The sequence below is a fragment of the Fundulus heteroclitus genome, chromosome 22 (assembly GCF_011125445.2).
Source record: "Fundulus heteroclitus isolate FHET01 chromosome 22, MU-UCD_Fhet_4.1, whole genome shotgun sequence".
NCBI classification, from domain to species: Eukaryota; Metazoa; Chordata; class Actinopteri; order Cyprinodontiformes; family Fundulidae; genus Fundulus; species Fundulus heteroclitus.
Genome location: NC_046382.1, coordinates 25480758 through 25622982, shown reverse-complemented (window position 1 = coordinate 25622982; position 142225 = coordinate 25480758). Strand labels below are relative to the sequence as shown.

General features: G+C 39.4%; 10 protein-coding genes and 1 long non-coding RNA gene across 11 annotated transcripts; 6 read left to right on the top strand and 5 right to left on the bottom strand.

The window, feature by feature from the left end:
- Positions 1 to 21465: 21465 nt before the first annotated feature.
- Positions 21466 to 22593, bottom strand: LOC118557140 (otoraplin-like). The gene is made up of 4 exons (XM_036126444.1): positions 22373 to 22593; positions 22117 to 22256; positions 21816 to 21926; positions 21466 to 21731 (listed from the first exon to the last, which is right to left on the bottom strand). The coding sequence occupies exons 1-4, from the start codon at positions 22485 to 22487 to the stop codon at positions 21708 to 21710; spliced, it is 390 nt and encodes a 129-aa protein (XP_035982337.1). The 5' UTR covers positions 22488 to 22593; the 3' UTR covers positions 21466 to 21707.
- A 6404-nt stretch (positions 22594 to 28997) lies between these two features.
- Positions 28998 to 40659, top strand: gtpbp2a (GTP binding protein 2a). Its single transcript, XM_012854304.3, has 12 exons — positions 28998 to 29421; positions 30379 to 30405; positions 31328 to 31512; positions 32077 to 32185; positions 32266 to 32463; positions 32585 to 32759; positions 34679 to 34898; positions 35031 to 35166; positions 35253 to 35311; positions 35398 to 35569; positions 35803 to 35967; positions 38346 to 40659. Exons 1-12 carry the CDS (start codon positions 29221 to 29223, stop codon positions 38529 to 38531), a joined length of 1833 nt encoding a protein of 610 aa, XP_012709758.2. The 5' UTR covers positions 28998 to 29220; the 3' UTR covers positions 38532 to 40659.
- A 2072-nt stretch (positions 40660 to 42731) lies between these two features.
- polh (polymerase (DNA directed), eta) lies at positions 42732 to 48203 on the bottom strand. Its single transcript, XM_012854302.2, has 10 exons — positions 47879 to 48203; positions 47054 to 47188; positions 46710 to 46957; positions 46393 to 46571; positions 46207 to 46310; positions 45981 to 46100; positions 44387 to 44510; positions 44119 to 44184; positions 43836 to 44008; positions 42732 to 43755 (listed from the first exon to the last, which is right to left on the bottom strand). The coding sequence occupies exons 1-10, from the start codon at positions 48013 to 48015 to the stop codon at positions 42873 to 42875; spliced, it is 2169 nt and encodes a 722-aa protein (XP_012709756.2). The 5' UTR covers positions 48016 to 48203; the 3' UTR covers positions 42732 to 42872.
- On the top strand, positions 48014 to 55510 carry LOC118557064. Its single transcript, XM_036126057.1, has 3 exons — positions 48014 to 48103; positions 54686 to 54965; positions 55132 to 55510. Exons 1-3 carry the CDS (start codon positions 48014 to 48016, stop codon positions 55434 to 55436), a joined length of 675 nt encoding a protein of 224 aa, XP_035981950.1. The 3' UTR covers positions 55437 to 55510.
- Positions 55511 to 58822: 3312 nt separating this feature from the next.
- LOC118557229 (CMRF35-like molecule 1) lies at positions 58823 to 64196 on the top strand. The gene is made up of 9 exons (XM_036126830.1): positions 58823 to 59228; positions 59495 to 59809; positions 59976 to 60272; positions 60910 to 60994; positions 61099 to 61193; positions 61298 to 61335; positions 61556 to 61612; positions 61721 to 61795; positions 62049 to 64196. The coding sequence occupies exons 1-9, from the start codon at positions 59183 to 59185 to the stop codon at positions 62100 to 62102; spliced, it is 1062 nt and encodes a 353-aa protein (XP_035982723.1). The 5' UTR covers positions 58823 to 59182; the 3' UTR covers positions 62103 to 64196.
- A 6155-nt stretch (positions 64197 to 70351) lies between these two features.
- Positions 70352 to 78226, top strand: LOC105916930. Its single transcript, XM_036126056.1, has 12 exons — positions 70352 to 70403; positions 70700 to 71011; positions 71192 to 71488; positions 72837 to 72951; positions 73033 to 73127; positions 73231 to 73268; positions 73499 to 73555; positions 73657 to 73694; positions 73966 to 73973; positions 76939 to 77022; positions 77197 to 77493; positions 78138 to 78226. Exons 1-12 carry the CDS (start codon positions 70358 to 70360, stop codon positions 78224 to 78226), a joined length of 1476 nt encoding a protein of 491 aa, XP_035981949.1. The 5' UTR covers positions 70352 to 70357.
- A 104-nt stretch (positions 78227 to 78330) lies between these two features.
- Positions 78331 to 78835, top strand: LOC118557230. Its single transcript, XR_004927725.1, has 3 exons — positions 78331 to 78419; positions 78524 to 78561; positions 78783 to 78835. It is a non-coding gene; the product is annotated as an uncharacterized LOC118557230 (long non-coding RNA).
- A 6204-nt stretch (positions 78836 to 85039) lies between these two features.
- LOC105916932 (histone-lysine N-methyltransferase SETDB1-B) lies at positions 85040 to 99052 on the bottom strand. The gene is made up of 8 exons (XM_036125864.1): positions 99011 to 99052; positions 97976 to 98050; positions 93397 to 93879; positions 93087 to 93260; positions 91328 to 91529; positions 91150 to 91223; positions 89193 to 89383; positions 85040 to 85890 (listed from the first exon to the last, which is right to left on the bottom strand). Exons 2-8 carry the CDS (start codon positions 98043 to 98045, stop codon positions 85774 to 85776), a joined length of 1311 nt encoding a protein of 436 aa, XP_035981757.1. The 5' UTR covers positions 98046 to 98050; positions 99011 to 99052; the 3' UTR covers positions 85040 to 85773.
- Positions 99053 to 105106: 6054 nt separating this feature from the next.
- Positions 105107 to 116692, top strand: vdac2 (voltage-dependent anion channel 2). The gene is made up of 9 exons (XM_036125865.1): positions 105107 to 105247; positions 112004 to 112075; positions 112161 to 112210; positions 112616 to 112768; positions 112897 to 112949; positions 113446 to 113673; positions 113785 to 113935; positions 114052 to 114109; positions 115768 to 116692. The coding sequence occupies exons 2-9, from the start codon at positions 112009 to 112011 to the stop codon at positions 115857 to 115859; spliced, it is 852 nt and encodes a 283-aa protein (XP_035981758.1). The 5' UTR covers positions 105107 to 105247; positions 112004 to 112008; the 3' UTR covers positions 115860 to 116692.
- Positions 116693 to 118346: 1654 nt separating this feature from the next.
- LOC105916936 (neurofilament medium polypeptide) lies at positions 118347 to 123120 on the bottom strand. The gene is made up of 3 exons (XM_012851590.3): positions 121314 to 123120; positions 121108 to 121232; positions 118347 to 119731 (listed from the first exon to the last, which is right to left on the bottom strand). Exons 1-3 carry the CDS (start codon positions 122241 to 122243, stop codon positions 118708 to 118710), a joined length of 2079 nt encoding a protein of 692 aa, XP_012707044.2. The 5' UTR covers positions 122244 to 123120; the 3' UTR covers positions 118347 to 118707.
- A 258-nt stretch (positions 123121 to 123378) lies between these two features.
- Positions 123379 to 126677, bottom strand: comtd1 (catechol-O-methyltransferase domain containing 1). Its single transcript, XM_012851586.3, has 7 exons — positions 126536 to 126677; positions 126303 to 126421; positions 124824 to 124929; positions 124446 to 124564; positions 124030 to 124084; positions 123812 to 123945; positions 123379 to 123729 (listed from the first exon to the last, which is right to left on the bottom strand). The coding sequence occupies exons 1-7, from the start codon at positions 126588 to 126590 to the stop codon at positions 123577 to 123579; spliced, it is 741 nt and encodes a 246-aa protein (XP_012707040.2). The 5' UTR covers positions 126591 to 126677; the 3' UTR covers positions 123379 to 123576.
- Positions 126678 to 142225: the final 15548 nt, after the last annotated feature.

Genomic DNA, 142225 nt, shown 5'->3' with positions numbered 1-142225 from the left:
TTTTTTGTTTGTTAAAGCAATGATGAGCCAGTCACCATGAAGTATGATAAAATTTTGTTCCAATGTATACACCTAGTCTTCTAAGAAGATTGTTTTTATGATTTCTAGGTTCCACACACATGATCTTTAGATGTTTTCCAAGTATACTTAACTTGGATTCATCACTCTTCCTTAGTAATTGTAACTCAGTGGTCAAACAGCAATAGTAGAACAGTATAACTTTTTCTGATTCTAGTGTATGCACTGCTGGTGAAGATTCTCTGTCATCCAGGTCATGGTCATTCCAAAAAAAGTAAAAAAACAAAGCAACTGGACTTGTTTTTCGTAGTTGAAGACGTTTCGCATCCTCTCCAGGAAGCTTTCTCAATTCAAAAGGTCTGGAGTAATGTGGAGTAACAAGCTTTATACTACTGCCAAACAAAGGCCTTGTAATGGCTTAGATAACATGCAAATTCAACCGAAACAGGTCCACCCCTTAGTAACCTTAGTGGAGTAACCTTAGCTTAATGGCTTTAACGACCGCCCATTATTAAGGGGTGGGCCTGTTTCGGTTAAATTTGCACGTTATCTAAGCCATTACAAGGCCTTTGTTTGGCAGTCGTATAAAGCTTGTTACTCCACATTACTCCAGACTTTTTGAATTGAGAAAGCTTCCTGGAGAGGAAGCGAAACATCTTCAACTACGAAAAACAAGCCCAGTTGCTTTGTTTTTTACTGTTTTTGGAATAGTGTATGCAATATTTTAAATTTCTTTCAAATTTTATGCCTCAAGTATTTTACAAAAACATACTGGTATCATGCCAAGGTTGCACATCAATATGTCAAGCATTGCACAATAATACCAGAGTGTTGTTTAACCACACACGGCAAAATAATATACGGCACAGCCGGAAGCAGAGAGGGCTTGTGTGTCTCTCTCAGAAACAGCAGTGAAGGTGCAGTGAGAACAGGCACCTGCTTTGATATTCAAAACCTATTCCGAATATAAATTTGGTTTAATTGGAAAAGAAAAACAACAGAGCGAGCACAGATTAAGCATAATCACAATAATTATTCCCCTCTGTGTATTACTTGCTTTGAGGTGAGTATTCAGCACTTCCTAATTAATGCATCACCTTGGAGGGAACAAAAGGACATGTAAATTAGCCTAAGAGATGAATCATGTTGGAGAGAGGGAAAGAAAAAAAATATTCACTCTGATTCAATTAATGTGCAAACTCACCCTGACGTTGAAGGAAATAACTGCTTTTAGCTTTCTAGAAAATATTGTTTTTAATGTTTTTTGCAATGAACCTTTACATGTCTAAGGCTGTATTTTAAGGTGGGGCTGTTGGTGTAATCTATATAAAATCTGGCCTTAAAGTTAAGTTAATCAAAAATACTTTTGTTTATGTATGTTGCATGATACTGAAACACACTTTTTTAACTCCTAAACTTTATTTTAACTGTGTGCCCAAATGAAATGGCACTGTTTGTTTTACACATTGCAGTTGTATTTGTGCCTACTCTGCAGGAATTGGCCATCTACACCACCTTGCAGTATTTAAGTTCATGTTTTCAAGGACCTGCATATATATAAATAAATCTGCTGATTTAATAAGCTGGAAAACAAAATTTATAGTCCATGATTTTGATATACGTAGATCGCTATACAAAACAGACTGTAATTCTAGCTAGGTGCAGGACATTTTCTTTACTTGAAGAGCTATGATAAAGTAATAAAGTGAAAAGTCACTTTCTATTGAGAACTATTAATTACCTTAGCCTTAACAAACCTGAACAAAGCCATAGAAATGGGCTGCTGATGACCTTTTTCAGCCTGATTTAAAAGGGAATTGCAGTGTGAGTCCATCTTGTGTACCATCCACCAGGTTGTTATACCACTTCAGTATTATTTTCTTAGCTGCAAATGCAGACGGTCTTTGAAAAATTGTCTTTCAGGACAATAACCATTCAACTGTAGTGAAAGAAACCTCTATAGTAACACTACATAAAGCACTTGCTTAAAAGTAACTATGCATCCAAGCATTATTGGAGTTTCCCCATCTGTGACTTTTTAAATGTTTAAACTGCACATGTTAAAATAATCCTTTATTCAATAACCTCCATTCTTCAACGTAAACATGTTTTTTTTTTTCTTCTGGTGACTCATCAGATCCTATATGGAGGAACATTTCGACCTCATAATCATATCTGTTTAAATTTTCATTACACAGTTAACTCGTTCCAAATGTGGCTTCCTACTTCGGTATGGTGTATTGCAGACTGTGAGATAATGATCTCTAAACCAAACTACAATAATATTTTTTACTGGTACTGTAGAGTAAAAATGACATGGTAAATGTTGGGTTTATAATTAGAGTTGAGTGCACACTGTAACAATGGTAATGATGATATTTCTTTTTATTTTGTTTATGTGCAATTTTCAGTGCTGGAACAAGCCATTGAGCTCGGAATGATTTCGGAAATGATGTCAATCTCATGTACATAGTGGTTAATGGCCATCAGCCCGGTGTCATGCTGAGAACCCCCAAATTGCCAAAGACAAACACCTCAAACCCATTTACTGTTTATAATTTAGACAGAACATTGTAAAAAAAATTACCTGAAATCTAATTTTCTTCAGATTAATCATCCTTAGCAGAGACTAGTTGTCAGGTTTCCACAGCATTGCCAGCTTTTCCATTTCTTTCATTTGCAGTTTAAGCAGCTAGAGGAGAAAACCATCTCTCACCTGATGTGCTCCAACTCCAGTGAAGTGTGACATTTGACAGTGCAGACTATAATTTTCTTTCTGAAAACATACTCTTCATTTTTAAGCACATAAAGAAACATACAAGACCAAGGTGATGTTCTATTTTTTTGTTTGTCTGTTTGTTTTTACATATAGCTGGTTTTACTTTACAGAAATTTTACTTTGTGTATTTTCTTAAACTGACAGAAAAAATATGGGCTGAAACATAACCTAAACCTTTAAACAGGTCTTTCTGGGCTTCAGAAAGTCTTTTAACCTGACAATCCTACCTACTAAGCTCTTACTGGTCATGATGGTTGTCTGCAGCTGGTCGTTTATCTTTGCAAGCATAAAATAATTTGACGGTGTTGGATTGACTAATATTCAGAACTACAGGAACTTCCAATGAACTTAATAATTATATCTAAAAGATAGATCTAGAAATTTACACATAATGCAAAAGGGTTTTGGAGGCATTTCTCAACAATCACAAACTCTCACGTCATCTATTTAAATGACCCTGTATGTCACTCTCGGGTGAAAGTGGTCAGAATTTTCATTAGAAGAAACACCACGGCTCAAACCTCTCATGAACTGGAAACTTAACATCAATGTCACAGTCCACAGTAAAGCCAAATTTTCATAGATTGAAAGGGTGCAAACCATTTTTTGAAAATAATATAACAATCCATCTGTACTATATTCTTGTAAATTTCTCAAATTGTAATTTATGATTATTTAATATTGCACCTACAATTTATTTATCCTCAATAAAATTACTTTACAAGAGTCTCACCTTTAACCCGTGGGCCACTGAAACCAATTAATTTCTCACTATGGGGATGATAAAGTTTATCTTATCTACAGATTAATAATTGTATGACTGTTAAATTTTAAAGAAGTTTATGTGCTCATTTCCTCCACTGCTTAGGTGGCGGATCAGCCAATCAGACTCTCTCTGTTTCCACCATCCTCCCTGCTTAAGACACTTTTAGGGTCCATCTGAATACCCTTATAGAGTAAGGACTCTTTAGCCAAACCGAAAGAGTGTCAGCAGTCTCCATGATAAGTGCTGGAAAGGGAGCAGCATGTATGCTTCCTCACGCTACTAGTGTAGCCTAGGAACCTTACAACGTCCCTTACCAGCGCTAAGCAGCTATAAGGTATCCCACAATCCCTTGCATGACATGACATATAAGCACAGTCCACCTCACGGAAACTGACCAAAATGTCCGGAGAGAAGAGAGCGGCACTTTGTTGTTGATTTTCGGAAGGCTGTAGGCCTGGATTTGATTAGAATCATCCATGTGCCGTTTTCAGTCGCGTAATGACTGAAAAAAAAAAATCACATAGCAGCCCGAAGCTCCTTTCCTCCACATGATAGAGTTCTTACTGTTGACTCCATGAAAGACCAACATCAAGATAGTGGGGGAAACAGGTGAGCGGCATGAGGGATAACGAGCAGACACAGGTGAACTGAATGAGCTGGGTTGCCATGTGGCAGAGTGTGGGAAAGAGAAAACACAAATCTCACTGTTTGACATTAAATCACAATGAGCATCTTTTCTTTCTAATTTTGGTATACTTAAGTTGTCGATTTAAGCTGCTGATGAGAAAGAAGAAACAATTCAACAAAAAATGTCTCTTATTATTGTGGCAAAACTTCTAACTAACTTAAACAGGCAATGTTTAGTAATATTTAACGCCTGACAGTGAAATAAAAAGATATATACCCATTTTAAAAAGTGTAGAGGTCTGATTTTAACAGTATATAAGCCTGTGTTTACACATACACATTTGACTTGTGTGGATTTGAAGAAAACAAATACACAAAAAATAAAACCTGAGTCCCCAATTTTTATTTTTATAATCCATTAGGCTTTTTGGTTCTAAGATCATTTAACTCTGAACAACATAATGACTAAAATAAATTATTTAAAGCCCAAATTTAATTTTACATTTTTCTTTCTGTGTCACTGCAGGATGGGCCAGACCAAATGACCTTGGAGGGATATGATGTCAAACCGGTTGTATCACGCAAGCAACATACGCAGTAGTCTCTTTGTGAGTGGGCTCTTATGTTCGTTCCATTTTAAAAGCACATTAGCGATAATGGTAATGGTATATCAGAGGTTTCCAAGCTTCCCTCCAGTACAGTGCTATACACTTTCATAGTCCATTAAGAAAGTAAACAATGGATATTTTTTTCCAGAGCAATATGGGGTAAACATGGCAATTTCTAAAGAAAGAGGTCAGTTTGACATCCTTTATATATTTAATGTTTAAAGTTGTGACTTTAACCTTTAGTTTCTTAAAAATATACCCAGGAAACAATGACTAGTTCAGGAGATTTTCTTAGAAAAGAGTACTTGAATATTTCCAGAAATGTAGACATGTTTTTTATTTGTTTGTTCTGTTTTTCAGAATCACTAAATATCAGAAGCAATTGCAATGACTGCAAAAGATGTTGTGTCAAATAAAAAGCAAAAAAAACTCTCAAAGTGTTTGAATGAACATCATGAAATGGGACATGTGGACAGGCATTTTTTCCATGCTGTTAATGTGTAAGCATACGTAAGCATGGAAACACAGAGATCAGCGCTTCTTCTCAGGCTCTTAGCAAAGACGTGAGAGCCAGCATCATTTGATCTGGCCGGTGATTAGCGATGGTCACAGTTTCCTTCTGTAGATCAGTAACCGTAAGCCCGCTGTAAAGTCTTATGACTGTGTTGGCTGAAGAGGGCATCAGCAGTTCTGTTCTATGCAAATAAATTAATTCAGTACAGCCCCCCCCCCCCCCCATTATCAATCCAGTAATCTAGAAAAATCTTATTTTAGTAAAATTTGATTGTTTCCATTGTTCAACCTTACAAACCAGACTCAATATAACATATGTACAAACACAGCACCAGTTCACCTCTGTTATTACCAGTCATCTGCTGCCATGAACAATGAGCACTGCTTCCTTCTTCTCCAATCTATCATGTCGTTGTAAAAACTGGCTTCGGAGCAGAGGGTGTAATAAACCCTGCACAGGCTCCTCTGCGAGGGTCAATAAAAGTGCAGGGTGAAATGCTTTTAGATATCCTGAATGAGCATCTCATTGAGCATTCTGCTCTTGTACTACTCTACGATTTGTCAGGATATCCCATGCAATCAATACAAGGGCCATTAGGCTTAACAAACCTGGTCTGTCCTTAAACTGCATGTTGACTAAAAGGGACATCCTGCCAACCTGTAAAGACCTGCTAGCAGGTGGATTAAGACAAAAGGATGTACACTGATTCTGAAGCCTTTCCTTTGACATTATTTAGACCTAAAAAATATTCCACATGCCATGAAAAGTGTAACTGTTGTTGTATACAGCAAGAATAAAAGCAACAAACATAATTAAGTTCTCATGGTCTTATTGAAGTTCATATTAATTGTTACCCCAATACATTCTTAGAAACTGAAACAAATAGGTCCATAAATAAAGCAGTGTGTAATAATGCTGATTAACACATGGAATAAATATTGGACATTATTACAGAAATGTATCCAAGTAACTCAGAAAAACCTTAATTGTAATAGGATGTTTTTCTAAGTGAGGAAAAGAGCTCAGATGTGAATTTGACCTATTTTTTCAATGCAAACTTACTTTGTATCTTTAAAGTCTATTTTATGCTGTCTGATCCCTTTCACTGATTTCCAGTTGGATTAAATCTGGATAACAGACTGGGCAATTAAAAGGTTTCTTGACTATGTGTCTGGAATCATTGTCTTGGTCAAATACTTACATTTGTTTAATTTTCAGATTCTCATTAAGAATATCAGTTACCATAAAGTGAAAACCAGCACCACAAGCCAAAATTTCCCCACCACCAAACATGGTATGTTTTTTTTTTGTTTTCTTTTTTTTTGGGGGGGGGGGGGGGGGTTTCAGCTCAGATAAATGACCTGTACTTGTATAGCGGGGTTCGAACTGGGAACACACTGGTTTTTCCAAACTCCTTGTGCCTCCATCTCCCAATATTACACTCAAAAGGTGAGTGAAATATCATTCAAAGAGTTAACATTTGGTTCAATGTCCTCCAAGTATTTTATTGGAATTTGCAAATGTTTGCAAGAGCACTTTAAAGAAGCTTCATCAGGTTTTTTCTTCAGTAGCAGTGTTCCTTCCGGTGAACAGACTTAAAGGCCAAAGTGGATCAGCGCATTACTAATTGTTTTCATTGAAGATAATTAGTCACACCTCTTGAAGAACACTTTGATAATTTTTATTTTTATTTTCTTAAACATGTCCTATCTAGCAGTGTAGTGCTAAGAATTGCCTTCTTAAGGCCAAAGAGAGCCCAATAGATCTACCTTCACAAGTGGAACATTACTATAGTACCTTTTACCTATAGTTTTCCCCTTGATATGCATGCAAAAGGGATTATTTCAAATTCAATGGGCATAGAAATGGAAAGGTAAAAGAGATACAAAGGAAGAAAGAAAGATGAGGAAAACGTTAAAATCAAGAATCAAGAATCCTTTATTGTCACTGTGTGTGAAATTACCTTTGAGGCAGACACTGGCTTAGGATGTACAGAAAAAAAGCAACATTACTCGCAAGCCCAACAGACTTATTATTTACAGGGGTTTTTTTTCTTCCACTCATTAAAGCCTGCAAAAAAAGTATACACAAGAGTCCAAGAGCTCTGATATCACTCAGTCCAAAGGGGAAAAGGTGACAGAAATAGAGTAGAGGAAAACGAAAGCGCAAGATAAAATCCTTGGAGTCTGCTTCTACACCTACAGAAAGAGATATGGAAAGAACAGCAAAACCAACTCAAAAGGTATCACAGGTACAAACAACCAACGCTTATGATAACATCAATGAGAATTATGCAATATTGTTTAATATAAGATGTATATAGTGACAGCCAAATATAACTACAGGGTTTATCTGTATAGAAGTGTATCTGTAAGATAAGATAAGATAAGATAAGATAAAATAGGCTTTATTGATCTCACAATGGAGAAATTCACTTGCCACATCGGTTTATACAAGAAGGTGCAATGTAGGGGAGGTGCATTCAGTTATATACAGTGAATCTTCATATATAAACACCTTCAAATGTAAACACCTGGATTCAAGCACCCATGAGTTTTTGTGAGAGTGCACTTGTCCATGCAAGGTTTATTCATAAGAAAAACGCTCAATAGTGGGTGTGAGGAGCCAAATATCCGCATCTTAGGACGCCGATGCAGACACCGGGGACCAGAGCCCCAGACGTCCGAAAGGGCCCCCAGAGCACAGGGGCCTGAATAGGACCAACACAGGGATAGCTGCCTCCCCCATCCCTGGGAGATGAGAGGAGAGCCACCGGAAACTCCCCAGCATCCACAGTGCCGAAGCCCTCGGGGGCTGCAGTGTTGAGCCTGTGGGCTCCGCCGGGAGCCAGCTACAATAGAGCAGATCCAGCCATGGGCCCAGAGGCCCAAGGGCACACCGCCCCTGCAGCAGTGCCCTGACAGAGCCAGGGAGCTCAGGTCTGGTGAAGCAGCTTTCTCAGGATTCTTTGTGAATCCTAAGAATTCACAAACACCACTTATTGGGGTTGGAAGCATTCTTCCTTCACCTCTATCTGACCATAAAGCCATTCATATTTGTATCCCTTTAACATTTGTTTCTAATCACTTTAGTCCTATAGGAAGCTAAATAAGCAGCAGTCTTAAATAGAAAGACGTTTGTTTAAGGTTCGAAAGTTTTATTTCATATTTCTGGAACAAAGTCTCAAAGGAAAAAAAAAACTTCAGTCTTAACTCAGAATTGTTAAAATGTGATATTTCAGAATTTCTCAGGAAATATAGTAGTAACTTGGCTACAAAAATAACTTCAGAGGAGACAACTTTTTTGTCTTCAAAAATTGCCAATTCTCTTGACATCAATAGAAAACTGAACTCAATGAGATGCAGCTTAGGCTGGACAGGATTTATTAAAGAAGAGCTGAGAGAGCCTTTGTCAGATCTCGTAGACAATGGCTTGAGGAAGGTGAACAGAACTCTGCATATTTTTTTTAGATCGAAGTGACAACAGTCAAAAAAAACAACTCTGTTAGACAGTTAAAAATGAATGGTTCGGTAGTAGAAGACTTGAGAGAAATAACTAAATTCTGCACAGATTTTTATAGCAACTTTTACACATCCAGGTTCTGTCAGCAGTCGGCCACCAATTTCTTTGACTCTCTTTCAGATAGCAGGAAATTGGATGATGCTGATTTCTGTGATACACCAATAACTTTAAATAAAGTCATCAATGCTTTAGGCGGGTTAAAATTCAATAAAGCTTAGCTAGACGTTTTGACTGAGAGCATCCGTAAGGGACAACTACGTACCTCCTACATTACGTCAGGATGAAATTACCTTAGTATCTAAACCATGGTATGGATTGACGAATGCCAATCTGAATTTATGGAAAAACTGCACATTTTTATAATCTTAGGCTAATTTTAGATTATTCTGAACTCATACAGGACAATAATTCTATTTTATTTTTGGACTTTCACAAAGCATTTGGCACTTTAGAGCACAAGTTCATGCTTACTAAGCTTTAAAGATTTGGTACCGGGGACTTTTTCTATAGATGTATACAAACTCTGTATGCAGAAGGTAATAGTAGAATTAAACTTCCATATCCAGGTTTGGCCTCCATAGAGGGGTTCGACAGGGATGCACTTAATCTGTATATCTGTTTCTATCACCAGCTGGGTTTCTAAATGTTCATGTTAGAAACAGCGCTATAAAGGGGATCAGTATCGCAGGTCGAAGGATTTCCATTAGCCAGTTGGCTGATGATAAAGCTTTGTTTTTAAAAGATGTGTCATAGGTGGCTCTGGCAATTGGTACAGTTGATAGTTTCACCAAGGCCTCTGGCCTGTCCCTAAATATTAATAAATGTGAACTGTTGTCAGTGAATAATTGCTCACACTCCTCTATTTGTGGCATCCCTGTCAAATATTCTGTAACACATTTGAGTATCAGTACCACTAAGCACAGTAAAAAAAAAGAAGAAGTATTACCAATTTCACCCCTATCCTTGAAAAAACAAAAAATATTTTTAACAGTTGTGTCAGAGTTTGGGTTTTTGTTTAATTTGCTTTTTCACTTTCTGGACGTTTCTTATGTAGCTTGTCACCTCTCAGCCACCAGCCACTACCCAATCAGCTCAGTCTACCTCCAGCCACCACCCTACTCTAGATCATCTCCACTTGTTGCCACTAATTAGTCACCGCCTATCTCCTGGTTCTCTACTCATCCCTGCAAGCCATCACTTCCAGCTATAACTTATCTGCCAAATCTGTTACTGCTTGCCTGTCTCAACCTCCATTATTCATTCCTCTCAATAAATCGCTTTAACGTATTTCTGTGTCCGGCTGAATTTGGGGTTCACCTGCAGAAATTCATAACAAGTTGGCTACAAAGGGATCGGTCCCTAAAAGGTAGAGTTCTGCTTACTGAATTGGAAGGGTTATCCCGTCTAACCTATTCTGCCCATTCTCTTTATGTAGATAAATCAGTTTTTAAATCTGTGGATAAAATGCTCTCCGACCTCTTATGGAAAAACAAAACGCATTATCTGTGCAAATCTGTTGTCTTACGCAATGATGACGCTGGTGGCTTAAATTATACTGTCTCTGATTCGTTTAATAATACTTTTAGAATAAAATGGATCAAAAATTATCTTAAAAATCCAAACTCTACCTGGAATTTCATTTCACAACATATCTTTTCTCACTTGGGTGGTCTAGAGTTTGTTCTCCTCTGCAATTACAGTATTCCAAAAATACCCACTAAACTTTCCTTTTCCACCAACAGGCACTTTTAGCATGATCCCTTATTTATAAGAAAAGTTTCTCCGCAAATATGTTAGATCTGGAATGACGCTACTATATTTTACAAAAAACTTTTTTTGACTTCTTTGTAATGGATCTTGAACTGTATTTTGATTCAATCTCAGATGTAAATAACAAAAAAGCAATAGTTTTGTTTTGTCATTTGATCATTTTAATGTTGTTTACTTATATTTTTCTTCTTTTATATGTTCTATGTTCTTTATTGTGCATTGTTGTTTGTCAAGACTGCTGTTATGATAAAAGAAGCAAAGTTCTAATAAAAAAAACAAGAAGAAGAACATCAAGAAGTGCCTTGACTAGCTCACCTTATTGTGGTTTCTCATGACATCTGCTGCTTACATTTTCATTTGATATTGATATTTGATATTGTGATTGAGTAAAACAAACCTTTAAGAGGCATGCACTAGGTGTCGCTTCGCCCAATCAGCTTGGAAGGTTCGGCTGAATGTCCCTCCTTTCCCCAAATGGATTTGATAGGAGAAGTCCCAGATTGATAATGTGCAGAACGTGGAGTGCCACACATTATCAGTGTGGCTTGACAGGTTACTACACCACACATAAAAGTTTATCCTTTAAAAAAGGACATGGTAAGTTTGATGATAAAATGTCACAACAATCCATAGGGATAGCAGCACTATGATGCTTAGAAGCTACATAGTTATTTATTAACTGTTCACTTGGAATATTTAATCATTTTAGCTCCTTCTTTGTGTGAACGACCCCTTATCTAAAAGCTGCTGAAGCCCATTCCTCCCACTTGTTATCCATATAATGCCTATTTTCCCCTTTAATTGAATTAGTCATTTAACAAATGAACCCAATAAAAAAACTGTGCCTGCATGAAAAATTATGCTCAAAAACAAATTATACAACAGGAAAGCACGGCTGTTGTTTAGGTTTGGAAAGCACAGAAAATATGCACAGCATAAATATTTTTGTTAAAACAGCTCAGAATATTTTACTGTCCTAACGCATGCATTTGCAAGCAGATACACACTGCAACACAGTTTTATTTCACCACTTAATTGCCTTACTTAGCCTTGTTGCTTTTGTAATGGGTAATTGGTTGTCATGACAAACACTCAGTCTATTTATAGCTCACCAGCCTGAGTGGGGGGAAAACTCAGGAATTATGTTTGAGACACAATATACAAGTTCTTTTTTTTTCCTGATCTAAGGACCCTGACCAATTTAAACTGCATTACATAAATATTGTAAAGAAATGGAGGAAATGAAATTGCAGTATACTTGGGAAAACAAATGCAATTATTCCATTTGAGTTGCAGGGATATGCAAAAAGGAGCACCAACATAATTTTATTGACTGCTGGAAACAGTACAATCCACAGGTGTGGATTGTACTGTTTCCAGTAGTCAATAAAATCTGCAGGTGTGGATTGTACTGTTGCTTAAGCTCTGAAATGACAGCGCAGTGCTGCTACTTCTACCATGTTGCCGAGAAAGGACGTTGGAGTACCTCACTCCTTTAGAACCACTGCTAGTGTTCAAGTTTTTGTCTTGATTCAATATAGTGAACACTGTGTCTCCAGGAGAGAACACAGGGAGAGAGAGGACCGGGGAACAGACCTAAACATAGAAATTGTCCATGTAGACATTTTTAGTTTTAGTCCACTCTTGCTAACTACCTATGGTTTGTATTTACTGAATCATGAATTTTTAGTGTAGTCCACTATGTAAATAAATACACCTGGGAAATTTTGTAATTTTGTTATGCCATAAAATACACCCTTCAACTGTAAAATATTTGATGCTGAATTGGAAATAAGATGACAAAAGTAAGCTTATTATTAATTGTCGAACTGACGTAGGACAGAAAAGGTTAATAGTAAAAGAGTAAAAACAGGAAAGTTAAGTAAATCACAGTAAAAGGATCACAATCATTACAATTTCTAATATAGGAATGTCAAATTAGCTGAATCATTTTACAAAATGACACGATTCATTAAAAAACAAATACGTACTCTGCCAATAAATAGGGTCAAGAGTAAGAACTCTACCGTGGGGAGGAAAGTAGCTTCAGACTGCTGTGCCGATTTTGGACAGCCTTTAACACAGATTAGATGTCATTACTTGATGGAAACACACATAGATGATGCGAGTCAAATCTGGGCCTACAGCCTTCTGAAAATGAATTGCACGCTCTCCTCTGCCACTACATTTTGGTCCATCTCCAAACCTACAAAACTGAGAAAGTTAGCAGTTGTAAGAAGCGTGTAATTGCTGTAATGTCACTAAAAATCCATTGATTAATGAGCAAAGTATACTGTAAACATTTGTTTTTTTTTCATGCCTTTTAAATAAAAATAAGAAATTGGATAAAAGAGTTCAACAAAGTATCCCATTTATTACTCTGCACAGGGCTTTTTAATACCTAACAACATCATCATTCACTGGGAACTGGATGATTTCTTTTAATCTAAACTAGATTTTATGTACGGCATCTTAATCTTCAAATATATTATCTTTTTATTTGAAGTGCTTAAAAAAATTACAGACTAATTTCTCAAATGTCCCAATAATTTAAGTAATTAAATGCATTTTTATTTAAGTAAAACAATTCTGTACTCTCAAAAAGTTTATTTTAAAAGACCTGAATAGGGATGCTAGAATTTTCTAAATGAATTGTCTCTTGGCTTATAGCTGAAGGCCACCTTACACAACAGGACCTGCTGTCTGACAGATGCACAACCAACCTCAGCCTGAATCTTTGCGTAACCATAGTGATTGGCAAAACAAAAGGAGAGAATAATTAGTTTTCTCTAACTGAGAAAGTGAGAACACAGTTCCAGGATGGGAACCGGTTTATTCAAGTGTGTCAGAAACATAAGTGGCAGTTGAGATAGGGGCAAAGAGCTGTCAATAACCAGTCTATCTGTAAATTATCCTTTTTTTTGCCCTTTTCTGTTTGCTCCTGTTTCTGAAACATTACTCATGTAGAAGGCTACCTATAATACACTCAAAGGTCTTTATATTCTTAATATGTTCTCCAAGTGCAGGTTTTAAAACGTCTTTACATCCGTACTTAAGGCAAATATTCAGTGGAGCAATACTAATCTGTCTGGATGGCTGAGCTCACAATAAATAAAATCAGTAGTTTCTATGTGTGGTTGTGTGACTGGGGAAATTTGGGGAATTACACTTGCTTAAACAATTATATGAGCCCGAGTCTAGATAAAACACAGATAAAGAGAAAAAACACCAATGAAAAAAAAAATACTAACATAAGAAGAAATTGTTAAAGCCACACCAACACTTTTCACTTAAATATGGCAACGGTGCACATTTAGTGCTTTGCAAAATTATTCATACTCCTGTAACCTTTTATTTGTGTTTTACATTACGACCAGAAACTTGAATGTATTTTATTTGGGATTTTATGTGATAAACCATAGGAAAACAAAATGTGTTTCAGGTAAAAAATTGAAATGTGGTGAACATCTGTATTAAAGCCCCTTAACTCTGATCTCCATAATTAAAGTCTTGTACCAGCTTTCCAGAGTCACCCAATTAATAGATAGCATGAAAGGAGCTAATCTATGAAGGTTTCCCTGATTTATAAGTGAATATTTGTTAAGAAATGGGTCATTCCATGAAAACTGTCAAGTTTGGGTCCATAACATTCAAAGAGGAATAGGAGGCATAATAAAACTGTCAGTAATACTTTAAGTGTCTGAAGGCATTAATTCAAGTTTAGTTGCTAGCATGAGGTAAAGTTAAATTAAATAATAAATATACATTTTGCACATTTATAACTTTTTGTGTTAAATTGCAATCATTTTCTCATGTCCGCTCTGACCATTTTTCTCATTCATGTAATGTAAAACTTAAAATATATCAAATAAATCTCAAACATTTAGTGTTGTTATGGTTAGACATACTTTCCTCTTATTAGGAGATGTGTTAATTATATTAAAAAGGCATATTTTTTTATTAAAATAGCATGATTTTTCTGTGTCCATCAATTTCATATTCCACCCCGTCACACCAATGTAATTCTGCGCCAAAATGAAATACACTTCCTGGAAGTGACTTTACTAACAGGAAGTTACATCATTCAAGAGTTTGAAGAAGAGAAGTCCAAACAATAGTGAGTTCTGATTTTTCTTTACGAACATTTTTGGTACATTTTTCCTTCAAAATCCTTTCGTTAAGCATAGCATTTCCACCCCGTCACACACAAAAAGTGGGGAAAACTATTTGGTAATCAAATTTTGAAATCATATTTGTGTTAATAACTCATTTTTCATTGTACTTCCACGCTAATTGCAGTGTTACCATTTAGCATATCCAGAAATCCAGCCATATGGCTTTAGATTTTCCACCCCGTCACATTCCACCCCGTCACACTAAAGCCTGTGACGGGGCGGAATCATTGTGATGGGTGGCACTGTTCTTCATATTGAATTAGTATAAAATATATACATCTCTTTCACACTTCCCTCCCCCAGCATCAAATTAAACACGTATTTTGAGGAGCAGTTCTTAAAATAAAACAGTGGTTATTTATATCAGTGTCTGTCATTAATTGTGGCCTGAATCAAATTTGAGCAACTATGAAACTGAAATTGTGCAGTTCTTAAATTGGTCCATTCCACCCCGTCACAGTGTTCCTCTCCGTCACACTATATTCCACCCCGTCACAGTGTGATTTTTTTATTTTTTAAAGACAAAGAGAAATATAGTGGTCAAAGCAATTATACACATAGTTTATATTTGCAATAATGTACATAATATGTAAGTTTTGTTGTAGAATTTGAAGTCAGACTGTACATTTTACCAAAGAATGTATGATCACTTGCATATTAAATGTATTTATTGATGCTGTACATAAAATAAAAATATAAAAAAACACATTTTAATCTAACTATTGGTATTTCTGAACAAAAAGACACTTTCTGAAGTGAATAACATTTTGTTTGTCTTATTTTTATCTAAAATTACTGTAGAATTTGTTAACCTTTGTCCTGTGACGGGGTGGAAAAATAAACTTTGATCTCTGGATATAATGTGCTAAAATACTTTAAGAAAATGGTGTCTGAGCTTGAAAAATATGTTTTATTGCAAGTGTTACATGTTCTATAGGCTATGAAACTAAAAAAAAAAAAAAGGTTGTGATCAAAAAACTCAAAATTCAAAAGTCCAATCTTAACACTTTCCATGGAATGACCCAAATACTCCCACAGCTTTGCTGCTGGTATTATGTTACTATTGCTTCTACAACATATTATCTAATGGAGATGGGTACAAACATGCACTACACTTTCCAGATTTTTATTTGTAAAATAATTAAAACATATCATTTTCCATGGCTGGATCCGCTCCAGCATAGCTGGTTGCCGGCGGAGCCCACGGGCTCGTCCCTGCGGCTCCTGGGGGGTTCAGTGCTGTGGCTGTTGGGGGGGGGGTTATAAAAACAATTGGAACCCGCTCCCACAATCTGGAATATCTAGTAGCAATCTGGTACTTTAAGCTGGTTAGAGAGCTCAGTTCTGTTATCATTGTAGCCTACATACAGCTAAGAGCTAACACTAAATTATACGTGAAGGAACTCTATTGTTTCATCAGCAGTCAAATGAACTCTAATCCAGAGGTAGCTGTGATCATAGCTGGAGTCTTTAATCATGTCAAGTTAAAAGCCATGCATCACAAATTCCTAAAGTTTCTCACCAGAGACAACCGAATTTTAGACCAGGTCTACTGCAACATCCAAGGAGCATATAAGGCTGCAGCAGCTCCCCATTTTGGATTGTCAGATGTCATATATTTGGACCTAATCCCTGCAAACAAAACCCCTCATCTGTAGAACCAGACCCATCATCAGAACCATTAAGGTTTGGACTGAAGAGGTAGGTCTGCTCATGCTTACAGAATTGTTGTGAACACACAGACGGAGGAGTGTTTAAAGAGGAGGAATATACTTCATCTGTACTGTCTGTCTTGCAGACAATTTGCGCTGACAATGCACTAATGATGTAGCTAATTCCCCCACCCCCCCCCCCCCCAGCTCAGTGAAAATTTGAGAGTAAATTTATACTAGGTCTGACTAAAGGAGATTTAAAAAAATTAATTCCGCCTAAACAGAAATCTTCTTACTTGTGCTGTAAAGAAGTAAATAAACACAACAAATTGTAACTAAAACATCTTGGTTACATCTGTGGCAAGATGGGTTTCCACACAACAAGCAATTGAGAAGTTATACATGTTTAGATTGAAAACAATCTGGGCAGAACCCATACTATTTCGTGCCATTTTGGCACAGTTTGGCACAATTTTTGAAATTTGGTTTTTACTCTTGAAATTGAAAACGTGGTGCCAGGTCAGACACTAAAATCACCTGCTGACCAACTTGCAGGGCTTTTCTGGACATCTAGAACTCTCCCTGTAGTTCTCCATGGTCCCTGCCTGCTTGAAATCCTCCATCATTGTGCCTGTGCTACAAAATCAACCATCACCTGCTTCAACGATTACCATCCTGTTGGTCTGACCCATTATCGTGAAGTGTTTCGAAAGGATCATCCTAAAGTAGGTCAGCCCTGTCCTCAGCCCTGCGCTCTTCACCCACTGTGTCACAATCTGACACAGTGGTGTTCCAGGAATAACCTCATCCTGAACACCAGCAAGACCAAGGAGGTCAAAGTGGTCTACAGGAGATCCAGGAAGACTGAACACACTCCTCTCTGCATACATGGAGAGATTGTGGACAGCATAACGTTCCTGGGCATTAACATTTCCTCTGACATCTCCTGGACTGTTAACACCTCCCACCTGGTGAAGAAGGCCCAATAATCGCTCTTCCTTCTCAGGAAACTGAGATGGACTGTATTTTCTCTTCAGCTGCTCATAAACTTTTATAAAGCTAAAATCAAAAGCTTGACAGTGTGGTATAAGGGCTGCATGGCAAAGGAGAGGAGGGATTTAGCACGAGTGGACAGGTCAGCACAGAGGATTGTGTCATGCCGTCAATAAGATCTAGACACGGTTTATGCTACAAGAGTCCAGAAAAGGACCAGATGTATTGCCCAATATCCCACCCACCCATCTCAGGGAATGTATTTTCTGATACATCAATGCAATGGCACAGTGACTTACATTGTCAGTATAGTGGTTGCTATCTGTCTTTTAAGTACTATCTGATGCTAAGTACTATTTGCATGCTTTTAGCTTCTCAGGAAGTGTTGCGGGACATTAAAAATTTTGAACATTATGTCTTGTTATTGTCTTTGTTTTATATGTGAATCTGTGTAAATTCTGAGCTGGTGTCTCACCAAAATGTCTTAATGGTTACATAATGACAATAAAGATTAGTGATTCTTGTGAAATGGGTCCAAGTGACAAACTCACTCAACACAAACACACTTATTTACACACACACACACACACAAAATGTCCAAATGGTTGACAGTCATACGAACACAGATTACTATTACATCAACATGCCCTGCCTACTTTGATGATGGTTCAGCCTTGATTTAATAAAGTTAATTACACAATTAGGATCCCATCTTGAGATATCCTATTTGAAGAGTAGATCTGCCTTGGCACAAGTAGGCAACGACTTCTCAATATGGTATGCCTGAAATGCCATGACAGGACATGTGGGAAAAAAAGAAGATTGACAAATACATTTTGAAGTGTAGATACCATTAATCAGGTGAGGACACTGCCCCGCCTCAAGCTTTAACGACTGATTTATGCTGACTCATTGACTGATTGATTAATTCACGTGGGCAGCAAGCTGGCATTTTCTAACATTCATGATGATAATTTGAGCTGGCAACTTCCATTGTTAAAACACCTTGAAGGCAATACCAGCTTCACTTCAAGTCAAGAATAGGTGCACAAAACAGAAACTCTTCTATTACCTTTCAGAAAAACAAACAAGATCTGTCATTGTCCTGAGTAAATACTTTTCTCTCAGGGGAACAATGCTGCCTGTTTGCTCATTAAAAGAAATGAGCTGCTTTAAACAAACAAAAAAAAAAAACTTACTGAGTCATCTCCCATCCTGGGAGATTCATGTAATGTTTGCACTTCATGGTCTGCTTTTCACTCCCTTTTAGTCAGATGGATTTCCACTTTAATCTGAGATAGCTGTTTGTTTGTTTTTTATCCATCTAGACTCGATGGATATTCTTTCAGTTCCCCAGAGTTCTTTCAGTTAGTTTGCGAAATTATCCTTTGCTTATTATCACAAACAGAAGACCAGAAGAAGCGATTTTAGATTTATGAAGCAAGGGACTCATATTTCGTGAGTCTAAAATGTCCCTCTGAGATGCAAACCAGGCCTTCAGGTCTCTGCTGCAGGCAGTAGAGGTGTGGGTGTGAGCGCGGCTCTGGATGGAAAAATAATTAAAGAGGGTAAAATCTACCGTAGCTTGTGCATTGCAGCTGCTCCTTTGAGCTCACAAATAACACACACACACACACACACACACACACACACACACACACACACACAAGTGTGGACACGCATCAATCTTCTGTGTCACAGTATCCGTGCCTGTAATGATGGCAACACCCAAAAGCTACAGCTGTCCCCTGAAAGATTGACTTAACTTGCTGTGATGTGTCTGTGTTTCTTGAAAAGGCCTGTACGTCCACAATCAACCTCAATATGCAAACAGCTGAAAAGATTTTGAGCTTTCTAAAAAGCTTTTGAACGACCGGAAGCAATCAGCTGTTTGTCAAATACTGTTTAACGATCCCAATTTGTTTCAAATGTCTTGTATGTTGAGGGATTCTGTTTTCCTTCTCTTTAGTTTTTTTCTTCCTCTTAACCATATTCAACAGATATATGCCTCAGGTGTGTATCTGCAGAGTGACATTTTGTGGGAGGACGTTTAATGCAGTTTATTGATTTCAGCAGAAAGGACAGGAGAAGATCGATAATACATGTGACAGCCCTGTTTCCTAAACTTATAAGCAGTCCCTTTCAAGACTCCCTCAGGCCAGACTGGTAGAAGCTAATGAAAATTAGCTGTTTGCTTTGGCCACAAACACCAAAGCTGAAAGTTGTCACAAAAAGTTTTATGACATAAAAGAAATAAGATTGTCTTTTCAACACCCACTGACCCAACTACTATGATGTTATATTCAGCATCACATCTGGGATCATGCTGTGACAGAAAAAAAAAAAAAAAAAAAAAAACTAACCCTAACCAATCAAAAAAGAGATCTAATCATCCTTTGAGATGAGACCTTTACAGCAACAGTATTTCAGGCTCTGTTTAATCAAAATGATTCTTTGGGAGATGCATGTGTGGGTAGATAGGTGGATGCATGTGTGATAAATTGGCACTCAAACGTGTTGACAAGTAATCATCTTGGGAAAAGGATAATTATACATCTTAAATCCTTCTGTGTTTTTGAATAATTGATACAAAATACGCTTACGATTCTGTGCATGGTCATTTTGGGTGTATGACATCAACTGGTCCTTCTCTTCTTTACTGCATTTCCACTAATTATGTTGAGTACTGCCACCTGTGTTTTGGGAGAATACTGCCCCTACGTCAGCGTCAAGTATAAACCTCTACAGTGCTTTTATACTCTTGCGTGACAACCCAACACGCAAGTATAACTCAGCCTATAAGGACCAAATTTGCAGAGTGCAAAACTGACGTTTTTCCTGCACACTGATTCTCCTACTTTAGCTGTGGATCGCTGCAGCTCAGTCAGAGTTACCATAGGACTCTTGGCTTATTCGCTGATTAATGTTTCAGTTTTAGTTAAATAGTCATATATTGGTAGATATGTAGCTGTGCCATCCTCTTTCCAGTTTCCAATGATGGATTAAACACAGCTCTGTTAGATGTTCAAAGCTTGGGATTTTGTTTATGACCTAATCCTGCTTTAAAAACACCTTCACAACTTTAACCTTGGCCTGCCTGCTGTGTTCCATGGTCTTCGTGGTGGTGTTTAGTCGTTATCGATCTCTAACACGCCTTTGAGTAAAGAGGGCCATTGAGTAAAGAGGGAACGTCTCCAAACTAAATCAATAAACATGGACTTCTTCAAAAAAGCTTTTATTTTTTAAGTATTTGATATTGCCTCTCAAATACTATTCACTAAATTCCTGCCAACAATCTGAAGTAATGTAAAGAATGGAGGGACAGAGAGATGAATAAATTAGATCATCATCACAACTAATTACTAAAGATTAACAAATGTTATTTTAACTTGAAACCTTCCTAAATTAAGTCTATGAAAAGAAAATAAACAAATGTAATTTCAAATTTTAAAGTGATTTTCGGTTGTTTTCTTTGCCATTGGTTGAAGTAAAGCTTCACTTTCAGCTAACATTCTTCAGTTCATTCAATAAAACTTGTGGTATTCACATGTATATCTACAGGTATCTCATTGAACCACTATGATATCAAATGTACATTTACAAACTGGATCTGTGCTTTTTTTGTGTGTTGCTTGAATCTCTCAACTATGTCTTTACTTATCTCATACCGGTTTTTTGTCTACTTTGCCGTTTTGCTACAGCCAATGCCTGTGCATGTAGTAGTTCTTATAGTTATCAGAATAACTGTATTTAAAGTATGTTTATAAACATAATATTAGATTTGATCTAAGAGCTAACTTTTGTGTCTGTCTGACTGTCTGTGTAAGGATTCGGGCTCTTTTCTTTTGTTCTCCACAACGGTCATTACTTCTTCGTACTGTACAATTATTTTTCATGAATTGATGTTCTCAAAATGAGTACATAGCAAGGTTATATAATGATCAATTGACATCTCTTGTAAAACTATCGAGAATGAAGACTACATAGTTAAGGTATTTTGAATTTGATAACATATGTAGTGTGGCAAAATGAAGAAAACTATTCCCATGAAAATGATCTGTTCCTTTAATCTTTTTCACTGGGACTGACATGAAAAATTGTATTATTTTGAAAAAGGTACAAGTGCAGGTACAAGAGCAGTGAAGAGAGAAGAGACTAACGTATTCTAAGTAAATGCAGTACATCCGAATCCTTTCAACCATCTTATATTGACAGAGACACTATGCACTTGTTATTAAAGATAGGATAGTTAAAGAAAACCTCAATCATCATTCTGGTTTCCCCTAATCACAATAGAAGTCCATATCCTGAAAAAAAGACAAAACATAAGATTAAACAACACAAATGCTCACTAAAATACATTGATATTCTAATAAAAGACACATACTCACAGTGGTCCGCATCCGGATTGTTTTGTCTGTAAACTTCTGGGTTTCCTTCACCACAGTTGCAGGAAAATATCCTGTTCTGCCCATCTGGTCCACATACCGCTCACTGTACACCTGCCAGCAAACACAACATGGACTCAATGAGCAATACATTGCTGTACACATACAAAACAAACATGCTCATTCAAATTTAGGATTCATTACATGGGGAAATAAGAAACCTGTCATATATAATATATTTCACAACTAGAGGATTTAACGGTGTAGCTTGATAATATGTGGAATCCAGTAAATATGCACCTACACTTCCAGACCAGAATACTCCAGTGCCATCTGCTGGTATGAGTTTAGAATACACATAAACCATCTGACCCTTTTTAATGTTGATGAATCTGCAATCGGGAGCTATGAAGTCGTCCAAAGCCGTGGCCACGGAAAGAACATCTTAAAAAGCAAAGAGAAAAAATAATTTACATCAAGTATGTCATTTAATTATTGGTTTAAATGCAGTTTCTGGTTTCTACACAAATGACAGTTCTGTACATAATGCTTTGACTTACATGAACATTCTGCATCTCCACAGATCTTGCGCTCTGCTAGTTTATCCATTAGGACAGCCATTGTGGTCTGGTGCAGCAGCCCCCAAAGAAGTAGGCTTACTAATGCACAACTCATGGTGTTCAAAAAAGAATAACTGAGTTGGAATGTGGACTTTGGTAGAAGTGCAAAAGACTCTAAAATCCCAAAACACTTCTCTCGGCCAAGAAAGAATGGGTGGTGCCCCTACATCACATGATTTTTGACCAATCAGAGTTGAGTTTCACAAATGCCAGAATCATCTTTCTCCAGGGAATAGGCTGACCCTCTGTAAAATTTCCAGAAAGGCCAACCCAGTTTTCCAGGCGCCCTAACAGAATGGAGTGATCAACAGTATCAAATACTGCACAGCGATTCAATAATATCAGTACTGTGGTTCTTCCACAGTCAGCATTTATATGGATGTTATTAAACACCTTGACAAGAGCGGTCTCTGTTCTGTGGTGAGCACGAGAAATCTGACTGGAAAACGTGAAAGCGGCTGGTCATTGTTAGGAAGGTGTTTAATTATTGAAACACAGCTTTTTCTATACTCTCACTGATAAATGGGGGGGGGGGGGGGGACTGTTTTTAAGGACTGGGGGAATACACCTGACAGAAGGGACGTGTTTATTATCTGAGTCAAATCAAAAACTATGACATGCAAAACTTTCTTAAAGACAGCTGTAGGTAGAACATCAAGGCAGCAGGAGGAGGAACTTAGCTGGTGAATGATCTGCTCTAAGCTTTTGTAGTTTATGTGGCTGAATTGGGACATTTTGTAAAAATCAGTTCTAGATGGAGACATCTTTGGTACTGAGCTTGGCATGTACAGACTGCTCCTCTGATCCTTTGTAGTTAGCAAATTCATTACAGGCCCTGGTGGAGTTCAGATGCCACAAACACAGGAGGGTTTGTTAACCTGTCGACCGCGGTAAATAAGGCATGAGTATTATTAATGGTTTTGTTGATGATCTCAGAGAAGAAAGATTCCAGTATATTTTTCAGTTGTAAGTTATATCTGTCAGGGTTCTCTGTGTTGTCCTGCTCTAACTCTACTCCTCAGGTGTGTCTAGTTGGCTGAGGGGGCGTGGCCCACACCTGCGGCTCGTTGCAGGCGGCCTTCTCTGGCTTCTTAAGCAGAGCGCTGACAGATGGAAGACGCCAGAGCCTTAACTAGTCGTGGTACGACTTGGCCTCTGACCCAACTCCTGGTAACCTGCTTGTGAGTTTTTTTGTCTTTGAACTTTGACTAATTTTGGATCTCCCTGTTTTTGTCACAGTTTTTGATGCTTGGATGCGCTCACCTGTCTTGACGTCTTGTCCAAAGAACCAGACCTTCAGAATCCTCTCGCTCAGATTTTGCTCTGGCTCACCCCTCATACTCCCTGGATGTTACCCAGCGGGGCCTGAGATTCCCTTTCCCGGATTCTACTGGTTCTTCCCTCACTCTGGTCAATCTGTCACCCACTGCCGAGGAGGCTTGCTCTGGATCCCTCACCAGTTACATGTGCCGCCCTCAGCCACTAGCCGCCAAACACCAACAGGGGTAGGATCACAGAGTTCCCTCGGCGCTACTTCTCCCCGGTTAGGTCCGCCCAGCTTTATGGTAAGCAGCGCAGTTTCTAGTAGTACTCCTGGTTCACCTTCCAAAGTCACTTACTCTTCTTCTCTTTGCAGTCTCTCCAGCCGTGACGTTCTGACCCTGCCGAGTCGCCCGTAGTCCCTTCCTTTATATCTGCCTTTTTCCTAAATAATCGTATCTGCATGTGTGCTCGTCATCTGAAAACCATGACAATATCTGTAAAGTCTCTCTTTGTAGATGGCATAGTGAACCTGGAGTTTAGTCTTTCTCCACCTGCGTTCAGCTTTTCAACACTTCCTTTTTTCACTTTTAACTGCGGGAGCACTTCTCCACAGATTTTTTTTTTTTTTTTTTTTTTTTCCCCCAGAATCTTCCCAGAAACAACCTTCACTTTAATTGGAGCGATGCAGTCAATGATGTCTGAGACTTTAGAATGAAAGTTATCTACTAGTTTATCTACTGAGTTACAGGACAAAGTGAAAGTAGAAGAGTAAGCTTGGTTAAAGGTTTCAGTGGCATCATCCTTAAAGACGTGTTTTCCTACGATGTCCCTTTGGGTAACTGAGTCACTGGAAATGATGCTTTCAAATATATCAGAAAAGTGATCAAATAGGGCAACATCAGTTACATTGACATTGGAAATGTTTAGACCCTTGGTGATCAAGTGTAAAATATGTCCCTGTTTGTGCGTTGGTTGTTTAACATGTTGAGTTAAACCAAAGTTTCTAAGTGTATCCCACAGTTCCTCTGCCCCTCTATCTTCAGTATTGTCAACATGAAACTTGAAGTCTCCCACAATAGTCATACAACAGTTGTAATCAACATATTTCACAGATAGGAGGTCATTAAAATGGCTTCTAACTATGGTTGTTTGTTTTTTCTGCTTTTTTGAGTACAATGTTTTACAGGAGCTGCTGGCCATATTCAATCTCTCCTATGTTCGTCCATCTTTACGGGGTTTGGCTCATGCACAAAACAGCCAGGAGAGGTCAAATTACAACAAACAATTAGTTCTACAGAGAGGATCATCAGGGTTGACATTCCCTCTATCCAGGACTTGTACAGGTCTATGGGCAGGAAAAGGGCAGCTACCATCTCTGTGTACCCCATATATCATGGACAGGAAACTGTTTGGACTTTTATCAGGTCATTGCTGCAGAGTAATGTTTGCGAAAACCAGCCGCCACAGGCTCTCTCTGATCAACACTTAACAGTCAAAGTACCCAGGTTAATACTTAGCATATTTCCTGTAGTTCAACCTTGTCTTCCTCTTCGTAAAAATACTGTTTGCATACATATTTACATGTCCCAACAGTTTGTGTTATATATTTACACTTAAAAGGTTTAATTGAGAACAAAGTTGAAAACTCATTATTTGTGTGCACAAATCTAACGAATAAAGGTGATGTCTGATATACTGAACCAGACCCATCTTCAGAACCATTCAGGTCTGAACTGAAGAGGCCTGCCAATAACCTTGCCTGCGAGCTGAATTCTTGCGGTATTTGTGCGTTCACAAACACACGAGAATCCATCTTGTACTGCTCCCACTTCAACCATTTGTGACCAAACCAAAAACAGTTCAGGCCAATCACGTTGCAGTATTATAGTTTAAGGTGGGATGTACGGCTGTGACGAAAGCGAGACCTGCCGAGCCCACAGCCAAACGTGCTAGCACACACATAGCTGCTGCTAACACATGTGATTTGTAAGAATCCACAGTTTCATCTTTGAAAGAACAGAGAGAAGTGTCTTAATTACCCTACCTTGCTGGTTGTTTCTCACAACACCTGCTCACATTTTTATTTGATACCGTGATTGGCTAAAACCAACCCTTGGTATGCAGGCACCACGTGTTGCTTCGTCCAATCAACTCGGAAAGTTCTGCTAAATGTCCCTCATTTCTCAAAAAGGATTTGATAGGACCAGTCCCAGATTGATAATGTCCAGAACATAGAATGCTACACACTATCAATCTGGCTTGTCAGGTTAGCCTGCTAAGCCTTACAGGATAGTTTTGAGCACAAAACTGGGGTGTGTTTAAAGAGGATGCTGATCTGAAAGAATCATCTGTGCTGTCCTTTATTCACTTTTGCACCGATGCTGTCCTACCATTGAAAGCAATCAGAACGTTTCCTAACCGGAAACCATGACTAGACAGCACAGTGTCGTCCCTGGTGAAGGACCGTGATGCAGCATACAGATCAGGTGAGAGACTATCCTACAGCAGGGCTAAAAGTGAGCTCAAAATGGGCATCCTTGCAAAGAACAGGTACAAGTAGCACATCAAGAATCACTTCAACAGCAGCAACTCACTTAACATGTGGAGAGGCATCATGACCATCACAGATTATAAGCACACCAACCAGCAGCTCAGCAGTGATCCAGCTCTCCCTAACACCCTAAATAGCTTCTATGCACGCTTTGACTCTCCAAGCAGCAGGAGGTCTTAACATCTTCCTTGGCTAGAGGTGCAGCATCAGCCTCTCGTCCTGCAGCTGTGCCAAGTGACCTCCACTTTAAGGAAGATCGACACCAACAAGGCTGCTGGTCCAAACATGGTGTCTGGACCTGCAATCTTCCATCATTGTGCTGTGCTAAAAAAAATAAATAAAAAAAAAAGTAGCCATTACCTGCCTTGATGATTATCGTTGTGTTGCTCTGACCCAAGTCAGCATGAATGCTTCAAGAGGATCCTCCTGAAATACATCAAGGGCGTTATGCCTGCTGGCCTTGACAACCTACAGTTCACCTACAAGGAGAATTGTTCCATTGAGGATTCTGTCTCATTAGCACTTCACACAGTTCTGACCCAGCAGCAGCATCCTAACACCTATGTTAGGATGCTATTTTTGGACTTCAGCTCAGCCTTCAACACCTTGCTCCCAGACATGCTGGCCCTGAATGACGCTCCACAACCTGGGATTATCTGCAGGCCTGGGCACCTGGATCGGTGACTTGCTCACAAATATGCCTCAGGTGCTGAGGATAGGAAAACTCACATTCATCACTTCAACACTGGCACGCCACAGGGCTGTGTCCTCAGCCCTGCTCTCTTCACCCACTGTGCAATAATCTGCCACATAGGTGTTCCAGGAATAACCTCTTTCTGAACACCAGCCAAGGAGGTCATAGCGGTCTACAGAAGATCCGGGGAGACTGAACACGCTCCTCTCTGCATACAGGGGGAGGTGGTGGAGCGTGTGGACAGCATAAAGTTCCTGTGCATTCACATTTCTTCTGACCTCTCTTGGACTGGGGAACACCTCCCACCTGGTGAAGAAGGCCCAACAATGGAGTTTCTTTCTCAGGAAACTGAAACAGACTGGACTTTCTACTCAGCTGCTCATAAACCTTTATAGAGCCACAATGAAAAGCATCTCAGCGTGACAGTGTGGCATGGGAGCTACACAGCACAGGAGAGGAAGGGATTAGCACAGGTGGTCAGGTCAGTACATTGTGGGATGCCGTCTGCAAGATCTAGACACAGTTTATTCTACATGAGCCCAGAAAAGGACGAGGAGTATTGTCACAGATCCCATCCACCTGGGCAATGCACAGTTTGTCCCACTTCCATAAGGAAAACGTTTCAGGAACATTACATTCAAAACGAATAGACTTAAAAACAGCTTCTTTCCTAAAGCTGTGAAGGCTATCGCCACCTGAGAATCGAATGAACCGTCAGCCAAGGTTATAGTCTATGTATATAGTATATGTTACATGTTTACAACCATGCTACTGATTCCACGGGTTCTTGATCCAATTAAGAATTATTACACTGTCTCTCACATGCTAATGTCTATGTGCACACTTTGTCAGGGAGTGTTTGTCTGGTACATTCATGCAATTACCCAGTATTTTACATTGTTTTGTAAACTGACTACTGTCTGTCTTTTTTGACTTGAACATTTACATTTTATCAGATGCTAAGGACTATTTGCACACGTTTTAGCTTCTCAGGAAGTGTTATACGGTACTTTTAACGAGAACATTTTATTTTGTATCTGAATATGCCTTATTATCGATTAACAATTGCACAGTATTTTTTATCTTCTGATAACTCTTTCTCTTCTGCTGTACAGCGTAACTTTAAATTTAGCCTTTTCCTTACATATTTTGAGTTTCTTCTCTAGGAATGGTCATTCTTCATTTTTCCATAGATGTGTTGATTCATGCCTGTGTGTTAAATGTGAATTCTGCGCCCGTGCAGTGTCAATAATAAAAATAAAAAAAAACAATAAAGACTCTTGAAGAAGTATGATAAATGGTGCTGAATGCCAACCTCTGCTACACTTTCCAGATTTTTATTAGTGAAATTCTTTTTAAACCATACGTGTATCACTTCACTGCCCTCTACAACTATTTGTTAATGGGTGAAATCCAAGTAAAATACATAAAGTTTGCTTTTCTAGTAACAACAAAATATGAAAAAAGCTCAGCAGACTGCATCGGTCCCAATACTGGTGCTCCATTACATACTTGTTTTGTTTATTGTATCCTCATAGGGCTTTAATTATATATAATAATCCTTATGATATGAGCGTAGTCTATTTCTTAAAAAATGCTTAAATATAATTTAAATGTACTTTGTTATTCTTTTTGCTCTACTCTCTAAAAGGGTAGCAATTATTTACAGAAAGCTGAGATCATAAGGAAACATTAAAAAATAAATTTGCTTGAACATCAATATACTTATCCTATGAAGGAAAAGTCTAGAAATTAGGCATATTTTATGGAGTTCGCAAATGCACTCCCTATAATGTTCAATAATTAGATTTTTGCACATCTTTAACTTTCGTAACCTTCTGTAAACAAAACATTATTTTCCTGTGTAGGCTGACGCAAAGCCTGGCAAAGCGATGTGCGCCTGTTTTATTAATCCTTGTAGTTAGGCGGGCGGAGTTCAAACCAACGTTATGTGCGAAGGCGGTCGAAACAAAAAGAACCGCTCACTCGCGCTATCCCGTTCAACAAATCAGGCGCACTCTTAGCATTGTGACGTAGGTCACTGAAACTTAAAAGGATACAACCCAGTAGGGTTTGGGGCTGGTGTTATTGTTCGAGCTGGGGAGTTTGGGGGGGAGGCTAAGGCTTTGTTAATTTTGTTGGGATGTTTGGTAAAATCAGAAGCGTGGTTTAAACAGAATCCAGGCGCACCCATGCCTGACCCGGTTGTTTGTTTTGATATTGGAGCAACACATTTAGACAGGCTGAGGTAAGCTAGCGAGCTTGGTCCCGAAGAAGCCGATGGATGCGCGGGTCTCGGAGTTGTTTGGGTCAACAAGCGGACACGGCTCCGGCGGGTCTCAGGGACCTGCGTCGAACCACAGGCCGGGCAATGGCAGCGGGGTCGCCTCGAAGAAGGCTGGCGCCAAGAACAGGAAAGCCAGAGCTCGGTTCCCTCGCAACTTCAAGCCGAGCAATAACACCCCGTACCTTCCCCCGGAGGTAAGACTGACAGTGCGGCTACACCAGTCGAAATTATGTACGAGAAACACAACAAAAATCGAGTTAAAACCAAACCAAACAAACAGGAAACTAATGTTTCTTTATTAAAAAAAAAAAAAAAAACGCAACTGCAGGTTTCCGTGTTGCTTCCTGCCGCCTGGGCTAGCTTTTCTGTCCCAAACGACACTGACACGTAGCTGGGGTCTGAGGGGCTCATGTTGGCTTAAAGTGAGCGTCTGTTTTCAGCCGCTGTTTAATATCCGGCAGACATTTGTGCTGCAACTTACGCTCCTTGATCAGCAGGGCGCCAAATCTGCAACTTTGACTTGATAGATAGACGATTAGTTGGCTAAGCTAGCCTGAAAGAGGAACCGCTGTATGTAAACAAGGGGGGGCGGCTGCCAGAGCCGCTTCAACTTGTTCCCATAAATAATTCAACTCGCTCCTCAGACTCCGGTAACTTTATTAAAAATAAACAAACCTAAATAAATAATTAAATAAGTAAACAACGCCAACAAACGGGGTTTTAAATGTCTTAAGTGTAATAACATGGAGTGAATTAAAATAGGGGGAGCCCTGTTAGATATTGTTATTCTGTCAGCAGGCTGCTCTTTTCACCCTTCCCTCCATTAATCCTCATTTTAAAGGAGCTTCTGCTTTAGATTGCTGTATATAACCGGTTCAGCCACATAGCAGCGATCTTACAGTCTGGAGGTAAAAATAGTTGCCCTTGACTTGAATTACCGTGGGTTTCAGCCATAGCTCCTAATAACACAGGACAGGGATGTGTAATAAAAGGGTGACCAGGCCCTGTCGGCCTTTTCCCTGCACGGCTTTTATTGCCCGGTCGGTCAGATGAGTTTTCTCTTTATCTTTGAACAAATGTTGAGCTTCTCCTCTGTCTGACAGCTGTTGTTCCTCTTCTGTCTCTCTCTGTTCCACTGTCCTGTCTCTCAGGCTGAAGAGGGAAATATCGAGTACAAGGTAAGCAAGAGCCTTGTTTTATGTTTTCTTGAAAGAAACCCGAATAGGTCGCTGAACCCTTCAAAAGTAACCTGCATGTCAGACACTTATCTGATAGTACAGTGTCTTTTATTCATAGAGAGGTAATTAGAAGTGTAATAGGGAAATGTTTCAGCATAGGTCCCTGCTGAAACGTAACAGCAGGGTGTATTAGAAAGACTGGTTTTAGTAACGCAACATGTGCTTTAGTCCTACACTCAGCCTATATGTTTTGTTTTTTACTCTTTAGTTTGATTATAACTAGGGGTGTGCAAAATAATTGTCCTGACGATGCATCGCAATTCTAATTTTTTTCTTGACGCCAGGTATCGATTCTTGACGCCAGGTATCAATTATTAATTTAAAAAAATTTATAAATAAAATTGCATGAATGGTTGGCGAACATCAGCCAAAAACAAGTGGATTCCAACTTAATTGGTTTAATGGACCACTGAGGCCATGTAAACGGCACTGATTATCCTTATTTTGTTATTTTAAGTTTTATAAATCCTATTTGTCAGTAACTTTTTGTCAGTGTGTCCTCTCCAGTAACAGTAATATTTGTTTTCATGGCAATACCTCCAAAAGTCGTTTCAATAAATACAGCTATGTATGAATTCAGTTGCTTTCAGTTATGTATAAATTGAAGACACTATCCAGATCATACACAGCCAGTCAGCCACTGGTAATGGCTGTATTTATTTCTAACAGTGTTCAGTGAAAATATCGCAATGCATCGCGATACATCCCAATAATTCAAGTATCGTGATGCATCGTGATAGAATTGGATTGTGACCTCTTTGGCAATACCCACCTCTAATTATAACTCTTATTTAACCACGTAAACTTTTCACTGATTGTCTTGGAAGTCCAGCCATAATTTCTCTAGCTTTTGTCATTTTAGCTAAAGCTGGTAAACCCCACACAAAACCGCTTCGAGCACCTGGCGACACAAATGAAATGGCGGCTGCAGGAGGGTCGGGGCGAAGCCGTCTATCAAATAGGTGTGGAGGACAATGGCATGCTGGTGGGACTGTCAGAGGAGGACATGAGGGCGTCGCTGAAAACACTCCATAGGCTGGCTGAGAAGTGAGTCCAGGAACCCTGTTTTAGTTCTATGTTTCTTGTTTTTTTTATTGTTTTTTTTTTTTTTTATGCTGGCATTATCAAACGGGCAATGATGTACTCCTGCGCAACCTTTGGCCCCTAAATAGGATGCAGTTTTACTGCGCCATCAGATGAGTGTTACATAAGCCGTGTTGATCCACAAAGAATTAGGTTTCAGCAGTATCTTGAGTTCATGATGAAAGACGTGGATGCATTTTTTTTTTTTTTTTTCAATACAGCCTGATGTTTTCTTTTATTGACATCTTGGAAAATGTCCACATTGTGAAAAGAATCTGGACATTTATTGTTATTGAATAGCATATCCAGGTCATAACACTACATAACCCCACAGGCTGGTTACAGTTACTACTTGGAATGATGAGAGCATCATTTTAATCCTCTGCTGTTCCTATGGCGATATTTTTGCTTTTAACGCGAACAAAATGTGTTTTTTCTCGAGAGAAAAAAAATCTATGTAATGTGTGTATTATACAACGTTTTGATGCATTTCTATTTCTGGAATACATCTCTGTGTGATTTCGATAGAGTGGGAGCCGACATTGCAGTTCTTAGAGAGCGAGAGGTGGATTACGACGCCGACGTTCCTCGAAAGATCGCTGAAGTTCTCATACGAAAGGTGCCAGATGACCAGCAGGTTAGTTCAGCTCCACTGATTTTTATTCTCCGGCTTTTTCTTTTTAAATCATTGAATTCCTTGCTTTTCTTCCTCTGCAGTTCTTAGACCTGCGTGTGGCGGTGCTGGGTAATGTGGACTCTGGTAAGTCCACTCTGTTGGGTGTTTTAACTCAGGGTGAGCTGGACAACGGACGGGGAAGGGCGAGACTCAACCTCTTCAGGCATCTGCATGAAATCCAGACTGGGCGCACCTCAAGCATCAGCTTTGAGATCCTTGGCTTCAACAGCAAAGGAGAGGTGAGGAAGGAGCAGTTTCAAGAGTTATCAATGACGTCTAAATTAGTTGGGGAATCAAACTAAGATGTAGCAAGCCGCAGCATCGCTAAACGTAACCACACATTGCTTCGCTTTTGCCTAGGTCGTAAATTACAGCGAGTCTCGGACTGCAGAGGAGATCTGCGAGAGTGCTTCTAAAATGATCACGTTCATAGATCTGGCCGGTCACCACAAGTACCTGAAAACCACCATTTTTGGCCTCACCAGCTACTGTCCAGATTTTGCTATGCTGGTCGTCAGTGCAAACACCGGCATCGGTACGTTCATGTTCGTTTTATACAAAACATTCTGATGTCTTGATTTCTTGTACATTCTAAAATGTTACACTTACTTGACCTTTTTCAGATAACCCAAATAAAGAGTGGCTCTATTACATGGTAGTAACACACATTTGCATGCCACGGTTAAAAATAGCTGTACTCCGCATATACAGAGCTGTTAACTACGGGACACTGCAGATATGTAGTATCTGAGGTTGCATAACGTACTCACCTTCCAACACTCTTCTCTGTTTCCACTCTCCTCATCTTTTGCCTGCCACTGCTAGTACCAAAATATCTCCAACACTATCCAATAATAAAAATAAAATGAATATTTGACACTCAAGGTTTAGCTGTGCACCTGATCTGACTTTAAAGTTGGCTCCTACAAATAAATCAGTTGAGAAAAAAATCCATAAAGTAAACCTTTACACATAAAACAATTGTGTTATCTGTAAATTATGTATTAGTGTATTATTAAGCTTTTACCAAGCAATTAGACTTGGAGCAAGAAGTTCGCATCCAGGAAAGAACTGCTCTGGAAGCTGATGGGCTGATTTAAAAACAGACATGGCTCTTTGTTGGTCTCTACTGTCTGCTGCTGCCGTGGAAGAAAACCTATTTAATTATAGTTTGGAGAAGTTGGAATCACATGTATTTAAGTAGAATGTGTTTAAAGCCACACCGCTGGGAGATTATTCTGCATCGTTCGGCATCTCTGTGTTTAAGCTTAGCTGAAGGTGTGGTCGATGGAGTAACCGAGACACAGAGGAGAATGGTTCGTCGAACTCCAGAGGCATTTTGTTTGTCTGGTTACGGAAGCGGCGTCCTAAAGTAAAAATAGCACTAGGCTGTTAATAAATCTGTAGTGTGTTCCTTTTGCAAATGGCAAAGATCATATATGAAAGCTGAGCATCTGTGGGGGAACTGTGTTCAAGATCACAGCCTAATCCAGTTAAGTGCATTTATTTTTTTGCCCAGTTCGTGTAATAATTTATTTATTTTTTTTTAAATTAGATCAGGATGCAGATTTAATATCTATATCCAATCAGCCGTCCAGTGTTGCCGGATGCGGGTGACTTGATGCAGTCAGTTTGTATTAATTAGATGAATGCTTTCCAGTCGCCATTATAGCCTGAACTTGACTGCACTGCAGGGATGTATGTAGACTAATTGAGACTGAAGCTGTCTAAATGATTGGACAGAATTGAGCTGATCGAATTATACGTTTCTGGATATGAAATGGACCTTTGTGCCATATAAAGTACCTTGAGATGACATTTGTCGTGCATTAAAATGCATTCAATTAAATGGATCATGATAATAAATGTCCCACAGCTATCGAGTTTTAGATTAAAGCCTACAGAAGCTGACAATATGTGTAGAATGTGTGTATTCTGCTTTTAAGATATTTTTTATGTGTATTCGCCATATTTAAAAAGTTCTTAAACTATGCTGTGCACATCTCTTTTTCAGTTAAGGGATTGCCACCAAAATTATACTCTTTCCCTAACTCTGAGATATGTTTAAGCTGCTTGAGGTTTTTAACAAGTTATTTAAAGTAAATTTATTTTAAATGTTTAAAGCACATTAGAAATTCCTGAAAACACTATTTCTACTCATTCTGATAAATGAGTTTAATAATGTTTATAACCCTCTTGTAGATTTTATGTGCTCAGAAAATGTTATGGGGAAAAGCCAATTGTTTAATTCACATGTGAGATTAAAACTCAGTTTCTGATTCTTTGCATCCCTCAACATTTCACCATTATAAATGCCGTTTACGTTTCTTGCTGCGTTGATATCTGCTATGAAATGAGAACCTCGATCAAGTAACCATGACCTGAAACAGCTAAAAGCTTCTTTGCTATACTGAAGTAATAACAATCAAACTACGTTCTCCCACAACGTTTCAGCCGGTACGACAAGAGAACATCTGGGTATCGCCATGGCCCTGAAGGTGCCCATCTTCATCGTTATCAGCAAAGTGGACCTCTGCACCCGAGCCACTGTGGAGCGCACGCTGCGGCAGCTAGAGCGGGTCCTGAAACAGCCCGGCTGCAACAAAGTGCCCATGGTGGTCAGCAGCACAGACGACGCAGTCACAGCAGCGCAGCAGTTCGCACAGTCGCCCAAGTATGACTCAAGTGCTTTACTGTCAGAGTGAAACCTCAGATCTGTGGTTCCTCTGTAGTTCATAGTACTAGTTATACCTGATGTGAATTAGAAATATGAAATTAATTCAGACGTTTGTCTTCTCCCTGGCAGCATCACTCCCATCTTCACCCTATCCAGTGTGACTGGTGAGAGCTTAGACATGCTCAAGGTCTTCTTCAACATCATCCCTCCTCTTAGCAACAGCAAGGAGCAGGAAGAGCTTATGCAACAGCTCACCGAGTTTCAAGTAAGTTTAACGTGAAGTGACTCGCGGCGCGGTGTAACACCGTGGACGGTTCTGATTTGATCCGCGGACGCGTGCCTCTTTTTCAGGTCGACGAGATCTACACCGTTCCGGAGGTGGGGACGGTGGTGGGAGGTACTCTGTACAGGTCAGTGTTGGAAGATGCGTGTTTTATGTAAACAAAACTACCCGATCGCGAAAAACGAGAGCGCTGTTTTCTCTCCGGCGATGCAGCGGTATTTGTCGCGAGGGGGATCATCTTGTGGTAGGACCCACCGAGTTAGGCCAGTTCCACAAGCTGACGGTCGGGAGCATCCAGAGGAACCGCTCGGCGTGCAGGGTGCTCAGGGCAGGGCAGGCGGCAACGCTCGCTCTGGGCAACTTTGACCGCTCACTGTTGCGCAAGGTGGGACTCTGCATATTTTTTTTTTTCTATTCTGTAATTATTGTTTTGATTTGTTTGAAAGGCTTCTTTTATGTTGGATTTTCTTTATAAAATACTGTTCACTGAAGCTATAGTTCATCGTTTGGTTAGTTTCCATAAATATGTGTCATTTACTTCAATGAAGACACCGTCATCATGCTACACGCTTACGTTTTGGCCCGGTTTTGGGGATGATTCGGATTTGTCACTTACAGGGTATGGTGATGGTGAGTCCAGAGATGGATCCTACCATCTGCTGGATGTTCGAGGCCGAGATTGTCCTGCTATTTCATGCCAAGACCTTTCACAAGGGCTTCCAGGTTACTGTGCACATCGGCAATGTGAGACAAACCGCTACAGTGGAAGCCGTGTATGGCAAGGTTAGTTCATCCACTGAGCTACTCTAGAACTTCATGTTAGGATTTTATTGAAGGTATATAGCCACGTTATATGCTTATTTTAAAAAAAAAAGACCAAAAAAGTTTGATCATGATAACATTAAGTCATATACGCCAAGCTTCAATCTTGATAGTGTTTTGATAGTTTTCATTAACAATATAAACAGACATGGCAACATCTAGCGGCGCTATCACAGAACTAGCAAGTTTAGCGTCCGTTTCAGTGAACACCAACGTTCATATTGTATTCCCAGCGACATTCCAGTCTTTTCCCTCTTTGAATCATATTTTTTTTGCCATTTTTTTTTCCACTGGATCTTGGACCATTCTTCATTGTTTCTCTGGGAAATGCAAATGGCTGTTAGCCGCTTCCTCGTTTTATCCCCTGCAGCGCATGCACAGTGCGTACTTCCTCTGTTACTAGAAATAAACACGAAAGGCTTTATTTACCTACAAACTGAGCAAAAACAAAAAGAGTAAAACGACAAAATAACAACTAATACGCCAGCAGGACATGATTAACATTTCATAAAAACTTTGTATGCAACCAGAGTGAGCTACTGACGTATGAATAAAAACAAAGTCAAATAACGTGGCTATGGACCTTTTAAGTGTTTGGAAAGCAATCAAAAACATGTTTACAGGTTTTTTTTTTTTTTTTATCTATGACTGCTTGCATAGTTGTTTGTCCATAGTGTTTCTCAGCCTTGGTCCTCAGTGTTTTAGATACGTCTCTGATCCACCTCACCAGAGTTAAATGATTGCTTCACCTCCTACATTCTATCAAGTACTGCAGAGGCCTCTTAATTACCCATTTATTTAAATAAGGTCTCTAGTAGCAGGGAAATGCCGGAAACATCCAGGGCAGTCAGCCCCGAGGGCCAGGGTTGAGAAACACTGCTGCATGATGATGGGGCTTAATAATTCTCTTAAACACATAAACAAATGTGCATTGTTAATCCTCACTTGACTCTTAAAAGCTTATCATTACCAAAGAGTTGAGTTGGTTTAGCCTTTGCAGTTCAAACTAAACAAAGTTAAGTCCCAAATGATTCACACCCCTGGCAGATTTAGGTTTAAAGTGATCTTTTAATTTTACTAACTTGTTTCTTCTGACTGACTCAATGTGTTGTATTGGCCCAGCCAGAGTCCCGACTTGAATCTGATGGACAGCCAAGATTAGGGTGATGGCAAGGAGGCCTTCCAATCTTACAGACTTGAGGCTCATCACCAAAAATAAATATTCAAAATACGATTGGAGACATGCAAAAAGCAGGACAGCAGTTATAAGAAGGGTTTGATGGGTGTAATGGCAATAAAACATTTTCCATTGATTATGGAGAAGGGTGTACATACTTTTTGACATGCCATTTATTCAATAAGTATAAATAAAACAGATGAATTATTTTTTTTCCAAATTGGTTTAAATTTTTATTTTTTATCTTTCGAGAGTTGTTGGTCCAAGTTCCTATATGAGACAAACCTTTTGGTTGAACGGATAATTTTTAAATCTCTGTCTGCCTGTGAATAATTTTGGCCCATCTGTTAAACGTATACTCTGGAGCTTTCTGAAGATGGAAATTAAAGAGCTGTAAATTAAAGAGCTGTAAATTTAAGAGCTGTAATCAAAAGTAACACAAAAAATAAACAAAGGTGAGATCTGGAAACCTCTTTTATAATTTCACTTTCTAAATTGTTGAAACACCAGTTTTATGTTATGTTTTCAGTGATAATGTTGGAATAAAACATAGTCCTTGCTAAATTGTTCTTAATTAACTGCATCGAGATGCAAGTTCTTGAAAAGGTATAGCACCAATAAAATAAAACAAATGCATAATTGGTAAGTATAAATAATAAGTTATACATTAAAAAAGTGTGTCATGGGGCACTGATGGTAACGTATTAGTTTTCCATATTCTGTGCACTTGATGTAGCAAGAAACTATTTTCTCCTGGTCTCTATTCATCAGAGGTTGATGGTAGGGCTGCAGAATCCTTTTAGGACCAGAGGAGATAGATTTTACCACTTTTTATATACCAATCTTTATTTATTTATTTTCATAACTTTGATTATTTACTTTTTTTAAACATTTGATAACATTACGGAGCTGTTTTGCATGTGAGAGCGTCCCTATTTCGTTTATATTTTTAGTATAGACAAAGCTCATACACTAATATTCAGTGTCAATATGATGCTCGAGTATATAAAATACTATTCAGAAAGGTGTGTTAAATTTCTAATACAAAAGTTCCCATAGTATAGTTCACACTGGATGGATTTGTATCATAATGAGCCATTGCTTCTGTTTATTAATGCTCTTTGGTTTGATTGTTTCCTTCTGCTCCATCACTGCACTGCAGGAAGAGCTGAGGACAGGAGAGAAAGCAGTGGTTCTCTTCAAGTTCATCAAGCACCCTGAATATCTGAAAGTCGGGGCGAAGGTGCTCTTCAGGGAGGGCGTGACCAAAGGTATCGGTCATGTCACCAACCTGCAAGCCATTTCCCATCACCACCATCATTTTCAAGGGCAGGATGAGAAAGCCTGAAGTCTTTAGGCAGCTTTGGAAACTCCGTCCCCAGCCCAGAAAAACAAGGTGCTCTGTTAACTACATGCCACCTCCCAAAGGTCTCTTGGTAAACACCTCTGCTGCAGCATCTTGTTGTTTTTGTCATTTTTCTTTTCCAAAGCCTCCTTTGCCTCTCTCACTTGTCTTATCTTCTTCATACTTTTGAATTACCACTGGTATTTTTCTTGGGTTTAAAATGTGTAGGAATCTACCAGAAGCCCAACATCCCACTCCACCAACACATCTCAATAAGTTTAGGGGGAAAAAAAGAGAAATAGAAATATTTACACATCTGTGTGGAAGAGCTGCTAATGAAGTTGACTCCAAAGTGCACTCCGCATAGACACACACACACGCTCTTCTACACTGAACTGAAAAATGCCAGCGATGTTAATTGTGTGGCAGATCATTTTTGCAAAAGGAGATGCTTTGACATTAATATGTAAATGGTATCACTGTTGTGAAATGAGGCATCATCGTCATCATCATTATTGGCCAGCAGAAACTGACCTGTTACCAGCAGTGTCTGATAAACCTCTCATTTTTGTATAAAAAAAACCTCATATGGTGGTTTATACACCAGAACTGCCATGAAGATCCAGCTTTAGGGGAAAAAGTTGTATTTATACTACAAAGATAGCTTCCAACTGCCAACTCTGACAGTCTATTGCCTGTGCAAAGGGATTTTAAATTAATCTGGATTAAGATAAAATGTGATCAAAAAAAAGATGGGATAATCAAGAGAAATTTAGAGGTTAAAACTCACAGTTAAAAAAACATTGTTAGATACTTTCTTGCTTGTACTTTGCTTTTTAAAGTCAGCAAAGTTACCTTTAGCATACTACAGAATGAATATGCTCAGGCGGCTCTAAATCACAGGCAATGGCTTTATAAACCAACATCTTGACCTGGTTGGGGGGAAAAAATAGCGTATAGAGGTTGAAAGCTTGAACTTTGTTACAAGAACATGAGAGGCACACACGTTTATAGACACTTAGCCTGAACATCCCCCAAAAAAATGATTTCTATATCCCAGTATACTCAGACCATAACCTGCTGGTGTATTTTTGTGAGGCACAGCTTGTCCGAGTGAAGCTGCAGCTGCTGAAGAAGGCATTTGAAGAATTTAAAGGTATATGTATGAACCTGTTTGACGTTGTGTGTGTGAGTCAGTTGAGATCGCTACGGTAGTCTTTAAGTTTCCCTGTCACATTCGTCTGTTGGAATCTGTTTCCATTCACAAGTAATGCCTTTCACAATAGTATGGTGAGATGGGAATCTTGCCAGCTATCCCTCAAGTGCTTCAGTTTCTCAGGGCAGCGTAGACGTTGCGTTAGTGACAGCATTCCATTTCTACAGAGCCACTCTGACCTTTCTGTTGCTGATTTTTGGGGAAGTTGTTGTTCTGAGGAAAGCCAGAGAATGTCCCCCCCCCCCCCCCAAAGATTTGTTTTGTTCATTTGTGTGTGAAACTGGCTTCTGATGCAACTTTCTCTCAGAGCAATGATATTGGAGGTACTTGAAGTCATCGCTTCAGTTAAGTTACTGATGTCACAGTCTTGGCAGGGTTTCGAACACAGTGCCTGGTGGAACTACTGCCCGAGCAGCCTTCCATCACACCCCGGCCTTTACAGCTGAGAGGGGGATGCTTTGGTTGGTGCTACAACTAGAAACAATTTGTGATATTTCTGACAACTTTTAAAAACTGAATGTTGTGTTGCCTATTGGGTCTGATTTCTGCTCGCGCTTTTGTTTCGTAGCACCCATATTATTAAAGTACGATTTGTGTGCAAAGACAGGATGATTAAATAACCAATTTCAACCAAATTGTTTTTTTATAGCATTAACAAAGAGTTCAGGTAATTTGTTTGTTTTAATGCATCACAGTTGGCTATTACAGATTTCTAGTAGTTCAGGATTTTCCAGTTTTTAGTCGTTGCCGTGTTTAACGGGGCACACTCTTTTTTGTCTTTTTAAAATCAAGTACAAGATTTGTTTATTTTTATTGAATTTTAAAATATTTTGATAACTATATGGGTGAAATGCAATTTTTATGTACAGATCCAATTTGTTGTGTGTTCATAAATAAAACATGTTACCTCCTGAACATCTGTAGTTTTTTTTTCCTATTGGCTTTAGACTTCTAAAGTTCTCAGTCATATTATCAAACACCATACGTTGCTTTTATTTCTGTCATAAACCTATTGTCGCGGCCTTCCATGTTCCAAAAAAACAAAATTTCAATATAGGCCGTGGGTGGTAACAGGTGGTTTGATTTGCACGCACTTCTTACTTCATTGGTTTGTAAAAATATGGGATTTATTTCTTGAAAAAATATAGACAAAATAAAGACTAAAAAAATGTCTTAACTTGTTGAAAACGAAAAATAATCTCAATTTGCCGTTTGAAGTTCTAAAAGTGGTCAAAAAATTTGACATTTACAAAACCTCCCGTCCACACCAGACATTTACCAAATGATAGATCTGCACCAAGCACCCAGTGTGTTCTTAATTACTCAAATTAATGGGAGGGTCTAACAATTAACAACGTAATCTAAACATTTCAAGTCTAAAAATGAATTACAAATTTTGGTTCTAAACTAACTTAAATATATTCCAACTACCCAAAAGAAGAAAACTAAATTGTTAGAAAATACAATCCAAAAAAATATATCATAAATGGCCACAACACCTATGACTCATTAGAATAGGTCAATTTGTTTTGATAAAGTTGCTCATCGGATGCAAGACAGAGCAACACTTCTCAGTGCCTTGCAAAAGATTTCATCATTGATCATTTCCCGATTCTTTTCACACTACTGTATTTTTGGGATAGCCTTTAAAGGTAGCATGTACTTGTGAAGCAGAAGTAAAAAAAAAAATAGTGTTCCTTTTATAAAACTGAAATATATTTGTCCTCACTGTGAAACATCACAGCTCTGTGAAACATGCTGTGGAGATGCTTCTCTTCAGCGGGGATAGGGGAGCTGGTCAGAGATGATGGGGCAATGGATGGCTCTTAATGGAGGGCAATCTTGGAGCAAACCCTGTCGGAGGGCGGAAAGGACTTGGAACTGTAGCAGAGGTACACGTTCCAGCTGAACATCACACCTAAAGTTAGAGCTGTAAAGGAATGCCTTAGACCAAATTTATATCTCCACGTGTTAGAACGGCCTAGTCAAAGTACAGATCTAAATACAATTGGGATGAAAATTGCTGTTAGGACATCTTCTATGTAGTCTGACTGATTAAGTCTGTAAAGAATATACCCCCAATAGTCAAAAGTATTGACACCAGAGTGCCTGAATGCAAATACTTTTTCATGTATCATATTCCTTTCCATTTTACAATTATGTACTCCTTATGACGTAAAATCCCTATAAATTACACTCAACATTGTGCTTGTAATCTAAAGGTTTTCTAAATTTACTTTCAAGTGTAAAAATGACTAAGGCATAGCAGAGTCTTTGGAGAATAATGTGTTACAACTAAAGAAAATGTTAGGATGACTCAAGTCTTTGTAGTAAATCTGTAAAGACTTAGTATAATTGTACATCAGGTAGGGCCGTGATATTTTGGCCATTCAGCTCTAAAGAAACTGAAAAGATGCTTTTCATTTATAAACCTTTGTAAGAAGCCTGTGTGTTTACATGGAGTGGGCGTCCTCCCTCACCCTACAGTGTGCGCTAGGTTTACAATCGTTGCTTTCTGTGCAGCTAAATGCTTACGAAGAAACATTTTATCAAATAACTAGAGATGTGCCTGGGTAATTTCTATAGTTTTAAAAATGTCCAACCACACTAAGCTTTAAGGAACGCAACCTCCCTAAAAAAAACAACTATTTTTTCTCACAAAGTTGGCGATGACGGAGTGCTGCTTCAGTGGATGTTACAGATAAAAGTAGGCTGCATTTGAAGCCCTTATCACTGATGACTGGCCGTCTGCACAGGCCAGATTAGCTCGGTTTCTACTGCTGACCTATTTACTGATGTGTAGCAGTACCTCACCAGCAGCTTCACTTGCATTTCAATAACATTAAAAAACATTTTGTGAGGTAAACCGACTGGCTCCTTTTCTGTCACAGTATTACAACACAATGCCGTGCACTGCTATGACTTATTGGAAGCAACTTTTAGAAAAGAAGCTGATGAAAACTCTTTACTATAATAAAAACACGATCCAGAATAAATCATTTCTTTAATCTGGAGTTATTGCTTTGAAGCACAAGTTATAGTCCTATTGCTAGGTTGCTTTTTCATACACGAGTCCTGCTGGGATTAAATAAACAATGTTTTTACGGCGGTCAAACACACTTATGTCATCAGGTCTTTTTGAAAAACGAATCCAGGGTACCCACGCCTCCTCCTTGGGAGCGCTGTCTTTTTGAAGCAGGGCCTGGCTGGCCTCTTGTTTTTATTTTGCCCCGTGTTGGCAGCGTTTTGCCTCCCGCTCCAAGAGTCGGAGACGCATTTGAGGAAGAAGAGGCGGCCGAGCTGGACGTAATGGCTGCCAAGTTATTAGATGAAGACAGCGAATTTTGAAGGTCCAGGGCAAAGTGATAATCATTGTGTTCAGGCATTTCCCAAACCAGTACCTCTTTACCACAGAGTTCACAGGTTGTCAGGTCATCTACAGGCCGTCTGAGAGGCTCTTCTGGTTCAGTCTCTGGATCCATGCTTGCGTCTTTAAATTCTGGCTGATGAGCTTCATACTCTGCAACAACATCAGAGTCTTTACAGTGGTTTGCAGCTTTGATTTCAGGTTCTGTTTTAGACGGCGTTATCAGCAAGGCTGACGGTTTTGAGCATCTTTCAAAGCTTTTCTTTTCAAAGAAAGAAGAGATGCTAGATCGGGGACTCCCTGCGACGATTTTCAAGTTAAAAGGACCATCAGTGGAAGATTCTCGATCTAGGGGGGTAGACAAAGAGACTTCTTTTGAGCTTGCACAGTCATCTACCTCTTCTTTATCCTTTTTAACTTTTAGCTTCCCGGATGCTTTTTGAAAGAAAGATTGTATAGTTCCAGGTTGACTGCACGGGGAGCCGTCTTTTAGACCCGATGGTGGCTGAGAGAGGGTCTGAGTTGGAGAGGAAAGGCTCTGAGACGAGGTGATGTTGCTGGACAGAAAGCCGGTGATCCCGCCAGTGGACGGAGCGTCGCTGAATTTGCTCGCTGAGAGGTGAAGCAGGGTAAGAGGCGGAGTCCTGGGGACAGGCAGGACAGAAGGTCTAAATCAGACAGCATTCTTTCTAAATACCTCGCAGCACCATTGCTCTTTAATTACCACGCAGCTTGGTGGTTTCCCGCTGTGTTGAGACTCTTGATGATGGCGAAGCTGTCACTGGATATTTTGGTCGCCTCGTAGCGCACCAATGCGCAACATCGAGAGAAGCTGCTCGGCCTCTTGTCGCCGAGCTGACGCACGCCGACCGTCAGCAACTTCGCTACTCGGCCGTTCTGCGTGACAGAGAGAAGGCGCTGATGTGAGACGTGCAGGAAGCTTGGGAATAAAAGCAGGAAAAACGGCAGCGTCTCAGTGTAAAACATATGACAAAACTGATTCTCACCGCTTCTCTGTCTTTGGTCAACCTCTCCTCCAGCTCAAGGGCCAGCTGATGAAGCCAGTACTGCACCTACACAGAGGTTTCGTTTTTGCATGAAAATATATTTGGAAAGCAACATATTGCTCTATTGTTTGCATGAAGGCACGTCCATTTCTTTCACATGCAGAGATAAATATTTCAGGTAACATAAGACTAAGACAAAAGTGGATTCAGAAATATTTGAAGTAGGCTTCTGCAAAACAGAAACTAGGCAGAGACGGATGACCCGTACGTGCTCTTTTGTAGCCAGCGATGTTTTCCCGGGGAAGTTCTTACTGCAGCCAATGGATTTGGGAAGCTGTCGGGGTTTCACAGCTTCAAACTCAATCCCCCGACACAAATCATACAGCCACTGGCTGCAAAACAGAAACATTACACAGGTCTCATTGTGGTTTAGGAAGAAAGTAAGTTTCAAGTTCAGGTTTTCTTTGTTTGTTGTCATCTGACAAAGTCCAAGAAAATCTTTTGTCCCTGCAGTCAAAACCATCGCAGAACAGAACACGGCACAAAGAACTATTATAAGATAAGTAACTGCGACTTGTAAAAACTAATTTAGCCAATATCCAGGTTATTTAAATATATACACATAATACAATTATATATACTATTATTCATATATAATATTTAGAATTTCACTAGATTGTCAGAAATAAATCACTCATTCAAATATTAAAAATAAATTAAATTAAAATAATTCAATCATGTATTCATCATCTAAAATGGCTGAGTTGTGACAAACTGAAATATTTCTTATTTCCAGATGGGTGTTGTTTAAAATCGAACTGGCTAAATTAAGCTGTCGCAATTTTGGTTTGCTCCAAGTTTAATGAAGCATTTCGACACTTTACAATTAAAGCGCTTTCTTTAATCAGCCACATCAGTCTCTAAACGCTGAACACCACGCAGGCTATAAGCCAATAACAGAAGGCCGGGTCCAAACTGTCTAAACCTTTCTTCTGATTTACTTTTTAGGACATGGTCTAATAATGAGCACGAATAGTTTTACTACTTGATTGTAAATGTTTCTTTATGAATGTGGTGGCCTTGCAAAAGTATTCAATCCCCTTGACATTTGTCATGTTTTGTTGCCTCAGAACCTGGAATTAAAATGGATAGTTTGAAAGTTTGCACCATTTAATTTACAGAATAGAGAGGCACGGCTTGTCACAGATGTTGTTTTGGTCCACAGACAGTGCTCAAGCACCACCTAGTGGTGAAATATCGCTTAACGCTCTTTAAAGAGTCAGCACTCTTGTTTTAATCAAAGAGATTGTTTTATGCTCAGTAATCGCTAGCTATAAGGTCTATTTCATCTTCCACGGCATGTCCCTATTCTAAAATCTAAAGCTACATCTGAAGGCAGAAAAACCTGTTGCACAACAGATTTAACAGCCAAGCTACTCTCCACAGAGGGTTTCAGCAGAAGCTCAAGAAAGGCTAAATTTGGATTGTGTAGCTGTAGGGGGGTGTATCTGCCATGGATCAGCTGGTCAGGATCTAATCCAGCTCTTCTACAATGCGACTATAACAAAATTATATTTGCCAGATGTATGATATTAAATATTCGTATTAGAAAACATTTGCATGGACTGTTTACGCAAGAAACTTAGTTCCCTATCATCGATCTATACCAGTTTTAATAAACGACCTTTGACGTAGTCGAGATATGGGATGGCCTTTCACTTAATCGATGCTACTTCCCAGGTGATAAAAATGCACGCAACTGATTTCTATGCAAACTTGAAACAATATTACAGCATTAAAAATACAATTATTTAAACTGTGTGTTTAGCAAACAATGATTTGGCAACTCCGTATTTCCTTACCCTGTCTTTTCTCCAAAGTGCTGGCCCAGCTGAGCCTGAGAGAACTGCGTTAGATCTCCCATGTTGTCCACTCCCAGAGTTTCGGTTATCGACGCGCCCATCTTTCCCCCCAGGTTACGACTGCAGAGGGCACATAAGTCAAACAGGAGTGCACATTTCTATCAGTCACCTGGTGCTCTTTTGCATCAGTGTAATTTGTAAGAAATATTGTGCTGATTAAACTCACATCTTGCTGATGGGCAGGGTGCTGAACAGTTCAGTCACAGAGTCCAATGGCAGAACAGTTTGTCTGTTAGGTTTGTTCAGACCGCAGGCCAGTTTCGCCAGCACCTTGAGCAGAAGAGAGTTAAATGTTATGACAGCAACGAAAGTCGTCGGTCTAACATCAGAATTATGTGAAGCTTTAGTCCACCTTGTTGTGTGATATCCCTGCTGAGCAGCGGAAGCCTGTGTGTTCCTCTACGGCTGCTCTCATTTCTTCAACGATGAGCGCACCCAGGGTTAGCTGCAGCTCTGCAGAGTTCTGCTGTCCAACGGATGGAAGAGATAAGGATGCCAACCACTCCTGGACTCCTCTGGACCTTATCTGCTCTAAAGAAATAATAATTCAAAACAAGTTAACAGGGATAACATTTGTCTGCCTTTTACAAAAATTTCACTTTTTAACTCCAGCTTCGTGAATCCTGAGCTGTAACAGTGCAAAGTGTAACTAACCCATCAATTGTCTACCTTTATTCAAGACTGACTCATCAACTTGGCTGGAATCGTCATCGCCAGATGGTTCCGGCCCGCTTTGTGGATAGCCTTGAATGTAAGTAGTCCTGAGAAGGCATGGGTCGATCTGATGGTCCGCCATGTTTTTCCAGCGCTGCTGGACGGCTGCTGTCAGGTCCATGTAGGCCTCATCAATGCTGGCCCTCTCAATCACAGCGAAACGAGACATCACCTCAATCACTTCCACACTCGCTTCTCTGTAACTACAAACAGATGTTAGTAGCCCAATAAATAATACGCTTACTATTTATCTAAGCAGCAGGATGTGGAAGTCCGCTGAGTATTTGAGCAGCACTCACAGGGTTAGATCGGCCTTCCCGTGAGACTCGCGCACTCTGGCCACCTGGAGATCTGGGCACAGGTTTTTTGCATCATCCACCCACATGTTCCTGGTGACACCGTGGGCCCTCGCCTCGTAGCTCACAGCTATGATACTACCAGATAAAGACATATCACCCAGAACACTCTGTTTAACGCAGGATCGGTGGAACGACATGCTAGATTTAAAATCTATTATACAATCAAAAATGTATCTGTGGGATCAAGGAGCGGGTAAGTTCCCAACACAGAGACGGCAGTTTAAATGGTCAATGCAACTCATGTTATATCCGTATCATATAAGATATGTTCAAGTGCAATCTCATATGTCCACTCACATCACAGTCCTCTGATGGATAAATGATCCTCCATTTAATCAGGATGACCTAACTATATGGATAAAGTTATTCCTAAACTAAAGCAAACACTACCCTTTATAGCAAAAAAAAAAAAAAAAAAAACGGGTCAGAGGGATGCTCCTATCTCCACTACATACGTCATTCACCCTAGTCTCATTGTTTATGGATGATGAAATTGTGGCGGCAGATACATCAAATAAACAGTGCATGATACTACCGTGTATAAACTATTATATTTAATGTAGTTTATCTTGAGTATATTATCTATTATACAATGTAGTTATCTACTTCGATGCATTTGTTAACGTGTAGGGTAATATCTAACATCATTGCTCTCTAAGTAAATGCATAATGACAGACAACCCCGAGGTTCAGACGACTTCCGGGTTTGGATGGGCAAAAAGTCGCGTTGATCACCAAAACTGCTTCTCTGTGTCAGAAACTCACCTGCCTCCCTTCCACGTCTTGTACTGAGCCACCACGCAGGGAGTGTTCCTCAGAGCTGGATTCAGCCGCTGCTCCACCTGGACGTAGAAACAGTCCATGTCGACCAGCGCCACCACTCTCTCCTTCCCGTACTCCATGTGGAACCGGGACGGTCCGTCACCTGAAAACACCGAAAGGAGTCGGCTAAATGTGGCGGGCAGTTCCCAGATCTACGAAGATCTCCAGGTTGCGTAAAACTAAAACAAGGCGCCCAAACAGCAAAGGTATTGTCGCTTTTGTATTTCGCGCAGAAAATTGTAGTTACATAATAACGTCATCAACAAGCGACAGAGGCGCCCAGTTCACCGACGGGACTACAAGTACGGTTAAAGGAACCTACCTATCCACTGCAAACATCCATGTAGCCTATATATATATATATATATATATATATATATATATATATATATATATATATATATATATATATATATATATATATATATATAGATATATATATATAGATATAGATATATATATATATATATATATATATATATAGAGAGAGAGAGAGAGAGAAACTTTTAGACATGCTTATCAAAATTATAAAGCGAGACCTGCAGGCATGTTTTCACAATTTATGCAGAAAATTCTTTAAAAATTACCAATAGTTTTATGAAGATTAGAACCAGTCAGCTTACTGTTTCAGTTCCTAACGTTTATCAAAAATAAACAAATTGTATAACTTCTATCCTTCTAATAAGTTTTTGATAATTTCAGAAGTTTATGGGTTTTGTATTTTCATCCCCATTTTATACAGCTACCACTTACCAGTATGTTGGTCCCACTTTTACTGCTCACCCTTAGCAAAAAGTAGTATATTTTAAGTTTATTTTACTAAGCAAACTTAAGTACAAGCTTAAGTTTCTAAGTATGAATGTATTTTTGTCTTAGACTCACAGTATGTTTATACTTTTCAGTATAAGTCAAGTATATTTCTCTATACTATTATAAAATATATGAAATCTAGTTTTTAAAACGTAAAGTTCAAGTACACAGCCTCATTTTAAGTGTGAAACAAGCCTGAATAATTTACTTTTTGTTAAGGGCAAACAGACCTGATCTATAGAGACTTTGGCTACACTGGATCCCTGAAGGTGTCCTGTGGTTTCTGGCATCAAGCTTTTAACAGTGGTTCCTTTAGGTCTTGTAACTTGCGAAGAGTTTCCAGAAAAACTGAAGAGCAACGACGTTAAGATTATGGTTCAACATGAATGGAATGGGTAAATTGGAAACATATGTTTACTATTTACAAACTGCGAACCATCGTGGGAAGGGGGGGGGAGGGGGGGTGCTCTTCCAGGCATTTCTAGGCCGGTCAAAACACAATCCGTGCAGAGCTAAACCAAGCAGGGATGAGCTGAGTCGGGTGGGCCATACCCAGCTCGGCTTGGGTTGGATCAGTGAGAATGGGGCTTAAGTGGGATGGTGAGTGTTTATATCGATCAGTGAACTCAGGTACAATCCCCATAATAATACTAACTAATCACCTGTGAGCTGACATACTTAGTTTAGACTTAATTACCCAATATTTAATGTTGCACTCTTGTCAAGGTGCACCAAGTCGCATTGTGAACTAACAGGAAATAAGATCATTTGAAAGAGGAAGTGTGACCGTTAAAAGTAACTGTAAATATCAGGCGGTGGTGCAGAATGGGCAGCACCTGTGCAACAGACGAGATTGGAACCATAGATAGAACCTCTGTGAAAATATATATAAAAGTGTTACTGATGTTTTCAGCGGGACAATGGTTGGTACTACTGGGTCAATGAACACTTGCAGATTCTAATGTACATTGATGTTTATAAATTAAACTCAGCTACAACTACATCAGTAGGAGTAACACCATTAGATAAAAGGAATAAAAGAATATTAAACAAGTTTTGGTTTTTCATGTCTAACCAACATACTCTAATAGTAAAGTAGGTGGATAAAAGGGAAAATAAAGTTATCATATTATGGTTTCTATTAGAATGTAAAATACTCCAGTTTCTTATGAAGATGCTATAGCCAGAAATGATTTGCTGAAACCACTATATCACATGCAACTATCCTCCTAAACTTTGCTGTAAATAAAACTGGGGGTGTGAATGTGAAAGATAACCACAAGAGATTAGTATCACTTTATTTCTACTTTCAAACTTAAAGGTATACTATGCAACCGGGGTTGATTTTCCAGCGAGGCTCCCCCCAGAGGGTGAAAGTAAAAGTGCACTGTCGTATAGATGCTCAGCTGTTCTGGTTTCTCCGTCAAGACAGGCGTGGTTGTTTTGAGCTTAGCAGACAGGCGAACGCAACGCCGCTGTAGCGTCTCGCCAACATAAAAAAAAATAAATAATAATAATAATAATAATAATAATAATAATAATAATAATAATAATAATAATAATAATAAAACTCGATATGCTTGCATGTTTATTTGACGTTAACACGCGGTTCTTTGTTGTTGCTTTCGCGCGTGCATACAGTGAATGGCAGGGCAAAAATACATGGAGTTCTCGCCGTAAAGCAAGACTTCTGTGGGTGCGGGCCGTGAGCTCTTGCAATTGCAAGTGCGGTATTTCCCCCACAGACCCCCAGGGCGGCCGAGAAAACCTTAGTTCGACCTGAAATGACTCATTTAATCATCCAAAACGGTATGGAACACATTAATTAACTGAAAAATGTTGCATAGTATGCCTTTAAAAGGCTTATGGTCTGACGTTGCTGCAAAACTGTTATTCAGTGTTTGCAGCGCTGAACTGAATTAGAACTGCATATCTGCTTGTTTTAGATCTATTATACTAGCAGGATTTAAATGCCATAAATAATGTGACCTTCCTGCAAATTAAGACTAAGGATAATGTGGAACTAGCCATACAGAATACAATTCATTTCAGTTCTAGGCAGGCCACAAATTAATATACATATGTTAGAAACACTGTGATAGACTGGCCCCAGTGCAGGGTGTACCCTGCCTCTCGCCCATAGACAGCTGGCACTAGCACCCCTTGCAACCCCGCAAGGGATAGACGGGTTAGAAAATGGATGGATGGATGGATGTGAGAAACGCATGCAGTTGTTTTGAATGACGTGCCATTGGTGCAAAACAAAACAATTGGCTTGTTTTGAACTTGTCATACCAAAGTCAACCTGCAGACTCTTTTTATGCGTGCTCAAATTGGACTGAATGTAAATGCATTAGTAGTTATTTTTGTGTTCAGTGTACCCCGCCTCTCGCCCGTTGAATGCTGCAGATAGGCACCAGCACCCCTTGCTCCCCCATGAGGGATAAGCGTGCATAGACAATGGATGGATGTTGTTACCATAATGACATTTTGATGAGGCAGAAAAAATGCACCTAATTACACATAACACACAGACACAGCAAGACATTATCTTTACTTTTTTATTTAAAACAGTAGATTACACTGGCCAACAACACTACCTATGGTGCTTTTATCATGCATTTAGTCCTTAGCTGCAAATGGACTAATTTTCAAATCAAAATGTCTGACAGCAGTTTACAATACTGTGCAATTAATGTAGTTGCCGAATTGTGCAATTTGCACTTTGCAATTTGGGGGGCGGGGTAGTTTTGGTCAGTCGACAACGCCGAAGGGATGGGGGAGGAACGCTCTGCTCTTCTACTATGTCAGGACAGTGACAGACTGCGGTAAAGCCAGCCGCCACTTCGAAAACGACAGTCAAGCCAGCCCTCACTTGGTTTTGTAGGTCATGCAAGCATCATGCATTACGGTAGTAAGTTCTGAGACTAATTTTCCACATAATAGCAATGTTTGACATGTGTCGACCCTTTTTATACTTTATTTTTTACACATATCGATTTGAGTTAGTATCAACAACACAGTGGACAGTTCCAGTTGTATTACCTCAGAGCGTTCAGGACATCATCTAAATCTAGGCACTGCTCATGGAACCAACTGTCAATGACGGGAGTAAACGCAGAGGCAGCAACTTTGCCCATATTTTCTGCAGCTTACAGTTGCAATAACCAGCAATAACTGTAGATAAAGTAGATTAAACGGTGCAGATCACCATTTTGAGCAGCGATTGGTTCTAAAGATGGGTCTCTTTATAACTCATATTTATCGTTACTTATTTTAGAGCCCTGATACGACACAACTCATCTAGGGGGAAGGGGGAAGTAACATTTAAATACAAAACGGGAAGGTTTAAAAAAAACGTCATGATTTATTGTTCAGTTTGGGTTATGAACAAAAAAAAATGATAATAAATACACCCCCAAGAGACAAAACACAATATAATAGAAGAAAAACCCAGAATGACTTAAGGCCACACAAAACCTAGTCCTGATGCTGCAGACAGTATGAGCACTTAATCAAAACAAAAGGGCAAACGCAAAACATCAAACTAGTGACACAACCAGCACTTAGGGTAAAAAAGTGTCACAGCAAAGCAGCAAACTAGTAACACAACCAGCGTGACGTTTAACAAAGTGTCACAGCTAAAAAAAAGCAATTTTTTAAGAATCAATAAGCAAAAACCACCCAGCAGAGAGGCAAGCTGCCCTAAAACACAGCCACCCTGTCTTTGTGGGAGGGCTGGGTTTAAATAAGAAGGTCTCTCCACAGATTGGTGGGGCAATCAGGTCAGTGCCCAATCCAGATGAGGATGATTGCAACAGGAAGTGGCTGAAGGCAAACCAGGAAGAGACACAGGAGGGCTGCAAGTTCCAACATTAGCACCAGCTGACAGAACACTGCAACTACACCTGCAAACATACACTAAGAAAGAAAAACAAAACAGACAAAGGCCACTGGCCGTAACACCTCCCTTCCTTAAACCCAAACCAACAGGTTAGGGTACAATACTGTACAGCATGTATTTCAAACAAGGTAAATTCTGGACAAAGGTTCAGCTAACAAGTTGGCCGCATCCTGTTTGTGTTTAATGTCAAGTTTAGCTAAATTTAGTGTAAGGGACGCTTTTGCAAGTCGGCTGAACACTTGTTTTAAAACAGTCACGTGTTCATCCCAAGTAGAAGTATAAACAACAAGGTCATGGAGATATGCTTTGCAGTTAGGCAACCCAGTCAGAACAGTATTGACCAGACGTAGAAAGGTAGCTGGTGCATTGCACATGCCAAAAGCCATGACTGTATATTGTAAGAACTGGTCTGGTGTTACAACCGCAGAAATCTCTGCACGGTCAGTAAGTGGTACCTGGCAATAGCCTTTTAAGAAGTCTATCTTACTTATGAATTGAGTATTTCCAATGGGATCAACACAGTCCTCTATTCGAGGAAGAGGAAATGAGTCAATGACTGTAACAGAATTAACCTTTCAGAAATCTGTTGTCAAATAAAACAAGTAGAGCCATCCGGCTTAGTCTCTAAGGGACATGGGGAGCTCCAGGGACTAACACTTTGCTTAGCAATGGCATGTTCTAACATGTAGTCTGTCTTACGTTTCATTAATGTCCTTTTTACTGACAAAGGCCACTGGCCGTAACAAGCCCAAAAGAACGCAACCCCTGACTCAGAATTTACAAGCAACAGTGCATTTTGTGTGTGTGAGTTTTTACCTGCCTCTCAGAGGTACAAAGGTTAGGGAGTTCGTTCTGCAATTGGCGGGTTGCTGGTTCAATCCCCCACTATACAAGTACAAGCCATTTAAATATACCTTCGACCCTGATGCTCACCTGTCTTCAGACAACTCCACTGTAGCTTGATGGAAAGGAGCAAGCACAAGAAGTGTTTCTCCTATGATGGTATACTCATCAGCTGTAAGCAGAGTCAAATCTGTTTTTAGAGAGGCCAGAGATACCCACACTGCTTCCTTCACATCATGTAGCCTTGACAGCATTTCATATGTGCTGTTCCAGTGTGTTGGCACCTCATTGATAAATTTCAGAGTTGGTCGTCCCATCTGTTGCTGCACTTGAGCAAGCTTCTCCTTGGCTGTAGTGCTTGATCTGAAGAATGTTACATATGCCTGGCTTTGTGTCTGATGGATGTAAGAGTGGGGATCTGATCGCAGGATTTTCTAACTAATAAACTGAGACTATGTGCAATGCAAATTGAGTGCCGAATTTGAAGTTGTCTAGCGCATGCAATCATGTTTTAATGCTGTGTCGGTCAAAGACACTTTACTTCATTGGTTATGGCCCAGTCCTCCATCATGGCTCTTTTTACTTGGGCCGAATTGTCAGCAGTGTGACTTTGTGGAAAGTATTGCACACCAAACACAGGTTAGCAAATTGAGTATAAACTGAGGCTAATTTAGTTAGCTATGTTAAAATCATGATAATTTATGTAAATTATATGATGACACATTGAAAGAGAATTAAAACACAAGGAAGTAGTGACTCAGTGTTACAGTTGATGTTGCGGTTCTCACATCAACATGGCTGTTTCTCTGACTTTTCTTCTTATTTTCACTCTGATAACAGGTCAATGTCTTTAGATGAATCTTTATTTATAATTTATGTACATTTATCCATAATTGTCTTTGTGGTTCTAATGTTTGACTGTATAGGTGTCAGTTTTCATTTTGGAAAAATGTAGTAGTGTTTTACTTTTTATGTTTTAGATATATCTGTAATTTGATAAGCAAGAAAACATATTGCTGTATATATTAAAATGGTTTATCTTCTGCAGAATCTATTGTTGTATACAGAGTTGGTAAACTATCAGTAAAGATTAGGGCTTCAGTTTCCACATGTTTCATAACTATCAAGTGCAAAACATACTCTGACGTATTTTTTTTCTACAGGAACTGACGGTGCTCTTACAGTGATACCAGCGAAGGCTGGAGCTTCCGTCTCTCCCCTGTCTTTATGAGTCCCAATACAGAAATCATGTTAAATATTTATGTGAAGGATATTATTGGAGTTCCTGTTCATATGCAATCAAAACAGACTCACAAGGATCAGAGAAGTATTCAATCTCTGATGACAAAATTCAGACAATCTTCAATGTGACTATAAATCACCTTACAGTTAAAAACACTGATTACTGGTGTGCTGTGGAGATCAATGGAGGAAGTGATGTCGGACAATACTTTCAGCTGTCGGTCACTACAGGTAAGCACTGTTTCTGAACACACATTTCAAACTCTTGTAAACAAGAGAAAAGAAAACCAAAATGGTCATTATTTCCTTCTATTGTATTATTATTAAAGCAAATCTGACTTTTTCAAATGTGAAGGTTGCCAAATAGTGTGTTAATTATTATTTGTTTCCCATCAAGGTACACCCAGTCTATATGTGGATAATCAGGAGGTGACAGGATTTATTGGAGAAGACGTGACCATAAACTGTCACTACAGAACCTCTAGAGAAATGAAATGGTGTAAACTGGGCAGAGATTGTGTGGTAGGTGCGACTGGATCAATAGATGGAGCAACAGTAATCATCAACACCAAAGAGAAGTCTGTATTCAATGTGACTATGAGAGGACTAATGCCAAGGAGCAGTGGTTGGTATTACTGTGACAACGGAAACTTTCAGATGCCAGTTCACCTGACAGTGACTGCTAGACCCGCTGGTAAGTGATTATAGATTGTAATAAAAACCAGGGATGCACGAGTACATCAGCTAAACATTTGTATCACCTAATAGCCATGGACAATGCAGACGACTCTCCTTGTGGCTCTACGCTTCTTCAGGAGGAGTGAATGCTGCTTGTCAAGACTTGATGCAATCAACTGGGTTCCCTTAGATAGGAAATCTTTTGACCAATCTGTATAATCTGATCGAATTTGACTTTGGAAGGTGCCTTGAGATGACATGTTTCATGAATTAGTGCTATATAAATAAAATTAAATTGAAATGAATACTCAGCTTCTTGTTTTGTCGTGTTAAATTAACATAGTGGATAACAGTAACTCATGGTAGATGTTAACCTTTAATTTGTGTGTTCTGTTATGTCACAGTAATTCTTCCCTAAACTTGAGAGTATTAATTTTTTATTGTTATAAAAGCATACATTTTAGCCATCTCTAATAGCTGTTACTTTAGTGATTGGTTGATATGTTATAGAACTGTTTTTCACACACCTTTTTTTTTATTAGAGAAGTGATAGGTGTTGTATTCTTTTCACATTTACACATGTATTCATACTTATTAAATGACAAGTGGTAAACAGCTGACATATTTTAAATTAATACAGCTTAGTTATTGTTCATAATAACATATTCATTGTTTTGTTGCCATAATAAAATAACATCTTAAAACTATTGGCTGTTGATAAATTGTTTTCTAAATTTGTGACGTTCAAGAATTTTATGTTCAACTGGTGAATACTTCTACCCAGGGCAATTCAAATAGATCAAGTAGAAACTCTGAGAGGAACAGGATGAAACAACAAGGCAATTAAAACAAATAGCTTATTTTCCGATATGAGATCAAAATGGTCCCACACAATGAAAACCTTTCGTTTGACCTGAGGAAGCTCCCTACAACAGTTCCCGTATCAGTCAGGTGAAGTTCTGATAGCGATATGCACATCGACACGGGCTTTGCTCTGAGTTCGACGCATGCGCCGACGCATCGGTGTTGCCGGACCCATCACTAGACATCACCAAACATCTCTTTGGTAACCAGTCCTGCTAACCAGTTCCCTTTTCTTCTGCAGCAAGATCCTGCTTGTTCCCTGAAACAAGTCCCCCGGATCCCTATTTCTGTCTCAGAGTTTTGTATTTCAGCAGTGGGTTTTCATAATTTTTCACCCAAAATGTATAGTTCTCATCTTCATATTTGTATCCAATATTTTATTATTATACAACATACATTTCTTTGGTTTATTCCATATTATGTATTTCTACATCAACTTAAAATACTTTAATAATCCCAGAGGGAAATTATTTTCATTACAAGTTCCAGATATACAAACATATATATATATATATATATATATATATATATATATATATATATATATATATAAATAGCTATAATGATAATATGCTAAAGACTGCAAAAGAATGAATAAATGTCAAAATTTTTGAGTCAGATTTAAAGGGGGGGTGGGGGGGGGGGTCTGACTCTACTAAGGAGGCGTTGTAAAGATTTATGACCACAGGCAGGAATGATTTCCTGTGGCGCTCTGTGGTGCATCTGGGTGAGAGGAGCCTTCTGCTGAAGGAGCTCCTCTGCAGGGCCAGTGTGTCGCAGAGAGGGTGTGAGACATTGTCTAAGATGGACTGGAGCCTGGACAGCATCCTCCTCTCTGCCACGGTCGTCAGAGTGTCCAGCTCCTCCCCCACAACATCACCAGCCCTCCTGATCAGTTTGTCCAGTCTGTTGCTGTCAGCGACCTTCATCCCGCTGCCCCAGCATGTGACAGCAAAGAAGATTGTGCTGGCAACAACAGACTCATAAAAAACATCCTCAGCATCGTCCCACAGATGTTAAAAGACCTCAGCCTCCTCAGGAAGAAGAGTCGGCTTTGGCCCTTTTTGTAGACCGCCTCAGTGTTTCTAGTCCAGTCCAGCTTATTGTTAAAGTACACTCCCAGGTACTTATACTCCTCCATAATGTCTACAGGGATCTCCTGGATGGAAACAGGGGTCACAGGTGTATTTGTCCTCCTCAGATCCACTATTAACTCCTTAGTCTTTGTCATGTTGAGCTGCAGATGGTTCAGCTCACTCCAAGAGACAAAGTTGCCCACCACAGTCCTACATTCCCTCTCATCACCCTTTTCAATGCAGCCAGCTATTGCTGAGTCATCAGAAAACCTCTGAAGGTGGCAGGACTCAGTGTATTAGTTGAAGTCTGAGGTGAAAAGGGTGAAGAGGAAGGGGGAGAGAACAGTCCCCTGAGGGGCCCTAGTGTTGCTGACCACCCTGTCAGACACAGTTCTGTAGGCGTACATACTGTGGTCTGCCCGTCAGGTAATCAACAACCCAGGACACGATGGGGGCCTCCACCTGCATCGCAGTCATCTTCTTACCCAGTAGAGCCGAACGGATGGTGTTGAAAGCACTGGAGAAATCAAAGAACATGATTCTCACAGTGCTCGCCGGCTTGTCCAGATGAGTGTAGACTCTGTTTAGCAGGAAGATGATGCTGTCCTCAACTCCTATTATGCAATTAATTGTAATATTACTCTTCCTCTTTTACTTCACTTTTTTTAAAAGAGAGGGGAAGATGAAAAAAGAGAGGGAGGAGAGTTTCTCAAGTGTAATGTGGTAATATTTATTCTTGGTACATGTTTCTTAAAAAAAAAAAAAAAAAAAAAAAGTTGAAGGTAGAGATGCACCGATCCAGTGTTTTTTTTTTTTTCTATACAGATACCCAGGCTAAGCATCTCGGCTGATTCCGATACTACTGTTGACTAAATAAACCGTGTACATTGCCATGTGAGTGAAGTTATCAGGCTTGAAAGAAACATTGTTTAAAAAATGTTTTGTATGTTCTTTAGCATGGTGCTTTTGGAGGTGCTTATGTAATTTTGTGGTTTTGAATTTACCAACCTTATCAACCCCTCACAACTTACGCTTTGCAGATGCTGCATGTTGCAGTCGGACTTGGTGGCATATCAAGTTTGAAATGTTTCCAAATAGCAGACTTGGTTCAGTCTGGCACTTGCTCCATGTTGCTCTGTGTATGCTGATCACTAGCTGCTCTGTGTGATGAGGGAACTGCCGTTGGAAACATAGAATAGAAGTGACTAGATTGGCGTAACTGTATTCCTGTGTATGATATTGATAAAAGAAATTGACTGATTAAAATATTCTAATCGCTTTATCTTATTTTATTATTATATATAAAATATATAATGTCAAATGTTGTGCAAAAGGGGAAGCTAAATTTGACAGGTAGAAACTTACATTCTCACTCATTAAAACAAGTGATTTATTTTTTTCTCTACTTTCACTGTTTTCACTGTTTAATCAGGATCTTAGTGAGTAGAACTGCATTTGACCCGCTTGTGAGTTTCAAAATGCAACATCTAGTTTGTAACAGAGAGGCTTCTTCACTCCTGTTTCGCCACCACAGTTAAAAATTCACTTCTGTTGTAATTTTCTGGTGTAAAACAGCTTCTTTTTTTGTACTTCAAAAGAAGAGAAAGAGAAAATGGCATGAAAAAACAGACACATTTTCCACTCTAAGGTTAAAGATGTAGGTTGTGGAGATAGGTTAGCAAATTGAGTTTGAACTGAGGCTAATTTAGTTATCTACATTAAAACCATGATAATTAATGTAAATTATATATTGACACCTTGAAAGAGAAATGCAAAAACAAGGAAGTAGTGACTCAGTGTTACAGTTGATGTTGCGGTTCTCACATCAACATGGCTGTTTCTCTGACTTTTCTTCTTATTTTCACTCTGATAACAGGTCAGTGTCTTTAGATTACACTTTATTTATAATTTATGGACATTTATCCATGATTATCTTTGTGGTTCTAATGTTTGACCGTATAGGTGTCCATTTTCATTTTGGAAAAATGTGGTAGTAATTAATATTAAAATGGTTTATCTTCTGCAGAATCTATTAGTGTATACAGAGTTGGTAAACTATCAGTAAAGATTAGGGCTTCAGTTTCCACATGTTTCATAACTATCAAGTGCAAAACATACTCTGACGTATTTTTTTTTCTACAGGAACTGACGGTGCTCTTACAGTGATACCAGCAAAGGCTGGAGCTTCGGTCACTATCCCCTGTCTTTATGAGTCCAAATACAGAAATCATGTTAAATATTTATGTAAAGGATATTATTGGAATTCCTGCTCATATGCAATCAAAACAGACTCACAACAAGGATCAGGGAAGTATTCAATCTCTGATGACAAAATTCAGACAATCTTCAATGTGACTATGAAACACCTTACAGTTGAAAACACCCATTACTGGTGTGCTGTGGAGATTAATAGAGGAAGTGATGTCCGACAATACTTTCAGCTGTCGGTCACTACAGGTAAGCACTGTTTCTGAACATACATTTCAAACCCTTGTAAACAAGTGAAAATTAAACCAAAGTGGTCATTATATCTTTCTATTGTATTATTATTGAAGCAAATCCGACTTTTTCAAATGTGAAGGCTGCCAAATAGTGTGTTAATTATTATTTGTTTCCCATCAAGGTACACCCAGTCTATATGTGGATAATCAGGAGGTGACAGGATTTATTGGAGAAGACGTGACCATAAGCTGTCACTACAGAACCTCTAAAGAAAGGAAATGGTGTAGACTGGGCAGAAATTGTGTGACAGGTGTGTCTGGATCAATTGATGGAACAACAGTAAACATCAACACCAAAGAGAAGTCTGTATTCAATGTGACTATGAAAGGACTGATGCCAAAGAGCAGTGGTTGGTATTACTGTGACAACGGAAACTTTCAGATGCCAGTTCACCTGACAGTGACTGCTAAACCCACTAGTAAGTGATTATAGATTGTAATAAAAACCAGGGATGCACGAGTACATCAGCTAAATATTTCTGTCAGCTAATATTCAGCTTCTTGTGTTCTCATGATTAATTAACATAGTAGATAACAGTAATTGATGGTAGATGTTGACCTTTAATTTGTGTGTTCTGTTATGTCACAATAATTCTTCCCTAAACTTGGGAGTATTAATTATTTATTGTTATAAAAGCATACATTTTAGCCATCTCTAATAGCTGTTACTTTAGTGATTAGTTGATATGTTACAGAACAGTTTTTCCCACACTTTTTTATTAGAGAAGTGATAAGTGTTGTATTCTTTGCACATTTACACATGTATTCATACTTATTAAATGACGAGTGGTAAACGGCTGACATATTTTAAATTAATACAGGTAAGTTTTTGTTCATAATAACATATTCACTGTTTTGCTGCCAGAACAAAATAACACCTTAAAACTATTAGCTGTTTATAAATTGTTTTCTACATTTGTGATGGTCAAGAATTTTACGGTCAACAGGTGAATACTTCTACCCAGGGCAGAAACATCCCAACTGAGACCAGCTTTTATATTTTTCCCATTACTGATATTAAATATTCACAAAGTCATATTCTGGTTTGCACTATAGCTGCACCAACTACAGTCACAACAGCTGGAGAAATGACAACAGAAGGGCAAGTGCAGACGACTAAAGGAGAAAAGTCAGAAGTGTCGTAAGTGCTGGACCACAATGCACAGGGGTCACTTTTTACGTTTGTCTTAGTTTTTAGATATTACCATATTCTACTGATCATACAATAAAAAATGTGTGTTTCAGATCTTTCCCTGTCCCATTGAGCCTCATCATCCCTCTGAGTTTGCTGATCTTTATAGTTGCTGTTGCCTTATTATTCCTGTTCATATTGAGAATCAGTAAGTCTTACCGGACCTCTGTTCCTGATTGGTTTGTAATTATTGATTTCAGATTATTCAAGTTTGTCAAAATGCATAAGTGAAATGATTTTAATCTTTTACAGAGCATGCCAAAGCTCAGGATTCAACCCCCTCAAAATTGGTTAGTGATGTTAAAAGAAATGGATAATAATGGTCACATCAATCTAATCTGTTATCTACATCATAAACAAATTTAAAAAATTGGCTTGTGTCTGTGATTAATTTGTCATCTAACATAATTTTGTTTTGTACCCTGTGCCAACACTAATGACTGGTGTATTGTTTTCAAGTTACATAAAGCACAGCTTGACCTGCTAATATTTTAATTTGCCCGTTTACAGAATGAAGGGGAGATGACATATTCAGAAGTCACTTTCAGGAAAAACAAGGCTCTTCAGGTAAAATGGTCCTAAGAATATTTGAACCATTGCAGTTAGTTGTGAGATTGCTGACAATGTGCAAACGTACAAAAACCTCAACTGTGTTTATTTCTGTTTTGAACACAGTCATCAGCTGCTGAAAGTGATGCGGGTGTGATCTTCAGCTCTGCTGTTCCCGTAAATAAACAGGGTGTGAAAAGGGTAACTACTCCATGAACTGAAGCATGAATTATGATTATGTTTCAAAACCTAAGCTACAAGTCTCATATTATTTGCACAACACAAGCAGTCTGCAGTATGTTAAAGGGCTAGTAGTATGTCCACCTGAAAAAAACACATAAAAAAATAAAAGGTGAAACGTATCTTTGAAGTCAGGTTAATTTATGCTTTATATACTTGAAAATACTTCTCACTTTCTTTGGTCTTCCATCTAATTGTGTTTATTTTCATTCAGACTGATGCAAAAGATGAGGATGTCACATACAGCACAGTCCTTCATCACAGGTGAAATATTTAAATCTATCCAGTTTTTTTCTCTCTTGTTACGTGACTAAGTTTTCTCTGTTTATTGCCTCTCTGTGAATATGTAAAATGATACTCATTGTTTGTGATTATTTTGAAAATGCATTTGACCATACATTTTTTCTTGTTTTTTGTCTGTTTTTTTATAAGCATTTGACTGATTTGTAAATAACTTAAACTTCTTTATCAGCAAAATACTGTGTATGAGCAACACTTAAAAATGGGATAATATTAGCATATTGTCAGTATTTGTTAGTTATTTTGACACAATACGTATTTTTCTTTTGACTGGTTGTGATGTTAACATTTTTGAGCTACTCAGCCAGGGTCACAACTTAAATCTAATAAAAAATCTGTGGAGAAAGCTCAAGATTGAGGGCTTGGAGCTCATCATATACTGTAAAACCAATCCTCAAAATATTGCAGAAGATGGATGGTCAAAATTACCAGTAGAAACATGCAAATAGCTTTTCTGCAATTATAAGAAGAGGCCTATTTCTGGAATGCTAATAAAGATTTACAGTGATTAATAAGAATTACATTTTTTATATAACCTTTTTTATAAAAAGACTAAAAATAAACTAATGTTTTTGCTTTCTGTACAACTTTTATCCTTTGAGAGCTGTCAATCTCATTTCCTATCTAAAATAAACTTCTTGGTTGAATGAAAATAATCTTAAGTCTAAATCTGTTTGGGGTAGCTATGAATGTTTTTGAGCTTCATTATTGCAGATCTTAGAGTGTATGACGTGAAATGCCACAAATCGTTGCTCAAAATCATACAATTGTTGTATTTCTGCATAGGATGTATAAATGTTTAATAGTTATTCATAAACCCAGCATGACAATAATACCACTCACTCTTGTGCACAAAGTCAGCAACTAAACGCAGAGTTTAACTTCTGCTGACAAAAAAGACCAAAATAAATATGCTGATTCGGCGCTATGTTTGAGGTTTCCCAAATTCCACTTTTGTGGTTGTATATTTTTAGATGTCTGTAACCAGGCGTGAGACAGACTTACAGTTGCTCTCTGAGGCCAAGTCACAGACAGTAAGACATCACTGCATGCTAGACCACAACAAAATGAATTGCCCTCACCATTCCCTTATTGGGAATTACACTAAGTTTTTCCTTTAACTTTTTAAGACCTGAAAATGTTGGTCCATACATTTGCTTTTAGACATCTGAATAAAGATTGTCTTCAAACATAAATGTATGATCAGTTGTAAACCTCATTTAGAGATCTGTCAGGAGAAAGAAAATGATATGTTTGAACAGAAACTGACAATTTTTAGGTATCAAAAAGCTTATGTTTAGACAAAAAGTGTGTTTGATTATCCCTAATTCACAATATCAAAAACTTATAGTAGGTAAGGCTGTACAATAGATCCTGGATATATTGTAATCACAATATCAGTGTGTGCAAAATTCATATCACAAAGGACTGCTAGCAGCACAATAACTGTTGTCAAATCTAGTACAAGTGTTATAACTTTGCATTTTACATGCTGATGTATTTAACCAGCTGGACAGAGTCTCATGACAGCAAATGCTCACACTGGACACAAATGACGTTGGCCAATATGATAAAAGTGTAGGAAGCACAGATGTCAAAAAGAAGAAAGAAGAAAATAGCCCTGTTTCAGGAAGAATGGCCGTTCTACCCTGAGTAGAAGGCAGTTACTCTGAGTAGTTCTACCTCACAGTCATATTCAGCATTTTTGGTTTCAGAACTGGTGATATGAATCAGGTAAATAAACTCAGCGCCATACGGACCCTGAGTTAAGTGCGAGACAGAGCATGAAAAAAGCCCTCATCAATAGAACGCAGATTACACGAAGTGCATATTTTCTGCTGTTGCTGCAGAAAAAGCAAGTTAGTGGCAGAGAATTTCTGAACAGGTAAATGCATGAGTGATGTGTTACTTGATGGAGAATTGAAGCTGTATTTTCATACTGCACTCATCCATCACCCCAAAAAAAAGGGGAGAGGGCACATTTATTGTGTGTCTAGGTGCAACACAGCAGGCATTAAAAGGATGAAGATGAAGAATGGAAATACAGTTTAATCAGGTAATATTAAGTTCTACGTTTTTCTTTTGTTTAACCGTACTCAAGTCCTAATTGGCTATAATCAGCATTTGCAGTTAATGATGGGATGGGAGTTAATGAATGAACTGATATGTTCATTTTTCTTTTTGCCAGAATTTGGCTCCACCAATCCTTCTAAAAATAAGTTGAGACTGATTTTTGTTGTAGATGTATAATTTGTGCCAGCCTCACTTTATTTTAATTATATATGCTATATTTAAATTTTAAGATGAAGTAAAGGTGCCAGAGGGAATGAATGAAAAATAAAATGTTTGATTGGAAAATTAGAGGTGGAAGTCTCATAATTTGATACAGAATTGCTTTCATTCTGTGTAGCTCTTTTATTAATCTTGTAGGTCTCTTGACTATGAAACGCCTTTAAACTTGACTATAACTGAGTGCAACAGTAACATTCCTGACAGTGCGACATACAGCTGCCTCTGAAATATGTTCTGCATGGCCTACGTAATTAAAAAGATGCTATTGGCATAAAAACGTACAGCAGCACAACGAAATTGTTCAGAACTGAAAGCGTCCCCTCGCACAAAGAAATTGTTCAGAACTGAAAGCGTCCCCTCGTTGCGTTGTAAGAGCAATGCACAAGCTGAGAATATTAAAATAAATCATTGACAGCAGAGAAAAAAGGGCAACGCTTGAAAATACATTCATCAAAAAATGATAATTGTGGTCTGATCAGCCTCTCCTGACCTGTGGCGTCTCTGCATTGCCCCACCAGATGTCGCTGTGGAGCTGTATGTTCACAATAATCAATATGGCAGGATAGTACAATAAAGTATAAAGGGATATTGTAAAAAAGACTGATTCCCTCACCAATAACATTCTGTAATAAACATCTGTGTCTATATATCTAAGTCTACCAGAATACTGACAAGCTCAGTAGGCTAAAACTTCTTGAGGTGCCTTGATATTGTGAGCCTTTATTTATAATTTATGTATAGAAATCAAATTATATTTAGTTTATGTAAAATGGATTTTTGTTTGTTTTGTCCTTGAGATGCACCAGCCTCTGTCTGAGGGTCCTGTTTGGTTTGAAATGTACTGGGATTTTGTGTTTGGAGAAAATCCTCTTGAGTTTTTCAGAGACTCCAGCAACATATGGGATGACACTTGTTTTTTCGTTTATTCTTCTCACCATAATGTTCTGCAGTGGGTTTTTTGGATTTTCTTGCTGATTTAACAAAAGCCCAGTTAGGGTACCCTAAACACCCACAACTAAGATGAGCGGAGTGGTGTATGCAGTTCAGTGCAGTGAGGATTGTTCTGATCTTTATATTGGAGAAACCAAACAACCTCCCCACCGATGCATGGCTCAACACAGGAGAGCTACCTTCTCAGGTCAAGACTCTGCTGTCCACCTACACCTTAAGGACAATGGTCACTCTTTTGAGGACCAAAATGTTCACATTTTGGACAAACAAGACAGATGGTTTAAAAGGGGTGTGAAGGAAGCCATCTACGTTAAGAGAGAAAAAAACAACCTTAAACAGAGGAGGACGCCTTAGGTTCCAACTCTCAAAACCTTACAATACAGCTATAGGATTAATTCTGGCCAATCATCACTCTCAATTCTCACCCTCATATGAGTGATCAAAACATTGTTCCTTTAAACCAGGCCAATAACAACCCTAACGACTCCTCGTTACAGAGGAGTGGACCAGTTTCGGTTCAATCTGCTGGCTTAATGACTTTAACGACCGCCCATTACTAAGGGGTGGACCTTTTTCTGTTGAATTTGCATGTTATCTAAGCCATTGCAAGGCCTTTGTTTGGGCAGTGGTATATAGCTTGATACTCCACATTACTCCAGACTTTTTGAATTGAGAAAGCTTCCTGGAGAGGAAGCAAAACGTCTTCAACTACGGAAAACAAGTCCAGTTGCTTTGTTTTTTACTTTTTTTGGAATGACCATGACCTGGATGACTGAGAATCTTCACCAGCATATGTCCAACATGGATAGAATAATGATATTCTGTAGTGTTTTTTTATCGCCTGGATGAGAATCTGATAATTCATATTGTGTCTTTAATAATCAACTACAATATTTTCTTTTTTTTAAGTCAGGAAACAAAGATTTCTCTTCCAGGGTCCAGTCAACCACGCCCCCCAAAAGGTTGAGGTCTGGTCAGGATTAATATTTTGGCTGGTAAAAAATATGCCTGGCCGGTTGATTTTTACATCTACCGGCCAACTTGGCTGGTGAATCAGGAAGTAAATTTCGGACACTGCTTGTAACACTTTAAGATGTATGTTACAATCCACCCCATACCTATCAGCCAACTGCTATGGCATCCATCCATTTCTGTATGTGCTTATTCATGCAGGGTCACAAGATAAGATAAGATAAGCTTTATTGATCTCACGGTGGAGAAATTCACTTGTCCCATCGGCTCAATAGTCAAAAGTCAGAAGAAGGTGTCAAAGTAGGTAAGTATGAATGCCATTCAACGTTATCCCCAACGTTGAATGGTAAAGAGTTTTTTTTAATTAAGTCTCAATATTATGAAAAGGAAAAAAATATTTATCAGTTATTTTTTCTTATCGAGATTTCTTATTGCTTGATCTTCTTTTATTAATGTTAATGTGCTATTTATTACCAGAAATGGGCTCTGTTTTAAATATTTTATTCCCGGTAAAACATGTAATGTAATAAATGTTGACTGCTAATATGCAAAAGTATGTAATAAATGTTGACTGCTAATATGCAAAAGTACAAGCTAAACTTTACAGGCAAGTTAAAAGATACACACACTTAAATTTTCATTTATTGAAACCAGTGTTTTTTTTTTTTCTACTCTTGCAGTTTCTAATAGGATCTTAGCAGAACTAAATTTGGTGGTAAAAACTCGTTTTAAAATGCAACATCTGGTTTGTAACAGGGAGGCCTCTTCACACGTTTTTCAACACCAGCAGATAAAGTTTCACATCTAATGTCTTGTTGTAAAATAGCTTTTTTTCTTGTACTTGGAAAAAAAAAAGGAAAAAATAAAATGGTATGAAAAAACACATTTTCTACTCTGTTTTACTGCCAGAACGGCAGTTTGTGTATTTTATTTGCATTATGTAGATTTGTCACTAAGACAGACCCTTATTTTGAAAATCCAAAAAGGAATTTGCCGGGACTAATTGGCTCTACATGCACACCTGTGATACGTGCATACCTTTGACTGACGTGCTAATTATGTGAGCAAGACGGGTTATTAGTAGAGAAGCTGTGCTGTGGAGCAGCAGCAAGGAAGGAAGTTGAATATGTCAGTTTGTTCTTCATTTCTACTTGTATGTCTGGGTCAGCCAGTGATGTATGTTTTTTTGTATGTTAATATAACTTTCTTTGTTTACTGTCTTACTGTTACTATAAGTTTATGTTGTACTTCAGTTCGACGGTGGCGTAAGTGGCGTTGCCAGGTGACGTTGCACCAGGCAGTAATATGAAGCTGTAAGACGGCGGCATCATGAGCCTGTAAAGACATCAAAAAAAAATAAAGACATCTTGCCATCAGCCTAACGCACTCTTTTTACTGACATCTGAACGGCAGAGGTAGAAGTGACAGTCGAACTCGACGACCTATTCGAAGGATCCAAAGTCTACAAGAATCTACAGGATTCCCCCTGGTGGTGATACTGCACCATTGCACCAAGGAGCAGGTTGCTGTACAGGACTGTCTCAGAAAATTAGAATATTGTGATAAAGTTCTTTATTTTCTGTAATGCAATTAAAAAACATGAAATGTCATACATTCTGGATTCATTACAAATCAACTGAAATATCGCAAGCCTTTTATTGTTTTAATATCGCTGATTATGGCGTACAGCTGAAGAAAACTCAAAAATCCTATCACCTTATTTTATTTTTTATTATTTTTATATATATATATATATATATATATATATATATATATATATATATATATATATATATATATATATTATTTTTACTTTTTACCTAGTCTCTCTCCATCAACTGTTTAACCTTATTTGACTGATTTATAACGTATAAACTGACCTTAAACCTATTATACTTATAAACTTATAATAACTTATTATAACTTATCTTACCAAATGAAAGCACATTCAACACAATCATCTCCACTTTCCCCCCCATAATTTTATGTATTGGAGAGTCTGGAGGAGGGGGAGACACCCCCGAGGCCTTTGAGGTTCTGGAACCCATTTTTTTTTTTACCACAGGCGGCACGTCTGCCCGTCCTGCCTTTCTCCTTTATGAGGTGTAGAAATGCTAAGACCACCCGCAAAACCCTTTGTCTTGCTTGGTCCTATTGTTGCCAATAGACCAGCCCTGTTCTCCAGACAGGGTCAGGCCCTCGCGCTGATGTTCCCACTCCACCAACTCTGCAAAATTAAACAAGTATTAGGAGATGATGGTTAATGTACAATAAAATGGTTTAGAGTAGTGTCTCACTCAGAAATCATCACAGAATTTTCTTTGATTCGGATCCGATCAGCCAGGAGCTGCAGGCAGGTTCCAGGACTCCCCTTTTTTTCAATGTAGGTGGACTGAAGATAGGTCTTCAGGCTGGCCAAGCATCCCTATCCCTCACCATGCAGTCCTCCTGGCATGTCGAATCCTGCCGACAACGCCAAATTGGATATTGGATATTAATAATTATCAATTAAGTGAGCACACCACTCATGAAAACAAATGATGCATCGTTTGTCTTTAAGTTATTTAATTCAAAGGCATGAGCGTTTGAATGTCTCTGTCCCCTAACGCAGTCAGGAAACAGAGCAATGAGACAAAGAACACACTAACTTTTATACATTCTGGGTTAACAAAGAAAGTGGGAGTTATTGTCAGAGGAGTGCAGCCACTGGTACGATCCAGTTCCTATCTAACTCAACTCCTCTCTGTGTCCTTGGATGTGGAAACACAATAGTGAATCTATGAGCATGAGAGCTTCTTTCACACGGGAAATATGCAGGTGCATCCAGACAAGATATGAGCAGAGTTACATACATCAATAACATTTTCACAACAGTGGCTTACCTACTAACCCAGTCAGAGAAGAAAATAAACTTTGTTCTAAGTGCAGACAAAAATAATCTTACCAGATGTTTCAGAGCCTTTCTGTAGCTCAGAATCCTCTCCCTGGGGGGACTGAGGGTCTCTAATGAGTCTCCAACGAGTGGTTCTGCAGCAGTGGCTTCATTCTGAGGCCCAAAAAAACTGTTTCAGGAAAGAAAACACTGTTTAGATTCAATGAAAATGTTCTTTTGCACTTATTAGAATGGAGGACTGTACGGTAGTTCCCCAACTGACTGAAAGCAGACTTATGCTGCAGGGTTAGTGCATATGTTCACTATAAAGAGAATTGGCTGTATATATTTTCCACTATAGGGCCGTCTGTATAAATCTGCATAATCTAATAAAGTGACCAACGAGTGTAGAGTTTTTTTTATTTAAGACTCAATATTATGAAAAGGAAAAAAAATATTTATTAGTTACTTTTGCTTATCCAGATTTCAGAACTTATTGCTAGATATTCTTTCTTTATTAATGTTAATGTGCTGTTTATTACTAGAAATGGGCTCTGTTTTAAATATTTTAATCCCGTTAAAAACATGTAATAATGTATTAAATGTTGACTGCTAATATGTAAAAGTACAAGCTAAACGTTACAGGCAGGTTAACAGATACACACACTTAAATTTTCATTTATTGAAACCAGTGTTTTTTTTTTCTACTCTTACAGTTTCTAATAGGATCTTAGCAGAACTAAATTTGGTGGTAAAAACTCGAGAGTTTTAAAATGCAACATCTAGTTTGTAACGGGGAGGCTTCTTCATTGTTCGACATCAGCAGATAAAGTTTCACTTCTGCTGTAATGTCTTGTTGTAAAATAGCTTTTTTTCTTGTACTTGAAAAAAAAAGAAAAAGAAAACTGTATAAAAAAACACACACGTTTTCCAATCTAAGGTTAAAGATGTAGCTTGTGGAGATAGGTATTAACAAATTGAGCATGAGTATAAAATGACGGTTTTTTAGAGATATTCATTAAAATAATTCTCAGAACTAATGTAAATTTAATTTTAATGCCTTGAAAGATATTTTTAAGCACAAGGAAGTAGTGACTCAGTGTTACTGAACCAGTTGTTGCACTTCTCACATCAACATGGCTGTTTCTCTGACTTTTCTGCTTATTCTAACTCTGATAACAGGTCAGTGTCTTTAGATTACACTTTATTTATAATATTTGATTATATTTGTGTTTTTAATTTCTGACCAAATATATTTTTAGTTTTCATTTTTGGAACACCATAGTAGTGCTTTACTTTTTATGTTTTAAAAATATCTGTAATTTGACAAGCCAGGAACTCAAAGAAAACATATTGATGTATTTATTAAAATTGTCTAAAAGTAAATACTATAGCTTCATTCTCCATCCTATACCCTGATATAAATATCAGCAAATTAAATGTAAAACATACTCCTTCATTGTATTTTTTCCCCCCAGGAAATGACGGTGCTCTTACAATGATACCAGCGAAGGCTGGAGCTTCGGTCACTATCCCCTGTCTTTATGAGTCCCAATACAGAAATCATGTTAAATATTTATGTGAAGGATATTATTGGGATTCTTGTTCAAAAGCAATCAAGACAAACTCACAAGGATCAGGGAAGTATTCAATCTCTGATGACAAAAATCAGACAATCTTCAGTGTGACTATAAATCACCTTACAGTTGAAAACACCGATTATTGGTGTGCTGTGGATATCAGTAGAGCATATGATGTCGGACAATACTTTCAGCTGTCAATCACTACAGGTAAGCGCTGTTTCTGAACACACATTTCAAACTCTTTTATACAAGAGAAAAAGGAAAATGAAAACAAAAATGTTCATTATTTCCTTGTATTATTATTATTATTATTAAAAGAAAATAAGAACTTTTTCAAATGCGAAGGCTGCCAAATAGTGTGTTAATCCTTATTTGTTTCCCATCAAGATACACCCAGTTTATATGTGGATAATCAGGAGGTGACAGGATTTATTGGAGAAGACGTGACCATAAACTGTCCCTACAGAACCTCTGGAGAAATGAAATGGTGTAAACTGGGCAGAGATTGTGTGACAGGTGTGTCTGGATCAATTGATGGAACAACAGTAAACATCAACACCAAAGCGATGTCTGTATTCAGTGTGACTATGAAAGGACTGATGCCAAAGAGCAGTGGTTGGTATTACTGTGACAACGGAAACTTTCAGATGCCAGTTCACCTGACAGTGACTGCTAAACCCACTGGTAAGTGATTATAGATTGTAATAAAAACCAGGGATGCACGAGTACATCAGCTAAATATTTCTGTCAGCCAATATTCAGCTTATTGTTTTCTTGTGCTAAATTAACATTGTGGATTATAGTAAGTGATGGTAAATGTTAACATTTAATTTGTGTGTTCTGTTTAATGTTAAAAGGGCATGCATTTTAGCCATCTCCAGTAGCTGTTACTTTAGCGATAAGTTGATCTTTTTTTCCTCACACTTTTTATTAGAGAAGTCATAAGAGTTCTTTGCTAACCTGGCCAGCCAGACTGACTTGAGGAAAACGATGTATCATTAAAACTAGATGAAGTGGAAATTCAAAGAGTAAAGGAAACAACATTTTTAGGGGTCATGATAGATGAAGATCTTACATGGAAGTCACATATAAATTATATAAAAAGAAAAATATCGAAAGCAATTCCTGTTTTACATAAAGTAAGATTCTCACTAAATAGTTATGGATGGCTGACATCCGTAACTATTTAGTTATGGATGTCCGGGGGTCCGGGAGATCCGGTGGGGTCCTCAGCCCGGCTTGGTACCACCAAGGGAGCCTCGGAGTGGGGACTTGAGCACGAAGGAGCTTCTGGAGCAGGATCCAGAGATGACGAGAGCCAGATGGCTTGACTTGGGACGTCAGAGCACAAGAGAGCGCTTGGTACGGAGTCCTAGGCGTGAGGCGACCTGAGAGAGACATGAGACAAGGATTACGTTGAGAACGTGAAACTGTCAGGAGACAGTGGCCAACTAAGGCATACCACACAATGTTATTGCCAAATGGATCAGATGTACAGGATTACCAGTGACTACTGTAGAAGATGAGGACTATGTTCTTATGGGGTAATACGTGATGGGAAGCTAACTGTTATAAAAGCAACCCAATAGAAACTATTATGAAGGTGAAATACAAAAATAATTAAAAAAAAGATTGTCTGCTGCCCCAAGGGTCTCTGTTAGCATTGACCTGTGGACAAAAAAGGGCTGACTGCGTCATTCCTGGTTTTAAACTCATGATACTTTTGTGTTGAACAAATTACACCTGAACACATGTGTTTTTTTTGCTTTGTCCCTGTCAAATAAATAAAATGAAAATACTAAGGGCTTGTTATTGTTCATAATAATATACGCATTTTTTCGCGGCCATAACAAAATATCACCTTAAAAGTATTAGCTGTTGATAAATTATTGTTTTCTACATTTGTGATGGTCAAGAATTTTACAGTCAATACTTCTACTCAGGGCAAAAGGATCCTAACTGACATTAGGCTTTTATAATTTTCGTATCACTGATATTAAATATTTATGAAGTCATATTCTTGTTTGAACAGTAGCTGCACCAACTACAGTCACAACAACTGGAGAAATGACAACAGAAGGACAAGTGCAGACAACTAGAGAAAACAGGTCAGAAGTCGTCAAAGTGCTTGACCACTATGCACAGAGGTAACTTTTTACATTTATATTAGTTTTTAGATGTTACCATTGTCTACTGATCATAACTTACAATAAAAATGTGTGTTTCAGATCTTTTTCTGTCCAACTGAGCCTCATCATTCCTCTGAGCTTGCAGATCTTTATTGTTGCTGTTTCCTTATTATTCCTGTTAATATTAACAACAAGTAAGACTCACAACCCTCTGTTCCTGATTAGTTTCTAAATATTCAATTCAGATTATTTAAGTTTGTCAAAATGCAAAATGACAAGTATTTTAATCTTTTACAGAGCTTGTCAAACCTTGGGATTCAACAGCCTCAAAATTGGTTAGTGTTGTTAAAATAACTGGATAATAATGACCACATCTGTATAATATGCTATTTACATAAAAAACTAAACTTTTTTTTATTACTGCTTTGTGTCTGTTATTAGTTTTTCATCTAACATAATTCAGTTTTGCACTGTGTGCTAACTCTAAGCACTAGTGTAGTTTTTTAACATTGCATCAAGCAAAGCTTAATCCTGCATACTAATATTTTAATTTGCCCATTTACAGAATGAAGGGGAAGAAACATATTCAGTAGTAATTTTCTCTAGAACCAAGGCGCTGCAGGTACACTGGTATTAAAAATATTTGAACCATAGTTGTGAGATTGCTGACAATGTGCAAACACACAAAAACCTAAACTGTGTTTATTTCCGTTTTGAACACAGGTATCAGCTCAGACACACCTACCTTCACTTGAGACATAGTCGGCAACCAAGACCCCATGCACCGGCATAATCGGACACCAAGTCACCTGCTCCTGCACTGCCATCCACTGCATGAAAAGTGTGATTTTCGTCACTATGCGGCACTGTAAATTGTTGTGGAAGTTCAGGTTAACGGACACATTTCTCCTGTTGTCATGGTTATTGGAAGCTGATTTTTATAAATTAAATGTTGTGCAGTTCATTAATATAAGCCACTTAGTGTCCACCCAATTACATACTGTGCCTCACTGTTTTTCCTTTGTCTCCCAGTTACCTGTGTAATTTTTTCTATTAACGGAAAAAAAATACCAAGGATTTTGCTTTGTTTTGTGAACACTGACAATTAATCAATTAAATAAATAAATCAAAAAATGGAACAAAATTTCATTGAAATGGCTTTTAATTCATAAAGTGATGGGCCAAGATTACATTGTGACTTTATAAGAACAAATCTCTTTTTAAGATAATCTTAGATTATGAATACAGTTTTAAGCAAATGCACTTAAAAGACAAAGTTAGGGACAGGTCAGCTGTTGGAAAGTGTACATTGTAAATAATTATCTTGTCAAAACACCTAACCAATTAGAGTTAAACATGTCATTTGATCCTCATCTTTTGCAAAGAATTTGATAAAAAGCAGAACAGCATGATATCCTGAGCTTGATCAATATACTTTTAAAGTCTAGCAAGGCCTTCATCAGATCAAATAATAAAATCAAGAAACATTTTTTTTTAAATATAAAGTTACCATGGTCAAATGGCACCGAATAGTAGGAATGACTAACATGCTAGCTGGGCATACATGTCCCATTGAAGCTTACTAAAGTGGTGGGATTTAAAACACAAATGTAATCAAAAAGGACATTTATTTTTAAAAAAATTTATTTTTAAAACGAAACCAAAAATTGTGATCAAAATACAAAATCAAAAATTATTAAAAAAAAAAAGATGTGGAGCAGTTCAAAAATTTTCTCTAAAATATAAAAATGGAAAAAGCTTCTGAGACAAAGAATTCAATAAAATCCTGGATCCCACTTTGCAGAGGGTAAGAGCAAAATGGGAAGATTTCTCAAAAAGTACAATAATTCACAACAAGCCAAAAATTACATTCCTTTACTTTTAGAAAAGCATTATCTTTGTGTGCAAGGGTATTTCCTGTCGGGTGGAGTGTAAAAGCCTGACTCATTGTTTGCCTAAATGTTCAGCCTGAAACCTTTGTATAGCTTTGCAAAGTCACAATTTCTGCAATTTAAAGGTTTCAGTTGCTCTGGTGTTAAATGCTAAAATGGACTGAACTTACATTGAGCTTTTCCAGTCATACTGATCACTCAAAGCACTGTACAATAGAGCCACATTCACACACTGATACACAGGCTGGAAGGCAACCTAGGGTTTAGTGCCTAGCCCAGGGGCACAATGTCATGTGACAGGGGGAAGCTCCAACCCACAACCTTCCGATTGCAAGATGACTACTAAACACATAAAGCCACAGTCGCAACATGTTTAAGTGTTGTTTAAACAGAACAAGTACGACATGTTGTACTATGTGTTGAAAGTCAGTGTAAAAGTAAATGACTGAACAAGAAAACATGGAAAGAAAATGTCATTGTCTGCAAATATTTTTACTCTTTAATCTCTTTACTAAAGAGCTTCGTTAAAGTTAAGCTCAAAATCTTTTGGTCATTCAGAAGTAACATTTCTGAGGAGTATTCTGTATGTAAAAGGGATTCATCAGTGACAAGAAATATTTGCTGAACACTAAAATGGTAAATACTCGATATAACTATGAGAAGGGTGGAGCTTTGTTTCATGAGCTGTGTTTGCATCGTGCTGCGGCAGGATGCTCTGTAGCAGACTGTCCACAGGTCTGCAGCCTCAGCCTGAATATTAGACTGTAATATGAGACATTTTCTACTTCTTTAGTCTAACTCATTGTAAGTTACAGCGATACAAAGCTGTTATAATACTTTAGTGCCTAGTTCAGTTGGATTCATTTTAAGGTTAAGCTTAAGCTTGAGCAACTTTTCTGTCTAAATCAGACTGGTGGCTTAGTCTGAACCAATTCAGTGGTGAAGTAAGGTAGGACTAGCATTGTGCAATTAATTGTAATATTACCTTCTTCTTTTTGCGTATTTTACGTTGAAACAGTTGGTAATACTGTTGCCTTGCAACAAGAAGGTCAACTGCTGGTGAGCTTTAAAGTGCAACATCAAGTTTGTGACAAAGAAAAGCCTCTTCACACCTCTTTTGACACCACAGCTAAAATTTTACCTATGTGGTAATTTTCTGCTGTAAAACAGCTTTTTCTTTTGTTTTTGTACTTAAACAAAACGGCATGAAAAACCAGACACATTTTCCACTCTAAGGTTAATGGTGTAGTTCGAGGACATAGGTATTAAAACAAATGAGCAACAGTATACACTGAGGGTAATTTAGAGATCTTAATTAAAATCATGATAATCAATGTAAATTATATGTTCACACCTTGAAAGAAGATTACAAACACAAGGAAGTAGTGACTCAGTGTTACTGGACCAGGTGATGTTGTTGCAGCTCTCACATCAACATGGTTGTTTCGCTGAGTTTTCTTGTTATTCTTACTCTGATAACAGGTCAGTGTCTTTAGATTACACTTTGTTTATAATTTATGAAAATTTGATTATCTCTGTGGGTCTAATGTCTAACCATATAGTTTCAGTTTTCATTTTAGAACAATGTGGTAGTGTTTTACTTTTTATGTTTTGAGATATCTATAATTTGACAAGCCAATTACTCACAGAAGGCATACTGCTGTATATATTAAACTAGTTTATTTTGTGTAGAGTCTAAAAGCATATGCACAGTTGGTTAAGTATCAGTAAAGAATGGAGCTTCAATTCCCATACTTTATCTTAATAATGTACTGTTCAATATTATTTGCCCTGAACAACTAGGCTTTTATTTTCAATATGTTGCATAAATGTCAGCAAAATGAAATGTCTAACATTCTACTTTATTGTATCTTTTTTTCCACAGGAAATGACGGTGCTCTTACAATGATACCAGTGAAGTCTGGAGCTTCAGTCTCTATCCCCTGTCTTTATGAGTCCAAATACAGAAATCATGTTAAATATTTATGTGAAGGATATTATTGGGATCACTGCTCATATGCAATGAAGACAAACTCACAAGGATCAGGGAAGTATTCAATCTCTGATGACAAAAATCAGACAATCTTCAGTGTGACTATAAAACACCTTACAGTTAAAAACACCTATTACTGGTGTGCTGTGGAGATCAATGGAGGAAGTGATGTCCGACAATACTTTGAGCTGTCGGTCACTACAGGTAAGCACTGTTTCTGAACGCACATTTCAAACTCTTGTAAACAAGAGAAAAAGTAAAAAGAAAACCAAAATGGTCAGGATTTCCTTCTATTGTATTATTATTGAAGCAAATCGGACTTTTTCAAATGCGAAGGCTGCCAAATAGCGTGTTAATCCTTATTTGTTTCAAATCAAGATACACCCAGTTTATATGTGGATAATCAGGAGGTGACAGGATTTATTGGAGAAGACGTGACCATAAACTGTTACTACAGAACCTCTGGAGAAATGAAATGGTGTAAACTGGGCAGAGATTGTGTGACACGTGCTTCTGGATCAATTGATGGAACAACAGTAAACATCAACACCAAAGAGAAGTCTGTATTCAATGTGACTATGAGAGGACTGATGCCAAAGAGCAGTGGTTGGTATTACTGTGACAACGGAAACTTTCAGATGCCAGTTCACCTGACAGTGACTGCTAAACCCACTGGTAAGTGATTACAGATTGTAATAAAAACCAGGGATGCACGAGTACATCAGCTAAATATTTCGGTCAGCCAATATTCAGCTTCTCATCTCATAATTAATCAATATAGTGGATATTAGTGGATAACAATTGGAAAATGTTAACCTTCCGCTTGTGTGTCCTGGTTATGTCACAATAATTTTGCCTTAAACTTAAGAATATTTATTAATGAGTTATTATTATTTAAAAGCCAAATTTTTACCCATGTCTAATAGCCATTACATTAGTGATTAGTTGATATCGTTGGGAGCTTTTTCTCACACTTTTTTATTAGAAAAGTGATAAGTGTTTTATTCTTTGCACATTTACACATGTATTCATACTTATTCAATGGTGAGTGGTAAACATGAAATTTTTAGAATTAATACAGGTTAGTTATTGTTCATCATAACTTATTCATTGTTTTGCTGCAATAACAAAATAACACCTTAAAACTATTAGCTGTTGACAAATTCTTTTTTGAATTTGTTATATTTTCTAGAATTTTACGGTCAGTATATTAATGCTTCTACCTTGGGCAGAAACATCCCAACAACAACTATATTTTTATAATTTTCATATTATTGACGTGAAATATTCATGAAATTATATTTTTGTCTGAACGGTAGCTGCACAAACTACAGTCACAACAGCTGGAGAAATGACAACAGAAGGACAAGTGCAGATGACTAAAGAAGAGAAGTCAGAAGTGTTGTAAGTGCTGGACCACAATGCACAGAGGTCACTTTTTACATTTGTTTTTAGATATTGTCGTTGTCGACTGATCATAAGTTAAAATAAAAATGTGTGTTTCAGATTTTATCCTGTCCAAACGAGCCTCATCATCCCTCTGAGTTCGCAGCTCACTATCATTGCTGTTTCCTTATTATTCCTGTTTATATTAACAATCAGTAAGTCTTACCGGACCTCTGTTCCTGATTAGTTTCAAATGAATTAATTTGGATAATTTAAGCTTTTCAAAATGCATAAAGGAAATTATTTTAATCTTTTACAGAGCATGTCAAAGCTCAGGATTCAACAGCCTCCAAATTGGTTAGTGTTGTTAAAAGAAATGGATAATGATAGTCACATCAATATAATTTGCAATGTACATTTAAACAGAAATAGTCCTGGTTTGTGTCTGTGATTGATTTATCATCAACATATTTCTATTTTGCACCATGTGCTCACTCTAACCACTAGTTTAGTTTTTTAATGTTGCATCAAGCAACGCTTAATCCTGCATACTGATATTTTAATTTGCCCGTTTACAGAATGAAGGGGAAGAAACATATTCAGTAGTAATTTTCTCGAAAACCAACACACTTCAGGTACACTCTTATTAAAAATATTTGAACCACTGCAGTTAGTTGTGAGATTGTTGACAATGTGCAAACGCACAAAAACCTCAACTGTGTTTATTTATTTTTTTAATGCAGGCATCAGCTGCTGAAAGTGATGCGGGTGTTGCCTTCAGCTCTGCTGTTCCTTTAAAGAAACAGGGTGTGAAAAGGGTAACTACTCCAGTTATGATTATTTTCAAAGCCCAATAAGCCTTGTGTTTCTTATTATTTGCTCAACATAGGCAGTCTGCAATATGTTTAGTATGTCAAGTACTGTTAAAGGCTTAGTTATATGTCCATCTAAAAAAAAAAAAAAAACACAACATGAAGTTTAAAACATACTTGAAAAAAAAATTAAATTTCCTTTTTTTGTACATCTATCAGATTGGTTTGTGCTTCATACATGTTTGAAAATACTTCTCATATTCTTGGTCTTCCATCTAACTGTTGCCTTTATTTTTCATTCACAGACTAACGCAAAAGAGGAGGATGTTACATACAGCACAGTCCTTTATCACAAGTGAAATGTTTAAATCTATCCAATTTCTATTTTCCAAGGTTGACAATGACACGGTTTTCTCTAAGTGCTACTGAGTATTGTCTCTCTGTGATGACTAAATTTTTGTGGTCATTTCGAAATGCTTTTAACCACATTTTTTGTTGTTTTTGTATTATTATTATTATAACTTAAACTTCTTTATCAACAATATTAGCTTTTGAAAAAAATAGGATTTTTTTTTTTACTCCTAACATTCACAGATATACATATCTATAAGATTGTAAATATAGGTACATATATACATAAAATGGGTAAAAACCTGCCACGTGAGTGCAAATATGCTTACTGTACTGCAGAGTAGCCGGCTACCCTGGCTGTAAGGTGTTCATCAGAGAGACAGCTTAGGGATAGAAACTGGTTCTGTATCGGCTATTTTTAGCCATTAGCGCTCTGCAACACAGACCTAAAAATGAAAGTCTTAATACCCTGTGACCAGGATGCGTTGGGTCGACAGCTATTTTAGCTACTTTTTTTACTGGTCCGAACCTGTACAGTTCATGAAAGTTCAGTCCTGATGATCCTCGTTGCACATCTAAATGTCCGTTGCAGTTGGTACCTGTCAAGTTTTGTTAATGAACTGAACCACACAGAGATAGATGAGCACGAGAAAGACTGAATGATGACAGTAGAGGATGATCAGTAGCTCCTGAGCAAGGTTGAACTTCTGCAGGAAATACAGCCTCTGCTGGGCCTTCTCACGGATGGTGTCAATATTTATAGATGAAAAGCTGCATTTCCATTAGCCCCTAAAAGAATCAAGAAGAATCTTTTATTGCCACCATGTGTTACCATGGTGACATTATCTTTGGGCAGGCACTGGCTTAGGATGTGCACAGGCTCACACCTCGGGCTGAGGAAGATGTTGAGGCTCCCTGCTGCTTGGAGAGTTGAAGCGTGCAACCTGCTGGTTGTGGTGCTTGTAGGCCGTGATGGTTCTGATGCCTGTCGTGTGGATTGTTGCTGGTGGTATTCGATGTGCTGCTTGCATCAGTGCTTTGCCTTTTGGATTCCTTTTTTTCAATTTACTTCAAGCCCAGCTGTAGGCCAGTTGGTATCCTGATCTGAACGTTGTATGATGGGCCTTCAGCAGGGACGGCACTGTGCTGTCCACCCATGGTTTCTGGTTAGGAAACATTCTAATTGTGGGTAGGACAGCATCAGTGCAGAAGTCAATATAAAAATATTGTATGTAGCAATAATAACCACAGAGCTGAACTCTCTAGTCAGTTTAAATGATCTGCACTTAACTGCTAGATGTTCCAGATCGAGGGAGCAGAAGCTCCCAATCACTTTTGCAGCTGTGCACCAGGTGTTGTGGATGTAAATTATCAAGCATCCACGTTTGCTTCTCTTTGCCGCTCCGTTCCGGTCTGCTCTAAACAAAGAGCTCGACTCCGGCATCAGGTTGTCAGTAAGCCAGGTCTCCGTGAAGATTGTTACGCAGCTGTCCAACTTACGTGAGGCGATCTGCCGCTGGATCTTATCTATTTTATTGGAGAGGGATCTAACATTGGCCAGGAGGAGACAGGCCAGGACTGGCCGGTGTGGATTAGCCGTTAGCCTGGTGTAGAGGTCACCATGGGAGCCATACCTTCTTCTGCGTTTCCTCCCGAACGTAGGCCTTAGTCGCGGGGAATGAAGATCCTGTGTTCTGGAAAGCTTCTTTTTTGGTGCAACACAGCTGCCTCACGTGATGAAAACCCAGGGTTTGTTGTTGCTGAAACTGCGGATGGTCTTAGTCGGCATGCAGACGTCCTCACAGAAGCTGATGTAACAGTACGAACCACAGGCGTGGAGGTTTTCAGCTTTTACTTGCACATTTAATAGCGTCTGATGTGATTCAAATAATAAACACATCCATTTCATCAGGTGTTTTCCCCCAGGCCTTAAAAACAGCGTTTATTGTTGAAATATGATAAGTTGCTTCTCCAGAACTACAGCCAATCTCAAACCTCCCTTCATCAGTAGGATTATTGAAACCTTTTTAACAGTGAAAAGCCACTTTGACGTTTCCCAGTCAGGTTTCCGTGCTCACCTAAGACGGCCCTGATCAAGGTGTTCAGTGACATCCGTGTTAATATAGACTGTGGAAGAACCACAGTGCTGGTACTTTTGGACCTTAGTGCAGCATTTGATACTGTTGATTACTCAATTTTATTAGAGCGTTGGGAAAACTGGGCTGGTCTTTCTGGCACAGCACTTGACTGGTTTAAATCTTAGTTGAAGAACAACGACTTTTATGTCAGTAGGTAACTTTAAATCAGAGATACCAAAAAATAGATGTAGGGTCCCACAAGGTTTCATCCTGGGTCCCCTCCTAATTCAGCATCTAAACACTCCCCTCAGCTCAGATTATAACAAACAACAAGATCAGTTTCCTATGCGGAAACTATGAACGCAACACACAGCTATACCTCACCAGGTGACCATAAACCTATTAGAACATTGGCTAGATGCATAGAACAAAACAATACATGGATGTGCCATAATTTTCTTTAGCTGAATAAAACAAAACTGAAGTCATAATTTTTTGTCCAACAGAGGATCAATAAAGAGTTTGCACACAACTTTAGTTACTACAGCTAGACACCAGAGCTTAGAGCCGAAATCTCGGTGTTGTGATGGACTCAGACCTGAAACTTCAGAGGCTCATAAAGGGAGTTACTGAATCAACCGTGTATCAGACAATTTCCAGGATTAAAGGACTAATGTCCCATCAGGATCTTGATAAACTGATCCATGTTTTTATTTTTCCTTGAATTTATTTCTGTAGCCGCAACTTCACAGTTCTGCCCATAAAGTTAATTAGAGAGCTGCAGCTGATCTAGAACGCTGCTGCCCGTGTCCTCACTAAAAATAAGAAAGTAGAGCATATAAACCCAGTTCTAAAGTCCTTACACTGGCTCCCTGTATCTCAGAGAATAGACTTTAAAATACTTTGGTTAGTCTAAAAATCACTGAATGGCTTAGCACCTAAATACATTATAGATTTGTTGTCAGTGTATCAACCTCTGAGACCTCTCAGGTCTTCTGGCTCAAATCTACTCTGCAGAACCAGAACCAGAACCCAACATGGAGAAGTAGCATTTAGTTCCTATGATCCACTTATCTGGAACAAAGTGAAACCTTGAATTATTTTAATTAAAGATTAAAAACACCTTTGTTTAGGATTGCCTTTGATTGTTCTAGTTGAACTGATAACTGAATTTTTTTTTTTTTGTAATACAACTGTTTTTAAAATAATTATTTTCTTTTAGTTTCAATTTTCCTAGATTTCCCAGATAAGTTTTTTACTTGCTTTTATTCTGTTTTTATTTTGTTTTAATCATGTAAAGCACTATGTGTTGTCCTTGTACTGAAATGTGCTAAACAAATAAACTTGCCTTGCTGTTTGTGCCATTAAAGATCATTTTATTGACAGATCCCAGCATGCCTGAGATAAGACATCTTATCTCCACTGGTTTTCCTCAGGGCTTTGTTCTCTCTCCTGTTTTCTATCCTGTGCACCAACTACTGAATCATTATACTGCTGCATCTTAGATGCTCAAAGGAGCAGCTGCTGCTAGACTCTATCATTTCTGTTGCTCACAACAGACTGAATAAGTTTTTATAAACATGCTACTGGTTGCACGGGTTCATGATCTGATCAAGAACTGTCTCTCAGATGCTAATGTCCATCTGCACATGCTGTAGCTTCTGAGGTGCTTTCTAGTTTATTCTAAAGAATGACACATTTTGAAGGTTGTGGATGACATAGTTATTGTCCGTCTGTTGTGGGGAGAGGATAATTCACCTAGGCAGGTGATTGAGGATATTATTGTGTGGTGTGACAGTTTCATCTTAAAACCAAATGGCACCAAAACCAAAGCTTTGTGATTTTAGAAAGAAGTCCAGTGCACCATTTCTGGTTGTAATTAAAGGGGAACCGGTGAAGACTGTTGAGTTTTATGAATACCCGAATAGCTGGGGGTTGGCAATGAAGAGAAGCTGACATTCAGTGAAGATTCTGATGTCAGCAAACAAACCAGAAACAAATCAAAGATTTCACTCCTTATGCAGATTTAAGAGTTATTTTTTAGTGTGATCTTTTTTTTATAACTCTGATAAAATGTGTCCTTACATTTGCATTTATCCCATGGTTCGTCATGCTTCTGGTATGAGACAAAAATGGGATGAAAGAAATGATACCAAATTACCTGAACTAAGATAAACATTTTTAAAGAGAGTCATACAAAGGGCCAAAGACATTCTCCACCTCCTCTGGAGGTTCAGGAACAACAAAGGCCTAGGGCTGCAATGAACTGGGAGCTGCTCAAGTGTCAATGTCCACAATAAAGTGAGTTTAGCACAGACCTGTCAAGTATGAAAAAAAAAAAAAACTGAAATTAAGGTCTTTGGAGAAAAATCTAAGACCTCCAACAATCTTGGTTCTCTGGCACTGTATATGAGGCCGATCATCCCAAATCTGAGCGTTAAGATGGATGGATTTCTTAAACCTGAAAGCCAGATTAGGGCAGTTGTCATTTGAGGCAGGCTAGCCGAAGTAAAGCCAGTCTAGGCAGCTTTTTGAAACATTGATTCATACATTTGTAACATCTATGTTGGATTAATGTAACTCGCGCCATTTTAAGGTTAGTAATACATCTGTTAGTCTTCTGCTGGTTGTGGGGAAAATTTAGCAGCATGATTTAACTGGAATAAGATCTAAGCACATTTACCCCCTCCCCCTCCCATTCTGACTTCTATGGTTTCCTGTACATTTCAGGATGTGTTTTAAAGTTCTATTTGTTTTTTAATTTCTTAAAAGCCTGGCCTATCCTACCTCTTTCAGCTGCTACACTCATATATACCTAAAGTTGTGGAATGATCTGTCATTGCATGTCAGGCAGGACTCTTCTCTCAAGGCTCTTCCTAAAACTCATATTTGCCGAAGCCTTTTGCAAACTTGCAAAGTTAAATTTAAGGAGTTTTTGTCCAATGACCTCAACGTTTTTCATTATGTGGAAAATCAGCACACAAAGCAAAAACTTAACATTATTTAACAAGTCCAACATCACTTCCAAATCTAACACTCACATAACATGCTTATCTTTTGCTTTTATTGCATGAAACAACCCAGAAGTTGTTCAGAGTTCAATCCATCCATTCTTGCAGTTAAATATAACCGACAATCTTTATTGGATAACTTTTTTTGCCAGGCGAAAACATGTTCAAATACATTTAAAAAAAGCCAAGAATAAATTTGGTGTTCATGTCTAATGTAAGTGTATGTAAACTGACCACAACAGTACGTCCTGTCAGGTCCTCAACAGGAAAGGTTTCTATTCAACTATTAAATAACAATTTAAACTCAAATTATTCACCTACATAACTCTCAAATTAAATTCCTGGTTCAATGTCAAAGTCTAAATAATTTTAACTTCTTAATGCTGTCGTATTACCTCAGCTGTGCTCAAGCTAAACACATGAGCACAAACACTCCTCATTCAGAGAATCTAAAAAAGTTGTCTGTCATTTCAGTGTGTGGAGGCATGCTGTCTGCTCTGGAATTATTGGTTAGTGTTGGATTGGACTAAGACACCACTAAATAAATAAGGTGAGCTATTTAATAAAAAGGACAAAAAAAAAATAATCACATGTACAAACTTTATTTTTTGCTTTTTATAATGAAACAAAACAATAGACATGGGATAATAGGCATGGGGAGCTAAGTTGTCTACTGAAAAGAGGGAAAATAATGTTTTAAAAAACACATCTTTAACTAAATAGTAAAAATATTTACAGAACCAAAAAAAAAAAAAAAAGTAGAATTGAAAAACAATAAAGGAAAAGACCATTCACTAAAATGCCTTAACTACTGCTAAAGAACTGAATTGTGAATTTTGCCTCAATTACTTGTAAGGACAAAATACAGTTGTAAGATACATGAATTGCACAGGGGAGGGGGGGGGGGGGGGATTCTTTAAGAACAATTTAGGGGTAGAAAATATAAGAGTCATTAAACCTGATAAGCTGTGTTCAAATCAAAACCTTTCAAATTATCCTGAATAATGGATGTTATAATCACAGGTATATATTTTCAATCTATTGGGCTAAGGGTGTGATCATTCTCGGAGAAAACTGGTACTTTCACATTTTTTCTTTTTTTTAACAAGTTACTTTTAGCATGGTTTCTATCCACAGAGTTGGAAATAGATTTAAAAAGAAAGAAAAAAAAATCAACTGCAATATTTGGACATATTTACACCTTTTTCACTTCCCGTCGGTATTTCCATGCTTGAAAGCTTTCTTGTATTTCATGTGATAGCAAATGTTTAACGTTGATTTATTTAATATTTTCTTTCTCTAATGTCCATTTATAGGTCATTTAGGGTTAGAATTGCCGGCCTCAGATTCTCGATTTAGTTTCATCTCCAAAAACTTGGACATGTGTTCCAGACGTATGGAGCCTCGGTGGACCCAGTCCTTTTCTCCGTTCTCCTGTGTGACAAAATTATGAAATACATAAATATCACATCTTAGAATTATATAGTCATTTTGAATCGATTAGAAAAGGCTTGTTTGTCAGATAGATAGTTTTTAAAAGTTATATTTCAGCAGGTATTAAACATACTTTTCATTAACATTTCACTATTATAACATTTCTATTTATTGGTCAGATGTAATATTCTTATCTTAAATGGTTAGCGTTTATTTGCTGTATGCAGGAATCATAACAGAAATAAAGGTTTGAAAATCTAGATGTTTTTCACTTATTGAATTGAGTTACTAGAATAATTCAAATGCATTGAAAATGACTACAAAGACATAAAAAAGCATATGCTGCCACCTGCTGGTGATACGGACTTAATTTGCTCTAACAGAAGTGTAACAATCCTGATATATAAGGTACATAACAACAAAAAGCCTTTTACCTTCACCCTGACCCTAAAACTCTAAAAACCCAATGAATTTAAAGGAGGTTTCTGTCAACAACGCAATACTCTTAGGGAGAAAAATGTTCAACGAAACTATTCATTCCACTGAAAATTGACAAACTTTAACTTGCAACGTTTGCAACCCCCCCAAAATATGGGGGGGTTGCATATGTAGAACAGATTACTAGATCAATGTGTGCTTCTGTGCTTTTTTGTCTCTCTTGTTGTGTCTCTGCTCTGTCTTCTGTAACCCCAGTCGGTCGAGGCAGATGACCGTTCATACTGAGCCCGGTTCTGCCGCAGGTTTTTCCTTCCCGTTAATGGGGAGTTTTTCTTCCCACTGTCGCTTCATGCTTGCTCAGTATGAGGGATCGCAGCAAAGCCATGTACAATGCAGACGACTCTTCCTGTGGCTCTACGGTTCCCCAGGAGTGAATGCTGCTTGTCGGGACTTTGATGCAATCAACTGGTTTCCTTATATAGGACATTTTTGACCAATCTGTATAATCTGACCCAATCTGTATAATATGATTGAACTTGATTTTGTAAAGTGCCTTGAGATGACATGTTTCATGATTTGGCGCTATATAAATAAATTGAATTGAATTGAATTGAAAAAGACCAAGTATGGTTGGGTTTGTTACTTGCTCCTCAATGGAAATCAATAGCCCCGTTTACACTGCCCTTTTTAACTGATCCATGCTGAGATAGGACCGAGCTTGGATCAGTTAACCGTGCCGAGCTTGGTTCTTACGACCATTTACACATCACACTAGCACGGTTCCTCGCCTCCAAGTGACGGTCTACGGTACTACTGCTCTCTAAGATTGAAGGAGGGAATTAAGCAAATAAAAATGGCGGCGCCTGTAACATTAAGGAAGTTATGCTTGGTTATAATTGTGATATTTGTTTGTTTGCGGAGTCAAGCGAAGAAGGCAACCTTTGGTGAATTTACTTGACGGAGTCGGCTTTTGGGAAGTGGCCAAGACAAACAAACAAACGTCTAATAAGGGCTTACAGACGCAGGAAACAACGACAGACGCTGAGGTTCATCACACTGCTAAGCAGAATCATCACTGGAAACCGTGTGGCACGGTAAGGAAGCTAGTATTTTTATGAATGTCTGAAACCACGAAATTAGTCAGCTGACTGTAAGGAGGAGGTCATGCGCTCTTTTGTTATCAGAGAACCAAGCCGAGCCCACTCATCGAACAGCTCTAGATTTAGCGCGGTCCAGTTGTGTCTGGCACGGTTCAGTTCAGTTTGCGTCCCATTTACACTCGATAGTTATCTCAGTTACCGAGCTCGGACTGTTCTCGGCACGGTTAAAAAAGGGTAGTGTAAAAAGTGGGGCTATTATTGTATGATGTTTAAAAACATAGTTATAGGCTGTGATCAGAGTAAGGATCAGAATAGGGGGTGCATTTAAAAACAGATATTTGTTTGTGAAGCCTCTAAATTTTGCAGTGAGAATTTTATTTCAAAAAGAATTTCAGCAAATTTAAATTCCAACCATCTCAAATATCTGGTCTCAAATTGTTGCTGTATGTTGCTTTTTCCCCCCCACATCTGGATAACTTACAACTAGGCCTGTCGCCATAATCAATAAATCAATTAAATCACACGATAAATCTAAATCACATAATTAAAATAAGCGCGATACTTTGCGTTGGCATGCTTGCTTCATTCCCCTTGTGTTTCTGTCTCCTCTCTCTGAGACAGCGGGGATAGCAAAAGGTTTTCAGTACACCGCATCGATGTCTGCTCATCTCTCTCTTCTTGTTTCCTCAGTGTGGGAGGGGTTAAATCTTAACAGGGTTTCCCACAGAAAATGGGCGAATCCTGACGGTAGCGGTCTGGCAACTCGCGTGAGGTGTGTGAGGTAGCTAATACGGTGATAACAGCTAGCGCGTTAGGATAGTTGACCGCGAGGTTTTCTTCCAGACGGGAACTTGACTGACCGTTTTGTGTTTCTCTCAAACATCGAGGCATTTAAAATAAACAAACAACGCTCAACCTGGTGGCGAGCCAGGCTTTTAATAGGGTGGGGGAAACTGAGGAATCATATCTTGTGCTGTGTTTGAGAATGGTGTGGTGAGGAGAGAAAAGGGGAGTAAGTTCTCCTGGAAACAGTATCCCTTTGTCCCTTTGTCCCCAGTGCAGCTGCAGGAGATCAGTTTATATGGCGCTCATAAACAACGTCTTGTCAGGCACAAGATAACAGCCCAGGAGAAGGGGAGTGTCTGCCACTGACATATGGTGTTTAGGCATAAAAGCAGAGGTTTAATGGTAAAGAGATTAGATCAACACTGTGAGTGTCAGTGTTGATCTCCAAAGATATCCTTGGTTCCATATATTAAATGTTTGGTTGATTTTCATTCACCGACTCTGCTTGCCCTTGTTCTCGCTCATCAACGAATTTGGGGAGGATCACCAGCGTCAAGGGGTGATATTTTGAACAAAACCCAGTTTGTGTCAGGTAGGCACAAGCTCAAAGTTAAAATGAGAGCTTGAAAAGAAATTAAATTGGTGTCAAAGCCAAACACAATTGCTTAAGGGTGGGGTTTTTTTGGGATTTAAACAAAATGACGCCACCGCTTAATTTGTCTGAGCCAGTGGACCGAGAGGATATGCTCGCGGTATTATGCCATTATCATATTAGTTGAAAAAGGTCTCCAAATGACAATAATATGATTTATCGCAATATGTTTTTCAAAAAAAAAATTATCATCCAGCAAAATGTGTTATCGTGACATACATACAACTTTTCAAAACTGATTATATAATTGATTAAAAAACAGATTAACAGATTATGTTCTGATTTTATGTAACTGAATACAAACAAAAACAGGGAAAAATACTAACCTCAAAAACAACCTTCATCAAGCTGCAATCAACCACTTCAACTTGACATTTCTGATGGACTCCGTTCAGTTCTATGTTGAGGCTTTGTCCTTCCTTGTAGTGGGTTAGGTGTGGATACGGCCAGGTCTTCAGGTATTGTTCCATAAAGCACTTGTGTGGGCCATCTGGAAGGTCGCCTACAGTATTGTCCACTGATATAAAAATAAAATTAAAAAAAGTGTGTTGTTATTTGGTCGGCAAGTGATGATCGCAAAGTATAAAAGAACAAATATCTATGTTTACACAGCAGCTCACAGTTCTGATTATTGATATACTTGTGATATACATGATCTTGTGACCATGGCATGACACACAGACTTTGACAGTATGACTTGAATGTTATTGAACTCTAACTGACATGAAATCTAATTTCCGAGAACTTTGATGAAAAATAAAGCGATGTACACAGGTATGAGGGGGAAAGTAGTAGTGTTTAAAATACTAAAATAAAACATTTTACCAAGTTAAATAAAGATTAAATAAGAAAATGTAATACAAGGATGTCAATATTTGTTCATAGTAATTTATTAGTGGAGTTTATGAAAGATCCACAGAATCTGAATTTCTGGGCATTTTAGCTTTAAACAAATATGTTTTAAGCTAGCTGTGGTGGATAGGCTATGCTAGCATTTTGCCTTAACAACACTAGTGTTTATGTCTTACTTTCTTCATTACGAACAAATATATATTTACAGCTAAACAGAACTTTTTTTTCAATCCTCTCTTTGTTCCTTCTTTCCATCTTTCTCTCCATGTCTGCACTGCTGTGACAGGCTGGGAGTGAGTAGGTGTCTGTCCTTAGTCTGGGAGCTTCAGGGAGGCAGATATACCCGACCGATCCACATGGGGTGTGTAGACTGTTTGAAAAGCAAGACCCGAAGCAAGCTTTTGGTTTCGCCCCTCGGCAATACCTAAGTCGGCCAGGAACAGTGGGAGCACCATGAGACCTCGGGAAATGTCCCAATAGACATTTCTATTGGCAAATAGGGGGTGTTCTATCCAATAATCTATATCAACGTTTCTGACTAGGGCTGAACGATACAGACAAAAAGCATATCAATAAAACAGAAATCATACTGATCTTCATCGATTACTATGAAAAATTCGATTACTTACAAAAAATTCTAAACATATATTTGAAGTGCTGCCATGGCGATTTTATGTTGTTGCTTAGTAGCCTATTTTTAGACAAAGAACACTGAATTCAAACTTAGCCCTTCATTCAACTAACTTTTTTACCAAAACAGCAAGGTTTTTAAAAAGATAAAAGAATACGCTTTCTGAACTCTTTGAAGGGGGCAGAGCTTGGGGACAGAGTGTTCTTGGGTCTGCGTTTGTGATTGGTTGGAAGGATGTAATGACTGTAGTATTAATATACATGATCTACATGATAGGTTAAAATGCACAAGTAAAACTGTTCTTTTATTTAACGTTTCATTGACCCTTTTTTTCCAATATAACACCACACGTCTATCGATCAATATATATCATTATTGAATGATCGCCTGGCCCTAGTTCTGACAATGAAAATTTGTAGCACTTATTGTTTCACAGTGCCAACTTAAGGTTAAAACAGCTAAAAACATCCTTTACATGACAAATCTTAGGTAAAAACCAATTTAAAAGAACTGGACTAAACTAGCTAGATCCCATGTTGATGTAACAATCTACTACTATTGCCTCTACTACTATTAAAACATAAACAAAGAAACCTAACATTAAAAACCAAACAAGTATCAATGGCAAAGTCAATCATGTAAAATGCAATGATTATATATATATATATATATATATATATATATATATATATATATATATATATATATATATATATATATATATATATATATATAAAACAGTGACTTGGAAAAGAGGCTAAATGTAATCAACAATGAAAGGGGAAAACAGTCAAACATACTTTGTCTGCATACGAGGTAGAGCGAAGGTAAGCTGACATAGAGTGGTGTATGATCATCCAAGAACACCAAAAACCTGAAAGCGCAAGAAGGTATTCAAAAGAACTTTTAGTCATTTGTGCAAAATTGTTTTTAAAAATGGAAATTTATAAATGCATTAACAGTTAATTAATCCAAGACCTTAAGCGGTTCTTTCTGCTGGGGAGCTCGGCCAGAAGTCCAGGCAGGAAGCATTGCTGATCTTCTGGGGACTGAATTAAAACACGGGCTCCGACGTACAGCTGGTCCAGCTTTGGATTGGTGTCACTAGCGATGTGGTGTCCTGATACCAAACTCTTCCCCTTTTCATCAAAGATTACTTTGTACTTTACCCGTCCATCATCTGCAAAGCAGAAAACAAGAGGATTGAATATTGTTTAGGTGATTTAATTGCAGCTCAGAAACTCTTCAGGGAAAACTGAGATCAGCACAAAAAGCACAAGTCATGTGGCTCAAATTCACTCTGCAGTGAGGCGGGCTAAGTCTGCATCTTTGATAAGGGAGACCCAGGTTTGGAGGAGCATCCGGTGTATAAAATCTGGTTAGTCTGTGTGCAAGTTGTAGTGCTTGCTGTGGCAACCCCTGGATAATGCAGCAGGAGAAAGGATTTGTTCATTCATGTGGAATGGTATAATTTAAAATAAAAGGATGTCAAAGTACTTACGAAGCACATCATTTTGAAAACTTTTTTTTTTTTTTTTTTTACCTGCTAAACAATAAACTAAAGATATAGCAAATTTAAGTGTATTTAGTTAAAATGCAATTAATGCAGTATTTATTTGGAGAGATTTATGTGGTTATTATTGTGAAGAAGTTAGCAAATTAACAACCCAATATCCAGGAACATTTCTCAGATCAGGAGTCCAAGTCTCAAGTCTATGGTACAAGTCTGAGTCAAGTTTGAAGTACTTGTCTTTGCAACTCTAGTCACCATCTCTTACTGGATGACACACATAATGGTGAGAAAGAGCAGCCAGTCCAAAAGGTTTACTTAGACTTAGACAACTTTATGTGTCATTTTGTATGCACAGAGTGTGTACAGAATGAGATTTTGTTGCATACAGCTTGTAAATTAGCCTCGTGAGACCATCCTGATCTCGCGAGCTTTCAAGGTTTCACTCGCAGATCAGTCTGGCTACTCTCCGTTAAAGAAAATTTGGAGCCGTTCACCAAACGAACGTCCAATCAGCGTTGGCTTTGAGGCGGGTTGAGGTGTGACGCAACGAGGAGCGCAACAGTTCAGTCTAAAGAACATGGCGGCTTCAGCCGATGAAACTAGCGTTAGCGTGGCTATCAAGCAAGTTTTATCGGAATTACAGAGTATTTCTTTAACGAGCTAACGAGCCTTTACCTGCAGCAGCAAGAGTAGCTTGGCTTGTGGTTGTGTTTTCGTCGTCGCTCGTAACAGAGCGACAACAAATCTGATTGGTTCATTTGGCCTGTCTATCACCAACATAGGCCAATCAGCTAACCAGTATTTTCGCCCCTTTCCAAAGTTACTTCAACGGAAGGTTTCCAGATGGATATGCGGAGCAAATCTATCTGGCGGAGTCAGGTAACTTGTAAATTGCAGTAAAATTAAATTACAGTATAAGGTGCAGCAGTGATTTAAAAGTAAACAATTTAAATGTAGACAATGCAGGAGAAGTCACAGTGTACAGGTGAGTATTTTTAAAACCATTTGTATGTGCAGAATTTATTACCCTCCTCCCTCCACCCCTACAAGGGTCTTTTCTGATCTAAATGTATATCTTGATAATCAGTTGTACCCTGATAGATGCAATGCATAAAGATGGCAAAGAACGGAAAAGGTTACTGTCTAAACATCCTAATGTGACCCGTCTTAACATTTGACTCATCAGCTTGTAAAAAACCAAAACATCTACATGTTCTTACTTACCCCGGCTAATTATCTCCACTATCTTGCCTCGTTGCCACCTCATGGCTCTCCTTCTGGCCAGGACGACCATGTCCACAGTAATCTCTACCTCGGGTAAGTCCGGCCGCACTTTTCTCGTTTCACTCGAGTTGGTGGCAAAAGCCGACGACACAATGATGGGGGTTGCTTCAACAGCTGTGGAAAAAGAACATGAACGCAATGTGGAAATGAAAGAGTGAACTGTTTGAGCATTTTAGCAATCCCAAGGTTGTTACTGGTGTAGATTTGTGGATGGTTATGTGCTCGTGTCAGAACAGATGGCTGTACTTGCCTGTTTTACTGCTGTTGCCGTTGCTGGAACTGTTGGTAGCAATGTTGCCGGAACTGTTGGTAGCAATGTTGCCAGAACTGTTGGTAGCAATGTTGCTGGAACTGCTGGTACCACTGTTGGTGTTGTTGATGTTCACAGATGGTGGAGGCACTTTCACTACCATCAACCTTTTGTGTTTTGAACTTTTGTGTTTATGTGAAGCTTTCCTTTTATTTTTTGAAGCTCCAAAATCAGAATCTCCGGAATCGTCTGCTGGTTCCCACAGCATATCAGAGTCGGAGCTGCCGGGGGACTCAACTTCGCTGTAGAACTGCTGAGGTGTTGGTGGTTGAAGGGTATTAACTTTGTAGTCAGAGAGACGCACCAAAACAACCACGGGTTTCTTTTGTAGATTTTCATCGTCCAAAACAACATCACTGTGCAGTTGCGTTTTGATTTCATTTGCAGAGGAGGATGGCTCATATTTCACGGTATGCATGTATTCTGAAGAGAGGGAAAAAAAGGCACAGAAAACACCAGTCATTTTTGCCTCATGTCCTGAGAAAATGTCTCAACATGAAAACACTGTTGCAGAGCAAAACCACTGGTATTTTAATTATAAAAAACAACAATAATTTAGACAACATTTTTTTAGTATTTGTGATGTTACCCCTTAACAATTTTGTATGTGTGTAGTAATAGTTTTGGTTGTCTTGTATCCGGAAAAGTCGAGAAATACAGCTGCCTGCCCTGAGATGTTTCCTCCCTCCAATTGGTCAATTTGTGCCTTCCAGGGGTACTATTCGTAGCAATTTAACAATGATGTAATGTAATTTACCATCACCTACTGATTATCGACAAAACTGAAATCTGTCCCCAGAGCGGGACGCAGGAGGATGTTGGGCTCGGTGTTTGAGCTAGTTTTGGTGCCCTTGGAAGGCTCATCACCGTTATTAAAAATAATAGTTGGTCACTGATTTGTTTTTATGTTGGATATGTTTATTGTAAAGTTTTGTGTTTGTTTATGAATCTCAGCTAAAGACATTTTTAAGAAAGTGAGATGGGAATATATAGGGCTGGATGATATACAAAAATAAGCATATTGATACAATCATATTGATTTATATCGATAATTATCAATAATTTGAAAACTTATATTTAAATGCAGCCATGGCCATTTTATGCTGTTGCTTTATGACATATTTTTAAATAAAGAACACAACCCTTTATTCAACCAACTTTTTACCAAAACTATAAGTCTTTAAAAAAAAAACAAAAAAAAAACATGTGCTCTCTGAACTCTCTGAAGGGGGCAGGGCTTCCCTGGGTCTGCGTTTGTGATTGGTTGGGAGGATGTAATGACTAGTATTAATCTACATGATAGGCTAGAAAGCAAAAGGAAGGAAAACTGGTCCTCTATTGATCTTTTTACTGACCCCTTTTTTTCTACTGAACCACACATTGATTAATCGATATATATATCGTTATTGAATTATCGTTCAGCCCTAGGACTATGTGTGTTTTTGATTTAGTTGTATAATAATTTGGCACAACAACAGTTTCCCAATACTTTTCCACATACAGATATTCTCCTAAGAAAGCCAAACCTCCCATTTACGTTCTCAAACATTCCTGTTTGAGGTTTATTAACACTTTGGATTAACAGAGAGCCCTGTAGTTGGTGATGAATAAACATAATCCTCATTATTTGCATCATCTTCAAATACTGTTGCCAATTTGGTTTTTTTTCCCCTCTCTTTTAAGAGGATACATCATAGCTTGCATTTGTTTAACTGTGAGATCTTCCAAGAGGGCGCCATTGGCTGAGTTACTGCCAACAACTTCATGTTCTCTTTTTACAGATGTTGAACTTGGCCCTTGTCTAAGTTTAGCCATTTCTTTCTTCTAGATCAAGGGATTACCTGCCACTACCGACATGTACTCTACTTTTGACTATACATTTCTGTTAATAAATTGAATATGTCTGATTTATGATAAGTGTTGAAACAATGTTCATTGTGAATTGGTGTTAAATAAATAAACTGAATTGAATTTTGCACAGACAAATTACAACAAATGGATAGTTAGGTACTAAGGGTATAAGAATCCCTTCAGCGCTGGAGGTAAGGGGATTAATGGGGACAGGATTTTAGCCAATAACACTAAGTATTCACAGTTTATTTGTTCTAGCAAATGATGAAAATATTTCAGAACTCTGTTTTAAAGAATCTGCAAACAGTGCAGAATATTCCAGTTAAAGTTTTTTTTAAAGGACTACTAAAATAGAGGGAGAATTTGCAAAATAAGCAATAAAATTGTGTTTTTGTGTTTTAATAAAAGGCTGTATGAATCTCAAACCATAATATTAACTATAATATTGTCTGTAAGTTATAGAAATATCTGATTTATGATTTCTGTCAAAAAACAAAATCTTTAAAATTTTAACTATGGATTATCAAAATACAATACAGACCAGGGTTGCATAATTCTGCAAATAGTTGGAAACATTCAACTGGACTTAACAGGAACTCATAGAAATTAGAATATACATAAAATTGAAAAAAAAAAAAAAAAACATGAAGGTATGAGAGCAGAACATCTTGTTATTAGCAAATAAGACCTAGCCAAGCATTTACAAATGATTCACATCTTGTCCATCACCATTTCATTTTACTCCTGAGTACCCAGCAGTCTGCAAGATAAACCATCTAGAAAATAGTAAGAGGCTTTTTTGTTGCGTATGTAACCGGCATATCAGCCAGCCTGTCAAGAGGCCTTTATTGGCCAAATCTGTCAACACATAAGAGCAACCCAAAAACAACTTCCTAACTTACTAACTTTACTAACTTCCTTACTAACTTTAAAATAAGGGTTTCAGTCATAGATGCAACAGGGTGTCAAGCTTTGAGCTGGTTATCTGGGTCCCATTTCTCTACAGCGTTTAATAATCAGGGTTCCTACACACTTTTCACATAAACATTTCAGACATTTCTAAATTCAACTTTGCAGAATTCTCAGTCATTTAATAAAGTTTTAAAATACAAAATAATAAAGTTCACTATGAATGTATGCTAGAGGCTTCTGCAGCGCAGATAGACAGGAAACCAGGAGGGGAGAATGTAAGGAAGAATACACAAAATGAAAGGACTGATAAAACTAAAGACAAAGGAAGAACACAAGGCAATGAGAAAAATTGACATAAAAGGAAGGAAAGAGATGGATGCAGAAAAGTAAATAAGATACTGAATACCAAATAAAGGAAGGGCACAGAGTTTAAACAACAGGACAGAGAAGTAAGCCTGGAAACAAACACTATGTTTATATACTCATTTGGTTTTCAATAAAAAATACAAAAATCAAATTCCATATTTTTCGAGACTGCATAGGAACACTATATATTGTCAAAAATCATGCCACGAGATTAAACCTCATTTACCTCAGTGGCCTTGGAAGAGCAATTCACTCATTTGTTATGTCTAGACTGGACCAGTGCAGCTCTCTCTATACTGAGAATCAACACCCATCTGCTGCGTCGACTACAGCTCGTCCAAAACGCCGCTAACCTTCTGTTGACCGGTAACAGTCGACCCAGGATTGCCTGCGCGTACGTTTTAGGATGTGTGTTTTTTTTTTAAAGATTTTACTTTTGCTTTTTAAATGTTAAGACGCTCAGGAACCTCCTTACTTATTGGAGCTATTACACAAACACATTCCCAGCAGAACTCCGAGGTCAGGAAACCTGCTGCCTTTAGATGTTCCTAGGACTCGTCCTGTGAGCCGAGGAGACAGAGCTTTCTCTGTTGCAACTCCCAAGCTGTGGGATGAGGATGATTTTCCTCTCACTGTAAGGATGGCCAATAACATGAATGATTTTAAATGTCTTTTAAAGACTCATTGTTTAAACTTGCCTTTTAATTCCAGTTGAGCAGGCGCATCCGGCTAGTTTTATTAACAGTTATAGTTTTAACTGCTCCTATTCTATCAGTTTTACTTTGGATGACATATTTTATGTTTTTGTTTCTTTTGTTTAACGAAGCCATTGGTTAATTTGGTGTATACAGTGCTTCATAAAGTTTCACTGATCAATTCTGTTATACGTCTACGAAAAATGCATAAACAAAGGTTTTCAGCCTTTGCCCACATGAAAATAGTTTTCTAGAATGACGTTAGCATTTGTCCGTTCTAAAAATGTTCCTCGAGAACGCTGGACATTTTGTAGAAATGTCTTTATTTATCCAAAAAAAAAAAAAATACTCTGCCAGGCATTTATATGGTAAAACATTCCCTAAAATACACCTAGATCTAAGGTTTGATGTGGGAATATGATGTAAATGTTTCTAAATAGACGCAGGGTGTAATAAGGAGAGACATAAAGCTTACAGAAAATGACATACAATTAAAATATACAAGGTTAGAGCTTTCTCATGGGTATTTCTCTTCATAATTTAATAATTCTATAAATTACATGGGTATGAAATGGTTTGTTTAGGAAAGGGAAGTAGAAAGCAACCAATTGGAAATGCATATGTATAAAAGATGGTCAGACTTGGCAAAGGGGCGAACTGCCCTTGAGGGACAGAAAAACACAATTTGCACCAACTTGTAGTATTTTCTGGCTCTCTGAAGTCCTGAAGCTCCAGCGTCATCACCTCATGTTCGGCAACCTCCATATTTACTGAAGAAGAGAACGTTTAAAAGACAACACATGAGCCTTATGATGAATATTTTTCAATCACTAAAAAAGCAAGAAAAAAGAAATAGCAGTTTATAATAAGCAGTTTTCAACAGCTTATTGGAAATCAAGATGTTTAAGCAGCTTTTTTAAAAGGTGTGTGTGTGTGTGTGTGTGTGTGTGTGGGGGGGGGGGGGGGGGGGGGGGGGGGGGTTGCAGCTTGGAGAGATCGGTCTGAATGGGGTTCCGGGAACTACTGAAAGATTTTCATCGAGGAAGGAGCCTGTCCACGTTGAGCTCTGCAGACTAACATTTTAAGATCAAAACTAGACCTGAATAGCAGTCAAATGTAGCGACTTTACAACTGCGAGATAATATTCGACCCACCGGAAGACGTCTTTTCACGTATTTATTGCGGACACATGGTTGAAGCAAATCGTATGCTTGCTACATTCACGTCTATGAATCAAATAAAGTTACAAACTCACGCCAATCAAGAAAACGTCCCCCATTAGTAGTTTGGAATCAGGCGTAAATACAACTGAAGCCAAAACAGGACAACCGTGAGGACTACATGATGTAAAGCAGTGAGTACAGATGTTCCGACAGCACTGCAACGTGAGACCCTAAACACGAACTTAGGTTTTATTTTCTTCATTTCTCTGTCAAACAAAAACCGTTGTTGCTAACGGGGGATTGATAACAATCGTGTATAAGGTTTCCCATAACGTCGTGGCCAAAACTTGAAAGAGCTAACGCTCACAAGCTTATCATTCCAAGCAGAAAAAAAACACCCCCAAATAAACAAACAAATCTTACCTATTTCAGCTTTCTGAATATGCCCATCAAAAGAACAAAACAAAACGAAAGGTAATGCGACTTCTACTCGAGGACTCAACCAAAAGGTTTCTGTAAATTGAACGGGAGAGAAGAATTGCTATGAGGCTATTATTGTTAGCTTACACGCTAGCAAGCGGCAAACCTTCCCCTTCTTCTCGCTCGTGACGAAGCGTTCGGTAAAGAAGGAATAGTTGCATTACTGCCACCTGGTGGAACTGAGCGAGAATTATCCATCTTTGCGCCTACTTGTAGTGTTTTCTGGCCCTCTGAAGTCCTGAAGCTCCGGCGTCAGCACCACATGCTCGTCAACCTCCTTATTTACTAAAAAAAGAGAACATTTAAAAGAAAACCAATTTTTTAAATGTTTCATGAATCTTGTGGTCATCCATCTAGCCAGTTTGTCCTTGCAGGGAGCTTGGGGCTGTCTCCAAGCATGGTACATCCTAGACAGATCACCAGTCCAACACAGAGACAAACAGGACAAACAAGCATTGCTACACAATTATACATGAGGTCACTCATGTGTTTGGACTGTGTGAGGAAGCCAGAGTACCCGGAGAGAACCCACCCAAGCCCGAGGAGAACATGCAAACTCAACTCCACATGCAGTAAAACCCCAAGCCAGGATTCGAACCCAGGACTTTCTTGTTGCAAAGTGAAACAAAAAAAAAATTGTTTTTTGTGATACAGTTGAAACAACTGATTATTTATTTTTCCATTTTATATATATGTTGAGGCACTCTGGACTGATATTTTGGACTGGTTATTCCCTAAAATTCCCGTTTTTGAAATGTTTTCTGACAGAGACATCATTTATGGTCTGATTTTGGACAACCACAAAAATCACTCCCTTGTAAACATTATCATCATTCTGGTGAAGTTCTCCATCCACAAAGCTAAATACCTTAACGTCCAATCTAGGTTATATATGTGTTTGACAATAGTTTCCTGTTATACTTCTAGTCCCTTTGCATAATGCATAATAAAAAGGCCCTACATCTCCTTTCTTTAATTGAAAAATACAACTTACAGTCTAAACCGGCCCTTTATTTAGCCCTTTTTTCTTTTACCTTTTTGTTAGTATTGTTCTTTGTTATAGCTTATCGTGCACTTTGTTTCTCCCCTTTTTTTGCACTCTAACCTCATACTCTTGTTTTTTTGCCTGATCTGTTTTTGAGCTTGTTTCTACAAACAAAACAAAAAAAAGAAAAAACTTTCTTTTTGCAAAGCAGCAGTGCTGAGAACAGTGCTTGCAACACTGTGCACTCAGGGAGCAAGATTAAAACAATTTAAATTTTATAGATTGTATATAAAAAAATTTTATAATACATTTTATCTGGCGGTGAGGGAAGCCGTCAAGCTGAAGAAGGAGTCCTATCGGGCTTTATTGGCTTGTGGGACTCCGGAAGCAGCTGACGTGTACTGGCAGTCGAAGCGGCAGGCGGCTCGGCTGGTCGCCGAGGCAAAAACTCGGGCGTGGAAAGAGTTCAAAGAGGCCATGGAGAAAGACTTCATACGGCTTCAAAGCAATTCTGGTCCACTATCTGGCGTCTCAGGAGGGGGAAGCAGTGCAGTACCAACACTGTTTACAGTGGGGGTGGTGTGCTGCTGACCTCGACTCGGGACGTTGTGTTTCGGTGGGCGGAATACTTCGAAGACCTCCTTAATCCCACCAACACGTCTTCCATTGAGGAAGCAGAGCCTGAGGACTCTGGGTCGGGTTCTCCCATCTCTGGTGCTGAGGTTGTTAAAAAGCTTCTCGGTGGCAAGGCCCCGGGGGTGGATGAGATTCGCCCTGAGTACCTTAAGGCTCTGGATGTTGTGGGGCTGTGTTGGTTAACGCGGCTCTGCAACATTGCGTGGACATCGGGGGCAGTTCCTCTGGATTGGCAGACTGGGGTGGTGGTCCCCCTATTTAAAAAGGGGGACCGGAGGGTGTGTTCCAACTACAGAGGAATCACACTCTTAAGCCTCCCTGGTAAGGTCTATTCAGGGGTTCTGGAAAGGAGGGTCCGTCGGATAGTCGAATCTCGGATTCAGGAAGAGCAGTGTGGTTTTTCGTCCTGGCCGTGGAACACTGGACCAGCTCTATACCCTCAGCGGGATTCTGGAGGGGGCATGGGAGTTTGCCCAACCAGTCTACATGTGCTTTGTGGATCTGGAGAAGGCATTCGACCGTGTCCCCCGGGGGATCCTGTGGGGGGTACTCCGGGAGTATGAAGTACCGGGCCCTTTAATAAGGGCTGTCAGGTCTCTGTACGACCGGTGTCAGAGTCTGGTCTGCATTGCCGGCAGTAAGTCGGACTCGTTTCCGGTGAGAGTTGGACTCCGCCAAGGTTGCCCTTTGTCACCGATTCTGTTCATAACTTTTATGGACAGAATTTCTAAGCGCAGCCAAGGTGTTGAGGGGATCCGTTTTGGTGGCCTTAGGATTGCGTCTCTGCTATTCGTGGATGACGTGGTCCTATTGGCTTCATCAGGGCGTGATCTACAGCTCTCACTGGAGCGGTTCGCAACCGAGTGCGAAGCGGCCGGGATGAGAATCAGTGCCTCCAAATCCGAGACCATGGTCTTGAACCGGAAAAGGGTAGATTGCCTTCTCCGGGTTGGGGAGGATGTGCTGCCCCTAGTGGAGGAGTTCAAGTATCTTGGGGTCTTGTTCACAAATGAGGGGAAGATGGAGCGGGAGATCAACAGGCGGATTGGTGCAGCGTCTGCTGTGAAGCGGGCGCTGTACCGATCCGTTGTGGTGAAGAGAGAACTGAGCCAAAAGGCGAAGCTCTCGATTTACCGGTCGATCTACGTTCCTACCCTCATCTATGGTCACGAGCTTTGGGTCGTGACCGAAAGAACGAGATCCCGGATACAAGCGGCCGAAATTAGTTTTCTCCGTAGTGTATCTGGGCTCTCCCTTAAGCCGGGCGTACACTGTACGAGTTTTTCAGTCGTGGTATTATATACATCTCAAACTGTGCGACGGAACCGCAGGGTTTAAAAAGTTCACCGCTCACGATCTGTGCAGCGCGACGCTCGGACGAGACCGGATTGCTCACACTGTACGTCGTGTCCCCTCTGGGACCGCTCGCTGTGGTGGCAGAGGCAGGCGAGCAACGGTGGGTGACAGGGACCCAGAGCAGGGGGTCGAGCCCAGCTCTGGCGAGGCCCGCAGGAGGCACCGGGCGTCGGGGGATCGAAGGGGAGAGAGAGGAGAGACGGGACGCATCGGCGGCCGCGCGGCACGGCAGGTCGCCTGGCCCGCAACCACCCCCCCAGCAAGCGGAGGAGTGCCGAAACAGGCGGCCAGCGCGTTGCGCGGACCGCGGAGGAGTGCCGAAACAGGCGGCCAGCGCGTTGCGCGGACCGCGGAGGAGTGCCGAAACAGGCGGCCAGCGCGTTGCGCGGACCGGACGGCTCGCCCTCCCCAACACCGGCCGGAGGTTGCTTCAGGGACGCCCGCTTCCCTCCCTCCGCTGGCGGGGATGGAGAGGAGGGGAGGGCGCCCCCTCGTAGCTCTGCTTGAACAGCAGGATGCGCTCACGAAAACCTCACGACAGCCGACTGAATTTCAAACATGTTTGATTTTCACGATCGTCCGATTCCTGATCGGGAGGTAGTCGTGAGAAGCCAGTCCCCCCTCCTCCCCCCCTCTACGATCAAGCTGAAATTCGGCCCGATTCAAAAAATGCTCGCACGACTGAAGAATCGGCCCGAAAAGGGGAAAAACTCATACAGTGTACGCCCGGCTTTAGAGATAGGGTGAGGAGCTCAGTCATCTGGGGAGGACTCAGAGTAGAGCCGCTGCTCCTCCACGTCGAGAGGAGCCAGTTGAGGTGGCTCGGGCATCTGGTTAGGATGCCTCCTGGACGCCTCCCTGGTGAGGTGTTCCGGGCACGTCCCACCGGGAGGAGGTCCAGGGGAAGACCCAGGACACGCTGGAGGGACTATGTCTCTCTGCTGGCCTGGGAACGTCTTGGGATTCCCCCAGAGGAGCTGGCCCTAGTGGCTGGGGAGAGGGACGTCTGGGCCTCCCTACTGAAGCTGCTACCCCCGCGACCCGACCCCGGATAAGCGGAAGACAACGGACGGACATCTTATCTAAAGTTATATTTTGTATATGATGTAACATTATATGATAATGTGATTTATGACAAAGACATTGTGGATTTTATCCTGTTTTATTAAGTGTAATACTATAGTTACTGTTCCTGCTTCTTGTCATGTTTACTCTGTCTTCTACATTATACTGTAAACGTCTCCCTGGTCTACAGCAATAATATTGTCACTACAAATTTAGCCTTTTTTTTTTTATTATTGTTAGTTTAATGTTCCTCCCAATTGCTTTACTTTTGTTTATGTTTAAACCCAAAATGGGTTAAGAAACAGCAATAATAGAAAATTGTCTTATGGTTCTAGCAAAAGGAAATCCAGTGCAAGTTAAAATTATTTATTTAACATGTTTTTTTTTAAATGTGTAATCAGAATATTTATTTATTTATTTGAAGAAGTATATTTTCTGTTTCTTTAATTCTATATTGAGTTCCTCAAATAAAAAAAATGTTATTTGAATACAAAAAGTAAAACCTCCAAATATATTTATCTTCAAGGTGTGGGCTATGAAGGACAGTCCAAATGATGTGTCCGAAACCACAGACATGTATACGTAGACACCGCGTCGTCGGGTGAGAGGCGTGCCGACACAGCGGCCATCTTAGGTCAGACCAAGCTGCGCTCAGACAGAATACATGTCAATTCAGGAAAATGTACTTTATGTTTTCAGACACTCTGGATCCGGTGAATTCTCAACCGATTTCCAGATAAATCAACTGACTGAAAACGTCACCCCTTTAGGGGCTACATGGGACCAATTGATTGAATGAAATGATTGTCTAACTTAATAAATTATTTCGATTTTGTATTGAAAGTAAGCAAACTTCCAGAGCTCCGTCCCAGGAAGCCCGACTTTTACTCCCCTTATGGGTGCGCAAATAAAAGGACACTAGGAACCAGATCCTGGGCAATTACCTTCCATAAGGAAGATTTTATGATAGATAATCCTCATGCTTTACAATTACAGTTTTACAGTTTTTTAAACACAGTATGTGCTAATGGGTAGCAGGGATGGAAGTAGAGAAAAGTACATTGAACACGAAAAACAAACAAAATGGTCCTAAATTACTGGATAGACATGATTTATTTCGGGGGGGGGGGGGGGGGGGATATTATACAGTATTTTCGGTTTTGCTATGATTTTGTAATGTATTTGATTCTAAGATGCGTTATTAGGTTTTTTGTTGATTTTTTCCCCCCAGATCGCAGTTTGTATTATATAATTTTTAAATGCTGTTATGAGCACCTTTGCTTTCACTTGTCTGTATATAGTTTTGCTCCTATGTAGATAAGTGCTGTTGTCTGTAGATCGGTGTCTGTATATATATATATATATATATATATATATATATATATATATATATATATATTGGAAGAAAGAGAGAGAGATTTATGTGTGTATATTTTGTGTGTATATTAGATTAATATGTAACTGCAAAATATGTAAGTGCTTGTACATTTTTCACCCAGTTTGAATTCAGTTTAAATACTTTTGGTTCTGAATAAATATGTGTAATCTGTCTGAAAGGTCACGGGCATTGTGAACATCTGATTAAAATGAGATCTGAGCTGCCTCCTATTCATTTTGACAGCAGATGTCTGATCTGTGGTCTGACCCAAGATGGCCGCCCTGCAGGCACGTCAGCCTAGCGGCCGGCAGCGTCCAATGGGGCGTCTACGTATATAATGTCTATGTCCGAAACACCCGCAGAAACTCCGCAAAAGTATTGCCTATAAACACAAAGCTGACTTCAATATGCCCTGAATGTCAACTTCTACAAACTGTGCTTTGGTAAATAAGACTGAACAATTTTATACACCGGAAAAAAAACGTTGTAAAAAAAAATACACACGTACATAAAAAACGATTATCTGACGTTTGAAATAATAGCATTATTTTAACCTTAGAGGCAACAACTAATTATTTTTTTCTCCCTCCACATCTTTAAAAAGATTAAATCGTTTTAACTCGTTTAAGAAAACATAAAAACGGAGATATAGTTTTATAGCACCTTCATCAATAGACACGATGTAAAATTAAAACCAGAACGCCTTTTTTTGCAAACCCATTTTTACTCAGGCAACCGTTTGGGCACCACTTGGCCCTCAGCCGGAAACCAAAAGGTCAGCATTCGGTTGCAGAGCAGTCTCCTTCAGCTCGTCCTCCAGCCGGTGAAGCTCTCCTCGGCCGTCTGTTGTGAGGAACACCTCCATAAAGTCACTTTGGTATAACACTAGCGCCGTCTTTAACTGGTAAGTCTCCCATTTATGTGTTGTTGCCATATAGGCCTTCTCTATGACACAGTAAAGAGTAGTTTAACTCACACCGGCACTCTGCAGGCTAACGTCATTAGCTTTAGGAGCTATAGCAGCAAGCTAGTGCTGACACATGTGCTATAACCCTATCAAGGCTTTCGCTGTAGTAGAAAAAACAAACATTGTGTTTTTTTTTTTTTTTGCAAGTTACTTTAACAAAACGTCTACTGCAAATGCCGTGTGTCGCTTTATTTCCCGGTGACCTGTTAGCATTGCGGTAACTAGCCGACACTCGCCTCCAAAGTGAACGAGCCAATCGGCGCAACCCAGTAACTGGCACCGGTAAATGCCTTGTCACGTCCAGCTACTGGCGTATAGTACTAATTTTATTAATTTAGTGAGAGCCACGACTAAAAAGTTTACCCTCGGTAACCCTGCCAGTTGGCTGTTATACTACCGGCACCGCAGGAATGCTGCTAAGTGAGTCTGGGCTGAAACGGAAACAGAGGCGATCGTAAGACAACTTGTTGAGATACACATTTAAAGCTGTTTTTGTTTTCAACTGAACGAATGAAGTATGAAACTGTTATAGACATTAGGTTCTGGCCCAGACAGTAAAGCTAGAGAGATGTTTCACCTGATGACTAATAGATATGTTATAACAGTGACGTGAAACTAGGCATTACTTTAATGACGTGTTTAAGTGCTGATAAAAACAAACCCTTGTACCTCTCCATTTTACAACCAGACGTGCATATCCCCACCAAGAATGGTGTGATTGGTTATTTGAGAAAATATTAGAATAAATGTGGCTTTAAAACAACATTTATTAGTGTTGTGTGGTGCAATTTAAAAGAGCAATAAGCGATATTTCACCACTAGGCGCAGACCACCGGATTATTAGGCGCACCATAAATTAACGTGTCGTGTGTCTTTGTCCACACATAAGACTCACCGGATTATAAATCGCATTGCATAGTCTTCTCAAGTGTGTAATATCACTCCCCCAAATCTGGTCACCTTAAGGAGGAAATACACTGGCTGCGTAACGCACGGGCGTGTTTTTAAAAGCGTAAATTTACACCAGACACTGCAAATACGCCCCACAGCTGCGTGATTCTGCGGAGTGACGAAATTTCATCATGGCTAAGTTATTAAAAGAAGATAAATTACCAGTAATATATTCTATGTTTTGGTCACCTAAAAGTCTGTCTTGACCGTATGTGATTAGAAATCGCATCTTTTAATTTTTTAGCATGTCACAACTACATCAGTCATGGCGCTTTATTTTCTACGACTCTTATTTTGGGATACTTCTGGAAGTGAACTTTGACACAGGATGTTTTTCCGTTTATTCTCTGCCAAACAGGAGCGTATGCACGTCTGAAATTTAAACCTCAATTTGATTTAGGCGTAGCGTAAATATGCATGTTGTACAGGTGTAATATGCTCTTGTGTACATTTATTGATTTATTAAAATGAAAAGCTAACCTAAGCCTAGGATGCACATATGCGGCTTGGAGGACAGAGTAGCCGCAACTTTTTTTTCACAATCTATGGACACTGCAGCGTAAACAGTGATGTGGCTATTTTATCGATTTTTACAGCTTCATGCCGCCAAAACATTTATGGTAGTCTCTTCACAACAGACCAATGAAATTACTGGCAAGTTCACTGGGGACCAATCAAACTGTTTAAATCAAATCAAGCGCACTTACACTAAATTATCTAGATCAGTCATTTTGCGCTTTGTGCACACACACCCTCGTCATTGAAAAATACGCAGACAAACACATATGATTCATCTTTCAAGTTAAAGGCCATCAGTCTGGCTGTCAAAGACGGAAATAGAGCTGCTGCACGTAAGCTTGGCATCAATGATTCAATGGTGAGACGTTGGGCGACAGCAGTAATGCAAAAAGACAACAAAAGCTTTCAGAGGTAAGAAATGCAGATGGCCCGAACTTCAAAACGTTCTTGGAGACTGGATGAATACACAGAGAGCAGAGATGTTTCCACGGTGCAGATCCGACTGAAAGCCAAAACCTTCACCACCGCAAAGAAAATTTAAGATTTTAGAGGTGGACCAAAATGGTGTCTCAGATTCATGAGACAAAAGGGTCTGTTTGTGTCAGCAACTCCCTCCTGACTATGAGGAAATGGTTACAAACTTCCACCAATTCACTCAAACAAAGATTGAATTCCATCGGACCAGACGGCATCATAAACATGGATGAAGTCCCTTTGACGTTTGACCCGCCTTTCTCCAGGACGGTTAACAAAAAAGGTGAATGATCCATCACGCTGAAAACAACCGGCCATGAGACAACGCATTTCACCTGCGCTCTGGGCTGCACCGCATCCGGACAAAAAGCTGCCACCAATGGGGATCTTTAAGCAGATGATGATGCCTAAAGAAAAACTCTCAAAAAAAATCATTACGAAAGTTAACTAAAAAGGGTGGATGATGGAAAGCCTAATGAAGCAATGGCTGACAGTGTTATGGCAAACAACGGGGAGGATATTTTTCATAGAAAAAAAACATTGCTTGTTTTGGACAGTATGAAGGCCCATATAACAGATTCTGTGAAAGCAGACTTTGAGAAGACAAACTCAATTCCAGCTGTGATTCCTGGAGGGACAACAAAATATTTGCAGCCACTTGACATCAGTGTGAATCGTGGCTTTAAAGTGGCTCTCAGAGCTGAGTGGGAGCCTCGGATGACTCGTGACGAGAAATAGTTTACCAAAGGTGGCCGCACGCGGAAAGCTACCCTTGCTCAAGTCTGCCAGTGGATCCTGACGGCGTGGAAAAGCAAAAAAAAAAATCCACCATCACCGACGGGTTTTGAAAAGCTTGCCTGCTGGGTGAGGAAGAGGACAGAACAAGAGCAAATTTGCCTGGAAGATGAAAGTGACATTGAGAGCAACAACGAAAGCGAGGCTAAGGAAGTGTGTGATGAACGGATTGTGAGGCTGTTCAACTCCGACACTGAAGAAGACTTTAATGGATTTAGTGCGCAGGAGGCAGATGAAGACGTTGATGAATAACTTTTCCTGGTTAGGGTACTGTACTTTTTCCTTTGCCATGTTACAGGCACTGTTTGGGGGGGATTTACAGTACGTATATGTTAGCTACTCATACGGATTTGGTTAAAAGTTAAAAACAAAGTTATTCTGTGGTCGTTCAAAACTTCACTGTAAGAACACTTTACTGGATTTAGTGCACAGGAGGATGATGAAGACGGTGATCAATGACTTTTCCCTATAGGCTACTGTTTTTTCTTAATAAGCCGTGCTACTGGCACTGTTCAGCAACAAGTGTTTACGGTACGTATTTGTATGTGTTACGAGCCCTTGAACAAAAAATAAATCTTACTGTGTAACATTATGTATGTAAATAACTCTCATTACAATGTGGACATCTGCGGCTTATTAAGTGCGGCCTTTTATACAAATAATTTTGCATTTATTTTCAGAATTAGTGGGTGCGACTTATATTCAGGTGCGCTCTATAGTCCGGAAATTGCGGTAGTTCTTTCTGTCTAAAATAATGAAATTTCACTTACTGCTCCTTGCACAATAACTCAAATTTGTCACTATGGTGACTTCAGTGTTCAGGCACACAGTCTTTTTGGCAGGCTCTATTTCATGTGCCATACACTTAAACCCTGCTTCTTAATAATATAGTAGGTGGACTTGCTCTGCCTTTTACAGCTACCCCTAATATAAATCTCTCAAGGAGAGTGGTGTGGTCATTGTGATGGAGGGGAAGGAAAAAAAATTGGAGGAAAATGGGGTTTAGTCAGAACATAAAATAAACAAAACTCAACAACCTTGAAATGTTGTATTTTCCTAATATGATGCAGTCGTGATGTACCATGTTTAGGAGGTAAATAACCCAATTGCATTGAGTCTTAGAATAGAATAAACCCTTTGTGTCACCCTGGTGAAATTCAGGCCGACCGCAGATCACCACTATCAGCTTTTCTTCCACGTTGAATGAAAACTGCTTCGTCTCCGCTGCCGTCCTTCACATCACAGCCACATCCAGTTCCTGATTGGTTGTCGCGACAAGACAAGACATAAAAGTTCAAAGTTTTCTACTCAAGCAACAGCCCCTTTGCATTAGTGTCAGGTGTCGTGTCGCTCTGGCTTCGCCTTAATCGCCAAAATCTGACATTTTGCGTCCCTAGAAGCGCATCTGTTGCCTTGCTATCAAATGCCCTCCTAATGCAATTAAGCTATATAGATAAAAAAAATGTTTTTAAATTATGAAATCTAGAGCAATAACAGTTTACAAGTGATGGGATTACTGCATCTCCGCTGCTTCAATTGGCAATACAAAATGGGTATACTGCACAACAGTTATCTTTTTATAGAAGTAATGGATCATGTTGGTAGCTTTTATGTTTTAGTAGTGTTTGATGTGAAGATTATATATAAGGTGTTACCTACACACAGAAACAAACAGAAATCACAAGGATGGACGTGTGTATACATAATGTACATTCAGCTAAAGAGCTGCTCAGCCAAACCTACGGAGGTACTCTGTACTTTAGCTACGCAAAGCTAATCAAATACACAATCAAACAACACAGTATCACCAGCAGCACAATCACCAAGCTGTCTGCCTCAGTAACACAGGGATAGTATTTTTAATACCCAGCCCTAAATAGGGCTGGGTATCCATTTTCAAATTTCAAGACTCTGTTTGATTCTGATTCTCAAGATTACAAATCAATGCTATCGTATATCAAATTGGATTGCTCTGAATAAAAAAATAGTTTTATCTTCTACCCGAGTAACGTGCCTTTGCAGTTATGCAACATTGAACAGCAAATGAATAACGTAACGGTGTTTAATGGCGGCTGTAAGGACCAAAGCCTCTCCCTGAATATTGATAAAATTGCTTTCACAAACATGCTGTGGAGCAGAATAACCAAACAGATCCAGGGTAGAAAACAGGATGCCAGAGTTATCCACAGCTGTTACTTGCAAACTAACCTGGCGCATTAATAAAAACATGACATTAAAAATAAAAAAAAATGCATGGGAAAACTTGAAATTCAATTTAACGAAAGAAAAAACTGTCTGGAGAAGGCAGGTCAAGGAGAGAGCGACAGAAGGAGCAAGTGGTGCCTCTTAAGCTGGATTTTTCTGGAGGTACTGGCTAGCTGCCTCCTCTTTCAGTCAGCCCCACTTAGGAGCTCTGAAACACAGATGTTAGAAAGGCCTAGGAGAGGTTTTGAGCCGTAACACAGTTTACCGTGAAACCGATGACCGGCCAGGCCTATGTGCATCGTTATCCAAATAAAAAGTTTGCAATCACAAAGTGTATTTGTATCTTTTCATCCTGACCTCTCTCCACTTGTCACATTTCTACTGTGTAGAATGTCCGTCCGTCCGTCCGTCTTCTTCCGCTTATCCGGGGTCGGGTCGTGGGGGTAGCAGCTTCAGTAGGGAGGCCCAGACGTCCCTCTCCCCAGCCACTTGGGCCAGCTCCTCAGGAGGAATCCCAAGGCGTTCCCAGGCCAGCCGGGAGACATAGTCCCTCCAGCGTGTCCTGGGTCTTCCCCTGGGCCTCCTCCCGGTGGGACGTGCCCGGAACACCTCACCAGGGAGGCGTCCAGGAGGCATCCTGACCAGATGCCCGAGCCACCTCAACTGGCTCCTCTTGACGTGGAGGAGCAGCGGCTCTACTCTGAGTCCTCCCCGGATGACTGAGCTCCTCACCCTATCTCTAAGGGAGAGCCCAGACACACTACGGAGAAAACTCATTTCAGCCGCTTGTATCCGGGATCTCGTTCTTTCGGTCACGACCCAAAGCTCGTGACCATAGATGAGGGTAGGAACATAGATCGACCGGTAAATCGAGAGCTTCGCCTTTTGGCTCAGCTCTCTCTTCACCACAACGGATCGGTACAGCGCCCGCTTCACAGCAGACGCTGCACCAATCCGCCTGTCGATCTCCCGCTCCATCCTCCCCTCATTCGTGAACAAGACCCCAAGATACTTGAACTCCTCCACTAGGGGCAGGACATTCTCCCCAACCCGGAGAAGGCACTCTACCCTTTTCCGGTTCAAGACCATGGTCTCAGATTTGGAGGCATTGATTCTCATCCCGGCCGCTTCGCACTCGGCTGCGAACCGCTCCAGTGAGAGCTGTAGATCACGCCCTGATGAAGCCAATAGGACCACGTCATCCGCGAATAGCAGAGACGCAATCCTAAGGCCACCAAAACGGATCCCCTCAACACCTTGGCTGCGCCTAGAAATTCTGTCCATAAAAGTTATGAACAGAATCGGTGACAAAGGGCAACCTTGGCGGAGTCCAACTCTCACCGGAAACGAGTCCGACTTACTGCCGGCAATGCGGACCAGACTTTGACACCGGTCGTACAGAGACCTGACAGCCCTTATTAAAGGGCCCGGTACTCCATACTCCCGGAGTACCCCCCACAGGATCCCTCGGGGGACACAGTCGAATGCCTTCTCCAGATCTACAAAACACATGTAGACTGGTTGGGCAAACTCCCATGCCCCCTCAAGAATCCTGCTGAGGGTGTAGAGCTGGTCCAGTGTTCCACGGCCAGGACGAAAACCACACTGCTCTTCCTGAATCCGAGATTCGACTATCCGACGGACCCTCCTTTCCAGAACCCCTGAATAGACCTTACCAGGGAGGCTTAAGAGTAGAATGTAAAAAAAAAAAAAAAAAAAAAAGTGATTTCCTTTTTCTTTTATCTGCAGGTACAATGGCCGTGCCTCCCGCTTATGCTGATCTGGGCAAATCTGCCAAGGATATCTTCAATAAAGGCTATGGTAGGTTTTCTTGGGGTTGCAGCTTCTTCTCCTCCAACTGTAGTTGACAAGTTAAATAATGTGTAAAAATCCATTTCTCATACAGGATTTGGCATAGTGAAGCTTGACGTGAAGACAAAGTCTGCCAGTGGAGTTGTAAGGCAATTTTTGATTTTGGTTAAACAATCTTGTTGGAAGTCATTATATCGCTATGTTGCTGTGAAAAACACTTTGCTAAGTGCAAACAAGTATTGTTTGCACTTAGCCTTGAACTTGAGAAATCTTTATTTTGTCCCCAGCATAAAGATTTGCTGTCTTTTGTTTTGTTTGGCATGTCATCAGATTCTCCTTTTGAGTGACTTTTAGTTACACCACACCTAACGCTGTTTGAGAAACCTAAACTTAGTACTTGATGGTTTTGTTTTAATTTGACATCAGGGTAACGACAATATAGAAAAATGCATCCAATAACAAATTCTGTTTGAGCAACATTTATCACAACTGGTAAGCTTATTGAATTCACGCCTTTGATTGCAGTTTGTCTAAAAATGTCTCCTGCAGGAATTCAAAACATCTGGTTCGTCCAACACTGATACCAGCAAAGTTGTCGGCAGCCTGGAAACCAAATACAAGCGGCCCGAATATGGCTTGACCTTCACTGAGAAGTGGAACACCGACAACACCCTGGGAACAGAAATCACCGTTGAAGACCAGGTTCGCATGATATTTTGACATTTTCGTAAATTAACGGCAGCTACAAACAAAAGAAAACGACGTGCACACTTGATGTAGTAGCCTAACTTTTCTGATTTTAATGAATTCCCTAATTTGTCTTCTAACAGATTACAAAAGGGCTAAAGTTGACATTTGACACAACCTTCTCACCAAACACTGGGTAAGTTGACGGTCAAGGTTTAATTTGTTACATGTATTTTAGTTTATTTCTGAACAGGAGCAGGTTGCTCTGCCTGTTCCTCGACTCCTTGAGTAATTATGGAAACCCGATCTTTGCCTCATATACGTCTGACAAGTGTCCGTAGCAGCTGTGTGTTCAGAGTCGCTGCATGCAGCTAGTATGTTGTAACACTTCACTGGGCTTGTATGTTTTTGTTTTTTTTAAGTCTTACCCTTTCTGGGGTAAAAAAAAAAAAATCATGATTCCATTTGCCGTCTGGTATACAGCCCAGGAAATGTCATGTTGTCTTTCACACTGAGTTTGTCAGGGCTGAAGTCATTCAGACTGTGAATGAGTGTAAGTGTTTCTACTTGAGATGTAAACTTAAACCCAATAAAGACTAACAGTATACTACTGGGGGAAATGTAACCCAACACCAGTCAGATGGCATGAGCATCAAGTCAAATTAGATTTTATAACATTCTTTTATCAACAGTAAGAAGAGTGGCAAGGTTAAGACCGCGTACAAGCGCGAGTACCTCAACTTGGGCTGCGATGTTGACTTCGACTTCGCCGGCCCAACGATCCACGGAGCCGCCGTCATCGGTTACGAGGGATGGCTCGCCGGTTACCAGATGAGCTTCGACACCGCCAAATCCAGGATGACCAAGAACAACTTCGCCATTGGCTACAAGACGGCAGACTTCCAGCTACATACAAATGTGTAAGCCAACCTATTTTATTTCTGCCTTTCATTAAGTTGAAGCTTAAATATTTATTGAATTTTTTTTTTTTTTTCGATTTTAATTTGTTAAATAATTTTTGATTGTTACAGAAATGATGGAGCTGAGTTTGGTGGCTCCATCTACCAGAAGCCCAGTGACAGGCTGGAGACTGCAGTCCACCTGGCGTGGAGCGCCGGCAGCAACAGCACAAACTTCGGCATTGGTGCTAAATACCAACTGGACAAAGATGCCTCCATCAGTGTAAGTTTTCTCACTCAGACCTTTAGTGTTTGTAAGGTAACAGACGTTACTATAAACCGCAAGATTAAATACTGCTGACTGACATTTTTTCCCTTCTCTCTTTTTGTATGTTTTAGGCTAAAGTTAACAACAATAGCCTTGTAGGTGTTGGCTACACCCAAACTCTTAGACCAGGTGAGTTTCTTCCCACAGGGTACTTGACAGGAAAGTACTTCATTTTTTCCACATGTTGTTGCATAACCACCACAAGCTTCAACTTATTTTGTTGTTTTTTTTGTAATGGACAAATCCAAAGTACTATGTAATTGTGAGGGGAAAGGAAAAGAATATATGATTTTCATGTTTCACAAATGATTTCTGTGACACGCATATGTATATGTATACAGCAAACTTTATGTAAACACAGCTACCTATGAAGAAAAAACACGATGCTGCCACCTAGTGTCTGGCCATGGGGAAATGTTTAGGGGGTGTGCAGTATTAGTTAGGCAGGTATGAAAAATGCTGTAAACCACGAATACTTTCAAAAATATAAATTATTGTTTTTTATCAAATTACATAATGCATAGTGATAGTATGAACAATCAAAATCACATCAATGTTTGGGGATGCTAACCTTTGCCTTCAAACCAGTATTGATTTCTATCTAGAGTATCTTCAAAAACTGTGTGCTGAGGCCTGTTTCACAAAACTAATGTAGAGGATTAAGTCGGGATTTTTCTGATAGATTGGCTGAATTAAGGCTGGACTCTGTTTAACAAAACCAGTAACGCATACATTATAATGCCGATTTAGTTTGCAGCTAGCCTGCTCCAGACCAGGCTAACAAGGAAGGTTTAGTTAATCCTAATGCCTTCTCTGTTCAGTCAATGGTTACGCTGATCAGAAACCTTCAGTAATTCTGTTTCCATATGTTTTTTTTTTTTTTAATCAGCCTGCATTAAAATACTACTGATATACATTAGTATTCAGTCAAGTAGCATAATGACCATATTTTACGGACCATAAGACGCACTTAAAATCCTTAAATCTTCTCAAAAATGAATGGTGTAATTGTGCTTACTGACTGACTTTATGTGGTAAAATGTGCTCAAAAATCTGTTGAAGTGCAAGTTCGACTTTTGTAAGCAACATGTGTTCAGTGAATTAGAGTGGCTGATGAAGAAGAGAAGCAAAGGTGTTGTCAATAAAGTCCAGTGTTACTAACCTGACCTTTGCCAGATGCATGTAGTCCCCCTAAGCTCCACACGGCTCCACACGTCCATCTGGAATCGCCGCCATTGTGAGGGATTTCAATACCACATAAAATGGACGAGCCAATCAGGATGGCTGGGCAGGGTTTTTGTTCAGACAACAATGGCGACTCGCAGCGAGGAAGCAAGGGTGACCAGATGTCCCCAGCAAAAGCCGTTCCAGAAATGTCCCTGATTTCAGTGCATCTTAAAAACTTAACGCAGCAAGAGTTATTTACCCGGTCCTGCCGCTGTCCCGATGTAGCTGAGCCGAACGTATGCAATCATATGCAAGGATTTTTGATAAGGCCCCTAATTCTGAAAGGCATCTCAAATGGAGCGATCGCAGACCCAGGTGTGGAGCTCTGCGGAACAAAAATCCATCTGGCAAGAGTCAGGTTACAGTGTTGCACCATTTTCCACGAAATATTTTGGCTCTAGGGGGCGCTGTTTTGCTGACTTCTCCAGGAAAAAAACAAACTTTTCTAAATCACAACCAGCTACAATTTCGACTAGCACTGATAATCAACTGCTTCAGGGTCACACCTTGTACAGATGAGGACTAAACCTGCTCTCTTGTGTTTTTCTGTGTGTGTCTAGGTGTGAAACTGACTCTCTCTGGTCTGATTGATGGGAAGAGCATCAATGTAGGAGGCCACAAGCTGGGTCTGGGCCTGGAACTGGAAGCCTAAACTGTCCTCATACCGCAGGGGACTAGGGAATATCAGAAGAATCAGGCCTTAAGTGTATGTCCAACTCAGACCAGCAAAGGGAAATCATGGAGAGATCAGTTTAAAGGCTTCTGCTGCACACTCTCGGGAACCTCACCGAGTCGGTGCTGCTGTCTTCGGAATATTTTATCTTTTTGATGCTTTTTACTTTGTGGTTGCATCAATCCAAAAGACAGTCATTGTCATATTATTTATAAATGTCATTGTTCCTGTCTACCACTGCCATAATAATTTTGATCATCCAATCCCTCTGTACGTCAGTGTGTGGCTTTATCGCAATAATCCCAGACACTCCATTCACGTCCCTTTTTACGTGACAACAGAAATTCACACGTTTGTTTCTTGAAGATTCATATTTTGTCTCTATTCTTTGCCATCACAACCATTATCTGATCCAAACCTAAATTACACTAGACTTGTGTTTAGATACCGATCATAGAAAAACACATGCTGATATTCCGTTAATGTCGATGTTTTAAGCTGGGAGGTTTTGGCAAAGCTGCACATGTGACCTTCCCCTAAACTGAATGGTTCTGGGGTTACTGGGAGAGAAACCTGTGCTTTGGATCGCCCAAGCAGAGTTATATTTTGTTTATTATGCAACAAGAGACAACTGTGGAGCACATAATGTTCAAAGTGATGCCAAACTAAGAAATTCTTTGGAGGAGGTGTAGAGTAAAGTTGCACACGTGCTTCATGGAAATCTGTTTCTGTTCAGTTCTTACCGATCCTATAAGAAGTCTTTGAGGTCCCTTTGTGTATGTACGGATTTTCAATAAAGTCTTTGAACTTCATAATCGCCTCCCGGAGTTACAGTGAATTTAGAAAGTGTGAAACCTCTGTTACAATGTCAGGGTTTAGTGATGTATTAAAAGAAATTAAAGCCATGCTAAATTATTTTGAAGCTTTTAGGGTAACATAGCCTGTGAAATTCAACATAAAAAAGTTTTGGGGATTATTTTAGAAAATAAAAACGCATGTTTATCATGAAACTGTTTAACCTGAATTAAGGCTCAGACACAGATGTGTTCATAAGTTTACATACCTCTGGCTGGATTCTTGATATTTCAGAGTTTTTTTCTATTCAGAGAATGAGTGATAAAACTAAATTTTGTAAACTTTTTGCATTGTATGTCACACTAAAAGAAAAGCTTTTACTGAATATTGAAAGAAAGCATGAGCCGAAGTCTCATGACTAAGAATATATAATCCTGAAATTGGACAATAAAATTAAAAATATAAAATTGAAGAGCACTGAATCAAATATATCAACCTAAAACTGCTAAAGACTGCAGATTGACTGCACTAACGGCTATCTGATCCGCCTGGGACCACTCCAAGTATGAAAGGTGGAGAAATGTGTTGAGTTTACTTCCAGGGCGAACTCAGGTTGGAGTTGCTTGACCAATCAGATGTGGGGTAACTAATAATAAGGACTAGCTTGTAAAGTTTGCTTTTCAAAGTCAGAGAAGCACTAGTTATAGTAATTTAATCCCATATGCACCCATATTACCATGTATTGTCAAACGTAGTTATTTCATTGAATAAAATGCAGCATTTATACTTAAAGTTTTTAAAGTGGTTATCAAAGATTGCATATCCTCCAAATGTGTACTCTGAAGAAGAGGACTCCAAAACATAAGCCGTTTCTTCCACACAATGAAAAGAAAACATCCAAACCATGCAAAAAGCTCCCAAAGCTTTGCGTAGTTCCCATATCCAATAAGTTCTGACACCAAACATTCAAGTGGTTGCAAGAATGCTGAAGATAAAGCGAGATTTCATTTCCAGTTTAACTTTGTCCCCAAACGAATATTCAGATGGACAAAAGAATGGCATCACCCGAGGATTGGCTCATCCAGAGTCTCAACCTAGATCTGACAGAAAAGCTGGCAGTGACCTGTTGAGAAGATTCTCAGCCATCCAGGTCATGATCATCCCAAAAATAGTAAAAAAAAAAAAACTGGACCTTTTTTTTCCCCCTGAAGTTTGAACTTGTTTCGCTGTCTGGATTTTTTTTTTAAATTTCTTTTTTTTTACTTTTTTTAGAATGCGGATAAAAGATGTCCTCACAATTGGATTGATTTTAAAAAACTGTACTAGGAATAAATGTGGAATATTATCAAGAGAGAATTTGGAAAGAATCCTACTGAACCAGACTGAATACTTAAAGAGTCAAAAGGGAAAACAAAGCTTTACTTTAAGGGTTTGCACAGATTTTGTTGGTTTTCAGCGGATTTTTACAAAATGTTACATGTGATGGCAAGAGGCTGTAAAGAAATTCACAGATATATTGACCTAAAACTATTACCTTATTACATCATTGTTGAATCATTTAAAGATGGTAAACATTCTGATTTATTTTTTTCCCAAAATACAAGGATGCAAATCTATTTACTTTTGAACGCCTTGTTTCAGAAATGAAAAATAACCCAGAACCAATCATTTTGTATTGCTTTTATTTGCACACACCAGAGCAAAAACAATCAAATGACCAAGTTGCATTAATATTTGTAGTTATATAAGGTTTTCTTTTTGGTGTTTCAATATATCTGGAAGCCAGTTTACATTTTAAGGTCAGACATGATAAAAACAAAATAAAAAAGCATGTGCTCCTGTAAAATAGATATTTTTACAACCCATTCCTGTATTTAGCATCATTCTTTGTTCTCGACTGTGCAGATGCCACGAGCTTGCGTTTCCGTATTGAGCCCTTCTCTATTTCCGGCTGTTGTCTCTTTGAGTGCAAAGTGTTCTCATTCATTCTTCACTTCAGCAGAAGCTGCCATTTTCCTTGAGCCCTTAGATTTTAGTTTGGAGTCTGACTGCTTTCTGCAGGTGCCTGCTGTAACTCCTGTCTTTCTGCAGCCACAGATTCTTCCTTTTCCTGTTGCAAAGCAGATGAAGTGATTTGGGTTTTGTCTCCTCCTTCTGGTTGCTGACCCACTGCTGTCTCCATAGATTTGGAAGATGGGGATTTATCTTGGTCTTTATTGCTTTCATGTGTGGCATCTTGAGCGCTCTCTGCGCGTTCTTCCTCAACTTTTGCAACACCAACCTTAGTGGTTTCTTTTTGCTTCGTGTGGCTAATTTCTTTCTCCTCATTTTTTGGTGCTCCAGACGTCAGTCCCGCGATTTCTACACATTCCTCTTCTATCATCGCAGGGGTCTTTGCTTCTCCAGCCGATTCATTGACTTCCTCCTGCACCTGGATATCACAACTCGGCTGCTGAGTTTTGTCACCTTCCTCCGATGCTGGAACTAGGATTTCAGCAGGAGACTTCTGACTGGGTATCTCAGTCTCTGCAGATTCTTTCTCCTTACTGTTCTGCACTACTTTATTATCTACCTCTGTAACCACTTTTTCACCACTGACGAGAGCTGCTATGTTCTGTGGTTCTTCTCCACTGTTTTGCCCATTAACATCATCAGCTACCTTTGTATCATCATCTTCATTCCCCGGCTTATCGTCTGATGCTACTTGACTCTGCTGACTATCAGACATCTCGTTTCCCTCATCCTCTCGACTGTCCTTATGATCACCCTCTTCTTCAGTGGCCCCTGTCTCACTTTTTCCACAGTCCTGCTCATCCTTCCCCACATGCGCGTCCTCTGATCCCGTCTCCTCAAACTCTGACATCTCAATCTCCCTGGTGGTTTCTGTTATGATCTCCTCCACAAACTTGTACCTGGGCTCTGCTCGTCTTTGTGTGACTCCTGGTCGGCTGAAGCAGGGGAGGGTATAAACGGGCGACTGGTGGTAGATATGAGGTAAGGGGACGTGGGGGTCAGAGACGGAGGACAGCCGAGCCTCCTCGCCACAGAGGAGTTTCCTGCAGGATGGGAAAAACGATTTACGTTTAATACACATGAACTAATGTTTTTTTTTTCTTCTAACCTTTCCTCGGGTTAATCTATATAAAGAGCTTACTAAACTCCCCAAACCTATTCACATGTTATCATGTTCATTCATAAAAACAATGGAAGAGTCAATACTTTTCACTGCGAACACAGCACCGAGTCTTTTGGGTATGTAGCTACCATGTCTAGCAGTTGACATTTTTACCCAATGTTCTCAGCAAAATACCTTTACCTCAGTCACATTTAGATGGAAAATGTCTATGAACACACATTGTTGAGCCTTTAAAAATGTTTAAATTAGGGCTCTAATTCAGCCTCTTAACAAGTTTTCTTTTGGGATTACCCTGTATTCAGCTCCATTCATTTTCCCACAAAGTCTTTCCCTGTCCTGGCTGAAGAAATCCTAACGGTGGTATCCAGCTACCACAACCATGTTTCACACTGAGGGTGCTATGTTTAGAGGGTTAGTCTATCAATCCCTATGCTGTTTTGCATGTTGGCCAACACTTTAAATTTTAGTGTCATCTTAACCGATCCCTTCTTCCATGTGTCCTCTATTCTGATTTTGGCAACTTGGACTTGACTTTCTTTCAAATATGGCTTCTTTCTTTCCACTCCTCTCCCTAAAGACCAGAACTGTGAAGCAAAAACACTTAACACCTCCTGCAATCAGACAGTCTGACCCCTGCATCGCTCTGGCCAATTCTCTAATTAATGCTTTCCCTGCCCAGTCTCTGAGGTTACGTTGGCACACTTTTCAGATTTGTATTTGTGAAAATATTTGGAAAACCATGTGTCATATTTGTTCGGCATCAGAGTCATGGGCCACTTTGTGTTGGTGACTCAAATATCATCCTAGAAGAATATACTGTTTGTGGCTGCAACGTGATAAAATGGGAAAAAGTTTTAGGGGTGTGAATACCTTTGCAACTTTTAAAAAAATACTCCCCTAAAACAGTTTAAGTTGATAATCTCAGCCAATATCAGTTCAAACTGAATTTATGTCAGATTCAAACTATGTTATGTATTTTTAACCTAAAATCCTAACACAACAAGGCAGCAGAGAGGTAATTTTAGGTTGCTGGATAAAAAAGGAAAAATCTAAGTGATTACCACTAAGATTTGTAAGTATTTTCAGTTTATATCATATTATAATTGTATTTTAAACATTTTTGAACAAATTCTTTAGTGTACCTTTAGTGTATCACATTTGCATGTCTAAATTAAAATAAGCATTTTGAAAGCATAAAAACATCCCTAATAACAAGGATGCATACTGTATGTTCTACTACATTTCATCAGTGAATGATAATAATCCTTCAAAATTATTGTGATGATTTTATCATACCTGTAGGACATTATCTCCACGTCCAGAGCCATCTTCACATTCAGGAGGTCCTGGTACTCCCTTAGGTAGCCAGACATGTCAAATTTGCAGTTTATGAGTTCATTTTCAAGCTCTTTGATTGTATTCTGTGTGAGAGAGTAGACAACATCATTACTCAAAACTATATGTACATTGACGCTGATGGAAGCGGAGGAAGAATTTCTTACTTGATAGTGAATAAGTTCCTCCTTGTGGCGATCCTCAACATCATGAAGTTGCTTCTCCAGAGCTTCTCTGGTTCCTTTAGTGCAGTCCAGCTCAATGGTCTTGGAGTGCAGACGCCTCTTGTACTCTTGGATCTCCTGCTGGCTCGCTTTTAGCGCCTCTCTCTTGGCCTCAGCAGCCTCGGTCAGTCTGGCAAACTGAGCTCGAAAGCCTTCCCCGACCTCCTGGACGTCGGCAGCAGTGTGACCTTCCAGCTGTGTCCTGATGTCCCGGAGTGCCACAGTGACACCGGGGTGGCCAAAATCGTGTGATTTAAATTTAAGCTGAGCATCTTGGATCTGGTCACACATCTCTGAAACTTCAGCCTCATGGTTTCTTTTCAGAAAGGCGATTTCATCTACGAGGGATTCCACTTTGCTGTCCAGCAGTAGTTTAGCCTGATATGCATTGCTCACGTCTCTCTTCAGGATCATAATGTTGCTTTCAGCCTCTGATCTGCTCTCTGCCTCTCGATCATGCTGCCTCCTCAAAGTGGAAATATCTTCCTCCAGATTATGATGCTCAATCTCAATTTGGTTCTTCTGGTGGGTGATATCTTGCACAAGCTGCCTCAGTCTCCTCAGCTCCGGACCGTACTCCTCTTCCAAACAAGATGCAGGCTTGAGTTTCCCTCTGATGTCTTCAATTTCCCTCTCCAGAAGGTGGTTGTGGTGTTCCAGCTGGTGTACCTTTTCAATAAAACCTGCAAGTCGGTCGTTCAAACCATGCATCAACTCTTTATCGTTGCGTTTTTCAGATCTGGGATTTGTGGAGCTCGTGTCCCCAGGCGCCCTCCAGGTTTCTAATTCTGATTGCCTCGGCTTGCTTTGTGAACATGCATCACGAGCGATTCTGAGCGGGAAGCCGAACCTGTCATCCATCCTGTGGCTCATGTTGTCAGTGCGGGTCTGTGGTGCAGAGAAGCATCCATGCAGGCTTTTATACGCACCACGTCTGCACTGGTTGCAGAATGAAGCTGTCCGTGGTGCTGAAAATGCGTAGCGTCAGCTGCCGCTTTAATGAGCTCTTACTCCACATTTTGTCGCAGAAAGCGATGACGTGGGTTAGCTCGGTGTCGGCATCAATCCAAAAGCAATTAACTTTATATGCAATATTTTTAGTCGTACTAACAGAAGTAGCAGCTGAAGGTGTTTATTCTCGGTGTGTTCTTACTTAATCTGCAAATATTTTACAGTTGAAACTTGATATTTACACAAACTGTATGAAAATACAAAACTATTTTTTGCTCACTGGCTGTCATTAAATCAGAGTAAATCTATGATATCTGCCAGAATTACCACAAATATTTTATTCAATAACTCCCATAAGAATGAGAAAGATATTTTTGCCGATTCAACCTCATCCTCTGAGAAGTGTGTCCACATTTCCTTAGAATCGCCTTTTAAACAGTATGCTTTGGGTCAAATATTTTGGTCTCCTTCCTCAATTTTCACATATGCTTTTGCTGGAATATTTGTCACAATCCCTGGGTGTTTATCCTGTTATGTTGGATTCTATTTATCTCAGAAATCCAAAATAGGAGCTGGGAATTGAGTAAACCTGAGTAAATAGACACTGTTCCAGTTAACACAGTTGGAGAAGTCAGGATTTCATTCAGGATTGTATTCAGTAACTAGTGTGACTGAGACCGCTTTGTAAGCCCCTTTGCCCGCACACACATTTTGTAAAATGTTAATGATTTGGGCTTATTTAGCAGCCGTGGGTTTTAGGCACATTGAGTTGGGCTTGATCTCCTTTGTATAAATGACACCCACAGGAAATGTTCATTTTTTGTGTATTTTTGTGTATTTACATATAGAATTTTTTTTTGCAATTTAATGGTTGTTTATATATATATATATATATATATATATATATATATATATATATATATATATATATATATATATATATATATATGACATTTGATTGAATAAATGTATCAGAACCAGTTTTGTTCACTCCTATATTGTCTTTTCAATCGTATTCTGGTTTTCTTTGCTGTTATGTAATAAACACAATGAGATCTTTAATGTTCAAAGAACTTTTAAACACTTTTAGCATAATTACATCCCAGCATCACACAACACTCATGTCTAGAAAAGTGGTGACTAATGAGCGTTGACTTTATTAAAAAAATTTACATGGAGAAGGATTACTGAAACAATCTGATAATGAATAGTATCATCAAAAGCTCAACCCATTTGCTACACAAGAACTCCTCTTTTAGCGTTTAATGGTGATGGTCAACCCATCCCCCACAGTGAGCATGCTCAGTTCGACTCTCTGGTCCTTGTATATCTTCTTATTAAGAGCATCTAGAGCCTGCGAACTGGTATCGTTGGGTGCTGGGTTCACAACCCTTCCACTCCAAAGCACCTGTCAGTGTAACAGCATCACAGAGTTGTTTCAGTTTATATTTGTTTTCAAAACATTAACTGAATATATGAAGCTCACTTACATTGTCAATAGCAATTATTCCACGGGTTCTTATGAGCTCCAGAGACTTCTCATAGTATCTGTCATAGTTGACTTTATCTGCATCGATGAACACAAAATCATAGGTTCCAACCTCTCCGGCGGCTATCAGTTCATCTGATAAAAACACAAGTTGAGTTTGTATAAACAAAACTTTCATCTATGTAGGAGAGTAATGATAAGATTCATGAAACTACTCACCCAGAGTTTTAAGTGCATCTTGATGCTGAACATCTATCTTATTTTCCACTCCAGCCTGCAGAAAGTAAAAATTGATACATAGAGATTACAAAATAATGTTTTGTCGAGCTCTAAGCGGGACTAGGTTTTACTGCTGGGCTCGGCATCTTTGTGTAACACAGTTTCCTGAGCCGACACCTTGAAAGTGTCCAGCCTGCAGGATTTCTGGAGACACACTGACAGTTGTTAGATGTACAATCTGCTGTCTGCTGCACAAATTAGCTCTGACAAAAGCCAAACCTCAAATTCTGGTGTTGCTAGAGCAAGAATTGTGCACTTGTCTATTATAATCTGGACTGGAAAGAAATGTGCAGCATTAGGATTTCCACCATAGAGAGATCCAAGTCATATTTATTCTTCCTTTTTACTGTTCTTACCTCTTTGAAAAAGGGTTTGGCTATTTGCACATAGGTGTCTTCTATTTCACAAGCGACCACTTGTCCATTCTCCGGCATGGCCAAAGCCATGCTCAGAGCATTGTATCCAGTGTACATCCCTGTATCATACATGTGCTGATTAGTGCAGACTGAGATAGATGAAAGAAAACCTGAAAAACTTGAAAAAGACATCATGTCTGAACAAAACTAGGCTGTGGCTTAAAACATTATGTTTAACTCAACCTTTATTAGAGGAAAACAAATTCCGTTCAATGGAAGCTGTACATAGTTAATACCAGGTAATACAATTCTATATTTATTTTCTCAATTAATTTGAAAATGGTTCAACTTCAGATTCACATTTTCAACTTATCTCACCTATTTCAATTGCTTTTGTGGCATTAATCAGTCTAATGAGATTTGCCATAAACTGGGCTTGCTCTGCTGCCACCATCATTCTGCTCCATTCATCTTCAAGGGTCCTCTGAAAGGAAAACACATAAGAACTGGTTTTGTAGGGATATGAGTTCTTATGCTTTCATACTTTTTATTGCTACTAAGTGCTATCTGGGGTACGTCTGCCCTCTAGTGTTGAAAATCCACAATGGTTTAACTCGGTGACCAGACAACATAATTTATTTACTTTTAGGTAAATTGTATTTCAGTGTCATAGAGATATTGTATCGTAAGGTACAGTGTTAAGCAAATATAAACAAAAAACAAATAAAACAATTTAGAAAGTCTGAGGAATTTGAACACGAGAGATGTGATTATTCTGAACTTTATGCTGATAAATAATGAAAGAAGATCATACAAAGATAAACAACTTCTGTTAAAAAACAACAACAGTACCTTAGTGATGAGACTTACATTTTTAATGTGGACACAGAGGGAGCAAAGAACAAATCTTAAGTTAATAAATAACTGCTGACCAAATGTTCATGGATAGTAGCTAGTTAATAATTTAACAGAGGTACAAGTAAAAAAAAAATCTATATCAAGTTTAATGATGAAACAATAAGTGCTTGCAAGCCAAATTTTAACAGAGTGCTGTTAAAATGATTTTTGATTTGTTAGTAGCTCCTCCATTATGAATGAGCTGCAAAAGAACAGAACAGAAGATGCTCTAATAAAGACTCATATATATATATATATATATATATATATATATATATATATATATATATATATATATATATATATATATATATATATATATATATATATATATATATATTAGATTATATTAATTCAAAAATCAGACTGATCAGTTGCTCCAACACGAAGCTGCCCAAAACTTAAACTTTAGTTGATGTCTAAGAGAAAATCAGAATACTGTCGAAAATCTCTTATTGTTATTATACTGTATATACATTTTATCTTTCTTCTTAATGAACTGGTGCCAACTAGATTTTTACTAAGGAGTCATTATTATCATGATTGCATGGCAATAATGCACCGGTTATAGCAAATTGTACATCAAAATGAGCACTTTCATAATCTTACCATGAGTCATTAATACTGGATCTCCTGATCTGGTCTGAAAAACCTTATTTAGTAAGTATTTAAGCCTCAAATAGGAGTTTACTAAACAATACTTAAATAAATATAAAAGTCTCTCTGGATTTCTCCATCACAACTACTTATCCTCACATTTGATTAGAAATGATTTATTATCCAATAGCTCACCAGCAGTAACTTTTTCATTTGTTACCTCTTTGGTTGCTGGTACCTACTCAAAATCTGGTCTCCTCTATGTTACAGTAACAATTAACACATTGTGTTATCAGTTCGTCATCAGTTGCCAAAGAAAAGGTATCAAACAACAGAATGTTTTGGTTTTTCGGGCTTCCTTACCAGTCTGAGTTTGCTGAGGACCGGATGCTCCCTCAGGGAGTTGTTAACTACGTACTGCAGCACCGCGTCATCTTTTCCTCCACTGTGGCTCTTCCCAACAAAGGCAGACTTTCCCACACCTTATCAGTAAGAATCACAAATTACAAAGTAACTGTAGGCCTGTGTAAATTCTACAAAAGTAAATGTAATACAAAGATAGCCTGATCCAGTTTCTCTGCCCAAACTTTTGCTACCTGTTAATACAACAGCAAGTCCAAAGCAGAGAAGCATCTTGATGTCTGGAGCCATTCTGCTCTTTTGTCTTAGGATTTTGTGAGGAGAAATATTAAACAGCCTGTGCTTGACTGTGCTGAGTCTCTCAGTGTGGTTTCTTTTAGGACAGTGCCATCTGTGTTTTGGCTAACCCTTCAAAGGGAAAGCCCACCTTATTGATTTTTTTAGAGTTTTGAAACATCTGTTTGAGAAAAAAGACTGTATACTGTTCATTTGATCCATTTTATTTACTTAAACCCCTTATTGTGAAATACAGCTAAACCCCTGCAATCCAGCCTGGCATGCTTTAATCAGCTTTTTGTTTATTTCTCCACATTTGAAGGGCTAAAATGAATCTATGCTTCACAATACAGACATTTTGACAGTTATCTTTGTGAAATATGCTTGTCCCTAAAATGGAAAATGCAGCATTTTTCAGAGCACATGGCAGCAGCAAAAAAAAAAAAAAAAAAAAAGGGGGGGGGGGATTGACAAATATTTGGAGAATACATAATGTACAACAGAAATGGATGGCCCTACTTCTCTTTTGTTGTTTTAGTTCTTAAAATTACATTATTTGTCACTTTTTTGGTATTTAAAAAATACTTTAAACATCTTTCATGAAGAGAATAAAACAAAGTATTATAAATATAAAGTAAATTTGCATCAAGTATCTGATCCCGTGTATGGTTCCCTGTCTTGAAGGGAACCATTAAAAGTTGTGGTACAGTATATGTAGATGTATTAAAGCTAAGGTTGCGTTTTTCAACATTTTTATCAAGGAAAACATCTGACTGAAAAAGATTTAATGTCCGCTGGTATTTTACAATTAATCCTTGTGGTTTAAACAGTGATGAATTTTAGTTCTGCTATGTAGACGATAACAGTGCCATCTAGTGGTAGATAGATTGTCTTTATTTTTATCTAACATGTTGATAGGATGGACAATGAAAGAGGAAAATGCATAAATGCTAATGATAGCTTTCAGTTTTGTAACAGGTTACACTTTTATATAATTCCTCTTTACATCTACAGCCTGGTATTAATAAAAGTAAAGTTACAAAATGCCCACAAAAAAGTTTTACTCCACACACTGTAGTGTACAAATCATGAGAGGCTCCCGCTGACTGTATGTTCGGCCTTACAGAGTGAAAAGATGCCATTAGAACTTCAAAGACTTTTAAGATGTGCAAAAGAACAGATCACATCCTCACAGGTAAACCACATGGATTTTTTTAATGCCACAAATTATGTTATGAAAATGTGTAGTAACACAGTCCAAAAGAAATTAGGAGTACATCTCCTACAAGGTACAATAAGTAAGAGTAGAAAACTACATCACATACACTACTATGTTCACAAATGAATGTAAAAACAGTACGAGATGTGCAGCAACTGATCAGTGAACAAGTAAAAAACAAACAAACAATAAAATCAGCAAAGCAGATGTTTGTTGAGGATCCTTACTGCAGTGAGAAAGACACTGTTATTGAAGCGTGAAGTTTTTGATTTCATAGATCTGAAATGTCTGCCAGAGGGTAATAGTTCAAACAGATGGTGAGCGAGGTGGGAATAGTCCTTTAAGATGTTGTTGGCTCTGGAGAGAGAACAACTGTTACAGTATGTCTGTAATGGAAGAGAGAGAACATCCACAGATTTTTTTTTCTAGCAGTCTTTGTGATTCTCTAGAGAGCTTTCTAGGAGAGCTGCTCTTGTACCTGCCACCACTGCATACTGTTCAGTCTGAGCTGATATTAAGAACAAAACAGCTTCTATGTTTTGTCTGAATTTCCAAGTAGCTGATGGTGCACAAGGAGTAATAATAAATGCACCGGCCTCTTTATTAGGCATTCCTCGCTTCCTTCAGAGCTGCCTTAAAGCTGCAGTAGGTAACTTTTGTATAAAAGTATCTTTTGACGTATCTGTTAAAACTGTCACTATGTCTTGACAGTAAAATATGAAACAGAAAATCTGTGAAAAAACTCGACCTCCTCTGGCTCCACCCAGTGATCCTACTGCCATCTGCAGAAATTCATAGCTCCCCATAAGAAACAACTCATCAGAGCCAGGAGGAATGTCTCACTCTGATTGGTTGTTAACAGTGTCAATCACTCTTCTGTACGCGCTGTTCACATCCCTCCAATGCACAGCGCTACCATCATTCAAGCTCAAGATTGCCGGTGAGCTGCTGCTGTGTTGAGAAATGGCTGAGAAACAACCTACTTTACAGAAAAACTGCCAAGCAGGGGCACAAGCTCAGAAAACAAATACAGGAAACATTGGAGCAGCAAGGCAGGCTCCCCTGTGGGGGAGGAGCTGTGGAGGGAGGGCACAGCAGATAGCAAGGGGGAGGGACCTGTAGGTTGTGCTTGTTCAAGTTTTAGGGCTGAGTCAAGAGTTTTCTCAAAACTCCCTATAGCAGCTTTAATAGCATAGATTCAACAAGGTGTCAGAAACATTCTTCAGAGATTTTAGTCTATATTGATCTGAAAGCATTATGTGAGCTACCGTAGTTGCTGTAGATTTGTAGCATCACATCCAGAATATCTGCCATATCTCAAAGGTGGTCTTTTAGACTGCAATCGGTTGTCTATGGAGTACAGTAAACTTATTGTCACATACAAGAAACCAGTTTGAAATGTTTTGAGCTTTGTGATGAAATACTCAGGTAAAACATTTATAACCCATTTAAATAGTACACAACTGAACGTCTACTGTATTTTTGCTCCATATTATTTTGCAATGCACCAAACTTTTTCATATCAATGCTTTTTGCACCATTATTTTTGCACCATAAACATGGTTGAACATTCTTCTGCACACTGTTTTGCACACTGTTTTTCTCTTGCATTGTTACATTCTGATCATTGCTGCACTTTATATTGTAATGTTATCTTATTCCAACTGTAATCTCATTACAGTCATAAGCTGTATGCAACAAAATTCCGTTCTATATACACTCTGTACATACAAAATGACAATAAAGTTGTCTAAGTCTAAGTCTGAAAGGTTTATTGAAAGGGATAAATAGTGGCAGGTTAGGCAGGCAAGCTTTTATTGGAAGAGTCCAGCTGGTTGAGCACACAGGAAATGGTAGAGGCAGGGCACATGATGAGACGTTCTAGCAGAGATGAGTTGGCTGAGGCAGGTATATGTTGACAGGTGAACAGGTGAGTGGACTAATTAGTGGCAACAGCTGGATCTAAACTAGGGCAGAGTGGTAGCTAGAGGGAGACTGAGCTGATTGGATTATGCCTTAGCGGTGAAGGTTGATTCAAGAAATGTCCAAAGCAAACTAACAAAAACCTAAATCATGACACCCATGGAGTCCAAATGATGCTCAATTTGTGCTAAGGGGTCACAGATGTTGCAAGGAAATATTCCCACACTATTATATCACCAACACCACCATGAACCATTGATAGAAGGTAGAACGGATCTATGCTTTCATTGTTCACAACATGTTCTGACCAGGCCAACTGAATGTCGCAGCTCTAATCCTAACTTTTCTGACCAGGCAATGTTTCGTTGGAATTGTAGCCTCAGGTTCTTCTCCTTAGTCACCTTCACTGCTTCTAGATGCCTAAATGCAATGAGTTGCTACACTTGAGCAATAGGGCTTTCCCCAAATGACGTCAGATCGCTAAATTTAGAACAGCGCAGCGTGCATGCATCGCAGCCATTGTGTGTTTGTACAGAGCGGTAACGCTTGAGAAGTTTACATGTATGAGTCAAATAGTGAACAGATCTGTCCTGAATATTGCCTCAACAGACTTAATATCTCAACAACAAAGCACCGCTGCATTGGTATTTGTCAGAGTGACTCGATATGATGTTCATGACCATATGAAGAGAGTTTTTTTCCTTAAAGGATTGCCAAAAAAATATCACTTTTGGATACAAGCTTGTAACCGAGGACTTTACTGTGGAATCTAACCAAAGACACCTATGTGGTCTCTTCCTTGGTCATAAGAAGCTAACACTTGAATGTCCAGACCTAATACCAGCAGGTGCAGGATCTGTGCAGGTAGGCTATGTTTATTTGTTTTCTTTTTTTTTCTCAGCATAATGAAAACATCATCACACAATCCATGAGGGTGTTCATGTGAGCTTCAGTGTTGCATAGTCCGATTATTGTAAGCAACATTTGGCTTTTTTTTTTTTTCTAAAGTCGCTTGCAACCTTCGTGAGTTGGAGATTGTAGTTTTTTTGGGTTTGTTTTTGAAGTTGAAGTCGCTAGTTTGGGATTTGCTTTTTGGGAACGCCTTTTTCTGCATATTGTGGCACACAACAACAGTGGTGCTCACATGCCCCCCCCCCCCCCAAGCAGGAAAATGATAATTAGAAGCGGGGTCTGGATTACAGTGTGGAGGTGTGCTTGCTGTGCATAAGCTTGTTTTTGTGGATCAAGTCAATTGTTTCTCTCACAGTGATCTTGATTTTGTGTGTGTGTGCGTGTGTGTGCGTGTGTGTGCGTGTGTGTGCGTGTGTGTGCGTGTGTGTGTGTTCTGGGATTCTCGTTTGAAGCAGAAATGAAGCTCCTGGGATATTGTCATCTTCCAAAATGATTGGTATTGCGGTTTCCATTGTAGTTTGCACTCCTCTTGTCTGATCATCCGGGAAACCTGGGCTGTCTCCCGGCAAATGTGACGTTTGACGTCATTTGAGGAATGCTCCGTTTGGAAACGTGTCAAAAGTAAAATGGCCAGTGAGATTACATTCACTCACAAAGCTTTTTAAATTCAATTTACAGGAATGGCTGCACTGCTAGGTGTACAGAATACAATTAGCAGTAATGATTGCCAAGAACACGGCATGGCAAAAAATAAATAAATCTGAAACCATTGTACAGCCTGCATTTTGTACAACCTACGACTGTTTATTTTTTAAGTTTTTTTAATATATGTATTATTGTGACATGTTTAGCCAATATAAAGCAGATTTTAACTGAAACTAGTTGACAATATAAAAAATGTAAGAGTTCTTGCAAAATTAAAAGTTGATTCAGGGGCCTTACAACCATCCTACTATCATGAAGGCTGCATATATCTCTGCTTTTCTTCAAAACTCTAGCAAATATCACATGCAGGAGCAGCAAAACCTGATTCATTTCACTCAACACCTTTTAACCAGATGTAATGTTTCCATTCAACAGAATAGCATTTGCTGTATATGATGGGATAATTGCTTTGCGACTGAGAATTACTCATTAACAGTCAAGGTCCCAGATTTTTTTTTTTTGTGTTTGTTTCTTGATGAATGCCAAAACAATCTATACAACTGAGTATCTGAAATACGTGACAACTCTCCATCCCCCCCCCCCCCCCTCCCCTCAACACCCTTAGTTTGCGTGTGTATTGGCCTGGACTAGCTCTGTATGTTTTATTAACAGAGATTTTTTTTTAAAATGCTTTAGTTGTGCAGACTATACTTTCTTTTTTATGTATCTCTGAAGCATTTGAAATTTAATGAGCCATTTTGTCTGGAGTCAGACCACCAGGCATTTCTTTTTCCCATTTCTTTTATTTTTTACAAACCAGACTCTTAGATCATCTCTTCCTGCAACTTCAGAACAGGAACGGGGAAGGAAGATGGTATAGCCAGGATTGTTCAAAAAGGAATTTCGGGATGTGAGTGGGATGCAACACCTCTCCAAGGGCATGGCGCTTCCTCTGTCTGTTCCCCAATTAAGAATGCACGGATACAAACAAAAACACGCAGGGAACAAGCACACATCACTTAAATGAGACATGACACAAACTGTCTCTTAAAAAAAAAATGTTTGAGCTGTGGCAAAGGAAAGGAAGAGGATGCCTCAAAGAGTGCATGCAGCTCTGTTAAAGTCCTCTTGGTGAAAACGAGATGCCGTGTTTCTTCTCCGCCATCCTCTCCCTCTGCCTCCTGCTGCTCCGGGCCCCTGCTTATGTGATGCTAATTGTTTCTGCTACTTGTGCCAAGTACCCACTCTTCCCCAGCACATTCCACAGACAGGCCCTGGTCCCTCGGCTGCTTTTTGTGTCTGTTTAAGGAATGAAAAAATGTGCACTGCCATCTGCGGCGAGCGCACCACCGTTCCCCCTCCCGGCCTTGACTGTCACTGTGCCACAATGATACATGTTCACGCACTCTCTCTGAGGTAGGAAAAAAAAAACAATGTTGTAGCGGAGAAGCAAGAAAACAGACCTGACATATACAACTACTAATATGAAACAAAGTAATTCAGGACGTTCCTGTTTTAATGCGTTTAGCATGTGGGATGGAGGCCCCTGTACAACTAAAATACAGACTTTTAAATTTTGGGGCATGCAGAAGCTAGACTGAGGTATGTTGTCAGTTTAAAACCAGGGCTATCCTATTGTGGACATGGGTTTGTGTTTGATTTTCGCATATCAGATGACAGAATCTCCCCCCAGAGAGGTCCACAAGTCTGTGAAACTATCGCCTCCTGCTGTTCAGTACATCATTTTGACCACCGAGTGGCAGTGTTGCTCAGCAAATGCACAAGCTCAGCGAGACCAAGGCCTTCACGCCGCTGTCTCTGTTGCAATATCACTTTCCTCTTATTGAATTGACCTGCGACACCATCCGAGCCTATACTGGTGCAACATATTGATGTGCTCGTAACGCCACATGGCTCTTACATCATCCGCGTATTCATCACAGGGAGACAGCTTCTTCTGTGCTCGAACAACAGGAGTCAGCTTGGCATCATCTCAGCAGTCAGATAGGCATGCATGAATATTAAGCGATGCTAATCACAATGGAGAGACCAACATCAGGACAGATGACAGACAGTTCTCAGCATTCAATTGACATCCTTGGATTCGTCCTGTGTTTGATGACAGCATCCTCTAGCCTGACAAGTGTGTTTAAAGCTCCAGTATGAGCAGAAAGGCGTGCACTGAGGCTGATTTTACTCAAACTGGGCCACTTCGTCGGTTTGTTTTTATCTAGAAAAAAAAGAGGCCACGTTAGGTATTATTTAACACAACCAAACACATAAAAGCCCTCATGTTAGAGCCACTTGATTCTGTAACAAAACCACAACAGTTTATACTAATAGGATATTAGAAGTTTAATAAGCAAGGTAAGTTCATCTATATAGCATTTTCAGTATACATACTCTTCGAATACATACATACATCCGTTTTTGTGAAGACCTCCAACAATTTTTATGAGTTGATTGTAACTAACTAGCACATTATGAAATGATCCCACATAGGCCTGTTTAATTCATGTTACAATAGATGAATCCATCCATTTTCTGACCCGCTTAATCCCTCATGGGGTCACGGGGGTTGCTGGTGCCTATCTCCAGCATTCACAATAGATGAATATGAACATAAATTAAATGAATAGAACTGTCCGTCCGTCCGTCCGTTGTCTTCCGCTTATCCGGGGTCGGGTCGCGGGGGTAGCAGCTTCAGTAGGGAGGCCCAGACGTCCCTCTCCCCAGCCACTTGGGCCAGCTCCTCAGGAGGAATCCCAAGGCGTTCCCAGGCCAGCCGGGAGACATAGTCCCTCCAGCGTGTCCTGGGTCTTCCCCTGGGTCTCCTCCCGGTGGGACGTGCCCGGAACACCTCACCAGGGAGGAGTCCAGGAGGCATCCTGACCAGATGCCCGAGCCACCTCAACTGGCTCCTCTCGACGTGGAGGAGCAGCGGCTCTACTCTGAGTCCTCCCCGGATGACTGAGCTCCTCACCCTATCTCTAAGGGAGAGCCCAGACACACTACGGAGAAAACTCATTTCAGCCGCTTGTATCCGGGATCTCGTTCTTTCGGTCACGACCCAAAGCTCGTGACCATAGATGAGAGTAGGAACGTAGATCGACCGGTAAATCGAGAGCTTCGCCTTTTGGCTCAGCTCTCTCTTCACCACAACGGATCAGTACAGCGCCCGCTTCACAGCAGACGCTGCACCAATCCGCCTGTCGATCTCCCGCTCCATCTTCCCCTCATTCGTGAACAAGACCCCAAGATACTTGAACTCCTCCACTAGAGGCAGCACATCCTCCCCAACCCGGAGAAGGCACTCTACCCTTTTCCGGTTCAAGACCATGGTCTCGGATTTGGAGGCACTGATTTTCATCCCAGCCGCTTCGCACTCGGCTGCGAACCGCTCCAGTGAGAGCTGTAGATCACGCCCTGATGAAGCCAATAGGACCACGTCATCCGCGAATAGCAGAGACGCAATCCTAAGGCCACCAAATAGAACTGTAAACCTACCAAAACATGGCCTGAACTGACAGGGCCGTTTAGGCCATTTGCCAAAAGGCCCTTGTGAACTCTGGACAAAGTGCAGTGATTCCCATCTGTCAATATCAAAACTGTTAGGTGTACACTCCACAAATCTAACCTTTATGGAAGACCGGCATGAAAAAAACCATATCTTCATGTCAAAATCTAGCATTCTAATTTCAAAACTTTAAAAGATTGGCAAAAAAATAAATAAAAATAACATTGCACCTCGCCATGGCCAGGCAAACACATCTTCACTATAAAACATTGTGGCAGCATCGTGCTGAGGGCACGCCTTTCTTTAGTGGGGACAGGAGAGCTGGTCAGAGTTGACGGGAAAAGGGAAAATACGGAGCACTTTCGGGGGAAAAGGCTTGAGACTGGGGCAGAGTTTCACCTTCCAGCAATTGTAGAAAATGTGAAAAAGTTCAAGGGTTGTGAAAACTCTTTTAAGGCGCTGTATACAGGCTATTGCAAGGGTTGCAGAATGTGGTGGATGTGACAAAAATATACCCAAGAACTGTTATTTCTCAATCATAAAAATCTGGATTTACTACATTTGTGTCTGAGCTACAGTGCCTTCTGCAGCGAGAATGCTGAGGATAAGCCATTCAGTTCATTATCATCGTCCCTTTGTGTGTTCAAGCCAAACAGAACAAAGCAGTGGATCTGCCTCTGCTGGAAAAAAAAAATGAAATGGAATGAATGGCAGGTGTGGTTGTTTGACTTTCAAATCACCAAGGCATCTATTCTATTAACCTGCCGTGTAAATAAATACAGAATTCAATTTCCATGCAGTCACGCAATAAGTTGACAGTCCTCAAGAAGATCAAACGGGCCGCTCCGGGGCACGTGAGCCACAGTAAAGAAGAAAAAAAAATCCTTGGCTATGTGAAAGGTGTTGACACCTCAAGCAACCCACAAAAGAGAGGCAAATGTCAAATCCTGAGAAACAATTACTGGGTGAACCTCAGGTTTAAAGCTAGTTCTCCCAGACTCATTTCAAATACAGTAGAGCTTCTCCATTAACATTTTGCAGTTGTTGTCAGTCCCCATTGTCAGATGAGAGAATATCTCTGTGCAGAGGTAGTAATGCATTAACTGCCCATTTCTACTTTTGCAATCCTCTGGTATGTTATGCACAAAAGTTACATTTGCATTTGTTCCTCTCTATCAAAAGCAAACTCAAGTCTTTGCCTAAGTTCCAGAGCAGAGTCACTGCATCCTCCCTTCCTATTAGTCTCACTCCCATCTGATTGCCGCGTCCCGTTGTGACTGCACTTCAGGCATTAATGGTAATGTTATAACTCGGACCAATTTGCCATCACAATCAGACTCACTTAATTGAGTTGATTATGAGCTCCCCATCAGAGATGACCCCGCCGGACTCAGAAAGACCGAGCAGGAAGAAAGGGAGGATGGGGATGAGGAAACAGGGTTTCCCCAGGCATTCCATCAGCGCGCAATCAACACATAGACTATGACTGTTTGGAGGCCTGAGCTGGGGCATATGTGCATGTGTGAGTGTGCACATGACAGTGCTGCATGTGTGTGTGCCATGAGGAGCTGGCGTGTAGGGAGAGCAGGCCTTTGGGGAGGTGTAAACGGAGGAGAAGGGTGGAACTGTGGCTGTAAGGAAGAGGATTGAAATGGTTTGGATTTGGAGATAGGGGTTTGGGGGGGGGGGGTGGGTTGGGGGCTTGGGGTTTGAAATCACAACAGGGCTCGTGTAATAGACCCGGACACACACCACATCTGAAGTTAATCCAATCAGGGCGAAACACAGCACTTTCATCCGCTCAAGACACACAAACATAAGGTCAGGAGCAGCTTGTATTAGAGCGATGATGTCAGGAAGAAGTGGTGTAGATAATTGACTGTCGGCATGTTTAAAGGGCTAGGAGATAGGAGCAGGAAAAATAGGAGCAAAGCAGAGGTTTTCGCAGCTGGTCCAGCCAAGCAAATGTAACGGGAAGGCTGAATGAGTCAATGCGTTCTCAGCAGGTTGATGTCAATAAGGAGCTGTGGTTGTTGAGCTCTTGTAGGTTAGTCAAAGTCATTTGTTTTGTTCTTGAGGGTTACTGACCGAGCTGTACTAGCTAGTTTCACAATGTTTATTTCATTCATTTTTATGCTATATTGTTTTCAGAAGACTTCTCAAGGCCATTGTACAGCTATTTATTCATTAACAACATTTGAAGCTTCTTTAAATTCAATTCTTATCGTAAATAATTTCTTCCGATGAAACTAAATTCAACTTCTTTGATATTTATTGTCAGAATATTTGTTAGATGTTTTATGAGATAAAACAACCAAATCTAAATCAAAGGGAAAAAAAAAAGATAACATAATACAGTCCTGTAAAAAGCATATTCTCCTTAAATATTTCTTGATGGTTTCTTTTGGTGTCTTTGTCGCACTTAAATATTTTATAACCACACAAAGAAAACCTCAGTAAACAGAAAAATATTAATTAATGGAGGGTATCCAATACAAAATGTATTTGCTCCCCTTGTTAAATCATGACATTATTTGGAAAGTTGGGTTCAGTTTTATGGATTATTACCATCCATTCATTATCTATACCCACTTATCCATGCAGGGTCATGAGTGGAAGGTGCCTGTATCCAGCCGTCAATGGACCTGGACAGGTTTCCAGCACATCACAGGGCAACAGAGTCACAAAGGAAGAGAACCATGCACACACACTCACATCTAAGGGCAATTTAGAAAGACCAATTAACCCAACAATCTTGTTTTTGGACTGTGGGAGGAAGCCCAAGTACCTGGAGAGAATGCATACACAGAGATAACATGTAAACTCCACGCAGAAAGACCCGAGGCTGAGGTTTGAGCCCAGGACCTTCTTGCTGAAAGGCAACAGTGATCCCAATGGTGCCGCTGCGCAGCCTGTGCAACCACTTCTAGATTCCTGGTGGAATCAAGAAATCCCTTCTACGTTCTAAAAAAGCAACACATCACACCACTATCTAAACACGTTGGAAAATGGGTGAGGACTAAAGGGTTAAAAAGCCATTTCTAGGGCGTGGGACTCATAAAAGCCACAGAGCCTTTTCCCATAAACACAGAAACCATGATGCCTTGGTGAACTGTCCCAGGAATGGTCAGCAATTGAAAATTACTCCAATATGGCATCTCCAGTAAGCGCTTATCCAGGTGGTGACAAAAGAACCCACATCTAAAGCACTAGTGACCTCACTTGCAGATGGTAAAAATCTCACAGACCTTTGGTAAAAATACTCTGTGGACTGATGAGACAAACATGGAACTTTATTGTTGATGATAAAAAAAAAAATGTTGAGTAGGTCCTTTGGATGGGTTCTTCTTTGCTGAAAAGTTTCGTCTCCTCTCCAAGATACTTTTTCAGTCTGAGGAATTAGAGGTAAACTCAGCCTTATAAGCAGTAACTTGTTGTTGTTCCCAGAGCTATCTGGAAACAATAAGCAGCCATCAGAGTGCAGCAATCTGTTGTTATGCGGATGGCTGTCCGTTGAATGTGAGCACCAAGTTTGGATTGTCACTGTTAAACTTGTTGATCTACTATGCCAAGGTACTATGAGCTGCATCAGGACATTTATGGTAGATTTGTCTCCTTTTACTTTTATTTGTACAACTATTGCAAAAATTGAGAATAACAACGTCATACCCGCGAGAAGCGACCATTATCCAGCCATAGCTCCTGGACTCTCCAAACTGGGAGCATCTCTGGAGGATCTAGTAGACCTGCTGGGTCACTGGTACCATTGTTCAGCTTTCCCCATTGAATAGCACCGTGACTTTCTTGGTAAAATCCCCGTGCTCCCTGTTGAGTTTAACAGACAAGCGGATAGAAGCTCTTCTTATTTGGTGAAGCGGTGAAGCCGTTGTCACTGTTTATGTATACGAAATTCACAGCGACCAATACCCCTCGGAATTGCCTTTGGTGTGCACACACCATTAGAGACATTTTGCTTTGATAAGCCATCCATCCATTGTCTTATGCTCTTATTTGTGAAGGGTCACGGGGGTGTTGGGGGCAAATATATGGACCACAAAAAAAAAAAAAGGAAAAACTCCAACCAACTTACCTAGTATTTGTTTTCAGATAAGAATATTAAGTAGGAAGGGCCAAAATTGTGTTGCATATGTCAGATGAGGGTGTGGAAATGACCAAGTAGTTAACTGATGGAGAGCTATTTGGATATTCACAGCCAGCATAATAAAACAAAACTCTAAATCGACTTCCCTGGATTCCCCCTTTTTGAGTCCTGATGCCCAGTTACATCAATATCATGTGTTTTAGGGTACAAACAGGCAAAAACAGTTTCCAAATTACTTGTCAGATACTGTATTTACTTATATATGAGTAAAAATAATCTAATCATAATAATATAACAGTAATATAAATAAAAATAATAGGATTTAACTTATGTTTAAACGTTTCAACAAAGAAAAACCAGTCCAGAGGACCTACTCTAATGCTTTTTGCTTTTGGATTATTGAGATACATCAGGACATAATTCAACTCATTTGTCTAGCTGAATGCATTCTGGCTCTTTAGTTTTACAATATAAAGGCATAATCCCCGTATATGTGGCCACCTTTACTGCTCCTGCTTTAGCAGTAAAACTAAAAGTACATAAATCTGTGGGAGCTTGTTTGGAATATAAGAACAGGGGACAATCTACTGGGGCCACGTAGAGAATTGCACTGTTTTATTTACAGGAGAACTGGACAAACTAATAAAAGACACGGAGCACTGTGCCGTTATATTCGGAGGGTAGAAAGCAAATGTGCTTTAGAGAGCCAAGTATACTGGTCCCTTTCATAGGCGACTTGGTTCCACCCATGATTGAATGCAACATTCTAAAAGGACTATTTACTCTTTTCATTTCCTCTTGTGTATAACAGACGAAGCAGCGCGCGGCTTGCTGTAAGAAAACAGGACCTGGCCTAATGTTGCATGAAGACCATGGTGAATTCATATTGATGGGAGAGCAGCCTCTGAAGCCCAGCAGCCATGATTTTTTCATAAGCCGCCGGGAACAAGAAGTCAGTCAGCTGACAGGTGCTAACGCCGCCAATTGTGCCGTGGATAAGAGATGGGACGTGGAGAAAAGAGGCAGGGAGAAATAAAAAAAAAAAAAAAAAAAAAAAAAGCAAAGGCAACAACCGGTTCCTCTTTTCTGAAGCACTTGTGTGTGCAGGAGTGTGTGCGTGCGCTCGCATCGTATTTGCTCTATGCGCCCGGTTCCCTTCTATAGCTGCAGAGGATTTTACGGAAGAGTCTGTGTAAACACCAGAATGCATGTCAAATGTGATGAGTCTTGATAGCTGTAAAACATACCCAAGGACTTCTCCTCACTTATTATCTCCAACCAGAGCCCTGGAGCTATGTCTGCATCCTTCTGCCTTCTCTCCACGCATGTCGCGCCACAAGTCCCTCTCTGGAAAGCATTGATTATTTTGGCATGAGCCAGGGAGAAAGAGAGGTGTGATTTCTTTTGTGTTTCCTCGAGAAGGAAAAAAATAAATAAATAAAAAAATCAGCAAAAATAAATATTTTTGTGAGCTTGCTGCAGCCAAGAGAAAATATGAGCACATTGGGGAGGAAATAAAGATGATGGATTTGCTTGTTGACGTGCGTGCGCCTTTGTGGAAGAGGCTGTGTGGAGGTTTTCTTGGCTTCTACTGTTGGTGTGTTGTTGTTGTTGTTGTTTTTTTTTCCCCCGTTCGTGTGCGTGTCTTTTCTGAACTGTACATCCAGCGGAATAATATTATCTATAAGTAATTGTGTGCCCCTGTTTGCTGTGTCTCTGGGTGTGCTGCGTGAGGAGGAGGGAACTGCTTTGGCGAAGAGAGCGACCCAACCTGCAGGCAGTGTGAGGCTCCGGGGAACCACTTGAGATTGCAGGCAGAGGGACTGATAAGGCAGCTAGCCATTCATCAGGCTATACGAAGGCAGTATAGTTGACTGGAGGAACCCAGGCATTGCCCCGGGACGGCTGTCGGCCTCTCAGCGGAGACCTGTGACTAACACATGCAAGCGGGCATGCATGCACACAAATAGCTGAAGAATGAGTGAAGAAGGCAGGACGAATGGACTGGGAGGAGGTATAGGGTCCGGGACTCAGGAGAGGAAAGAAGAAAAGAAGTATAATGGACCTCCAGGAGCTGGAGCCCCATCTCTTCAGCGCTACACCCAGCAATCGAGGCTCCTGTCTGGGGTTCATATGGCCCTCTGTGCTCCAAAAACATCCATCAGACAGATATTACTGCAATCCAAAGGTGATACATTAGCCTGGGTGCCATGGGGACACTGTGTGCCGCTGATGGATTTCTCTGGGGCTCTCTCTGCCACTGTCACAGGGGCCTCTCTGAAAGAGAACCGCTGCTGCTCAGCTTACAGTTTGAATTTATTCCACAGCAATAGTCTTTGTATTTTATACTTAATCATACAACCCAGAGGATGGAGACACATTTACACCTAAGAAAGTACCACTAAGTTGCACACTTATGAAAGCAATACATTACTTAAGCACTTATGCTGGCCAAAGAGGAGAGATGAAGCTACTTTAGAGTGTTGCTGGGTGTGTTTATAAGACTATATTAGTGTCTCACCGGCACTTTGATAGAGCTTGCGCCGTCAATTTGCACAAAGGCTCCATCTTTGCTTACATAAATCCCACCTCAGGGTTATTATGAATCTGATTTATTTGCTCCGCTTATGTTTATTATTGTGTTTTATAGTTTATATTCCTGTGTTAAATGCCATCAATAGGATCGAGGAACATGTGTGTCTCATCCCGCAGAGGATGAAAATGGTTTATGGAGCAGCGAGAGCCAATAAACAGGCGGACACACTCTTTCAGATGTGCATCTTTGATGTTTTATGCATGATGAATTCAGCAGTTTAGCAGAGGTACAAGGCCAAATGATGAGTGCCGATAGGACTTCCCGAAGGCTGCTTGAGAGGAAGGATATTGAGCAGTGTGTTTGAATGCAGATCCTGTTGTAATTCTCTTTCTCTGGCTTTATCCTCTGTCGCCAAACAGTGAAAGCGAATGAACCGACGAGTCAAGCCGAACTTAGAGGTTTGGAAGGACCTTTTGGGTCCGTGGTCACCATGACGCAGTCAGACAGATGCGTTTTGGGCCAAATAATATGACACAGAGTGGGGGCCTCAGATGGGATCTTTTCTGCAGACAGCTCACCAAGGACGACCGCACAGATTGACTTTATAACCAAAGCACAGTGAAGTGACACAGTGTCCACAGAACACTGTGTCACAGGCAATACCAGGAACATGAAGCCAATGGATTTTGTATTAATAGAAAACTGCAGAATCAATCTTAATATTGACCATGTGGTATGTATGACTTTGCTTTCTTCTGCTGACATCTTTGCCAGAATGAAAGAAATCAGACCATTT

What these genes read in the sequence shown, in the direction of transcription:
- LOC118557140 (XM_036126444.1), bottom strand. Translation starts at nt 22,487, where the DNA reads ATGAGTTGTGCATTAGTAAGCCTACTTCTTTGGGGGCTGCTGCACCAG. An exon ending in TGGAGATGCAGAATGTTCAT is followed by an intron (nt 22,257 to 22,372) that starts GTAAGTCAAAGC and finishes TTGCTTTTTAAG; the next exon opens with ATGTTCTTTCCGTGGCCACG. An exon ending in CAATCCGGATGCGGACCACT is followed by an intron (nt 21,732 to 21,815) that starts GTGAGTATGTGT and finishes TCTTTTTTTCAG; the next exon opens with GATATGGACTTCTATTGTGA.
- gtpbp2a (XM_012854304.3), top strand. Translation starts at nt 29,221, where the DNA reads ATGGATGCGCGGGTCTCGGAGTTGTTTGGGTCAACAAGCGGACACGGC. An exon ending in CAGTTCGCACAGTCGCCCAA is followed by an intron (nt 34,899 to 35,030) that starts GTATGACTCAAG and finishes TCTCCCTGGCAG; the next exon opens with CATCACTCCCATCTTCACCC. An exon ending in GTGGGAGGTACTCTGTACAG is followed by an intron (nt 35,312 to 35,397) that starts GTCAGTGTTGGA and finishes CCGGCGATGCAG; the next exon opens with CGGTATTTGTCGCGAGGGGG.
- LOC118557064 (XM_036126057.1), top strand. Translation starts at nt 48,014, where the DNA reads ATGTGGAACCGGGACGGTCCGTCACCTGAAAACACCGAAAGGAGTCGG. An exon ending in AGATCTACGAAGATCTCCAG is followed by an intron (nt 48,104 to 54,685) that starts GTTGCGTAAAAC and finishes CAGTGATACCAG; the next exon opens with CGAAGGCTGGAGCTTCCGTC. An exon ending in TCAGCTGTCGGTCACTACAG is followed by an intron (nt 54,966 to 55,131) that starts GTAAGCACTGTT and finishes TTTCCCATCAAG; the next exon opens with GTACACCCAGTCTATATGTG.
- polh (XM_012854302.2), bottom strand. Translation starts at nt 48,015, where the DNA reads ATGGAGTACGGGAAGGAGAGAGTGGTGGCGCTGGTCGACATGGACTGT. An exon ending in CACTTTGGAGAAAAGACAGG is followed by an intron (nt 44,511 to 45,980) that starts GTAAGGAAATAC and finishes TCTGTTTTGCAG; the next exon opens with CCAGTGGCTGTATGATTTGT. An exon ending in TGACCAAAGACAGAGAAGCG is followed by an intron (nt 44,009 to 44,118) that starts GTGAGAATCAGT and finishes TCTGTCACGCAG; the next exon opens with AACGGCCGAGTAGCGAAGTT.
- LOC118557229 (XM_036126830.1), top strand. Translation starts at nt 59,183, where the DNA reads ATGGCTGTTTCTCTGACTTTTCTTCTTATTTTCACTCTGATAACAG. An exon ending in TATTTTCACTCTGATAACAG is followed by an intron (nt 59,229 to 59,494) that starts GTCAGTGTCTTT and finishes TTTTTTCTACAG; the next exon opens with GAACTGACGGTGCTCTTACA. An exon ending in CCTGTTCATATTGAGAATCA is followed by an intron (nt 61,194 to 61,297) that starts GTAAGTCTTACC and finishes AATCTTTTACAG; the next exon opens with AGCATGCCAAAGCTCAGGAT.
- LOC105916930 (XM_036126056.1), top strand. Translation starts at nt 70,358, where the DNA reads ATGGCTGTTTCTCTGACTTTTCTGCTTATTCTAACTCTGATAACAG. An exon ending in CTTGACCACTATGCACAGAG is followed by an intron (nt 72,952 to 73,032) that starts GTAACTTTTTAC and finishes TGTGTGTTTCAG; the next exon opens with ATCTTTTTCTGTCCAACTGA. An exon ending in CTAGAACCAAGGCGCTGCAG is followed by an intron (nt 73,556 to 73,656) that starts GTACACTGGTAT and finishes TTTTGAACACAG; the next exon opens with GTATCAGCTCAGACACACCT.
- LOC105916932 (XM_036125864.1), bottom strand. Translation starts at nt 98,045, where the DNA reads ATGGAGGTTGCCGAACATGAGGTGATGACGCTGGAGCTTCAGGACTTC. An exon ending in AGTGGAGATAATTAGCCGGG is followed by an intron (nt 91,530 to 93,086) that starts GTAAGTAAGAAC and finishes TCTGCTTTGCAG; the next exon opens with ATGATGGACGGGTAAAGTAC. An exon ending in AGCAGAAAGAACCGCTTAAG is followed by an intron (nt 91,224 to 91,327) that starts GTCTTGGATTAA and finishes TTGCGCTTTCAG; the next exon opens with GTTTTTGGTGTTCTTGGATG.
- vdac2 (XM_036125865.1), top strand. Translation starts at nt 112,009, where the DNA reads ATGGCCGTGCCTCCCGCTTATGCTGATCTGGGCAAATCTGCCAAGGAT. An exon ending in ACCTTCTCACCAAACACTGG is followed by an intron (nt 112,950 to 113,445) that starts GTAAGTTGACGG and finishes TTTTATCAACAG; the next exon opens with TAAGAAGAGTGGCAAGGTTA. An exon ending in ACAAAGATGCCTCCATCAGT is followed by an intron (nt 113,936 to 114,051) that starts GTAAGTTTTCTC and finishes TGTATGTTTTAG; the next exon opens with GCTAAAGTTAACAACAATAG.
- LOC105916936 (XM_012851590.3), bottom strand. Translation starts at nt 122,243, where the DNA reads ATGAGCCACAGGATGGATGACAGGTTCGGCTTCCCGCTCAGAATCGCT. An exon ending in AGGAACTTATTCACTATCAA is followed by an intron (nt 121,233 to 121,313) that starts GTAAGAAATTCT and finishes TCTCTCACACAG; the next exon opens with AATACAATCAAAGAGCTTGA. An exon ending in GTGGAGATAATGTCCTACAG is followed by an intron (nt 119,732 to 121,107) that starts GTATGATAAAAT and finishes CCCATCCTGCAG; the next exon opens with GAAACTCCTCTGTGGCGAGG.
- comtd1 (XM_012851586.3), bottom strand. Translation starts at nt 126,590, where the DNA reads ATGGCTCCAGACATCAAGATGCTTCTCTGCTTTGGACTTGCTGTTGTA. An exon ending in ACTTGCTGTTGTATTAACAG is followed by an intron (nt 126,422 to 126,535) that starts GTAGCAAAAGTT and finishes CTTACTGATAAG; the next exon opens with GTGTGGGAAAGTCTGCCTTT. An exon ending in AGATGCACTTAAAACTCTGG is followed by an intron (nt 123,946 to 124,029) that starts GTGAGTAGTTTC and finishes TGTTTTTATCAG; the next exon opens with ATGAACTGATAGCCGCCGGA.